The sequence below is a fragment of the Nuphar pumila genome, chromosome 15 (genome assembly GCF_984573655.1).
Source record: "Nuphar pumila chromosome 15, dmNupPumi1.hap1.1, whole genome shotgun sequence".
Lineage (NCBI taxonomy): Eukaryota > Viridiplantae > Streptophyta > Magnoliopsida > Nymphaeales > Nymphaeaceae > Nuphar > Nuphar pumila.
This window is the reverse complement of record NC_143263.1, coordinates 31586966-31712246: the sequence shown is the minus strand read 5'-3', so window position 1 is coordinate 31712246 and position 125281 is coordinate 31586966. Positions and strand designations below refer to the sequence as shown.

General features: G+C 36.6%; 2 protein-coding genes across 2 annotated transcripts; both read right to left on the bottom strand.

Annotated features, from left to right (window-relative positions):
* Nucleotides 1-4796: 4796 nt before the first annotated feature.
* On the bottom strand, nt 4797-64863 carry LOC149815020 (ATP-dependent zinc metalloprotease FTSH 5, mitochondrial-like). The gene is made up of 7 exons (XM_089990331.1): nt 64605-64863; nt 62360-62435; nt 48251-48511; nt 29007-29243; nt 28792-28916; nt 6065-6541; nt 4797-5989 (listed from the first exon to the last, which is right to left on the bottom strand). Exons 1-7 carry the CDS (start codon nt 64629-64631, stop codon nt 5096-5098), a joined length of 2097 nt encoding a protein of 698 aa, XP_089846457.1. The 5' UTR covers nt 64632-64863; the 3' UTR covers nt 4797-5095.
* Nucleotides 64864-103049: 38186 nt separating this feature from the next.
* Nucleotides 103050-109069, bottom strand: HTH (Glucose-methanol-choline (GMC) oxidoreductase family protein). The gene is made up of 5 exons (XM_089990330.1): nt 108907-109069; nt 106954-107619; nt 105001-105377; nt 104042-104610; nt 103050-103310 (listed from the first exon to the last, which is right to left on the bottom strand). Exons 1-5 carry the CDS (start codon nt 108986-108988, stop codon nt 103256-103258), a joined length of 1749 nt encoding a protein of 582 aa, XP_089846456.1. The 5' UTR covers nt 108989-109069; the 3' UTR covers nt 103050-103255.
* Nucleotides 109070-125281: the final 16212 nt, after the last annotated feature.

The window sequence follows — 125281 nt, the reverse complement described above, 5'->3', positions numbered from 1 at the left end:
TTTTGGTCATTTTTTGGTGAGAAAGTCAAGAAATCTGTTATGGTGTCATTTGAATGAGGATTTGAAGGGTTATGATGATTTTCTGGGTGAATACTATGGAGCGGTACATGCAGTTTTGAGATATATTTATTGCTTTTGCTATGTTTTTCTCCGTTGAACCTATATTTATTGTAGAACTGTGTTAGTTGATGGAATTTTTTTGTTCGGATTACTAGTTTTTTGTTTTTTTATTATGGAAAATGACCTTTTTGTATAATAAAAATGATGTTTTTTCTAAAAATCTCACACTTTGCTAAAATTTGCCTAATGACCAAAACTGAAAATAGCCAACTTTGTTACGACTTTTTTACCATTTACATGTGCAAAACTCACGAAGTTCGCACGATATATCGTTCTGCTTATTGGGTATCATAAACTCTCACTTCAAAGGAGGTTCACAAATTTCTTTTTGCGGACTTCAAGAATCGAACAAAAAATTATGTTATCTATGTGGTCTTCTCTGTTAATTGTAAAATCACAAATACTTTAGTAAAATCACATATTTTATACCAAAGTTGCGAAAAATCGTGTGAACCACCTTTCTCTATTTTGTAACCTTCACTCAAATTATATTCGCATATATTTTTTTGCGTATTCATAAAGCATGCAAAAAAAAGTTTTGTGAACCTTCTTATGATCATAACTTTGCAAATATCTTAGTAAAATCACATATATATGGTACCTATAAAAAGTGATTTTCACATTTGTACTTTTTTATGGTATAAAAAGCGATTATCTGTATCTAATGGCCTTTTTTGTATTTTCTAGGGTTTCTTTGTGGTCCCCAATTTGCTTGATCTTTTACAAAAAAAATTGAAAACTTTTTCGATAACTATTTTTAGCCATTCTTTTTTCGGTGATTCATCAACGACACTTCACTGTTGCATTTCAACGATGTTGTGTCTCCAGTTAAGTCAAAATGTGAATTTCATACAAACAATATATATATATATATATATACATACATATTATTTTATTTTCATTTCATTTTTTGTAGAAATGAGCATCATCTAGGCCCATGCATATTTGTGTGTGGTTGTTTGCTTATCTTGTGTTTTGTTTAATATTTTCTATATGATTTATTGTTTAGGGCTTGTTGTGTTTAGTTATATATATATATATATATATATATATATATATATTTGTTATAGACGATTTATGTGTAGTTGCTTGTCCTTTATTTAATTTTTGGTGTTTCTATATTGGTGGAATGGGGTTAGGCTTGTCTGTGTTGGTGCAATGCATATTTGTTTTTTGAGCTTAATAACACAATCAGAATTTGGTAAACTACACTATCGTCTCACTAATGATCATAGCTTGAGATCTTTAGTGGTCCCAAAAAATATTAGTTTTGGTCAAACATATAAACTTAACATAATTAGGTTAAAATCACATATATTTGTCATTGTTCATAAATTTGTATTGATGGCTTGCGAAAACACAAATAACTGGCAAAAGTAAGCACAAATAACAGTATATTAGAGTACTAATGGTTTGCAAAATCTATATTCATTAAGAGTTGTTTAATATATTCTTTCTTTGTATTTATGTAGTCTTTTTTAATGAATTGCTCTAATGTCTTATATCGTCTATGTATATCTTACGTAGTTCACGATGAATACTTATCAACCAAACTGAAAACGTCACAACAAAAAGTCATTCAGACCTTCATCTCCAACGCCAAGTAAGAAAGCAATTGTGGTGCCCAAGATACTTGTAACTGTTGGTAAGGAAAGCTAAAATTATCCAAAAGAGTATAAATTTTATGAAGATACTTGGATGACAAGTGACGTAAATGTTAAGTTTGAATGTTCGTTTGTTTGTTCTTTTGTTATGTTTATATATATACTCAAATGAATTTAACATGAATGTAGTACATATGTAATATTTAACAAGATTCATTGAAAGACTCGAAAACCCATGACCGAGATATGAAAAAAAGATAGAATCTACCAAAGACCGTTTATCTTACTCCTTATTTCTTTGTGAGTCTAAAAATCAATGTTTTTGTTGTTTTACTACTGACTAACAAAAATTAACTTGTAAACATTGATTAATCACAATAAATGCTCACAACTAAAGGGCAAGAAGAGGGGGCTATTGGATGCTTGGATGTTGATGACAACATACTCTATGTTTGGTTTGAAGCAGACAAAGTATTCATTGGACAATGTTGTATATGTAGCAAACATAAATTTGGGGTGCCCAAACTGACCTTAAACTCAATTAATTTATGTTGTATATCTTATTTCTTATCAATTAGGATAATAAGCACGGGGTTCTTTGAGAAATAAATTTGAAGGCAAAGAAGTTCAAGTTGTATAATTTAATTTGTAGCACAACTTTAGCACATAAGAACGTCTGCAATATAGTAAGTTAAGATTAGTGGCTCAAATTTTGGTGAATCATCAAAAGATAGACACTCAACTTCAAAATTTGGTATTTTTTTAGATTCATTGATATCTTGAAAGAGTAAGAAACAATAAAGAGTAGTTCTATCTATTACTGAAGCTGAATATCGTGCTATGATATAAAACTACAAATGCGATAATTTGGCTAAGATGGTTACTTGAAGACATGAGAGTAAATTGAATGAACTCCATTATATTGTGATAAACAAAGTGTTATTCATATAGCAAAGAATCCAGAATTTCATGAATGAACCAAGAATATTGATATTGATCACTTCACATGGAGAGCACATTTGAAGGGCATTATTACTTTATCATATATTGTTTCAGCTCAACAAATTAGAATTTCTTCACAAAGAGCTTGTCTACTCTTTTTAGAACATTTCTCACCAAACTTGGAATGATTGTATCATCTGGAGTTTGAGGGAGAGTGTTAGAAGGCTCATGTGTATTAATGTTGTATTAATACTTGTGAAAGTCAAAGTCTGGTTATTTCTATCCATGTTTGGATTCTGGATTTTGTGTATTTTATTTAAGTTATAAGGGTTGTTTAGTCAGATGAATGCTGTACGAAAAGGGCTCAACCCTTTATAGCGTAAAAAGCATATCAAAAGAAATAGTTTTGAATGAAAACAACCCTATCGTTCTTCTTTGATTCAATACATACGTCATAAGATACGATCCTTTTCTCATCAAGACCCAGAACAACTCTCAGGACCATTCCTTGTGAATAAAACTAGAATTGACCCTGATTATTGAGTTGAGATCGAAGGAGCTGTTAAGTGACGTGGCTAAGTGCCATAGCCAATCACATGACAGCATTGCATGGGGCCCACAGTTACAGAGTGCCGGACTCAAATGAAATGCTGTCATGTGATTGGGTAGGGCACATAGCCGCTCCCTGGATCCCTGCTCCTGATTATTCCGCTACAGACCCTTAAAATGGTGGAAGCAGATCAGGTCATGCCGACATCGTGGCCGTCTGTTTGCATTTTGGATGAATGCCACGTGGTTTTGTTGACTTTTGAGCTTTTTAAAATGTAAATCGGATGGCCACGATGTCAGCATCAGCAAAAACGCTCATGTTCGGCATGACCTGATCTGCTTCCTAAAATGGTACACCAGGGATAAAGACTCTACTCCAACCCTGACACAGTCCGTTGACTAGACCTACATTGGTAAGGGTGGGATAAATGTGCCCACAAGGGTTCTTCTCATCTGGTAGAGGCAACTTGCCAATGTCACTAAGTTGACCGGGCATCACAAGTTTGAAGCCCATGAGTGGTGTCCCTTGCCGCAAGGTCGAAGCTGAGAGTACTCCCCGGTGAGCAGGGGGCAACCTCAAGGATTTTACCAACCGGAGGCCAGCCAATGTGCAGTCGATGATGGGGTTTTGCCTTGGATTGTCCAAAAAAAAAAGTGGAATAAATGTATCGGCAGTTCCAAGAATACAAGCCCAGTTTGATCATGACTGACTGAGTTAGCACATTGAAATCTTGCTAAACCTGTCACAGGAAAAGTGTACAAAGGTCGCAGCTTGGTTTTTGGTTTTAGGTTCCCACAGTTACCTTCCATTGGAGTGCTTTCTTTTAGTTCTCACCTTCTTTGAGTGAGCTTTTTCTCATTGAGAATTTGCTTGTGTGGATCTTCTCTTGATACAATTTCTTCTGTACATTTAATAGGCCTATTCGCTCGCCTTTTATACATTTCATAGCTTGCTCTGGTGAAGACAAACTAAGAACATATCAATTTATAGTGCTGCAGGAAGCACACTTTCATCTGTCATATACTGATATTTCCATTGCAGAATGGATCCAATAAAGGGTTTTAATATTGAAAACATTCAGATATATCTAATTTGAACTCTTCGCATAGTTTTCCCATTTTTTTTTTTTGTATTGCATGGTTTAACATGTTAATTTTACATGTCAAGTATAAAGCGCCATTAGGTTGGAGCCTTGAAATGCTTCTCATATAAATTTCATACAAACTTTACATTGTTTGACAATTTATTGTCATCTAACTGGTGTTTGAATTGTCACATTATTTGGGATAAAGCATGAGATAAAACTATGTATAGTACCTTTTTTTTTTGAAAGGCAAGCTGGGGCTAGGCAGACCCCCCACCAGTTATACAACTATACCATTGGGTTTTGAACCTGCAACATCCCAACACAAGGTGACGTGCACTAGCTGCTCCGTTGGTGTATAGTACCTAATTTTATTTAAGATGTATTTATCCGACACCCAAATTTATCCCAAAATGTGCTATTGAACTAAAGGACCTACAAGCAAGATGCCCTTTGCAATTATTTAGGGATCAAATATCATTAGGACTCAACAGACTTCAAGAATTCATGGTTAGGAATCAAGTTTAACAACTTAATGAATGCACCTCAGGAAAAAATGTGTATGGCAAGCATTGAGCAACATTGAAACTCAGAAGTGGGAGAGGAGGGGGTGTAGTGCTTTGAGGTAAGAGTAGGTCCCACCGCCAATGCTTGATACACTTCAACGTACTGTTTACATGAATTTTAATCGCAGTGGCAGCCATTCATCCTGATAAATAATGGTTTGCTGACTCATCAAAGCATCAAATCTACACCAGAAGAGTTAACTACTATACACCATAATGGCCGCTCCAGCTAATAAATCTGGGAGGCTTCATGATCCAACTGCTTGAGTGACACCTTTTGCCTTGCTGCAGATGGTGTAGCAGATGGGAGAACCTCTGCAGCTGTGGAGTTGGTCTGCAATGGTGCTATTTGTTGCAATTGCTGCTGCTGGGAACTCACTTGGGCCAGCAAAGCCTTTATCTGGCTACCGGTCAGCGTTTCGTGCTCAAGAAGTGCATTAGCAAGTGCATGAAGCTCTTTATTATGTGTTGTCAAGATTGTCTTCGCATTGCTGTAAGCCCTATCTAAGAATTCCCTTACTTCACTCTCAATTACCAGCCTAGTTTCAGTACTCATGCTCTTTCCATTGTCGTCATAATCATGAGAAACCAACCCAACCTCCTTGCTCATCCCATACTTGGTGACCATTGCCCTTGCCAGAGATGTTGCCTGCTGAAGGTCAGAAGAAGCACCAGATGTAACCTCAGTCTCTCCAAATATGAGTTCTTCTGCAACGCGCCCACCCATGCACACATCCAAGCGTGCCAGCATCTGTTTCTTTGAAACACTTGTCTCATCTTTTTCCGGCAACTGAGCAACCATGCCAAGAGACATTCCCCTGGGAACAATTGTGGCCTTGTGCACAGGAAGGGCACCATCAGTATGGATGGCAACCAGGGCATGTCCACCTTCATGAAAGGCAGTCAACCTTCTTGATTCTTCAGAGATAACAGCTGACTTCCTTTCACTTCCCATCATGATTTTGTCTTTTGCATACTCTAAATCAGCCATGCTGACAGCTTTGGCACCATCCATTGCAGCCTTTAAAGCAGCAATATTCACCAAGTTTGCTAAGTCTGCTCCAGAAAATCCTGGTGTTCCTCTGGCTATGATCATGAGATCTACATCATCCGCTTTTAAGACCTGAATATGTAGGAAATTAGCAGTTACACCGTAAAAATTCTTAAGAATAAGCACTTAGCATAGGAAAGAAGATACCTTTGAGATGTGTGACTCCATAATTTGCCTGCGTCCTTCAACATCTGGATTTGGGACCACAATATGACGATCAAATCGTCCAGGCCTAACTAGTGCTTTGTCCAAAGACTCTGGAAAGTTTGTTGCAGCGATTACGATAATCCCTTCATTTTGTTTGAAACCGTCTAACTCAACAAGTAACTGATTCAATGTCATCTTCATGTATTGTTGGTCCTTTGGATTACGACTTCCTCCTATTGCATCAATCTCATCAATGAAAATAATGCAAGGAGATCGTTTCTTTGCGGCTGCAAACAGGTCCCTCACCCTCCGGGCTCCCACACCCACAAACATTTCTTCAAATTCGCTTCCACTGCATGAAAAGAACGGAACAGCAGCTTCCCCTGCAATGGCTCTCGCTAGCATGGTCTTACCTGTACCTGGTGGGCCAACAAGCAAGACGCCTTTGGGAAGCTTTCCCCCTAAACGGGTGAAGCGCTGCAGCAACAATGGACAGCCAAATTAGAATCATTTTTATTTGAACTGTCCCAGGAGACAAAAAGGGTTAAAACAGAAGAAACCCAGAAAACACTTAGTCCTGGTAAACTTAACCGATGACAAGGATGATATAAGAATCAAATGCAGGCAAGTGATAGATAAGAGACACTTCTGATCCAAATCAATAAATTAGACGTGTGCTCATACAGGATGTGAAATAGTACTAGACTATTAGATATTTCAAAAGTGAAAAACAAAATCCTTATATTTGTTCCAACATTGGGACCAAGAGTCTACTGCATCGTCAGTCTTGTGTGCACTAATTTAATACAACATATTTTAGTTTCTGTTCTGTATTAGATCAATGTCATAAGGAGTTGCAATATGGATCAGAAGAGCGAGTAGCAGCTAGAAAGTACTGACTATGGTTACATTTTTGTAGAACATACGATGTGCCATTGTAATATATATATATATATATCTGCAGGGTCAGATTTGCAAAAAAAAAACAAACAAACCCGAAAACACCCGTTCGTTCATAGTAGGCTGGCGATAGGCCAGAAAAGTGGTAGGCAGCTACCACTATATATCTATATCTATATCTATATCTATATCTATATATATATATATATATATATATATATATATATATATATATATAGAGAGAGAGAGAGAGAGAGAGAGAGAGAGAGAGAGAGAGAGAGAGAGAGAGAGAGAAGCTACACTTTAAATAAGCTCATAAACAAGCTTTTATGAGCTTTAATGATCCCAACAAGATCAGGGCTTGCACTTGGCTTATTTAACTAAATGAGCCTAAGATTAGGCTCTAGCTTGGCTTGTTTAGCTAAATAAATGAGCTTGGGCCAAAAGCCCTAACAAGCCGAATGAGACTGGTAAAGACATCTAAAATGCCCCTATCAATTAGAATTAAAACCTAATAGAACCTTGTTTGGACATATCATGCACAAACAGTCCACATCTCTCATGTCAACACAACTATGACACTGATACGTGTGCACACACACACACACAGTGCCATGCCCCTCTGTCTTAATTTTATTAAAACCACACCTCCCCAAATATGTCCACGTTGTGTCCTATAGCTGAATTCATCTCTATGTGACAGAATATGTCCATGTTATGTCCTATACCTGCATCCATCTCTATGTGACAGTTGGAGACAAAGCAACACACAGATTTACTACAAGCAGATCAGAATGAGAGACAAACAGAAGATATTAAGGTACAAAATACCAGAGTTGCCGGAAGCGCCATAGGGAGTGGGGAAGTGTGCTTCCCCGAAACGTCCCGGGAAGCACAAAAAAAAATGGGAAGCTCGCTTCCCCCCTTTTTTTCTTTTTTGTGCGCTGCAGCCCTCTCCCTCTTGTCACCTTTCCCGACCCGCCACCGGCGGCGAGCACAGCCACCGGCGACAACACCACCGCCCCCGACCAGCCCTTTTCCCCCCTGTCCCACCTCCTTTCTCCTCCCCTGCTCGCCTCTCTCTGACCTCGCTCTCCAGCAGCCCGACGGCCTCCGTTTCCCGGCAACCCCGACTGCCGCTCGCCTCCTTCCCTCGTCTTCTTCTGTTCGTCAGAGCCCCCCAACGTCGACACCCTCACCAGACACCTGCCGACACCCCTTTCTCCGGCCACCTCTCCTCCTGCAGGCGACCCCCGAACCCTCTCCCTGTCCAACGACACCACCATTGACCCACCTGTTGCCTGAATCAATCGGCTTCACCCCGACCCGATCCTCACTCCAGACCCGACCCTCTTTTCGTCTCTCTTCTCGACACCGGCGACACACTGCCGGCATCCACCCCTCCTCAGCGGAGGTCACCTGACGCCAGAACCCCCGTGCGCCATCTTCTGTCGGCGATACCCTCTGCGTCCGGCCCTCGCAGAGCAGGGACGCAATCTGAAACCTCGACTACCGGATACTCTCTCTCTTTGGGTCGCCGAAGGCAGACGAAGCTCGTCGGTGCCTTCCCCCAACCCTCAAACCCGATTAACTGCTCTCTCTCTCTCTCTCTCTCTCTCTCTCAGGAAGCTCGTCGGAACCTGAGTCGCCAGAGGTAGACGAAGCTCCCACCGCACATCTGTCTCCCTCTCTCTCCCAGTGGCAGGGAGGGGGTTTTCACGCTTTGGGAGATCCGACACGGGCGACGGAGGAAGCCCCCCTCGATGAGCGACGATTCAAGGTATTTTTTATGTACTTCCACCAAATTCTCCTTTCTTGGCGTTTTCATGTTGTTTCTTTTAAAAAAAAAAAGTTGTTTTTTATACATTTTTAGGCCGTGTTTTTTATCTTGTGCATAACTGTTTAGTTATACATTGTCTGTCCCAAGCCCGGATAACGGAGGAGGGTTGCGGTAGGCCAGTGACAGCCAGCGTAAAAACGTCGTCACATCCTATGAATATGAACCAATATGCGAATTTTGTTGGGGCGTTCCCTACTAAGCGATGCTCTGTACTCTATAGGCCCGGAGGCAATGATAAGTAGGCAAGGGTAGCTAGGACATTGCCCAGAAGCGACGCGTCAAACCGGCACCCGGGGGTGGGGTCAAATAGGCAAGGGTTCCCGCACTTTGTTGGACGGGTGAGGGTAAAAAAGGTAGTTCAAGACCATACAATTAGGTTAGCCACTTGGAACATAGGGTCTTTAACTGGTAAGTTGGTAGAGTTAATAGATGTTATGTGTAGGAGAAAGATTGATATTTTATGTTTACAAGAGACCAAATGGGTAGGTGAGAAAGCAAAAGTGATACAACCTTGGGGATATAAGATTTGGTATACAGGAATACATAGGAATAGGAATGGAGTTGGGATTGTTATTAGGCGTGAGTTTATAGATAATGTAGTTGATGTCCGTAGGAAGGGGGATAGAATTATACTTATTAGATTAGTAGTAGGTACAAATATTATTAATTTTATCAGTGTTTATGCACCTCAAGTCGGTTTAGACGATTCCATTAAGCGGCAATATCTCATGGAGAAAAGATTTTCATCGACGGAGACCTTAATGGACATGTAGGCATTAGTAGGAATGGATTTGAGAGTATCTATGGAGGCTATGATATAGGAGAAAGAAACGAAAGTGGAGAAAGGATTTTAAATTTTGGTTTGTCCTATGATTTGATCTTAGCCAACACGTGGCTTAGGAAAAGGGAGTCTCACCTAGTAACATTTAAAAGTGGGGTTAATAAGAGTCAGATAGATTTTTTCCTACTCAAAAAGAAAGATAGGGGTTGTTGCATCGATTGTAAGGTTATTTCGGGAGAAAGTGTAGCTACACAGCATAGAGTCTTAATTTTAGATCTTAAAATTAGAAAATGTCACAAAAGGGATAGACATAGGATAGATCCTAGAATTAAGTGGTGGGCACTGAAAGGAGCTAAACAAGGAATGTTTGTAGAACAGGTAGCTAAAGAAGTTAATTGGTGTCTCGAGGAGAATGCAGAATCAATGTGGAATAAGATAGCGGGTGGAATGCGAAAGGTGGCGAAGGAGGTTTTGGGCGAGTCTAAAGGCGGTGTACCGCTAAGTAAGGATACATCATGGTGGAACGAAGATGTCAAATTAGCTATTAAGGTTAAAAGAGAGTGTTATAAAAATCTAAGTAAGAGTCGGGATAATGAGAATTTGGAGAAATATATGGTAGCAAAGAAGGAAGCTAAAAAAGTAGTTCGACACGCGAGGGATAAGGTATATAAGGAGGTCTATGACAAGTTGGATACCAAGGAGGGCGAAAATGATATTTATAGGTTTGCAAAGATTAGAGATATGAAATCGAGGGATCTGGGTATGGTTAGATGTATCAAAGATGAAGCGCAAAGGGTTTTAGTTAAAGATGAGGAGATTAAGGAGAGATGAAAAGCTTATTTTGATAAGCTATTTAATGAAAGTCATGCTCAGGATCTTGGAGACTTCTCCATTCCTTTTCATGAGATGAATCGTGACTTCATGCGCAAGATTCAAAAGAAAGAAATTGCAGAGGCTTTGAAAAATATGAAATCCAGAAAGACAGTTGGCCCAAATGGTATACCTATCGAGGCTTGAAAATGCTTGGGTGAGAAAGGTTTAGTATGGTTGGCAAATCTTTTTAACAAGATTTGACAGACAAATAAGATGCCTAATGAGTGGAGGAAGAGTACTTTGGTGCCTCTCTATAAGAATAAGGGTGATATACAAGATTGCACAAACTATCGTGGTATAAAACTCATGAGTCATACTATGAAACTTTGGGAGAGGGTGATTGAGTATAGGTTGAGGAAGGTTGTCATGATATCGAAGAATCAATTTGGATTTATGCCTGGAAGATCAACTATGGAAGCTATACATCTTCTTAGACAACTTATTGAGAGATATAGAGAGGCGAACAAAAAAAGATTTGCATATGGTTTTTATTGATTTAGAAAAGGCATATGATAGAGTACCTAGGGATGTTCTCTGTGTTAAAAATAAAATTGTATTCAAATACCCGATAAGGGTATTTTTGTCTTTTATCATATAGTACAGTCCACTAAGGACTGAAATGTAATTCAGCATTGTAATAAATAAACTGCCATACAGTTCAAGCACAACAGTCATATCTATGACTGTTGTGCACAACAGTCAAAATATGACTGTTGGGCAGCAGTCCAACTAGACGTTGGACTGCCACCCAACAGTCATAATAATGATTGCTGGAAGGCAGTCCAAAGAGCTGGACTGCCTCCCATGTGTTAGAGTGAGGCTCTATAAATAGAGCCTCACTCCCTTGTTATTCTTTAATGCTTTAAGAAGTATTTGAGGGTTTTCTCTAGAGTTTTTTCCCCATCTTATAGGTTTGTATGCCTCTTGTGCTGTTTTGGTATTTTTATCTCTCTTGAGATTGTATTTGGTCCATTAGTGACCAAGTGAGTTTATTAAACACCTTTGTTGGCATTGTGTTTGTTTCACTATTGTTCCATTGTACCTTGTTTCATTACATCGTATCAGAGCTAGGCTCTTGAAAGAAGGAGAATCTCGTGAAGGAAGTGTTCTTCGATCATTGATCATTCTCTATCTCCTCTATTTTAAACTCTAAGTATTCATTATGGGAGAAAGAGAGTCTGCCACCGTCATCACCTACAAACTCAAAGAAAACAACTACTTGATATGGGCGACGGCTATGGAGAATCATATCGAGGAAAAAAAAATTGTGGGGTTTTGTTAGTGGTTCTACTAGTGAACCACAACTCAAATTGACTAGAAGAGAAGGAGATCAAGTCAAAGCCTTGGAAGAATTCCAAAATAAATTGGAAGATTGGGAGGCAAGCAATGCACAAATACTCTCATGGTTTATGAATACCATGGAGTTCAAGATCGCCACCAATATCATCAAATTCAAGAAGGCATGTGACGCATGGAGCTTTCTAAGAAGTACCTTTATCCAAAAGGATATGGCTAGACTTTATTATCTCCAAGACAAGGTACGTAATTCAAAACAAGGAGATAAAAGTGTAAGAGATTTTTACGGTATTTTATCTCCTATTTGGGATGAATTAGCCATGTTGGAACCAAAATGGGAAGGTTCGGCTATTGATATGAGAAGGACTCAAATCGAAAGAGAAAATCTTTTCTTCTTTCTTTATGGCCTTCGACCAGAATTTGAGCAAGTAAGATCTTCCTTACTTCATAGGACCACTTCTCCTTCTATAAGTGAGGTCCTTGCTCAAATTTGTCAAGAAAAGACAAGACTTGGAATGCACAAGTCTAATGATGAGGTCCTTGCCATGACATGGCCCGAAAATTTTGTGAAAACATATAAACCACCTCACTTTGAGAAGAAGTTCAATGGGGAAGAACATAATGGAAGATGATACAAAGGAAAAATTATTTGTCATCATTGTAAGGAACCCGGACATATAAGACCGGAATATCCCAAATTTAAAAAGGTGGCCGCCTTAAGTGAAGAACCTCAAGAATCAAGAAAAGGGGGCAGCTTAAATGAATTAAATCTTGCTCAAATAGCAGAAGCCGTCTCACAACTTCTTAGGGTTGTACCTTCTACATCCGAAGCTGCCATCTCTTCCTCGTCTCCTCCAGATAAGACCTCTTGGATTCTAGACTCAGGTGCTTCTTTCCACATGACTCATAATGAATCTCTATTATCCGATTGCACTAAATCATATTTCTCATGTGTGTCAACTGCCGATGGTACCTCTTTAAAAGTCAAAAGCTTAGGAAACCTTGATGATATTTCAAAAAAATTCTTTGTTCCAAAAGTGAGAGTCATTCCCAAACTGGATTTAAATCTTTTTTCGGTCTCTCAAATTGCTGACTATGGTTGTAAAGTATTCTTCTCATCTAAGGCGTGTTGGGTGCAGGATCTCCAGTCAGGAAGCTGATTGGGCAATGCCATAGACGAGGAGACCCTTACTACATGGATTTTCTGTGTTTACCAAAATACTCGTTTTGTAATCATGTCAAAGACATTAATATAGATCTTTGGCATAAAAGATTAGGACACCCAAGTATATCCAAATTATCTTTTTTTTTTCATTTTTGAAAAAATTTTGTAAAGATAAAAATTTTGTATGTGAAGATTGTATACTTGGAAAAATGCAAATGATACCTTTTGGGTCTAGAACATCTGTGACACATAAAATTTTTGAATTAGTGCATTCGGATGTGTGGGGTCCCGCCCCTGTTATGTCAAAAGGTGGTTATTCGTACTATGTTACATTTATAGATGATTTTAGTAGACATACTTGGATTTACTTTCTAAAACTCAAATCCGAAGTTTTTTCATGTTTTAAAAACTTTCATAATCTAGTTAAAAATAAATTTAAAACAAATATTAAAGTCTTCCGCTCCGACTCTGGGGGAGAGTTTCTTTCAAATGAATTTCAATTATATCTAAAAAATCATGGAATTGTGCATAAAAAATCATGCCCTAGAACACCTCAACAAAATAGGATTTCTGAAAGAAAACATCGTCATATCATTGAAACTACTAGAACCCTACTTATTTCAAAAGAAATTCCAAAGCAATTTTGGGCTGAAGTTGCCCTAACCGCAGTCTATCTAATAAATAGAATGCCTTCTCAAACTTTAGAAAACAAGTCTCCTATTGAAAAACTCTTTAAAATTTCTCCTGATTTAAAAAGGCTAAGGGTATTTGGTTGTAAATGTTTCGTGCTTCTTGAAAAATATAGCAAACTCTCTCCTAAAGCCATAAAATGTTTCTTTCTTGGTTATGCAGATAATAAAAAAGGATATCGATGTTATGATAAAACAAATGATAAACTCTATGTTTCTAGAAATGTTACCTTTCTAGAAAATGACAGTGGATTTGATTTTGAAGTTCCTAAGGAAGAATTCGAGTATGCTTTCTTATTTGATTTGTTACCCAATAAAGGTATTAGTAATGATATTAAAACCTTCGAGTCTATTAATGACTCAAGTAGTGAACCATCTCAAGATCTTCTTTAATATTCTAGACGAAATACTGGGGAGCATCCATGTGCCCTTGACAGATATAATCAATTAACAAATACTGAAGAAACTAGGGTTAGAAGGTCAGAACGAACACATAGGCCTCCAAGTAGGTTTGTCTCATATGAATCCTTCTTACCAAACTACAGGGCATGTCTTCTAGCTATTCATTCCTATCATGAACCATCCAACTATAACGAGGCAAAAAATATAAACGAATGGGTTGAAGCCATGAAAATTGAATTAGATGCATTACACAAGGCTCACACTTGGACAATTCAACCTCTTCCTATCGGAAAGAAGACAATAGGGTGTAGATGGGTGTTTAAAATTAAAACAAAAAGTGACGGGTCTCTTGAGAGACATAAAGCAAGACTTGTTGCAAAAGGATATTCTCAAGAATATGGTATAGATTATGAAGAAACATTTGCCCCAGTAGCTCGTATGACTACAGTTAGAACTCTAGTTGCTATAGCATCCATTCGAAAATGGCCGATATACCAGTTAGATGTTAAAAATGCATTCTTGAACGGAAACTTAAATGAAGAAGTATATATGGATCCTCCCCCTGGTCTGTTTATTGAAAAATGCATGGTTCTTCGTCTTTAAAAAACCTTATACAGGCTTAAACAAGCCCCTAAAGCATGGTATGATCAGTTCAGTGGTACGATATTAAAACTTGGATTTAAATCTTGTTACACTGACACTGCTCTTTTTGTGAGATCTACAGGTACCTCATTGATCATTCTTCTTTTGTATGTTGATGATATGATCATCACAGAGAATGATCAAAAGGAAATTAAATATATTAAAATTTTACTTAAAAAGTCTTTTGATATGACTGATCTTGGTTTTTTGAGATACTTTTTAGGAATTGAAGTAGCCTACTCACCAAGAGGATATATTTTTATCTCAAATCAAGTTTGCAGCTGATATTGTTGAGCGTTCAGGAATCACAGACACAAAATATGCTGATACTCCTGAAGCAATAAATGCAAAAAATGCGAGTTGAAGATGGAGTATTATTAGATGATCCAACCCCTTATCGACAATTTATTGGATCGTTGATGTACTTGTCCATTACAAGGCCAGATATTGCGCATGTTGTACATTCTGCAAGTTAATTTCAACATGCGCCCACAACCGTCCACATGAGTGCAATATTAAGAATAGTTCGATATATCAAGAAAACTATATCTAAAGGACTATTCTTATCCCCTTCCTCATCTTTAAGTCTTATTTCTTACACTGATTCTGACTGGGGAGGAGATCCCAATAACCGTCACTCAACTACTGGCTTTTGTGTGTTTTTAGGTGATTCTCTCATTTCTTGACGATGCAAAAAAACAACAGAAAGTGTCTTTATCCTCTACGGAAGCTGAATACAGGGCAATGACTACTACAACCACTGAAGTTGTGTGGATGAGAGCACTACTTTCCGATATGGGTGTTGATGTCTCAGAACCTTCAAAGCTATGTTGTGATAATAAAAGTGCCATATATATAGCCAGCAATCACGCATTTCACGAACGAACAAAACACATTGAGATAGATTGTCACTATGTTAGCGAAGAATATTTGAAGGGGACCATTACGTTGCCATATGTCCAGTCTGAATTTCAGATTGCAGACTTCTTCACCAAAGTTCTTCCACTACCTCAATTTTTGAATCTTCTTAGCAAACTTTCAGTGATTTCCCCATAAGTTTGAGGAGGAGTGTTAAAAATAAAATTGTATTCAAATACCCGATAAGGGTACTTTTGTCTTTTATCATATAGTACAGTCCACTAAGGACTGAAATGTAATTTAGCATTGTAATAATAAATTGCCATACAGTTCAAGCACAACAATCATATCTATGACTGTTGTGCCCAATAGTCATATTTTGACTGTTGTGCACAACAGTCATCAACAGTCCAACCAGACGTTGGACTGCCACGCAACAGTCATAATAATGACTGTTGGAAGGCAGTCCAAAGAGCTGGACTACCTCCCATGTGTTGGAGTGAGGCTCTATAAATAGAGCCTCACTCCCTTGTTATTCTTCAATGCTTTAAGAAGCATTTGAGGGTTTTCTCTAGAGTTTTTTTCCCATCTTATAGGCTTGTATGCCTCTTGTGTTGTTTTGGTATTTTTATCTCTCTTGAGATTGTATTTGGTCCATTAGTGACCAAGTGAGTTTATTAAAGCCCTTTGTTGGCATTGTGTTTGTTTCACTATTGTTCCATTGTACCTTGTTTCATTACACTCTGGTGGACAATGATGAGGAAAGGTATTTCTCTCAGGTACATTAGTATAATTAAAGATATGTACGAAGGAGTAGTAACCAATGTTCGCACTTGTGGAGGGGTGACAAACATTTTTCCTATAACGGTTGGGTTACATCAAGGATCTGCATAAGCCCTTTCCTTTTTGTTATAGTGATAGATGAACTTACGAGATCAATTCAAGAGAATGTGCCGTGGTGTATGTTGTTTGCTAATGATATTGTTTTGATTGATGAGTCTAGAGTTGGGGTTAATGTTAAGTTAGAATTATGGAGACAGACTTTGGAAGCAAGAGGTTTTACGTTGAGTAAGAGTAAGACAGAATATATGGAATGTCAGTTTAGTAAGCAACGAAGTAGTGATGAGAGTGTAGTGAAGCTTGATGAGCAAGAAATAGCGGTGGATGACTGTTTCAAATATTTGGGATCTATCATTCAAAAGAATGGAGAAATTGATGGAGATGTAAATCATAGGATTAAGGTTGGGTGGATGAAATAGAAAAGTGCAACTAGAGTGTTGTGCGATCGTAGAATGCCATTGCAGTTGAAGGGAAAGTTTTATAAGACGACAATTAGACCCGTTTTACTATATGGTACGAAATGTTGGGTTGCCAAGAGACATCATTTTCAAAAAATGAGTGTAACTGAGATGTGTATGCTTCGATGGATGTGTGAAAATACACTAAAAGATAAGATTCGGAACGAGGAAATACGTAAGAAGGTAGGCGTTGCATCCATTGAAAATAAGATGAGTGAGAATCGTTTACTATGGTTTGGGAATATTCGGCGAAGGCCTAATGATGCTCCGGTTAGAAGGATAGAGAAATGGGAAAATATATTAGCTAAAAGAGGTCGGGGTAGGCCTAAGAAGACTTGGATGGAGATGATAAGAAAGGATATGAATGCTTTGAACCTCACTGAGGACATGACATTGGATAGAAATGATTGAAGAAGGATTCATGTGGAGGACCCACAATGATTTTCTTTTTGGTTCATATCGCCAACCCCAATTGTTTGGGATGAAGGCGTTGTTGTTGTTGTTTTCTTTTATTTTTCTCTTTTTTCGCTTCCCCCTGACTTTCCCCTCACTTCCTAAGTCGCTTCCGAGACGATTCATGGTTCGCTTCTAAGTCGCCCCACGCTTCCCGCTTCCTAAAATTTTGAAAGTGCATCGCTTCTCGCTTCCCGCTTCCGCTTCCGCTTCCCGCTCCCGCTTCCCGCTCCCGCTCCCGCTCCCGCTTCCTCGACTGGCAACTCTGCAAATTACTAAAAATATGTAATATTGCTTCCATCTATTATCCATGGTACTCACAATGCAACTCCTGAAATGTTCTCCACATGAAAACGCTTACGAGATATCTGAACCTCATAATTTTTACCACCATACAACAACAAAGTATTCCAAGAAAATTTAAGCTCACATAGTCTACCATCTGTTTGTTGTTGTAGATGGAAAAGAGAGAGAGAGAGAGAGAGGCAATGTAGAAGAACAGAACACAATAGGGTTTCTTCAAAAGAATGAGGGTTTACAATCCTAGGAAACCAACCTGGCCTTTCCTTGGTGAGGTGTTGGGGCAGTCTGACTTTTGGGTGGGACGTGTCCTGCTCCTCTGAGTTATAAGGAAAGAGGGGGTGCCAAACATAAAGGGGTTGACTCCCCTCTGCTACACAAGAAGACAAAAATAGAAGACTAAGGCCCCTAATGCTATGTTACAAAAATGCCGCTTAAAAATAAACTTGTATACACAGCTATGAGGGTAGAAGAGACATCTAATATGACATCCAGTGTTGTGAAAAGCGTTAAGGCGTAGCGAGGCGCTCCATGAAAAACCGAGGCGAGGCGTAAGCCACGAGGCGTAAAGCGTAAGACTCATTTTTTTTTTGAAAACTTTAAAAAAAAATTATAAAAAAATATCTAAAAATACAAATAAATAAAGAAATGCTTTATTGATGAAATAACAACCAATAAGAAATAGAAAATCTCAAATAAGTACTAAAAAATATGAGATTAACATATAAAAGTAACTAAAAACTGATTACATAACTGGAAAATATATGAGATTAACCCAAAAAAGTTAAAATGTACTAAGAAACTGATTACATAACTGAAATAACTGGAAAACATATGAGATTAACCTACAAAAGTTAAAATATTTGAGATTATTCTAAAAAATATGAGATTAACATATAAAAGTAACTAAAAAATGATTACATAACTGGAAAATATATGAGATTAACCAACAAAAGATAAAATATACTAAGAAACTGATTATATAACTGGAAAATATATGAGATTAACCAACAAAAGTTAAAATATATGAGATTATTCTAAAAAATATGAGATTAACATATAAAAGTAACTAAAAATTTGATTACATAACTGAAAAATATATGAGATTAACCAACAAGAGTTAAAATATACTAAGAAACTGATTACATAACTAAAATAACTGGAAAATATATGAGATTAATCTACAAAAGTTAAAATATATGAGATTATTCTAAAAAATACGAGATTAACATATAAAAGTAACTAAAAACTGATTACATAACTGGAAAATATATGAGATTAACCAAAAAAAGTTAAAATATACTAAGAAACTGATTACATAACTGAAATAACTGAAAAATATATGAGATTAACCTACAAAAGTTAAAATATATGAGATTATTCTAAAAATATGAGATTAACATATAAAAGTAACTAAAAAACTGATTACATTACTGGAAAATATATGAGATTAACCAACAAAGTTAAAATATATTAAGAAACTAATTACATAACTGAAATAACTAAAAAATATACGAGATTAACCAACAAAAGTTAAAATGTAGTAATATACTAAGAAATTGATTACATAACTGAAATAACTGGAAAATATATGAGATTAACCTACAAAAATCTTGTTGATTATGTCTCTGAAATCTTTTTGTAAAAAAAAAAAATATTGCACCTCAGGCTTACGCCTTGAGGCACAGAGGGCCGCGTCTTTTGCGCCTCAAGGCGTGTTTTTGATAACACTAATGACATCCTTTAACACTCCCTCTCAAACTTAGGATGATGAGAACACAATCATTCCAAGTTTGAAAAGAAATAGTTGGAATGCCTTTAAGGGTAGACTCTTGGAATAACAATCAGCTATTTGACTAGTAGTCTCAATGTATGACAAGTAACAATCTATCTCAATCTATGTCACACGGACTCGGCTCCAAGGTCGCCGCACCCGCGTCGACACGCACCGACACGGGTGCGGCTCAGACTCGGTCAACCCGACCCTGGGTGCGGTCAACGCACCCAGGGTCATTTTGGTCCATTTTTTGGAATTTTTTTTTTTGATTTTTTTTTTAAAATTTTCTGGGCTACAGCTGTAAGGAAAAAAACTCATCACAACTAAAAAACCTGTACACTTTCAAGTTTTAAGTACAGAATGGGCACAACTCAAGTTTTTGTGGTTTTTTCCTGTATGAAGAAAGTGAATTATTACAGTGTATGAAGAAAGTGCCCAAAAGTGAATTATTCCTGTATGAAGAAAGTGTCCAGAATGCCTTCACAACTCATCACCTGTCCCCTAATGGGCACAACTTTGACCGAGTCTTATATATATATATATATATATATTTTATTTTATTTTTAATATATATATAGCCGAGTCCCCGTGTTCAAAATTTTTGAAATTGCGCCGCACCCGTGTCGCACCCGCACCCGCACCCGCACCCATGTGACATAGATCTCAATGTGCTTGGTTCTTTCATAGAACTCTAGATTTTTAGCTATTTAAATAACACTCAGATTATAATAATAAAAGGTAGTGGCACCTTCAACAATGACACCCATATCATGTAATAACCATCTCAACTATGTAATTTTTGCCGTGACCAGGGTCATCGCACGATACTCTGCTTCTGCTGTGAACAGAACTCTATGTTGCTTTTTTCTCTACCATGATATCAAAGAGTTTCCCAAGAATATACAAAACCCAATGGTAGAATGTCGTTCACGAGACACTCCCCTAATGTCTGCATCACAAAATGTTTTCAACTCCAATGCAAAGGATGCATAAAAAATAATGCATAGTGCATGGTGAGTTTGATGTATCTGATAATTCTCAATACAACTGCCAAGTGAGAAGACTGGGGAATACTCATGAACTGACTCACAACATGCACAACAAAAGTGATATCCCATTTCGAGATGGTTAAGTAAATCAAATTCCTTACCAACTGCCTATACATAGTAGGATCATCAAGAACTTAATGTCTTAGCTTGCAGTTGGCTTCCATGGGAGTATCCATATGTTTTTTGTCTTCGGTTAGCCTTGCTTTGCTAATCAAATCAGTTGCATACTTGTGCTGAGTCAACAAGTAGCCTCTCTGAGAATAAACAACTTCAAATCCTTCATTTCAAAGTTTTCTACTAGCCTAGATTTCACATTCTCAATCACAACCTTGTTATCCCCCACAATTATCATATCATCTACACACAACAAAAGTATACACTGCCCCTACTTGAAGGATGCAACAATTAGTGCAAGATCATGAAAACTTTGCCTGAACCTCAACTTTACAACTGCAATACTAAATTTGTTAAACCAAGCTTGTTTCAAACCATACAAAACTCTCTTCAACTTACACACTTTACCCTCTTTATTTACCATTCCTTGAGGCAATTTCATGCATACCTCCTCTTCCAAGTCACCATTCAGAAAGGCATTCTTAACATCCAATTGTCACAAATCTCACCTTTTGACAGATGTCACTGCTAACAAGGCTACTCAAGGACACATGAAGATGTGATTGAAATCTCATTTTAGATCAAGTGGAAGAACAAAGAAGTGAAGAGGTCAGTCCTGATCTCACTCATGCAACAGCTGATCCAGGACAACAATAAAACTTAGAGTTATCGTCTTCTTCTTCCGCGTCTTCTCAGGTACGTAAAAGTTCTAGACCTTCTATACTTTTGTCTCATTTTGTATCATATGAGTCTTTTGCACCTCATCATCGTGCTTTCTTAGCCTTAATCCATTCTTATGAGTCTGAGTCCCATGCAAAAGCAACAGGAAAGGAGGAGTGACAAAAATCTATGGTTGATTAAAAGAATGCAAACATGGGATCTAGTAAAACCTCTTCCAAAGAAAAATATTATTGGCAACAAATGGGTGTACAAGATAAAGCTAGAGGCAGATGGGTCGGTGGAGAAGTATAAAGCCAGATTGGTAGCTAAAGGATACCATCAACGTTTTGGAATTGATTTTGCAGAAACTTTTGCTTTTGTGGCTCATATGACCACAATTTGCACCCTATTAGCAATAGCTTCTATACAACAATGAGATCTTTGGCAGTTAGATGTCAAGAAAGCATTTATAAATGAGGATTTACAAGAGAAAGTGTGTATGAAACTACCACAAGGATACTCAGATTCAGAAGGTAGAGTGTGCAGGCTTCGCAGAGATCCATATGGTCTCAAACAAGCACCTCGAGCTTGGTTTGAGAAGTTCAGTTCGAAAGTGAGATCACTTGGTTTTGAGCAGTCACCATGATCGTGCTTTGTTTGCATCTTCCTCTGCTCTTGAAAAATGTATATTGTTTCTTTATGTAGATGTGATTCTCACAGGGATAACATAAAGAAGATTGAAGAGACCAAAAAGAAACTAACTAGTATATTTGAGATGAAAGATTTGGGGCGTTTAAAGTATTTTCTTGGGCTTGAGATAGCTTACTCTCCAAGGGGACTCTACTTGTCCCAACATAAGTATGCTACAAATTTAATTGTGAAAGCAAAATTAGCATATGACTCAAAATAAGTAAATCCCCTCATGGAGGCAAATTTGAAGATGAGGGCAATTGATGGTGTTGAGCTAGAGGATCCTATAGTATACAAGTAGTTAGTTGGGAGCCTTATATATTTAACTATATCCAGACTAGATATAACTCATGCAATTCATGTAGTGAGTCATCAGTTCACTTAGCAGTCGTACTCAGAATCATCAGGTATGTTAGAGAATCTATGCACTGTGACATGTTTTTCTCATCCTCATCTAACAAAGAGTTGGGAACTTTTTGTGATGTTGACTTTGAAGGCTCTACTAGAGATAGACTTTCCTCTTTTCTCATCCTCATCTAGCAAAGAGTTGAGAACTTTTTGTGATGTTGACTTTGGAGGCTCTACTAGAGACAAACTTTCCTTTACATGGTTTTGTATTTTCTTTGAAAGCTCCTTGATCTCATGGAAGAGCAAGAAGTAGTTGAGGGTTGCTTTATCTACCACTGAAGCAGAATATAGAGCTATGGCTCAAGTTGTAGCTAAGATTATTTTGATACGATGGCTATTAAATGAATTAGGAATTTCATGTGAAAATAGAACTCAACTATATTGTGACAATATTGTAATGAAATGGATTAAATCCAAAAGACGTCACTTATGGACTTGCAAGAACACACTTCAATTAAGAATAACACTTGATTGAATAAGCAACACCACCCTCACAAGGGTCAAAATATTCTTGTTATTGCATAGAAAAGCTCTTAAAAGAGTAAAGAATACAAAGGCCTATTTATAATACAAAGAGTCACAAGGGAGCAACTCAAAGTAGCGTGTGACCATTGGGAGCAGCTCCAACAGCTAGTTGGAGCTGCCCCATCAATCCCAAAAAGGAGAAAAAGTATAAAAAATAAAAAGAAATAAAAAACTGAAATAAAATAGGTGGTCAGCCTTTAATCGGCTGACGCCTATTATAGTGAAAAGACCGAAATACCCATCAGGGGTATTTCGGTTTATATATATATATATATATATATATATATATATATATATATATATATATATATATATATATATATATATATATATATATATATATATATATATATATATATATATATTAACACCCCCCTCAAACTCATGGCGGAACAACCGAGAGTTGGCTAAGTAGGAAGTGAAATCTAGGTGACGAGAGCGCTCTAGTGAAGAAGTCCGCTAGTTGATACTCCGATAAAACGTAAGGCAATGTGATGGTCTTCCTTAGGAATTCTTCACGAACGTAGTGACAATCATTTCAATATGTTTTGTCCTCTCATGGAATGTATGATTGCTTGCAATGTATATAACGCTTTTGTTGTCACAACATAATCTGGAGGGTTCTGAGATGTAAACTCCCAAATCCTCTAATAGTTGTCTCAACCATACTAACTTAGACGTAGTTGTTACCATGGCACAATACTCGGCTTTAGTGGAAGAGAATGACACATGTTGCTTGCATTGCCATGAAATTAGAAAATCATTTAAAAAAACACAGAAACCATTGGTTGAGCGTCTATCATTCACATTCCCTCCCCAGCAAGAATCAGAATATACAATGACTTCTAACGAGGAAGAGGATGATAAAAATAATCCATAATTGATAGAATTCTTAATATATCTACTAATTCTCATATCAGCACTCATATGTACTGTAGTAGGATTATGCTGAAATTGACTAACATAGTGAATAGCATGAGAAATATAAGGACGATTAATGGAGAGATAAGACAAAGCTCCAATCATTTGTATGTATGGAATTGGATCCTTCAGAGGTTTTCCATCATCTTTCTTCATTTTTGTATTTATGACCTCTGAAGTATCAACTCGTTTTTCATCTTAGAGTCTTGAACGTTTTATAATTTCTGCTGCATACTTAGTCTGCGATAAAAAATAACCACGAGGTGAGTAAGTCACTTCTATTCCAAGAAAGTATCGTAAAAAACCAAGATCTGTCATGTCAAAGTTGTCTTTAAGCACATCTTTGATATGATTAATTATCTGTTTGTCACCTCCTTGATTATCATATCATCTACGTAAAGCAGTAATATTATCATTCCTGCATTGCAAGACTTAACAAATAACACAGTATCAATATAACAAGATTTAAAATGAAGTTGTGTCATCACACTACTGAACCTATCAAAGCAAGCTTTGAGAGCTTGTTTTAAACCATACAAGGCTTTTCATAATCGAAGGATTTTCCCATATGATAAATTTAAACTTGGTGGAGGATCCATGTAAACTTCCTTATCTAGATTACCATTCAAAAAAGTATTTTTTACGTCCATTTGAAAGATAGGCCATTTTTTCATTGATGTTGTAGAAATAAGAGTTCGAACAGTGGTCATTTGAGCAATTGGAACAAACGTCTCATCATAGTCTATTTCATATTCTTGACTGTATCCCTTGGCTACTAGCCTAGCTTTATATCTTTCTAATGTCCCATCCCATTTAGTTTTTATCTTGTAGACCCATCTAGATCCTATAGTTTTCTTTCCTTTAGGTAATGTTTGGATTTTCCAAGTTTTTGCCTTTTCTAAGGCTTCTAATTCATCATTCATCACCTTAATCCATTCTTGATGATTTTTAGCCTCATGGTAAGATGTTGGTTTTGTATATGAGTGTAAGGCCATTAGACATGATCTATACCTTGGTTCAAAAGAATCATAGGATACAAATTTACTAGGGGCTTTTGAAATTCTTACGGATTTTCTAATACTCGAAGAATCTATATCTTGATTTTGGGAATATCTTTCTAAAACACATGGTGGATGGTCTTCGGTGAGTCGAGTATAGGTTTGTAGGTTACTATGAGATAGGTCTATATTATTAAGACCCTCATTTACATTCCCATTTGCATAATGAGTGTCTTTATTTTCACTCTCATGCACATCATGAATGTTTTCACACCTTTCATTCATTGACAAAGTTAAAAAGAAATGAATAATCACAATTCTCTTGGATTTTTTCCTTCCTAAAACTATTTTCGTTTTCAAGAAAGCCAACATTTCATGAAACATATAATTTATTTTTTTCAATGTCATAACATCTATATCCCTTATGATTTTAAGCATAGTCTAAAAAAACACAAGGGATTGCTTTGGGGGAAAGTTTATCATTCTTATTGGTAAGGACAAAACATTTACATCAAAAGACTTAACTTTTTATAATCGGAAGTTGTTTTTTAAGTAGTTTTTCAATAAGAGAAATATTTTCAATGCTTTTGGAAGGCATTCTGTTTATCAAATAAACTGTCGTAAGGGCGACTTCGTCCCAAAAACCTTTTGGAACATTTTTTGACACAAGAAGTGTTCTAATGGTCTCAATAATATGTTTATACTTCCTTTTGGCTAGTGCATTTTGTTAAGGAGTGTATGGACACGATTTTTTATGAATAATCCCATGTAGAGTAATTTTTGAACTCTTTTGACACAAATTCTCCCCCGAAATCGGTTCTAAAAATTTGAATATTGGTTTTAAATTGAGTCTTTGTATAACAATGAAATCTTTTAAAACAATCAAATATTTCTGATTTTTGTTTAAGAAAAAATATCCAAAAGTATCTACTATAGTCATCCACAAATACAACATAATAAGATACACCACCTTTGGATACAACTGGAGCCGGTCCCCACACACCGAATGCACTAATTTAAATGGATTTTTAGATAAAAAATATCTTGGCCCAAAGGGTAAAGACATCATTTTACCAAGAATGCAATCTTTACAAACAAAATCTCTTTCTTTATAACTTGTAAGAAATGGAAACAAGTGTAATTTGAACACACTAGAATGTCCTAGTCTTTTGTGCCAATTTTCTATATCTTTATTTTCCATAAAATTACAAAAAGTATGTTTTGATAACTCAAGATTGTCCATTACATAGAGATCTCCTCTTCTATGGTCTCGCCCAATCGGCTTCCCAGACTAGAGATCATGTATTAAACAATCATTAGATGAAAACAAGATTTTGCATCCATGATCCGTAATTTGAGATACAGTTAAAAGATTTAAATTTAATTTTAGTACTACTCTAATATTTGATATGAGATTGGTTGTTTTTGAAAAACCCAAAAACTTTTGATTTTTAAAGATGTTCGACATTCGGATAATATAGACTCATTTGGAGTCATATGAAAAGAGGCACCGGAGTCAAGGATCAAAGAAGTCTTACCAGGGTCACCATATGTGGATACGGCCGCTCCCGAGAAAGAAGAAGCTTGAGTTTTGAACATTGGTTGTAGTGCCTCCATTAGTTGAGCCAAAGATAGTGAGCCGATGCATTTGAAGTCGTCTACATCATTCTTTTCAAAGGATGTTTCCACTGAAGCAACCCTTTTATCATCTCTATGATCTTCTTTCTTTCTTTTGGAAAAAAATGGTTTGATGTGTCCCGATTCATAACAATGATAACATATGATTTTGCCACCCTTTTTATATTCATGATCACTTCTTTTGTCGCTTCTTTCATAGTTATTTGAGTTTCTTCCATTCTCATTTTTCATAAAGTGAAGAGGTTTAAAATTCCTAGTGTGATTAACGGGCTTTGACATAACAAGCACGAATTCTTCATCTTTTGAGGCAGATGGTTTCTTCAATCTATTTTCTTTCATAGTTAACTTCTAAAGAGTTTCTGCTATGATTGGTACACCTCCTCTATTAAGGAGAGCCGAATTAGTTCCTTCAAATTTAGGTCTAAGCCCGTTAACGAATTAGTAGAAATGATCTGTTTTAATTTGTTTTGCACGAAGTTTTATATCTTGGGGGCAATGTCATTTTAACTCTAGAAGAGTCAAGTCATCCCAAAGAAGAGAGAGAGCATTGTAATATTCCCTAATGCTCCTCTCTCCTTGGGTCATAGTTCTCACCTTATTTTGCATATTGTATATATGAGCAATATCTTTAAGACTATACATGTTTTTAAGATATTTCCATGCATCACTAGCGAAATCAAATTTCGGTAAGCTAGAGCACTTGTGAATGTCTACACTAATGATGAGTCATCCAATTATCTTGGAATGACCCATCCTCCACTCTTTCCATTTCTTTTCATAATCAGAGATGGCTTTAGACATTTCTTCTACTTGAAGAGCAACTTTCTTTCCATTCTCAATTTTGGTAAGAATGAGTTTAGGCTCTCTTTGGGTACCATCAGCCAAACCCTATAGACCCTTTTTCCATATTTTGTGCTTCACTATGGATGCACACATCACATAGTTTTTATCATTGAGTCGTACGAGAATGGAGACGATTACTTCCCTTTCATTCTCCATTTCTTTACAATAAGGAAAAGAGAGAGAGAAAGAAAGATAATACAAGATTTTTTTGAGAGATAGTGCGCTTCCCAATGCAACGATTCACGATTCGTTGTTTCACCAAGCTCACGATCCTCCTCTTGATACTATCACGATCCTCCTCTTGATACTATTGGAATAATACTTCAAGAGCATCAAAGCTAATGCCATACAATGAAATGGATTAAATTCAAAAGACGTCACTTATGGACTTGCAAGAACACACTTCAATCAAGAATAACACTTGATTGAATAAGCCACACCACCCTCACAAGGGTCAAAATATTCTTGTTATTGCATAGGAAAGGTCTTAAAAGAGTAAATAATACAAAGGCCTATTTATAATACAAAGAGTCACAAGGGAGCAACTCCAACAGCTAGTTGGAGCTGCCCCATCAATCCAAAAAATGAGAAACAATACAGAAAATAAAAAGAAATAAAAAAGCTGAAATAAAAAAGGTGGTCAGCCCCTAGTGGGCTGATGCCTATTACAGTGAAAAGACTGAAATACCCCTGCTGGGTATTTCTGTTTACATGAGTGTGTGTGTGTATATATATATATATATATATATATATATATATATATATATATATATATATATATATATATATATATATATCGTGCTATTCACATTGCCAAGAATCCAAAGTTTCACGAACACACCAAACACATTGAAATAGACTGCCGTTATACAAGAAGGGCTTATGAAGATGGAATTATAGCATTGGAGCATGTGAGCTCAAAGAATAAGATTGCATATGTATTTACAAAAAGTCTTTTTCCTTTGCATTTCAGTTCTTTCCTTTCCAAACTCGTTCTTTCCTTTTCAAACTCGAAATGATTCACTTCCAAGTTTGAAGGGGAGTATTGAAAGTCTGTAATATAATGTAGCATAGTTATGTGTAATATAACTTTATTAGGTCCTTATGTACCTACCCTATTAAGAAGGGGTATATTAGACATTTTTATTTCTTTTTGCTGTACTCTAAAGGGGTCAACCCTTTTTGTGTAAGAGTGAACTTTCTCACAATATCATGTATTAGAAAGAACATTCGTTTCCCTCGCAACCTTGAACCTCTTGTAACCTTTGTTTCTTTTCCCTCTCTTTTATCGTTACTTTAACAAGAACATTTAGCCATTTTAACCTGGGGCACGTCAATCTGCCTTTTTAGGAACACTAATTAATATATACATATATACATGTGTGTATAAACATACCACCATACCCACACTTATAAAGTCTGGGTTTACAAACCCCAAAACTTTAGCCAATCTCAACAATTCTCACCATAATCATCTGATGCAAACAGAAGGATTAAGATTAATTTCAAATGCAAGAACATTATTTGATAAGAAACAGCAGAAGTGAATGCTATATAAAGATAATAATCAAGATAATGATAAAAAGAAAAGAGATCATTTCCATTGCCTTGGGATCTCGAAGGTAATGAACAATTTCCTCCAATTCAGCTTTCGCCTCATCAACACCCTTCACATCATTAAATTTTGTGTTAGATTCCATGCTTGGCTGCACCTCTTCATTTAGCCCAAGGCCTATTAAAACCAGAAAAGATGCTTTGAATGCTTTATTCAATTAATAATAGCAAATGAAGCAGCAGCTATTTATAAGCCGAAACAACAAACCTTTGCTGATTCCTCGATCTTCAATTAGGGCACCAACACCCGAAATAAGGAGGAAGGCTAATGCAATTGTTCGGAAAGTTCGCCACAACTGATCTTTAAAATGCCCACCTTCTGATGTCACCATATGAATAGGAGCATTTGCAGTTCCAAGAATGCCATCTTTGGCAGACTTCCCCACATTCCTAAAGGATGAAAGACTCGCAATACTTTCTTGTTCCCTTATTGAGTTTGTAATTCCTGCTAAGTACCACTCATTATTGTAATGAAATAAGAACAAAAGCAAAACAAGTCTCTTATGGACTTACAATAACACAATCATCCAATAAGAACACACACAAGAGTAAAAAATAAAGGCTTTTGTATTCCACAATATGCTTAGAAAACCAATGCAATTTACATGGGCTTGAAGCCCTATTTATAACAGCAAAGGAATAGGGAGCAGCCCAACTAGTTGTTGACTGTTGGGAGCAGCTCCAACTCCCATTCAAAAGTACCAAAGCAAAAAGGCAAAAAATAAAAAAACAGAAAAATATTAATTATACAGTCAGCCCCTAATGGGCTGACTTCTATTACAGACTGAAATGACCGAGTGTATTTCGGTTTACATAATATGGACATACATATATATTAATATATACATATATATGTTATCTATATATATACATATAAATATATATTAGAAGCTTGTCTTAACACCCCTGCTCAAACGCATGGCGTAACAACCAAGACCATGTAAGAAGCGAAATCTATGTGATGAGAGCATTTTAGTAAAGAAATCCACCAGTTGATACTCATATAGAACATAAGGTAACGTGATGGTCTTCTTCAGAAATTTTTCATGGACGTAGTGGCAATCCATTTCAATGTGTTTGGTCCTTTCATGAAATATATGATTGCTTGAAATGTATATTGTGCTCTTGTTGTCATAACATAGTGGACTCCCAAATCTTCTAATAATTGTTTCAACCATACTAATTCAGACGTAGTTGCCGCCATGGCACGGTACTCTTCTTTAGTGAAAAAGAGGGACACCTTTTGCTGCTTCTTGCATCGCCATGAAATTAAAGAATCTCTTACAAAAACACAAGAACCAGCGGTTGAGCGTCTATCATTCACATTCCCTTCCCAATTAGAATCAGAATATACAATAACTTCTAACGATAAAGAAGATGAAAGAAATAACTCATAATTAATAGAATTTCTAATATATCTAATAATTCTCATTACAACACTCATGTGTACTGTAGTGGGAGTATGCTGAAATTGACTAACATAATTAATAACATAAAAAACCTCAGGATGAGTAATAGAGAGATAAGACAAAGCTCCAATCATTTGTCTGACTCTATATAGAGTTGGATCATTTAGAGGCTCTCAATCATCTTTCTTCATCTTTGCATTGATGACCTCTGGAGTATCAACTCGTTTTTCATCTGAAAATCTTGACCATTCAATGATCTCTACAGCATACTTAGTCTACAATAATAAATAATCATGAGGTGAGTAAGTCACTTATATTCCAAGAAAATATCGTAAAAAACCAAGATCTGACATATCAAAGTTAGCTTAGAGCACATCTTTAATATGACTAACCTCCTGCTTATCACCTCTTGTGATAATCATATCATCAACGTAGAGAAATAATATCATTATTCCTACATTAAAAGACTTAACAAATAGTGCAGTGTCAGTATAACAAGATTTAAAGTGAAGTTGTGTCATGACACTACTAAATCGATCATACCAAGCCTTGGGAGCTTGTTATAAATCATATAATGTTTTTCGTAACCGAATTTTTTCTTTACATCCATTTGAAAGATTGATCATTTTTTAATTGATGCTATAGAAATAAGGATTCTAATAGTGGTCATTCGAGCTACTGGAGTAAATATCTCATTATAGTTTATTTCATATTCTTGACTATATCCTAAGTCACACGGAGTCGGCTAGGGAGGTGCCGCACCCGAGTCAACACGCCCCAACACGGTTGCGGCTTCGGACACGGCCCGAACTCGATCAACGCCGAGTCGGACTTGGTCAACGAGTCGAGGCCGAGTCCGTCCTTGTTTTGGATTCGGTCGACGTTGACTGAGTCCAAAAATGTCCATTTGTAGGGTGAAAAAACTAAAAAAATGATTTTTTATATTTTATATTTAAAAATATATATAAAAAGAGGCTATGATATGCACAGTCATAGTGACTGTGCACAGTCTGTGAATGTGAATGTGCACAGTCACAGACCTTTGCACTTTTAAAATATATATATATATATATATAGCCGAGTCTCCGTGTCCAAAAATTTTAAAATCGCGCCGCACCCGTATCGCACCCGCACCTGCACCCATGTGGCATAGACTATATCCTTTAGCTACCAACCTAGCTTTATGTATTTCTAATGTTCCATTACTTTTAGTTTTTATCTTATAGACTGATTTGCATCTTATAGTTTTCCTTCCTTTAAGTAATGTTTGAATTTCCCAAGTTTTCGCCTTTTCTAATGCTTCTAATTCATCCTTCATTGCTTTAATCCATTCTTGATGGGTTTTAGCATCATGATAAGATGATGGTTATACATGAGTGTATAGCCATTAAACAAACTCTATATTCAGATTCAAAAGAGTCATAGGATACGAATCTACTAGGAGACTTTGAAATTCTCATGGATTTTCTAATACTAGAGGAATTTATATCTTAATTTTGATAATATCTTTCTAAAGCACATAGTGGATGGTCTTCGGTCCATCAAGTATGTGTTTGAATTTCATTATGAGATAGGTTTACATTATCAAGACCATCATTCACATTCCCATGCGCATCATGAGTGTCCTCATTGTCACTCTCATGCATATCATGAATGTGATCACATCTTTCATTGATAAGGTTGAAGAGAAATAAATAGTCACAATGCTCTTGGATTTTCTCTTTACTAAATCCATTTTCGTTTTCAAGAAAAGTAACATTTCTTGAAACATATAATTTGTTCCTTTTAATTTCATAACATCTGTCTCTTTTGATTTTTAGGTTAGCCACTTGGAACATAGGGTCTTTAACTGGTAAGTTGGTAGAGTTAGTAGATGTTATGTGTAGGAGAAAGATTAATATTTTATGTCTTCAAGAGACCAAATGGGTAGGTGAGAAAGCTAAAGTGATAGAACCTTGGGGATATAAGATTTGGTATACAGGAATAAATAGGAATAGGAATGGAGTAGGGATTGTTATGAGTCGTCAGTTTATAGATAATGTAGTTGAGGTTCGTAGGAAGGGTGATAGAATTTTACTTACTAAATTAGTATTAGGTACGGATATTATTAATATTATTAGTGTTTATGCACCTCAAGTAGGTTTAGATGATTCCATTAAGCATCAATTTTGGGAAGATTTAGATGGAGTAGTACATGGGATATCTTATGGAGAAAAGCTTTTCATCGGCGGTGACCTTAATGGACATGTAGGCATTAGTAGGGATGGATTTGAGAGTATACATGGAGGCTATGGTATAGGAGAAAAAAATGAAAGTGGAGAAAGGATTTTAGATTTTTGTTTGTCCTATGATATGATGTTAGCAAACACTTGGTTTAGGAAGAGGGAGTCTCACCTAGTAACATTTAAAAGTGGGGTTAATACGAGTCAGATAGATTTTTTCCTACTTAGAAAGAGAGATAGGGGTTGTTGCATCGATTGTAAGGTTATACCGGGAGAAAGTGTAGCTACACAACATAGAGTCTTAATTTTAGATCTTAGAATTAGACAATGCCTCAAAAGGGGTAGACATATGATAGATCCTAGAATTAAGTGGTGGGCACTGAAAGGAGCTAAATAAGGAATGTTTGTAGAACAGGTAGTTAAGGAAGTTGATTGGTGTCTCGAGGAGGATTCAGAATCAATGTGGAATAAGATAGCGGGTGGCATGAGAAAAGTGGCTAAGGAGGTATTGGGTGAGTCTAAAGGCGGTGCACCACTAGGTAAGGATACATCATGGTGGAACGAGGATGTCAAAGTAGCTATTAAGGTTAAAAGAGAGTCTTATAGAAATCTAAGTAAGAGTAGTGATAATGAGAATTTGGAGAAGTATATGATAGCAAAGAAGGAAGCTAAAAAAGTTGTTCGAAACGCGAGGGCTAAGGTATATAAGGAGGTTTATGACAAGTTGGATACCAAAGAAGGCAAGAATGATATTTATAGGCTTGCTAAGATGAGAGATAGGAAATCGAAGGATTTGGGTATGGTTAGATGTATCAAAGATGAAACGCAAAGGGTTTTAGTCAAAGATGAGGAGATTAAGGAGAGATGGAAAGATTATTTTGATAAGCTATTTAATGATAGTCATGCTCAAGATCTTGGAGACATCTCCATTCCTTTTCATGAGATAAATCGTGACTTCATGCGCAAGATTCAAAAGAAAGAAATTGCAGAGGCTTTGAAGAAAATGAAATCAAGAAGGGCAGTTGGCCAGGATGGTATACCTATCGAGGCTTGAAAATGCTTGGGAGAGAAAGGTTTAGAATGGTTGACAAATCTTTTTAACTTGATTTGGCGAACAAATAAGATGCCTAATGAGTGGAGGAAGAGTACTTTGGTGCCTTTATATAAGAATAAGGGTGATATACAAGATTGCACAAACTATCGTGGTATAAAACTCATGAGTCATACTATGAAACTTTGGGAGAGGGTGATTGAGTCTAGGTTGAGGAAGGTTGTCATTGTAGAAGATGAACCGAACCTGAGAGAGAGAGAGAGAGGGAGAGAGAGAGAGAGAGACGGCTGTGCAAAGAAAACAGAAAACTTAATCCTCATTAGGGCTTCTCTCTATATTAAATAGAGAGAGGCAAAACAAAGAAATTACAACTAAGACCTTATGAAAAAAGTATTTCAGAAAACCTCTAATAAGGAACAACTTAACCTAAAAACCACCTATTCTCAACACTCCCCCTCAAGCTGGAGCATAGATATCTATCATGCTCAGCTTGTCACAGCATCTGGAAAAATTAGGCCTAGCAAGAGGCTTTGTAAACATATCTGCAACTTGGTCTTCAGACTTTAGGTATTTTGTAGTGATATGACCAGCTTGAATCATATCTCTTACATAGTGACAATCAACCTCAATGTGCTTTGTTCTCTCATGAAAGACAGGATTGTTTGCTATATATGTTGCCGCTTTGTTATCACACATCATGGTCATTGGAGAGGAAACCTTCACCTGGAGATCATTAAGAACAGTGCGAACCCATATCAATTCAGCAGTTGTTTGGGCCATAGCCCGATATTCTGATTCTGCACTCGACCTGGAAACCACATTTTGTTTCTTACTTCTCCATGAAATCAAGTTGTCTCCCAGAAACACACAGAATCCTGTGGTAGACTTTCTATCTACTACAGATCCAGCATAGTCAGCATCAGAATAAGCTACTATCTCCAGAGTTCCACCTTTCTTGAACAATAACCCCTTTCCAGGAGAGGATTTTAGATATCTGAGAATCATTATGGCTGCATTCCAGTGTACCTCAGTTGGTTTGTCCATGAACTGGCTAACTTTGCTTACTGCTAAAGCAATATCTGGTCTGGTCACAGTTACATATAGTAACTTCCCTACTAGGGAGCGATAGCGTTTGCTATCAACAGGTTTTGACCCTTCTTCAACCAACTGAACTTTATGGTCCATGGGAATATTTGCTGGTTTAGCTTCCAACATGCATGTTTCCTTTAATAAGTCAAGAACATACTTCCGTTGAGACAGAACCATCCCTTCACGGCTTCTAGCAACTTCTATGCCCAGAAAATACCTGAGTGAACCAAGGTCTTTTGTAACAAAGTGTTTGTGAAGATGAGCTTTTGTGGCTTCAATAGCTTTCACATCATCTCTTGTAAGAATGATGTCATCCACATATACTACCATAACAACGATGCCAGAGCTAGTTTTCTTTATAAAAAGAGTATGATCTGCTGCTGATCTGTTAAAACCAAAGCTTGACATCACTTCAAACAACTTTTGAAACCATGCACGAGGACTTTGTTTCAAGCCATAAATCGCCTTTCTCAATTTGCACACCTCATGACACTCCCCCTCAACCTCAAAACCTAGAGGTTGTTGCATGTAAACGGTCTCGGAGAGATCCCCATAAAGAAATGCATTTTTCACATCTAATTGACACAAGTTCCAGCCATGCTGAACAGCTACTGAGAGAACAAGACGGATGGTACCCATCCGTGCAACAGGAGAAAACGTTTCAAAGAAGTCAATTCCATATGTCTGGGTATATCCTTTCGCGACTAATCTGGCCTTGTACCTTTCAATAGAACCATCAGATTTGTACTTTATTGTATATACCCATCTACAACCAACAATGTCAGCATCTGCTGGGGAATCAACTAGATCCCAGGTATGCTGAGATACCAAAGCCTTCATTTCTTCTTGCATAGTCATCTTCCAGCGATTATCAAGTGCTGCCTGCTGATAGTTCAGAGGAATGGTTTCAGCAGACAAGGCTGAAATAAAAGACTTCATCTTATGTCCAATTCTGGCATGGGAGACAAAATGAGCTATGGGATATAAGGTGCATTGTCTTGTCCCTTTTCGTAGAGCAATAGGCCTGTTATCATCATCCTGAAGAACACTATTGTCAGTAGAACTTACCTCAGGAGAAGAAGAAGATGAAGGCTCTTGCGGAAGTGGAGCTCTACGCACATATACCAATGGAGGATTATTAAATCTGGAAGAGGATGAAGTTTGGTTCGGTAAGGAGGGCACAGATTCCAAAGGAAAAGGAGGTATAGGTAATGGAAAAGACTCAGCTGGATCAACCTGCAGCGGAGAACCGGAACTAGAGTAATATGGAGAGGATTCCAGGAAAGATACGTCTGCACTGACATACTCTCGGCGAGAAATAGGATCATAACATCGATAGCCCTTCTGATTTTTCGGATAACCAATAAATATGCATTTTGTAGCTTGAGCTGCTAATTTATCACGGTCAGGGCCAAGTTTATGAACAAAACAGACACATCCAAATATTTTTGGTGAGAAAGAAAAAAGTGGGGCATTAGGTTTTAGGATATGTAATGGAATTTGATCACCCACAGAAGACGAAGGCATGCGGTTGATCAGATAGCAAGCAGTGGTAATCGCATCACCCCAGTATGACGCAGGAACATTGGATTGAATCATAATGGTCCTTGCAACATCAAGGAGGTGCCGATGTTTTCGCTCAGCCACCCCATTTTGTTGAGATGTATAGGCACATGAAGTTTGGGGTTGGATGCCATGATCTTGGTAAAATTGTAACAGATCTTTTGATTTAAACTCAAGAGCATTATCAGTGCGAACAATCTTGACACTAGATTCAAACTGAGTTTTTATTTCAAGAATTAGGGATTTGATAAGACTTGGAACATCAGATCGTTCTTTTATTAAAAATACCCATGATAACTTAGAGAAATCATCAACAATAACAAGATAATACCGACACTGAGTCCTAGTAGGAATCTTACTAGGACCCCATACATCTGCATGAAGAAGTTCAAAAACTTTATTACTCGACTGACTCTGACTCAAAGGGAACGAACTTCGATGATGCTTGCCCAACTGACATGCTTCACACTGAAATGATGTGGTGGAAGGAATCTGAGGAAAGACCGACCGAAGCTTTGACAATGAAGGATGACCAAGACGACGATGCCATTGAACAGGGCTGAATGAATGGTCCAATGCAGCATGAACAGAACCCATTGGATGATGTAGGTAGTAAATTTCATTTTCTTCATAGCCTCCACCAATCTTCTTCCCGTCAGCAAATCCTGAAAATGACAACCCATTGGATCAAATATTACTCTACAATTTTGTTCTTTTATAAGGCAACTAACAGAAAGTAAACTTTGAGGAAAGTTTGGAGCATGAAGTGCATTTTTCAACTGTAATGAGGAGGATATAGAAATATTTCCCTGACCAACAACCGGGGAGGAGCTCCCATCGGCTAATGAGACTCCAAGTTGAGCCTTAATGACCTTTAGATCTGAAAAAACACGAGAATTTCCACACAAATGTCTGGATGCACCAGAGTCAATAACCCACTTACTATCATTCGGATGAAGATGATTCCCGGTTGAATAGGCAATACCAGCTACAGGAGAACTGGAACTCAAAGGTCGGAGAGCAATCAACTCATCATATTCCGCACGACTAAGAGTGATATTATTTTCATTTGCAGTGATATTATCTTGTGCATTAGTTGCCTCAATAGTAGTAACATGAGCTTTAGGATTATATGACTTTGATGCAAAAGAGAGTGGCCGACCATGCTTATCCCAACAACGATCTTCTAAATGACCAGATTTTCCACAGAATGTACATTGAAGCTTTCCTCTGCCTCCCATACCACGTCCACGTCCTCGTCCTCTGATATTCTGAATATTTCCACGACCATAACTAGATGGGGCAACAAGAGCAGATGTCTGAGTCACAGGCTGAGATTGTGGCAGAGATATCGCAAGTCTACTCAGACGATTGTAAGCGTCAGCAAGAGTGGGAACATCTGAACCAGTCAACATTTGAACTTTTGCAACCGAAAAATCTGAAGAGAGACCTGTAAGAAAACGAGCAACCATGGTTTGTTCTTGATGATCCTTTTGCTTCGAGCAACACAAAGGCCGGTGAGCATTAAGTCTTTCAAACGCAGCTTTGACAGAGGTATAGTACTGGGCCAAGGTCTGATCTCCCTGTTGCAAGTTATATATTTCCTGTTCGACTTGTAGGACACGACTCACGTTCGTTTCTTGTGAGTATGTAACACGAAGATTGTCCCACATTAGTTTGGCTGTATTATAGTAGATCAATCCATCTGCAATATGGGGTTCGACACTGTTCATGATCCATGACATAACTATGTCATTATCTTCATCCCAAGTAACATATTTTCCCAATTTCTCAATGGGTTCGCCTTCCAACAAAATATGTTTTCGACGATGTCCAGATACCGACATCATAAAAGTTCTGGACCACCTGGCATAGTTGGTTTCATTCAACCTAACAGAAGAGCCATACGATAAGGGGTTGGCAAACGCCTTATACTCCCCAATATGTTCCATTTTGGAATCACCTTTCGACATTTCAGCCATACCAAAAAAAAAACTCACTTGAACAACAAGTGTTCAAAATTTTTTTTTCAACTCAGCAGGAAACCACTCCTGCTGTTCCACAACATAAAGATCAATCCAGCATGAAATCACATTTGCTATTTTCCATGACAGAAGAGTAACTTCAACACTCGACACAACAGGGAGTTAAAAAAATTCAGTTGCTGTAGTTACCACAGAAATTCCGATCCTTGCTGCACCCAAACACATCACCACACATGATAAAATGCAGTCGCAAGACACACTGTTAACCAAAACTTGCTGTTCTCCAACATATACGACATGACATCCAGTAAATATCACACAAAATCAGCTTCTGCAAGAACTCAACACTTACGGCGACAAAAAAAATAAATTATGTTGCTCCCAAACAGCAGGAACACACCTCGACGAGAATTCAGCACTCACGACAACAGAAAAAAAATTCTGTTATTTCCACCCATCAGGAATATCCTTCGACACCTTATGAACCAACACACAACTCGTCATAGCAGCAGGAAGACTCGGCACCACCAGGTCGCAGCAAACTCCCAACAGCGTAGGTATTCACGAGGAGAGAAAACAAAAGAAAACAAGGAGATACGACACCCACAGCAGGCATCCACGACGAGCACGAGGAGATACGACCCCCACAGCAGGCATCCACACCCAGCAGATGATACGACACCCACAGCAGATGATACGACACCCACAGCAGGCATCCACGACCAGCAGAATGCCAAAAAAAAATATTTAAAGTGCTGACCTGATTAGATCATTACTCAGCGTGATCGAAGTTTGATCATGATCATGAAAGCCTCCATGAATCGACTGAGATTTGGTAGAGCACGATCACACCCACATCACAGTCGATATCTCGATCACGCTCCCACTTCACAGTCGATCACGTTCCCACGATCGGCTGTGGCTTTGATACCATGTAGAAGATGAACCGAACCTGAGAGAGAGAGAGAGAGGGAGAGAGAGAGAGAGAGACGGCTGTGCAAAGAAAACAGAAAACTTAATCCTCATTAGGGCTTCTCTCTATATTAAATAGAGAGAGGCAAAACAAAGAAATTACAACTAAGACCTTATGAAAAAAGTATTTCAGAAAACCTCTAATAAGGAACAACTTAACCTAAAAACCACCTATTCTCAACAGTCATGATATCGGAGAATCAGTTTGGTTTTATGCCTGGAAGATCAACTATGGAAGCTATATATCTTCTTAGACAACTTATTGAAAGATATAGAGAGAGGAACAAAGATTTGCATATGGTTTTTATTGATTTAGAAAAGGCATACGATAGAGTACCTAGGGACGTTCTTTGGTGGACAATGATGAAGAAAGGTGTTTCTCTCAAGTACATTAGTATAATTAAAGATATGTATAAAGGAGTAGTAACCAATGTCCGCACTTATGGAGGGGTGACAACCAATTTTCCGATAACGGTTGGGTTACATCAAGGATCTGCTTTAAGCCCTTTCCTATTTGCGATAGTGATGGATGAGCTTACGAGATCAATTCAAGAAAATGTACCGTGGTGTATGTTGTTTGCTGATGATATTGTTTTGATTGATGAGTCTAGAGCTGGGGTTAATGCTAAGTTAGAATTATGGAGACAGACATTGGAAGCTAGAGGTTTTAAGTTGAGTAAGAGTAAGACGGAATATATGGAATGTCGGTTTAGTAAGCAACGAAGTAGTGATGGGAGTGTAGTGAAGCTCGGTGAGCAAGAAATACCGGTGAATGATTATTTCAAATATTTGGGATCCATCATTCAAAAGTATGGAGAAATTGATGGGGATGTAAATCATAGGATAAAGGTTGGGTGGATGAAATGGAAAAGTGCAACTGGAGTGCTGTGCGATCGTAGAATGCCATTGCGGTTGAAGGGAAAGTTTTATAGGACGACTATTAGACCCGCTTTACTATATGGTTCGGAATGTTGGGCTGCCAAGAGACATCATATTCAAAAAATGAGTGTAGCTGAGATGCGGATGCTTAGATGGATGTGTGGAAATACAATAAAAGATAAGATTCGGAACGAGGAGATACGTAAGAAGGTAGGTGTTGCACCCATTGAAAATAAGATGCGAGAGAATCGTTTACGGTGGTTTGGACATATTCGGCGAAGGCCTAATGATGCTCCAGTTAGAAGGTTGGAGAAATGGGAAAATATATTAGTTAAAAGAGGTCGGGGTAGGCCTAGGAAGACTTGGATGGAGATGATAGGAAAAGATATGAATGCTTTGAACCTCACCGAGGACATGGCATTGGATAGAAATGATTGGAGGAAAAGGATTCATGTGGAAGACCCCAAATGAATTTCTTTTTTGGTTCATATCGCTGACCCCAATGGTTTTGGGATGAAGGCGTAGTTGTTGTTGTTGTTGTTGTTGTTGTTGTTGTCTCTTTTGATTTTTGGCATAGCCTAGAAAAACGCAAGGAATTGCTTTTGGAGAAAGTTTGTCGTTTTTGTTAGTAAGAACAAAGCATTTACAACCAAAGACTCTCAACCTTTTATAATCAGGAGATGTTTTAAATAATTTTTCAATAGGAAAAATATTTTCAATGGTTTTTGAAAGTATCCTATTTATCAAATAAACCACCGTAAGAGCAGATTCGGCCCAAAACATTTTTGGAACATTTCTTGGTAGAAAAAATGTTTTAATAATCTCAACAATATGTCTATGCTTCCTTTCGTCTAGTCCATTTTATTGAGGAGTATAAGGATATATTTTTTATGAATAATCTCATATAAGTCAAGATAATTTTTTAACTCCCTTGACACAAATTCTCCTCCGGAATCGGTTCTAAAGATTTTAATATTGGTTTTAAATTGAGTCTTTGTATAGCAATGAAATCTTTTGAAACAATCAAATACTTCGGATTTGTGTTTTAAGAAAATATACCCAAGAGTGTCTACTATAATCATCCACAAACACAACATAATAAGATACTCCTCCTTTGGATATAACCGGAGTCGGTCCCCATACATCCGAATGTACCAACTCAAATGGATTTTTAGATATAAGATGACTGGGCCCAAAGGGTAAGGATTTCATTTTACCAAGGATGCAATCTTCACAAACAAAATCCCTTTCTTTATAACTTGTACATTAGGATGTCCTAGTCTTTTGCGCTAATTTTTTATATTTTTTTTTTTCACAAAATTACAAAAAGTATGTTTTGATAATTCAAGATTGTCCATAACATAGAGATCTCCTCTTCTATGGTCTCGCCCAATCGGCTTATCGAACTGGAGATCCTGTATCAAACAATCATTAGATGAAAACAAAATTTTACATCCATGATCTGCAATTTGAAAAACCGATAAGAAGTTTAAATTCAATTTTGGTGCTACTCTAATATTTGGTATAAAAAAAGTTTATTGTTTTTAAAAAGCTTCAAAACTTTTAATTTTTAAAGAAGTTTCATCGGCGGTTGAAACATAAGAATCATTTGGGTTAGTATGACATTCGGATAATATGGACTCATTTGGGGTCATATGGAAAGAAGTACCAGAATCAAGAATCCAAAAAGTCTTACCGAGGTCACCACTTGTGGATATGGCCACACCCGAGATAATTTTTTAACATTGGTTGTAGTGCCTCCATGAGTTGTGTCAAGAATAATGAGTTGATGCATTTGGAGTCGTCTACACCATTTCTTTCAAAAGATGGTCTCACCGAAGCCACCTTCTTATCATTTCTTTGATCTTCTTTCCTTCTTTTGGGGCAAAAAGGCTTGATGTGTCCCAGCTCATAGCAATGGTAATATATTATTTTGCCAGGATCACCTCTTTTATCATTTTGACTTCTTCCATAGTCATTGAAATTTCTTTCATTCTCATAATTTCTTACAAAGTGAGGAGGTTTATAACTTCTGATGTGATTTCCAGGTTTTGACATAGCAAGCACGAATTCTTCATCTTTTGAAGAAAATGTTTTTTTCAACCTATTTTCCTCCATAGTTAACTCTTTAAGAGTTTCAACTATGATAAATACACCTTCTTTATGAAGAAGGGTCGATTTGGTCACTTCAAATTCGGGTCTAAGACCATTAACAAATTGATAGAAATGATCTATTCTTATTTGATTTTTACGGAGTTCTATGTCTTGAGGGTAATACTATTTTGGCTTTAGAAGAGCCAATTCATCCCAAAGAATAGAGAGGGCATTGTAATATTCCCTAATGCTCCTCTCTCCTTGGGTCATTGTTCTCACCTTATTTTACACATTGCATATGTGAGCAATATCCTTGAGACTATCCATATTTTTACTTTCATGCATCACTAACAAAGTCAAATTTTGCTAAGCTAAAGCATTTTTTGATGTTAACACTATTAATGAGTCATCCAATTAATTTGGAATGACCCATCCTCAACTCTTTTCATTTTTTCTCGTATTCGGTGACGGCCTTAGACATCTCTTCTCCTTGAAGAGCTACTTCTTTTCCATTTTCAATCTTAGCAAGTATAAGTTTAGGCTCTCTTTTGGTCCCATCAACCAAACCCCATAGACCATTTCCCCATATTTTATGTTTTAGTATGGATGCCCACATCCCATAGTTAGTATCATTGAGTCTTACGGGAATGGAGATGATCACTTCTCTTTCATCCTCCATTTTTACAATAATGAGAGAGAGAGAGAATGAAAAGAAGGTAGCAAGAATTTTGTTGAGAAGATCTTTGATAGTGTGCTTCCTGATGCAATACTCCCACGAACCGATGCTCCACCAATCTCACGATCCACCTCTTGGCGTTTCCGAATGAATAACAACCCAAGAGCACCAAAGCTCTGATACATGTAATGAAATAAGAACAAAAGCAAAACAAGTGTCTCTTATGGACTTACAATAACACAATCAACCAATAAGAACACTAATTGATTGATCCAACCACCCACATACGAGTCAAAAATAAAGGCTTTTGTATTCCACAATATGCTTAGAAAAGCAATGCAATTTACATAGGCTTGAAGCCCTATTTATAACAGCAAAGGAATAGGGAGCAGCCCAACTAGCTGGAGCTGTCTCATTCAAAAGTACCAAAGCAAAAATGCAAAAATAATAATTATACAGTCAGCTTACTTTTATTAAAGACTGAAATGACCAAAATACCCTTGATGGGATATTTTGGTTTACATAATATATATATATATATATATATATATATATTAGAAGCTTGTCTTAACAATTATAAGTTAATCAGTCTTTGTTGTGAAAACAAAACTAAAACATACATACACAAATCATACAAAGAGTTTGGAAGGAAACAATATAGTTCCATGTCAGTATCGGCATATCGGGCTGAATCACCCAATACGTATCGTATCGACAGAAAAGTGATATGCAATTGGCCTGAATAGGCTAATTTAAAAAAAACTGAGAAATGGTCAAAATATTTTTTTAATATTATTTTGACACGTGCCTTTCTGTGGTTAAAAGTTGGGCAATTCAAAACAATTCAGTCCTGAATCGGTATCGCTCGATTCACCTGAATCCCTGAATAGTTTGAAAAACAATTCATGGCCCGAGACGATGCTGACAACATTGATATAGTTCTTAAAATAAAGAATCTCAGCAGATTCTCATCAAACAGACCACATTAGGGCTTGTAAGAACCTGAACCATAACATCGCAACAGTAATTGAACTTTGACCTACCAAAGCAGGTCCATTAAGTTAGTTGGGTCTTATGTGTAAGATAGAATTAACAACTGGACCTGGTTTGATTGTTTATAAACCAAATGCCATCCAACCTGATATCTGATTAAGACCCAGAATTTCAAAATATAAATATTTCCCAAAACAACTGGAGATTACCTGATTAAACCTGGCTCAGGTTCTAACCATCTCAACCAGGACCTGGTCCTACTTAATGAGGCCCATTTGGTCCCCAGACTGAGACTCAGTACAGCCACCTGAGTCAGATAAGGGTCCAGACAGAGCTCAATCCAGCTTAAGCCCCTATACATTGACAGCCCTAGATCAGACCATACGTCTTTTTGCATAAGATTTATAAGAAAAAACATTACAGTAATTTCAATGAAACTCATGCACTTCTACAGGAAAACATAGGCAAAAATGCTCACAGAAACTTCCAACAGAAAAAAAACACATCTTTTTAAAAGAATTTTTTTTGTCAAAATTAGGCAGCTTTTTCCATCTGAGTTTACAAAGTTCCTTCATTTAATAGTATGGCAGTGAACCCAACATTTTTCATATTCCAAGAGTTAACTTCCATCAAACACATGCAGTATTACAGTGTAACTAGGGGATTTCGAGTAGACTTGGAAACAAACTGAGCCATTACATTCAGCTTTTTGATATACTGGGGTCTCTCATTTTGATGTCGAAAAGGCATTTAACACACATTTTCTTTTCCCTTAACTCTCATTAAGGGTACATTTGCCTGGCTCCAGATAAGAATCATTCCCTCATGGTAATAAGAGAATGATTCTCATTTGCCCCTTCTCTCACATGCAAGCAAACACAAGAAAATTGGAAAATGTGATTCCATCTCACGTGAGATGCAGGCAAACTCTTAAGAGGTTCTTTCATGCCATAACTTTTAAGAAGCATATTAAGATTTCTGGATATATATAGCCAAAGAGCTCAGGCGGCAATTCTATAGTGATTGTATGGAGGACAAAAACCATGTTGCCCTTAACTTACTTCCCATAAATGACACGCTGGTGATGTACGAGAAGGCAAACACTAGTATTATAAATATCTGCAAAAGAGTTGATTCCTAGTCAGATTGGCACATCATAGATATGGCTTAAGCCTACACTTGTTTTTATTAGTAATTTAGTACAGTAAGTGAGTTAGCAACTTAGCAATACACGACAGTCCCATGGAGTATGTTCTTAGTGACACTATGGTACTTTCTTTTATATGCAAGTTGGGTATAAACCCCTATGGAATTCGAACTGAGAACCCTCAGTTATGATAGTGCAACTTTACCATTCAGCTTTCTCATTCAACCCCATGAACACTATGGGACTTATTAAAAACATCAAGGATGATATAGAGGAAAAAGATAAATAAATAAACCTTATATATAACAGGTTTAATAAAAATACGTTAAATTTAGAGAACGATGAAAGATGAAGATATTATAGTTACTTAAGACAGAAGACACTATAATATCAATTGGCAAGACAATTGAGTATTTGTGGACAAGATGTGCAAGTGAGGTACACATATAACATAAGAATGATTGACAATCATGAATGAGTAAATTATAGTTAACGGCCTCACTAATAAAAGATAAGATGGTGTATCACAAAAGGGTTTGGGATGCAGAAGAAGCCAAAAACAACACTAGCATGATGCATGAGCTGATAAAAGTTGGAAGGTGCTAGGAGAAGAAGAATGACTTGGAAGTAGATGGTAAGTGGAAGCATAAAAAATGAGCTACTCAGAAATTCAGCATTTGATAGGAAAACAGAAGAATACAGCCCATAAAGTCAACTGCAAGAAGACAGGATTGCCCAGGGTTACCGGAAGTGCCTATAGGAGTGGGGAAGCATGCTTCCCAGAAACGCACTTCGAAAGTGCGAAACGCAGCACTTTCGAAATGTGTGGGCCCCTAAATGGGAAGCAAGGTTCCAGTTTTAGCCTTTAAAATGTAAATTTTACAAAAAAAAATAGAAATAGCTTTTTTTCCTTTTTCTTTTTTTCTTCTTTTTCTGTTTTTTTCTTCCTTTTTTTCTTCTTCTTCCTGTTTTTTCCTTCTTCTTCTTTCCTTTTTTTCTTTTTCTTCTTGTTTTTCCTTCTTCTGTTTTCTTCTTCTTATTCTTGTTTCTCTCTCTCGGTCTTCATGTTTTTGCTATAGTTTATGTTTTTCAGTTATATATATATATATATATATATATATAGATAGATAGATAGATATAACTGATAATCTTGTGTTTCAGTATTTTATATATTCTGTATTTCAGTTATTATAATATGTATATTATATATTTTGTGTTTGTGTGTTTCATTTTTATATATATTTCTGTATGTGTGTAATTCATATATAATATCTTTGACTGTTTCTGAGTTATATTTTTTGGTTATCTGTTTCTGAGTTGTATAATTTATATTTCTGGTTGACTATTTCTGAGTTATATAACTTATATTTTTGGTTGACTGTTTCTGAGTTATATATTATATTTTGGTAAATTAAAAAATATATAATTACATTTTTGCTTCCCTTTCAATTCATATTTGTTTCCCTTTTGCTTCCCACTCGAATCCTAGGTCGCTTCATTTTTCGCTCCCCCTTCAAATCCTAGTTCGCTTCATAGGTCACTTCTGGTTTGCTTTCCTTCTCACTTCAAAGATGATTCTCGGTTTGCTTCTAAGTCGTCCCGCGCTTCCCGCTTCCTAAAATTTTAGAAGTATCTCACTTCCCACTTCCGCTTCCCGAATCGCTTCCCGCTCCCGCTTCCTCGACTGGCAACTCTGGGATTTCCTCATTCAAGATGATGGTCATATCCTAAGTTTATGTCGTGTAGATTAGTATATTATAAATGAGAACAATGAGTACATGAGCACCAAGTCTATTTTGCAAGCTTGCAATATGTTGCATCAAAATCTGATGGTTATCATTTATCACTTTTTTATGGAACCACATTCCACAAACATGGACCGTAAGTTTTCAAGGCTGATGATCAAGATGTCAGTCCTAACCAAGGAGTATGAGACTGCATCCTGTCCATAAGTATACAACTGACAAAATTAAACCAGTGTTTAAAAACCCAGAGTCAACCCAGTGACTCGGCCCAACTCGCTCCCTTACTGGGTCAACCCAGTGAATGACCCAGGAATTCACAGAACTCGGCCCAGTCATATGACTATTTTATATATATTTATAAAGATGGTTATACATATATTAATACAATTATACATTAAACATATTATAAAAATATCAATATAATGCATACTATATATAATATATTAGCAATATACTATGAAATATACATACTATATACATATCTTTACATATTTTATATAAAATTATAAAGTTATCATGACCCTGCCGGGTCATGAGTCGATCCATGACAATCCGAGTGACGAGTCACTGGGTTTTAAACAATGATTTAAACTAGTATTCCTTGACTAAATGAAACCATAAAAGTCACAAATAGGATGTGTAATGTTGTCCCCAATCCATCTCCACAGATGTTGGACAAGTTTAATATTTGCCACTAGGAAGTTAATTGACCTGAATGAACAAAACATGAAAGGATTACAAACAGCATTAGTTGAACCATGTCACTTGATAGAAGGATAGAGACATGACTTAAACCTCTCCATGACATTGTTTCTTATAAGAAAGAAGGTTTGTTCATTTTTAGCGGAATGAAGAAATTTTCCATTAGCAAAGATGAAAGCAAATAACACAATTCATGCAAGCACTTCAACCAGAGAGAGAGAGAGAGAGAGAGAGAGAGATGGCCTACAGAACTCTCCATGCTGAGCCTCTGAGACCTAGACACCTACTAGCCTCAAATATGCTCCTTGATGTCAAAACACCACTAAATAATGAGCCCAGAGAACAAAATTTGACTTCAGAAATCCCTTTGGTATGGTAATACCAATCCACCACCATGCTGCCATCATGACCGCCTAAGGAGTAAGAAATAGGTAAGAAAAATATGATAGTAACATGATGACCTCTTTGCAAAAGGGACTGCGCCACTCATACAATTGCTGACTCGAACACAAACATAAAATAAATCAAACACGATAAAGTAGTATGTTTGGCATAGCTTACAATGCACTCCCTATTCCAAAACTATTGCTTTCATAGAAATTCCTTCAACTGCAAAAATCTTATGTGGTGATCTTATGTTTTCATACTTCTGTACATTTCATCCCTGTATGCAAATTTACATTATTACATCAATGGGTGCAATGTCTCATGATCTACCATGCAATGATACCTTAGCCACATAAGCATAGCCCTCATATTTCACACTGAATGCTAATAATGTCCACCATGTACTCAAAATATTTTCAACTAAACAAAAAAATGAAAGCAACAACCTGCTAATAAAGAATTAAAAGCGGAAATAATAAATAACATCAGAGGTAACTGCAAACAGCAAACTAGTTAAGCCCATCATTTCAGTACACACCTCTCTGCAATGTCTTCAGCAGTGCACTTTCGTCCAACCTATCAACCTTAACTAATGCTTTCACATACTCAGCAAGAGCTAACTGATTAAAATGAAGAGTAGGCTGACTCTCAAATAATCTGATCACTCCTTCTGCATCAGTACGGTAAAGTTCTTTAAGCAATGCCACCTCATTTGCCCCATCTGAATCATGAACTCTGCGAGCAAGATTTCCAACATAACTTGACAGAAACCTTTCTTGCAGTCCTAAAGACTGAGCTCCTGCAAAGAAAATAGTATATAAACTCTGTTTAATTCGCTTCAAAATAAATTTTTGAAATATATAGCTTTTGAAGCAAAAAACATTGAATGAGCCACACAGCCACAGCCACACACACACAACTCCTGCAAAGAAAATAGTATAAACTCTGTTTAGTTCGCTTCAAAATAAATTTTTGAAATATATAGCTTTTGAAGCAAAAAACATTGGATGAGCCACACAACCACAGCCACACACACACATACACACATGCACGTAATTATCCACAGAAAAACAGACTTCTAACACGTATGGAACAAGCAAAATTTTGTTGCATGAACTGTTTCCTAGGCAGATAATTACTTTACAAGACAGAGAAAAAAGATTCACATGATTCAACCAGAAAGACTTAATTGCAAAACATTCAGATAACCCATTTTCTCTAATCCTGATTTTACTTGCATAGTGAAATCCACATTCCATTTCTTCCTGCACAAATTCCACTTCAAGTGTCATAAACCCAACGGCCTAAATGTTAGTCAACCTATCTATCAGAACTAACATACTTTTAGAAGAGGTCAATTTGTCAAAAAAAACTAGCCATTTGTACGGTACAATCTTAATTACAGTGTAAGAAAAATTGGATTGCATGCATGCATCCTAGCAAATAATCCTTGATAACATGATGTCATGTGCAGTTAATTTGTGCTTATTTGATACAAATTCTAGTAAGATGTGAAGCTTGAAATTAACCAAAGAACTAAAGCACCACACTTTCAAACATAAACCTAAAACCTAAACCACCAGTTGCACTATCTAAAGCATCCCATTCACATACTAGAAGCACTTCTTAGGGAACTATGATTTAGTACAAGCATAAAGTTCGTCAATATTTTTTTGCTCTCTCTCAAAAAAAAAAAGACACATAGAACATTGGAAAGAACCAGGGGAGGAGAGCAACTGCATAGCAGAAATTTTACATCACAGGAGCCAAACATTAAAGATCAAGGTTTGAGACCTAATGGACTTCCATCTCAAGTACGTGTGGTGTTAAAATATGAACAGTTATACAGAAATGGGTAGGTGCCTGACGCTTTTTGTGCCTACAGCGTGCCTACCGCATGCCTACAGAGCTTGGATAGGGTTTTTCAGGTTGTTTTTCAAAAATCTGACCCTACAGATGTGTTCTGAATGATCGATTTGCTAGACAATCACACTTGGATCATGTTTTTTTGAGAAAAAAATGACTTTTTTGTTAATATATATATATATATATATATTTCTCTGTTATCTTTTGTAATGCCCACTAAGAGCAATTTAGTTTTTTCTTATTACGAAAATAGACATGTCAAGTAGGGACATTTTGTCTTTTTTTTTTCTTTCTTTTTTTGTTATTTTTCATTTGTGAAGGGGAAAGAGGGTCCAACCCATAGAGTCGTTGGGACCCTCCCCAACGGGGAGCTGCCAACGACTCTATGGGAGCCCCCCTTGGTCTCATAAAGTGTATAAACGGGGTTTTTGCCCCCTCTTCTCAACAATGCTCTTCATGGCATTTCAATATATGATTTTTTATATTTCAAGCTCTCTTTCTTTCACATTGTGTGTGTTTGGCGCCTAGCCCTTTGTGGCTTTGGCTTCTTGTTTATGTACTTGTGCATTCGTTATAATCACTTTGTGACATTGTTCTTTGCACTAGTGTTTCATTACATGCTATCAGAGCTTTTTTAAATGGCCGATCTACCAACTAGATGTCAAGAATGCATTTTTAAATAGGGATCTTTGTGAAGAATTCTATACGGATCCTCGTCGAGTCTAGAAATTGAAAAAAGAAAAACACTAAGCTTAATAAAGTTCTTTATAGTCTTAAGCGAGCTCCAAAATCTTGGTATGACCACTTCAGTAAAGTTGTTCTTGAGAGTGGATTTTCATCTTGTTATATTGACCCTGCTCTTTTTATTAAGAATGCAGAAGACCACATAACTATCTTACTTTTGTATGTTGATGATATGATCATCACATGGAATGATAAAATGGGCATTGAGTCTATTAAAAATATTCTTAAAAACAATTTTGATATGTCTGACCTTGGATTTCTAAGATATTTTTTAGGGATTGAAGTCATATTTTCCTCGAGGATATGTTATTTCTCGAATGAAGTTTGCATCAGATATTATTGCTAAGTTCAGCTTGACTGACGAAAAAAAATTGAGATACAAAAAGTAATCAATGCTAAGATGAGAGCCAATGATAGACCTCCTTTAGAAGATCCCACTCCTTTTCGTCATTTAATCGGAGAATGCTCCTACTACTATTCACATGGCAGCCATTATGCAAATTGTCAGATACCCGAAGGAAACTATAACAAAAGGGTTATTTTTATCCTCTTCTTCATCTTCAAATTTAATTGCTTATATTGACTCTGATTGGGATGGAAATCCTAATGATCCTATTTCTACCACAGGTTATTGTATTTTTCTTTAAGAATCATTAATTTCTTGGAGATATAAGAAGCAACAGAAGGTTTCCCTATCTTTTACAAAAGTTGAGTATAGGGTGATGGCCACCATTACAATTGAACTAGTCTGGTTAAGAAGTTTGCTCAAAGACACGGGAGTTGTCATCTCTATTCCTTTGAATCTATGTTGCGACAACAAAAGTGTCATCTAGCAATCATGCATTTCATGAACGAACAAAGCATATTGAGATGAACAGACATTATGTTCGAGATGAGTTTGTGTGAGGCACTATTTCTTTACCAAAACTTTACCATCCTCTAGATTTCTTTTTCTTCTAAGCAAACTTTTGGTGATCTCACCGTCAGTTTGGGGGGGGGGGGGGGGGGTATTTATATATATATATATATAAAATCTTTTGTGATGCCCACTAGGGGCAATTTAGTTTTTTTCTTATTATGTAAATAGACATGTCCACTAGGGACATTTTTTGTCTTTTTTTATTTCTTTCTTTTTTTGTTATTTTTCATTTGTAAAGAGACAAGAGGATCCAACCCATAGAGTCGTTGCCCCCCCCCCACAACGATTACATTTGTAACCATTGGAGCGCTCCCAGCCACTCTATGGGAGCCCCCCTTGGTCCCATAAAGTGTATAAAAGGGGCTTTTGCCCCTTCTTCTCAACAATGCTCTTCATAGCATTTCAATATATGAATTTTTATATTTCAAGCTCTCTCTCTTTTTCATTGTGTGTGTTTGGTGCCTAGCCCTTTGTGGCTTATTGTATTTTGCCCATTAGTGGCTTCTTGTTTATGTACTTGTGCATTCTTTATAGTCACTTTGTGACATTGTTCTTTGCACTAGTGTTTCATTACATTTTTAATCATTGAATATTTTTTAAAATTGTAGACCATTGATTTTTGAATCTTAAAAATACCTAACTTGGTGTTGGAATCAGATGATCCAAAAGTCAATTCCCACAAAATCAAGCATGTAGATCACATCGGTATGGCTAGATTTTAGAAAAAATAGAAACAATCTTTCCAAAGCTTGGTAGGCACGCAGTAGGCCCAAAAAAGTGTCAGGCACCTACCCATCTCTCTCTCTCTCTCTCTCTCTATATATATATATATATATATATATATATATATATATATATATATATGTGTGTGTGTGTGTGTGTGTGCGTGTGTGTGCGTGTGTGTGTTACATACATACATACATATGTATGTAAATGCATATATTTACATGTATATTATATATATATGTACTTTTTTTATTCTTTTATTTGTAATATTTTTATTTATTTTTTATTTTATTAGTCAACTAGAGTTGACTAGACTAGTCGTTAGAGGCTTAGAGCGAGTCTAACGGCTAGTTGTTCTAGCCATTAGACCTACTCTAATGGCTAGTAGTCTCCTCTCTACTTTATCTTTACTCTCTCTCCTACCTCTCTCTTTTGTGTATAAATAGGTAGGGATGGCAGTGGACCGGGGGAAAACGGGGCCCAGCCCCGTATGGACCGGGGATGAAGGGCATGAAACGGGGATGGAGGTGGGGATGAAGGTCGAAATTCCCCTGCCCCACCCCTGTTAATAAAATTACTAAAATATTTAAACCTAACTAATAAAATTACAAGAAAACCATATTAATATATACTAACTTACTAACCCTAATACTAACCCTAAATCGTGTGCAGTATCAGCACCAGGTTCGTCGGCCTTCAGTCCTCTCTCTCTGTCCACCATCGCCGACCATCATCGTCGGTGCTAGATTTGTCCACCAGCTTTGCAAGGGATGAGATGCAAGATTGGTTGTCTCTGGTTCGCAGCACTCGAAGCCAGTGAACCTCGTCCTCGATCGTGGTCAGCAGAAAGCGCAACGCCCACTCTGTGTCTCAGCCGGAGGCCGCGAAACAACCTAAAGCGAAACTCAAGCCGACACCTCGAGAGGAGACAGAAAGACCCGGTTCGACCGAGGTGAAGGAAGCCGAGACCGAATCGAAGAAGAGGTCGAGGACGAACAAGAGTCGCGCGAGTACGCTATCGGCGAAGAACCTACCAAGCTCTTCGAACCACCAGAACCCGAACTCGGGCTCCAGCCCCAGTCGAAGCGTCGCGACAGCAATGACGACGGTGGCTTCGAAGGGGGTGATGAATCCTGGGGGAGGGGAGAAGGCGGAGTTGTCGTCGAAGAAGCGGAGCGCGGTCGCGGTGAACTTCCTGCATAGGATGAAGAGGACTAGTGGCAGACAGACAATGAAGACGACCGTGATTCCTATGGCGGGGAGCTTGATGGAGAAGATGAGGAGTTCGGGTGGTGGTGAGATCCATGGTGGGGCAGGGCGGGGATGGGGATAATTTGTTTGAGATGGGGCGTGGATGGAGGTCCAAAGTCCCCCCCGCCACGGGGATGGAGGTTAACTTTTTGAGACGAGGCGGGTGTGGAGACCTTGTCCCCCGCCCTGGTCCACTGCCATCCCTATAAATAGGGGATCTTCTCCTCATTGTAAGTATGCTTCTTGCATACTTTGTGAAGCAATAACATAATATTTTTATATAGTGAGCCTTCTTTTGGTGTGTGCCCTTAGTGGCCTGTGTGAGTGTGCCCATAGTGGCTCCTTGTGCTTGTTTACTTTGGTTTCTTTGGTGGACTTTTATTCTTGCTTGAAGGCTCCTCTTTCTTTACATGGTATCAAAACCATAGTGATTTTGATCTTTGAAGTTGACCATCACCTCATTGTTTGTGTGCTTCTGGATCGCTCCTCAAGTGTTCATGGTGCGGTGTTCATGATGGCTTAAGTGGACGTGCTTCTTCTCTACAATCACCTCTCTCACTTCTGTTTTTTCTTTCTCTCTCTTACTCCTCTCTCTTTCTTCGTAATTATGGACAAGGAGAGTATTAATGTTGTTCCTATAAAACTAAATGACACTAACTATGTAATGTGATCTTCAATCATGAAGCACCATATTTGGGGTAGTGAATGGATCTGACTCAAAACCTAAACTACTTCTCACCAAAATAGAGAACATGAAGGATGTTGCACTCTTGGATGATAAGAGGACTAAGGTCATAATCGACTATGAGAAAAAATTGAAAGAATAGAGAATGGGGCATGCGAAAATTATGTCTTGGCTTATCAATAGCGTAGACATAAAGAAATGTTTTAGCCTAGCAAAATTTGAGAACAATGATGCATGGGACTATCTCAAAAATATGTATTCCCTTAAAGATATTACGCGTGTGAAATCTACAAGATAAGATTAGAATCATGACTCAAGGGGACATGAGCATTGGAGAATACTATAATGCTCTATCCGAACTTCGAAAAGAATTGGTTCTTCTTGAACAAAAATGGCATTATCCCTTAGAAGTAGAACTTCGACAAAAACAAATTGATGTGGAGCAATTCTACCAATTCATAAATAAGTTGTAACCCGAATTTGAAGCTACCAAGTCTTCTTTATAGAGGAAAGGTTCCTTCTATTACTAATACAATTGAAGAGCTAAGCATGGAGGAAAATAGGTTGAAGATACACACTCATAAGAATGATGATGAGTTTGTCTTGGCCATATCTAGGGCAAAAACTTATACTCGCACCTACCAATCACCTCGCTTTGGAAGACAAGGTAATGAGTATGATAAGAGAAAAATTGTGTCACTATTGACATGCAATGGGTATGACAAGAGGAAAATCATTTGTCTCTATTGCCATGAACCGAGACATATCAAACTTTTATGTCCCAAGTTGCGAAAAAGGGAGGAAAAGAAGGTGGCTTTGATTGGTCCACCTCAAGAGACTAAAGACATGAACAATCAAGACAAATTAGTTGGAAGCATGTCCTTTCCTCAATTGGTGGAAGCGCTTCAAACTCTCCTTAGAGGATCTTCTTCCTCAATCAGAATTGCGGTCTCATCCTACTCTGATTCTGGTAAGTCTTCTTGGCTTCTTGATTCCATTGCATCATTTCATGAGTCCCAACATTAATATTTTATTTGAATGTCACACTAATTCAAGCATGTCTAATGGCTTTTTGATTCCTAAATTAAATTTAAATATTTCATCAATTTCTCAAATATCAAATCATGGATGTAATGTCTCCTTCTCATCAAATGGTTAATGGGTGCAGCAGGATCACCAGTCAGAGAAGTTGATTGGGGAAGGCCATAGAGAATGAGGCCTCTATGGACTTTTTTGAATTACACAAGAATACATTTTGTTATAATGTTCAAAAATTAGATTTGAAATTTTTTTGTCAAAAGAGTTTAAAGATTATTTTAAATTGCATGGCATTACCAATGTTGTGAAAAGTGTTGAGGCGTGGCGTAGCGCTCCACCAAAAACTGAAGCGAGGCATAAAGTGTAAGCCTATTTTTTTTTTAAATGACTTTAAAAAACCTTTAAAAATATCTACAAATACAAATAAATAAAAGAAATGCTTTATTAATGAAGCAACAACCAATAATAAATAGAAAATCTCAAATAAATACTAAAAAATATGAGATTAACATGAAAATTCATATACTTTTTAATCCTTGCATTTTCAACATAGTTAACATTAAAAAAAAACTTATGAGATATGTTTTTTAGCACCTGTCAGCAAAGAGTCTTTGGATGCAAGTGTTTCATCTTAACCAACAAAATTGACAAGCTTTCACCCTAGGTTATTCCTTGTGTCTTTCTTGAATACGCAGATAACCAAAAAGATTATAGGTGTTTTGATTCTAAAAATGAAATATTGTATGTTTCAAGAAATGTGCCCTTGTTGAATAATGAAAATTTCTTTGATTGTGAAAAATGTAAGTATATGAGTATTCTTTTCTATTTAAATTTATTTCAAAGCATGATATTGATGATTGTGATTGTGAGTTTGGTCTTGATAATGACAATAAATCAAGGGACTAAGTGATTTGTGAAGAACAACCCCATGATGATAAAAACTATTTGCAATACACTAGACTTAGAGCTCAAAAACCTCCATGTGCACTTGAGAAATATTCAAACATTGAAAACGAAAATGAGGTACAGTCTAGGAGATCATCTAGAGCATCAAAGACCCCATAAAAGTTTTGTCCTTTTCATCCAAATACAAGGCATGTATTGTGTTAATTCATTTTTATATAGAGCACTCATCTTATGTCTAAGCTAAAGAATATTTTGAATGGGCAGAAGCCATGAGAGTAGAATTAAAGCCTTAGAGAAAGCTAAAACCTGGATACTTCAAGATCTTCCACAAGTAAAGAAACCTATAGGATGTAGTTGGGTATATAAAGCAGGGTTACCGGAAGCGCCTAGCTAAAAGGGGAAGCGCGCTTCGGAAGCGTGAAACATCGCGCTTCAAAAGTGTGGGGGGAAGCGTCCCCCTTTTTTGGGAAGCGCGCTTCTCTTTAATGGGGGACACACTTCCCTTTAATGGGAAGCACGCTTCCCCTATTTTTTTCATTTTTTTTTATTTTTTATTTTTAATTTTTATTTTTTTCGCTTCCCCCTCGCTTCCGAGACGCTTCCTAGGTCGCTTCCGAGACACTTCCTAGGTCGCTTCTGAGACGCTTCCCGAATCGGTCCTAAGTGGTCCCACGCTTCCCCGCTTCCTAAAATTTTGAAAGTGCCTCGCTTCTCGCTCCCGCTCCCGCTTCCTCAACTGGCAACCATGATATAAAGCAAGGTTGTACATATCGTATCGTAAGCCATATGGATTGGGCCCAAAATAAAATATGTATCATAAAAAATCATAATCTTAAAAAAAAAAATCTAAAAAAGTTAGCAAAAATTCTAAAAAAAATCATAACACATGAAAAAATGATGAATTGCACAAAATACAACCAACAAACCACATATGAAGCATTTATGTCTCTATGAGTTGCATAAGACATCATTAAACATCAACTATCTCACAAGAACAATGCAAAATATTAAATATCTTGCAATTAAGAACATGCCACAAGATTCATACTTTCATATTATATAAACAAAAATATTATGGAAATAGTTGCACTCGATTTTCAATCGGTTTTCACTTATTACTTGAATGTCTCATTGTCATGTCGGATCATCTGATAACATATTTATTGGAAGAGTGTAGAGTCTGCTTTGATATAAATCTCTAAAAGGCCTCTTCCTTGCGCACAGATCGACCACCTCTCTAATGGCTTCTAAACAAACGAGGAAGTCAGCCCTCAAGAGGTCTTTAAAACAAAAAAAAATAGAAAATTACAATTTTGTCATTTTTTAAGAGTGCTCACCCTATATAGTATGATACACCCCGTATCGTATGATACAATACAATACATACGATACAAAAATGATATGCACTTATATCGCGATACGAGTGCATATTGTATCGATATTCCAAATAGTAACGATACGTATCGTGTGATAAAGTATGATACATACAACGTTAATAATAAGTAAAAACGAATAGTGATGAGACCCTTGAGAGGTATAAAGCTAGATTAGTAGCCAAAGGGTATTTCCAAGAATATGAGATAGATTATGAAGAGACATTTGCACTCGTTGCCCGAATGACCACAGTTAGCACTCTTATGACAATTGCTTTTATTAGGAACTGACCCATATACCAAATGGATGTTAAGAACACTTTTCTTAATGAGAAATTAGTTGAAGAAGTGTAGATGGAGACACCACTAGGTATGAGCATTTCTGAAAGGAAAACACTTCGTTTGACTAAGGTCTTCTATGGCTTGAAGCAAGCACCAAAAAGTATTGTATGATAGATTTAATAAGATTATGTTTGATATTGGTTTTAGATCTTGCTTGACTGACACAACTTTGTTTGTTAAGAAATCCAATGCAAATACTATCATTCTACTCTTATATGTGGACGATATGATCATTACTGAAGAAGATAAAAAAGGAGTTGAAAATATAAAAAAACTTCTTAAAGTTAATTCCGAAATGACTATTTTAGGTTTTTTAAGATACTTTATAGGAATCAAAGTTGTTTATTCTCCCAAAGGGTATTTGTTATCTCAGTTTGAATTTGCTTCTGATATTGTTTTCAGATGATAAGAGAGTTGATACTCATGAGGTTAATAATGTTAAGATGAGAATTAATGATCGATAACCCCTTGAAGACCCAATGTCTTATCAACAATTGATTGGAGCTCTCTTATACCTATCAATCACCATACCAGACAATTTTAATAATTTTTCAAATATATGACAAATAAGTGTTTGCTCATGCATAAGGCAACACAAACAAAAAGAATCATATATATGAAGATTTAAGATACATATTGAATCAAGATTTCCCGTAAATCCAAGTCATAGATCGATTACGGCTCCTTCATGAAGCATAACCTTGAACCAAAGAATACCAAGATCCAAAGAAACATTATATCAAGAAAAAATTTCTTGTCTCTGACACCATGTCACAAAATGGCACAAAAATTTAAAACACAAGAAAAACAAAAGAATAACAACAATTTTATCAAATATAAATGAAATCCAAATGCATTCAGCTAAATAAAATAAATCATACATAAACAAGGAAAAAAAAGACATAAAAAATTAAATATTTTATTAATGCGAAATATTCACACAAATATACAAGTCAACCTCACTACAACACTCATGCATACACACTATATACATCCATCCTCTCACATATACAACAAAGGGATGAGTAATATATAGAGGAAGGCACAACAGCTAGTTTGACTTGTCAAACTAGTTGTTAGAGCAAATCCCAATAGCTAGTTTGACTATTCAAACTAGCCAATAGCCATTAAAGCAAATCCTAACGTATAGTTTGACCGTTACAAACCCCAATGACTAATTGGAAAATCTCATCTGACCAAAAAGAAAAGTAAATAAATAAATAAAATTACAAAATTTAGTCAACTTAAATAATGACTAATAATAATAAAAATAAAATCCTTATTCTACTCTAAAAGTATACAATATGTACACTTATCCTAAACTATCATTTTACTAAAATCTAAATCACAATAAGTATACTTTAGTATACTTGGAATTACAATGAGAAAGAAAATACAAAAGAAATACGAAGGAAAATACCTAAGTATACCTTAGTATACTTAGGTATATAATACAATGCATATTTCTTAACACTCTATAGGTGGTAACTCCAAATATTGTTCAAAGCCTAATTGTGTCCAGCTTTTGAGAGTTTAATGGAAATGCAGCACAATTCCACACTTTTCTATGTTTTATCCAAACAATTGAAACATGGGCCCCATGAAAATTCTTGTAAGGATATCCAAACCCACACTAAATTTTAGTACCCAGGAGGGATAAAATAAAGCTGAAGGGCCATTGCCAAGGAGCCCACCTGCCCAAAAATAAAGATGGCCATCTTTATCACACAAAAACAAAACAACTCATAGCAACCAGTTCTTAAAACTGGAAGTTGATTCATGTATGGTTGGTGTGTGTAATCCTACACCCACTGGCATCAAACCCTTCAAATTGCCATGCAGAACCAATTTGAATTATACAAGCATGGCAATGATGTAAAACAGTCAATCAGCAACCTAAATGCCAGAGACATCAAAAAATATTATTTGCCAAAATACCAATATCTCCCACATATGTTTTTGGGTCTTGCTGCCTCTTCTTTAACTGAAGGAAATGCATTGGAGTGACCCTTTTACACCACAGGCATCCCCACGGCTGAGGTGAACTAAAAGTTACAGCCAAAGCTGATCAGTTGCTGAATGGTCACAAAGTCAACTAGATACTGAAGTCAGAGACTTAAATGAGGTCCATCACGAAACCAAGTTTCATAGCAACCTGAGCCTTTTAAGGGTGTGTTTGACTGCTTGTCCAAGCATGGACAGAACACATGCCCAGCACAGACAGAACACATCCTATCCAGGACAGAACAAACGGTACTTGTCCAGTGTTTGCTTTGACTGGACAAGGACAGTGATTTCCTCGTGTCCCGCATTTGATTTGTGCAAAGTGGACAGCTTGGACACATGTAAAATGGGTCGGATAGCTTCATTTCAGAGCGTACAACCCGATCCACCCCACCAAATCAATGTTGAACAAGTTTGGAATGGATTTTAAACCCAGAAATGGATCTCGGACTGGATCCAAATACCAAAAAATGTTTACAATTTGGGTAATTATGAAAGTATGTCAAAAAATATAGATTTTAGCCCCAGATATGGGTCTTGTACGGGATCCAAATACCAAACAGTGTTTAAAATGTGTGTATTTTGGCCAAAAATAATAAATTCATATTTGTATCATAAAAACATAAAAATAGAAAATAAGCAATGTGAACGAAAAGGGATGTAGGTGATGAAATTCAGAGCAAATTTTGAAAGGAAACAGTTGTTTTCTCTGTAAAAGCATAAGGACATATAAGGGAAGAAGTGGAAGCAAATAAACAAGAAAAACAAAGGAAAGTCAATGAGAAAATTTTGAGGGGAAATTGGGTCAGAAACAGTTTATAACAAAAAATATGTATAAAAGAGGATGGGAATTTGTCCCATTTCTGAGAATTTTGATGAAGTGAAAGGAATTGAAATGATTGGAAAGAAAGAGAGGAGAAGAAAAGAAAACTGAAAAAAAAATCTTTGAAAAACATTGGACTACCATCAAACCATCACCTACAAAAGGGGAAATGGACTTCTAAAGAATGATTATGATTTCCTACTTGCAAAATAAGTTTGAAAATGTGAAACATAAAGAAACATGCATTTCAATTGGTGTTGATGTTGTGGAATTGACTCAAGAAGATCAAATAAGCAAAAGGTGTTGAAACTTGAAAGAAAAGCCAATCCCTAGTATGCACTTTCATGGTATTCACGCTAGGAGAACTATATCTTTGTGCCAACCACTGTACCAAAAGCAAGGAAAGGCGAAAACTTTGAGATCAGAGGTGTATATTACCCACAGCAATGACCAAGTCAATATTAGCTTCAGCAGCTACTTGAGTGTTAAGCTCAAGCTGCCTGCCACAAGTATGCATTGTGGAAAGCATTTATCATCCACAGGCTCAAAGTGGTATCAAAACTATGCTATTGAATTTTCCTAACTGAAGCAAAAATGTGACCAGGCATACCCACTGGATATGGGAAAAAAGAGCTAAGCAAAGAAATAGCCTCGAGCATCATAGTTGAAAGCCATTACCCACGGGTAGGGCTGGGCATCGAACCGGGCCGGGCTAACCCGATTAGGGCCTGACAAGCCCAACCCGTAGCCTGAGCCCAGTCCGAGTCAGTTATAATCAGGCTCGGGCTGAACCTGGGCTCGGATCAGGCCGGGCCCTTTAAGCCCAACCCAGTTAATGGGTCAGGCTTGTCGGGCCCTATGCATTTTGCACATGGGCCCGACCCAATTATGGCCCGATTATCTGATGGGCTGGTTATTTGGGCCTGGGCTGCAAAGTGCAGCCCGAGCCCGACCCAATTCAGGTGGGGTACCTGAAGCTTGACGGGCAGCCCAGCCTGATGGCCACCCACGGGGGGGTGAAGGCCTTGATAATACCATGCTTGGGTCACTTGAACTAGAGAGACATAAATATGCTGGGTACACCACGTCATTGGCCATGGATCACAATTCACATAAGTAGTCCTAAGCAGATTTTAAGTCTAATCCATGGCAACAAGACCACTTTCTGGTTGACAACTGACCTAAAAACTACTTTTTCTTATATACCTAAATTCATTTTACTGATTTCCATGAATTTAGAAACTTAATGTTTTTCCTTTTTTTCCTTCTTATGGACGATAATAGCAGTTATGATGATAGAAAAACAATTCTGATACTAGATGAGAAAACCTGTTGGAGACAGAGAATATATAAATTCTATGTCACATGAGTGAGGGTGTGGGGGTGCGGGACTTTCAAAAAACTTGGGTGCGTGGGTGCGGCAAAAATATAAAAAATTATATATATATATATATATATATATATATATATATATATATATATATATATATATATATATGTTTTGGGATGAAGGCGTAGTTGTTGTTGTTTGTTGTGTGTGTGTATATATATATATATATATATATATATATAAAGTTCAAAAGTTGGGTGCGGGTGCAGCACCTAGTTGGCAAGTCCCTGTGACATAGTATAAATTTAAGATTGTGAAGGTTAAAATGGTTAAAAAGAAAGAACCTGAAAAGAATTACAACATGAACCTGTGTTTCTGGTTGACATATAAATCTAAAAATGATTTCTATTAACATATTTAAATTCATTTTACTGTTTTCTAGCTATTTTAAAAACCTAATGACTTTTTCCTAATTTTTCTTCTTATGAAAGAAACAATAGCATTAAGATAACAGAAAAGCAATTATGATACTAGATGAGAAAACCTGTTTGACAAAGAAATATAAAAATCAAGAATCTGAAAAGAACTTCAATGTGAACTTACATTGAAAAGAACCTGTGCAGAGATGAGAACCACATACCTGCAGAACCTTGGTACCTTGAAGGTCGAATCTGATATCCCCTTAAACATGACAAATCTAATTGTTGTCTTGCAACCTGTTTGAAATCAAAATAAGATACATAATCAAATACAAAAGAGGATACTAACTGCATAAACTAAAAATTGCAGAGCGCAAAGTAGTAAGAAAGTGAACAGAACATAATTTATATCTGTTGAAAGCTACACACTGTGCATACTAAAACCATCCATTGATACGTATATTCTAAATGTTGTAGCTCAGCAGATTATCATCTGCCAAATTACAAAGTGTTCAGATTGATAAAACATTGTAGCATTGGTTCCAGAGATAGATAGCAACCCATCCCTTCTCTCTCCCTCAGACCAGTATCAGTGCAAACTCCATTTGCACCATACACACCCAATTTTACATTAAGCAAAGTATTTGGAAAGAGGCAACAGTCTGTATTCTGGGCCAAGAAATTGCCAGAGTTGTCATATTGGGTTCAATTTTAGCATATGGAGATAGCATAGAGGCTGTGATAGATTGGCCCTAAAAGTTGGTTGCAACTTTATACAACTAGACAGTGCACTGTGCATGAGTTTCTGTGTGCATATGTGTGTGTGTGAGTCTATATAATGAGCTTAGCTTGGAACAAACTGGACCTGGATTGCACAAGCTCAACCCCTTAACCAACTAAAGTTATAAACTTGCTTACACATAGGCTCGTAGAACAAGGAGAAAGCCTAACTAACATCCTAAATTTTTCTGTAGACGTAAATATAAATATAGTGCAAGATATTAGAATATGATAGCTGTTATTACCAACACTTGCTCAATATTGCCCAAACCATCAGATAGATTTTCAATTCCAACCAACTTTTCCTTAGAAATTTAAGATTCAGCAAGGTGCCAACTCCAGAGATTTTTCAAAAAGAAAATAAGTATGTTAAGATTGATATAAATAGCCCAAACATATATGCTACATGTCCAGTTTAAGGTCACAAATGAAGCACTGAACACAAGTTATTATCAAATGACTTGTAAACATGGCTAATGAACAGTATCCAGCTTCTCCACAAACAAAATCAAATAAATGCATGCGATAGAACTGATATAACCCAAAGAAGAGAGATAATATATTGGAACATATGGGTCCATCGAGCACCATGAAGGAAACTTGCTTAACATATTCAAACAACCATCAGATACCTGGCATTACAATTCTCACTAAAACCAAGGGACTGCCAGTGAACTACAGGAGGATGGTGGGGATGATGTCAAGTCAGTGTGGCCCTTATGGGCTGGGCCACGTTCAAGGTGAATACCATAAAATGGAGTGCCATGAGTAGGTTCCAATAATCATGGAATAATTGAAAGCAATTCAGAAGAAAGCTAATATGTAGTCAGAAACAGAGTTAGTGATATACATCCTAAAGATTCACGGGAGGAGATACTCAACAAATAAGGCACGGAATAATTCCCAACAGAAGGGGAAAAAAGGAAAGAGCCCAATGCACAAATGGGTTCGTTGGTTTCTGCTTTCAGTTCAAAAGCTAATCAGAAAATGGTAGAAGAATCAAATAAGCAAACATTCCTCCAACAGATACCCATTCACATAGAACACCAACATATTATAGATATTCTCGGCAGATTCAAGCACCGCACTCGATTTACAGCAGCAACCATCCAAAGAGTCTCAAACAAGAGGCATAAACATCACAAAAATTCAAACACAAATAAGCTGACATTCCAACAGATATCAGTTCCCTCAGAATATCAACATCTCATACAAATTTCTGCCTCCAATTCGAGAACCGCAATCAATTTACAGCAGCAACCATCCAAAGAAACTCAAACAAAAGGCATAAAGCACGAAAACTCAAACACAAACAAGATAACATTCCAACAGATATCAATTCACCTAGAACACCAACATCTTATAGATATTCTAGGATCCGATTCAAACACCCCATTCAATCTACATCAGCAACCATCCAAAGAAACTCAAGCAAGAGGCATAAATCGCAAAAGTTCGAACACAAGTAAGCAAAAAATGCAGCCAAAGAGAAACCCCAGTGGGAGAAACCAATCTAAGTACCAAAGATGGCATTTTTTCTGAGACCACGAAACAATCAGCAAAATCACCAAAACAACGTTGATCGTCCACCCAAATTAGAACGAAAAAAGGAGTAAAGAAAGACCAATCAACAAACAACACCGGAAAGCAAAAATTAGGGATTTGGGAAGAGAAAGAGAGGCTGACCTGCGTGAGGAGGTGCCTCCACGCCATCACCGCCGTTCACAGATGAATCTCAACGGGCACAATGGGAGAAGGATTTGTGAAACCCGGTGGAAGGGAACCCGCAACCTCGCAGTAAATCTAGCTCCTGCTCCTGTTTTTTAGGGTTTGAGGGCAAGAGAGAGAGAGAGAGAGAGAGAGAGAGAGAGAGAGAGAGGTGGAAAGGAATGGGTGCAGGGAAGAGATCAGAGGGAGAGAAACAAACTTGGGGCAGTATATAGTACATGAGACGTTACCAGTAGTATTTGTGTATTTTAATTGAGGTAAATATTGGCTACTGGGCAGTGGACCGGGGCAGGGGCGGGCGACTAGGTCTCCACCCTTGCCCCGTCTCAAATTCTGGACCTCCATCCCCCGCCTCCATCTTCGCATGGGTTTGGATTTTAACCCTTCATCCATGTTTCATGCTCTCTATCCTCTGTCCAAACTGAGTGAGGCCGGGCGGGGCGGGGCAGCATTTCCCCTCGATCCATTTCCATCTCTTAGAAGGATTGGGAATGGGGTGGGATGGAGCAGGGCGAAGGAATGCGTAAGTCCATCCCCACACGGGTTTTTATTTTAACCTTCATCCACGCCTCCATCCCGGTTTCATGTCCTCTATCCCCAGTCCAAACGAGGCGAAGTGGGATGGGCCCCGTTTCCATCAGGTCCACTGCCATCCTTATCTACATGGTTTTTTTATTAAGAAACTTGTTTTGAATCATGTTATTACGTTATTATGATAAGTAATTGGGTTTTTAAAGGGGTTTAAAAATCAACAGCCCACAATGTGCCAAAATTTCATAATTCAACATATCACATTTTTATATCAGAAAACATGATTAAAGGCTTGAACTTTAGCAAACAAACTATGATGAACACATCTATGTGGTTAGATTTAGTCGATACAACTTTTATCTATGATTTCTAACACATTAGTTTTTTACGTTCATTAGTGACATATTTTTCCTTTTAATAGGATGAATACTTATATATAAAGTGCAAATATTGGCTATTACCAAAAGTATCGTGCCACCAGAAAATATTGGCTATCCATGTAAGTTTCATAATTCCTAACTGAAAATCAGAGAGAGAGATTGTTTTCATTTTTTTTTCTTTAAATCTCACCCAATGGATGTATTCACTGTGGTCAAAATTGTAGGAATGACCCTTATATTGTATTTTTAAATATAAATTTTTTTTTTTTTTAAGAATTGAAATTTTGGTTTATTGTAAGCTATTTATTTTTTAACCTTAAAAAAACTATAATATAATACACTGAAAAGACAATTCAATGGCTGGTTTCTACTAAATCAAACATGTAGATCACATCCATACAGTTAGAGGGGAAAATTTAAAGTCTTCATTTGAGGTATTGAATCCCATGAGAGTAGCAATCATATATCCCCATACTATTGATCCAAAACCACCTTCTTTCTTTTTTTTTACATTTTAAAATCAAACCTAATCTACACAAATTGCTTGGTAGAGAACGGGATTTGGTGTGTTTGGAAAGTACAAGCAAGATTATCAAGAGCTTCAATCATCAGTGGTTTATAATGTACCAAAACTTTTATGACTCAGTAAAAACCATGCTCATGCTCGTGTTTGTATAAATATGTTCCAAGGTGTGATCCCTATCAAACATACATCTATGTGGTCAAATTGAGTTGATGCATACCTATGATTTTCAACTAAATAGTATGATACCTTCAATAGTAGCAAACATTCGTAGTGAAAATATTGGCTGCACCCATAGGTTTCGAACCCCTTAACTGAAATTCATAGTGGCAAGTCATGTTGACCAATTTTGACCCCATAGGTATCAAAATAGTTGAAATGGTAAGAATCGGCCCTTGGATCACAATTTTTAACAACTAAATACGACTTTTGGGAGGTGACATTTTTTAAATTGCAAGATGTTGATTTTTAACCCCCCAAAAGTTCATATTTACTCGTGAGAAAAATATGATCCAAGGGCCAATCTATAGAATTAAACCAAACATGTACTTCACGTCCACAGTGTCACCATTTGCCAGTTTCCAAAAAGAATGGAAGCCCATATCAAGAAATTAGAAAATATGGCTCCTTTTTATATATAGGGGCAAAGGATTGGCCCATAAATGGATTTTTTCATATATATGAAAATCATAGGTTCAAGTGCTATTGACTCAATTAGACCACATAAATGTATTCAGCATGATTTGTTTGCTAAAGATCAAACATTGCATCTTGTCTTCTTAATGTAAAAGTATGATTTTTTGTATCATAAAATTTTCTTCTATTTAGGCCCTTTGATTTTTAAAACCCTTTAAAAACCTGTCTACATGTCATAATCACATGATTTAAAACTCATTTTTACTAAAGAAACCTTGCTGTTAACATCCATAGTATCCAATTTACAAGAAACATGTAAACAACATTTCTACTGGATAATTATATACCTTTATTAGCACAAAATATTAAACTTGTATATATAGCAGCTGATTGTGAACACAATTAACTTTGAAAACCTTGTTTTTTTGTCACATCTAACACTATCAATGTAATCTACATGTTCTATTTAGTGGGAATCGACTTTTCAATCACTGAAATCTTGCATGTATGTAGGGTCTTTCAACGATCCAAAAATCAATGGTTGTGTTTATACATATATATATATATATATATATATATATATATATATATATATATAGAGAGAGAGAGAGAGAGAGAGAGAGAGAGAGAGAGGCGAGTAGGAGCATCATCAAATGTGCAGAAATCAAATGAGCGGTGGACACCCTAATGTGTGTAAAAAAATACCCTTTAGGGGCAGGTCGGTGAAAAAAAATAATTAGTGGCAGTCAAGACCGCTTTTAAATCTTGTTTTCTCTTTATAGCATGCGTGCACGTCTGACATAACGTTGAACTCTCTACTATATATATACACATATATACATATACATAGAGAGAGGGTAAATATTATATATATATATATACACCTATACAGAGAGAGAGAGGGTAAATATTGGCTACTAATGAAGGTAAGGAACTAAAGAATAAATTACTGTTTTCTTAAAAAAGAAACCATTTTTTTATAGATCAAATGTTACGGATGTGATCTACATGGTTTGTTTAGTAGGAAACTTATTTTTAATCATGTGATTATAGCATGTAATTAGTTTTTTAAAGGGGTCAAAAAATCAATAGCCCACAACATGCCAAAATTTCATAATCCTTAACGAACAAACAATGTTGAACACATCTACGTAGTTAGATTGAGTTGATACAACTTGCACCTATGATTTTTAGCTCATTAGTTCATTACCTTTATTAGTAGCAAATACTTTTTCATATACATATATTTATGTATGTATGCCTACACCGATCCGTGCCTATCCTTAGGAGACTATTGAATATTTTTTTCCATATTTTTCTTGAATATGACCGATCCACATAGTTGATTTTATAGGAATGGATGCTTGCATCATTTGATTCCGACATGCAAGTGGGTTTTTATAAGGTTTTCAAATTGAGAGTATAATTTTTTTAGAAATATCATAAATATTTAAGGCTTAAAAAAATGTTTTTTTATCAAAAGCATATGATCTAAGTGTTATTTCCTAGCAAATTGACCATGTTGAACTTACCGGCATAGTCAGATTTGGGAAAAACAACTCAAAACCCACCCGTTGCTCGTGTTAGGCACCTAAGGCCGTAGGCAACCACTCTCTCTCTCTCTCTCTCTCTCTATATATATATATATATATATATATATATATATATATATGTTTGCTTATAAGTTTAATCAGTCATTTTGCTTCCTCACCCTATCAGTCACTATTGCTCTCTTAGGCATGGATGGGGATTTTGGAATGTATCCATTGGTTTTTTGAGTTCCTCTATGCGTTCTGCCCTAAACCAGTTTCGGCAACTGCCCTGTCACTTGTTTTATATGTGTGTGCATGCACGCTCACAATGCCATTGATAGATTAAAGTTATATTTTCAAGTATCATTTAACCAATCAAAAAAGAGTCTTTTGGATCTATTTCTCATGATATAAATTTTGACATTTTATTATAAAAAAATGGTGCATTGTGAGCATTGGCATTGATTTATAGATTATATTAAAAGCATGTCTAAATTTTCAAAAACCCTTTATTTAATGGACGTAGGGTACTAAAAAAACAATGACTATTACATCTACAACTAGTTACATATTATCAAAACATTCAATGCAGCATGCAAAGAACATCAATAGGGCTACATACTAGTATAGTTTCGTTGATAGCTCCACATATAACTCAGACAATACGATTAACTACTTATTTTCACTGAAACACCTTATATGAAGTGAGGCTCAAGAGGGTGCAAGATTACAACTCATACATAGTCAATATGATTAACTACTTATTTTCACTTAAATGCCTTATATGAAGTGAGGGTATAGTGTCTTTTACAAGTACAAAATGTCCAAGTCCATGAATGGCTGGAGCAAACAGCTATGAGTTTAGTGTTTGAAGTGCTCTAGGTACGATGTTCTCCTTTTAATATGATTTCTCTATAGTCTAATTACATGTGGCATGGTGGTGGTGCAAAGAATTATAAAATATGCCTTCATTTGGGAGAGTGGTGTTCCTTTGTCCACGTTGTCCTTATTAATTTAAAAGTTATGTTTAAGAAAATCTTTTAAATGATTTTAAACTTGAATGAAAGAGCTCACAAAGGGCTCTCTATTCATCTGGTAGGGTTGATTTATGAAATTCATGGGATGTCACAAGTTTAAAATTCAGTGGGTTTTACCAACTAGAACTCTGCCAAAAAACAAAGAATGAAAAAGAATCAAAATCACATTTTTTATAATCATGAATACTGGAGCTTTTGTTTTAATCCAAAGTTGCATTTACAATCATGAATGGAATTGGTAAATTTTCATACTACTTATGCTTAATATGCACATATTCATTTGATTAGGAAAATCTGGAAATCCCATAATCTTTCAAAATTCATATCCAGTTTCAAATTCAAGCTTTTATCGAAATTTGAATCCACATTTAGAAACTAAGTTCATGATAGAGGCATTACAGAAAACCCAGAGATTATTTAACAAATTCCAGGTAGTGGGGAATTTTGATGAAGGTCAAATATGTCATAGGATGTGAATTTAAAGCCATGATCAAACACCAAACTGATTCCGAACCCTCTATCACCTATAATGGGAGGATAATACTATTAGTTTTTATGGCCTTGCATGTCTTGATTTGATGCATTTTCATGAATTAAATGAATAAAATTTTGTTTTTCAATTTTTATTCATGAATTAAATCAAGTGTGTTGTGATCTGCACATAAAATTATATGCTTTTAATCATTCGTATGCATGCAAGATGAGCTCATCAGTTGATCGGCACATAAAGTTTTATGTGGCCAAGACTGCTTGCCAGGGCAGTATAAATGCTACGTAATAAAACCCCAACCTTAGTGTAATAATATACTACATTTTTAACTGGTTTCACAACAAATGTAATTTTGGGTGAACTCACGTTGAGTTAGGGTGAGTCAATACATTATTTATATCAAGTTGTAAGAGTTAGTGGATTTGAGGTGCTACAAACCGATCTTACTCAGCTAGTTTACTGAAAACAACTGAAAAGTTATGGCACATAACCACACATGTAGGCTGAGGCCTAACCCTAACTTTTCAATTAGCTCGGGCATTATTAAAACCTTGAAAGGTTTAAAACACCCAAATTTTTTGGCACAACTTGAATGGACGAATCGAGCTTAAACTCTGGTCCGTGCCAATCGTGGTTGAATTAATAACATGACATGGTATTGGATGATCCAAGATCCGTATATGGAACGATCACTATAGGTCTAGCCGCTAAGTTTATGATGCAAATTGTTTTCTTTTTCTGTTTTTTTTTTGAAATTTTCTGATTTTATTAAAATTGTATTGTTCTAAAACGAGCCCAAGTGCACATGTTTTTTTTTTGTATCAATTGGATCTAAATTTATCCAAACTTTGTATTTTGATCCATTATACATAAGGCATAGTGCATTTATTTTATTTCTTAAGTCAGTTTTATAAGATTTTAAATCAATGGCTTAGATCTATTTGTGGACGAGTGTTTAGAGATAGATGGTTAAGACAAGGTCTCATATAATGAACATATATACCATATTTTACTCATATTAGTTCTCTAGCACGAAAGGGTAAACGTTGATTCATAAGATTCCAAACTTTATTTAGTTTTTATGTATAAAATCCAAGTCTTGATATTTCATGACCAAAATAGCTTAAACAGTTGTTAGTTTCAAACAAAACATTACATGGTTTATTTCAGGCAGCCATCTATCGGATCACATATCTCATTGCTTAGGAATCCATTTTTCTTCTTTTTTGATTCATTGGATTCATAAGATTGTATCCTATGTTTTGTCTTTTATGATCAGAATTCAAATCTCAATAGTTTCTGGTTGAGATCATTAAACAATGTTGTTGTTAGGTTCATGCCATAATATTTGTATACGTTTTAATCCTATTATTATGTTTATTTCATAAATCATAATTTAATAAATTTATTTCACATTCATTTTGAGTATTTTTTATTTTTTTCGACAGAGAAAGCAGGGTTAGGCAGACCCCGACCAGTTATACAACTATACCACTGGGATTCGAACTTGCAACGTCTCAACAGAAGGGTGACGTGCACTAACTGCTCCTGCCAGATAAGCTGAGCCACCGTTGGAAATTGATTTCGAGTATTAGTATCATATTATCATTGCTAATTGGTGAACATACGCTCATTAGTGTTATAGATGTATTTTTGTTGTGCATTATTTTTTTTTGATTTATCAAAATTGATTTTTTCTACTCATATAAAAGGAAACTAATTATTTTATGATTTGAAAATCATGGTGTTGTATCTAATAAATATTCTTTTTCTATTAGCTTTAAGGGCAAGAAAATTTAATTTCTTAGATGTATCATATATTCTAGTTTGTAGCCAATTTTGGTAGTGCCATCTACGTCATTCTCTGTATTCTTAATGTTCATTGTGGCTTATACTTTTAATCTATGTCACAAGGACATGACATTTTGGAGGCGTGTCCCTGGTGGCACGAACAAACAAGCTTGGACACAGGCACGTACGGTGAATGTTTTAATATTATTTTAATAAATTTAATGGTTATTGCTTTATTTTAATAAAAATACATTTGTTAATGTTAAAAATGATCAAAACTTAGTTATTTTATTCATTAAATTTTTTTAAAAATCTTTGTCCTCGTGTCCTATTTTAAAAAAAAATTGAACTTTCAAGTCGAATCCATGTCACTCGTCATCGTGTCCACGTGTCATTGTGACATAGCTTTAATATACATTCAAAAGATAGTTTCAATTTATCGGGGAGAATTTCCCTTCCCAAGAGAATTCCGACACTGTGGATGAGTTGTCATCGCATTAAAAGGGCAAGCGAGGCCTGAGCGCTCGTAAGGAACGCAACGGCACCAGCGATCCTTCTTACCCGGCGTCGGCGGAGCCTCAGATGCATCGCCTTCACAGGCTTCCCCCCAAACCCTAGCCCTAGATCCTGCGGCTAACAACCAGGAAGAGAAGAAGAAGAAGAAGAAGAAGAAGAAGAAGAAGAAGAAACCTTAACCCTAGCCCTAATCCCAGTGTGACAGTGTCCATGATGTTTCCCTAACCCTAGCCGCTGAGATGGGGATGGCAGGTAGGGAGCGGCGGCGGGAGAGACAGAGGCTGCTGGACCAGGGCCTCTTCTTCGCCTGCCAGCGATCTCCAGTCGATGGGGAAGGCGATGATCTCGAGCGGCGGATGCTGGTCCACGGTGAGCTGGGCGCACTTCTGGAGGAGCTTGCGCGTCTCCAGCACCGCATGGCCTCCCTCCTCGAGAAGATCGGATCCCTACCCCTTGACATCATCCGCGACATGCGCGAGGAGGTCGTTCAGGTCACCGACCAGCTCCGCAACCTTAGCCGATTGCACGATCAGTGAGCCCGCCGTGCCTGTCGCCATCTTGGAGGAGGGAGCGATCTGTGTGACGTTTATCCTTGGGTTTTAGCCTCAAATCGGTTTGGTTATGATTCGCTTTCCCTGCCTCTCTTTCTCTTTTGATATGTAAAATGAGGAATCCTTCTCGATCTTGTTCCTTTTAGTGATTCTGTTGCAGACCACTTCCACCCTAGCTTTTCTATTGTTTGCTTTTTGGTTTTCCCTTTTCATCCTTCTGTAAGAAATAATAGAAAATGAATGATATTTGATTATCGCCTTGCACTTGTTTACAGGGTATTATTCTCCAAGCGATAAATTTTATGATCGTATATGTTTGTTTGGATTTGACATTTTTTCTGTTTGAATAATTGAAATGACCTACAATTCCTGATTGATCGATCCTTGGTGAATAAATTTCCTTAATAAAAACCATATGGTTGTGAACAACAATGAATGTTGATGCAATGGCTTACAGTTACTTATATTACTTATATGACATGAATCAATGCCAACAGCCTAATCACAAGATACGTTATGCAGTTTATTGTAGCTGAAATAATGAGTGATGTGCGTGCATGTTCACCTAAGTAGATATAGTGTACTGGTGAGGTGTTACACCTGGGGAGGTGCAAAAGTTATTGTTTTGCTTCAGTACACAGGAAAGGTCCTTGGACTCTTTGATCTCGACTATTGTCAGAGAGCTCCCTTGGTTGGGAACTTGGGATTATAAGGTCCTCCTTGGCCGCTCTATGTATAGTCTATTTGAATCATCCTCCCCTCATTGCGTATTAACTATGCTTGCATTAATTACAATCGAGTATAGGATTGCTTGGCCTTCTTCACATTTTGAATGGTGAGGAGGTATGTTATATAGAAACCTTATCTAGTCAGATAACCTAAACTTGTCCCTGTGGCATCATGGGCTTGATTGGCGCTATTTGTTATGCACATATTGCTATCAAGATATGGCCTGCAGTGTATTGTGGTTCGACCATTCAAGTGCCTAAGGCTTGCGTGATGGAAACAAGGTGTCTGGTGTTACATGTTAGAAAATATGCGAAAATGAATTACAAGAATGCATAATGCATTCATAAGGTCCAACATTGGACAAACATAACCTCATAATGAGGAATAACACAATGGTCCACTAAGGGACATCACAAGAAGCCTGCGAAGAGGCATAAGTTGCACATAATTTATTGAATGAGGACCTAAAGGCCATAGAGAATACAAGGGGAGCAACCCCTATTTATGCACAAAGAAGAGAGGAAAAGGAGAGGCCAAAAGGGGCTCCCCATAGAGACGTTGGAAGCCCCCAACGGTCACATTTGTGACCGTTGGAGGCCCCAACGAATCTATGTGGGGCGCCCACTTGCGTGAAATAAAAACAAAAAACAAAAAATATAAACTAATTCTAAAAACAAATAAATAGTTGTTTTCTAAAAACAACTATGTAGCTAATATAAAATGACAAAAATACCCCTATCGGGTATTGCACACACACACACACATACATATATATATATATATATATATATATATATATATGTGTGTGTGTGTGTGTGTGTGTGTGTGTGTGTGAGTACACATATTTTAACACCCCCCTCAAACTTTGCGGGGGAAAAAAAACCCAAAAGTTTGGAAATACAAAAAGAGTCTTGAAAAGAAGTCCAATTCTTCAAAAGTCTTCAAGGGAAATCTCCATCTTTATGACATCTCAGCAAATGCTTTCAAATGTAAGTCTTCAAAAAATGTCTTTATTGACGATCATCCCCATAGTACCTCCATTGATCGAATCCATGATGTATCTAAGGCATCACATCTTAACGATCCTGTAGAGAAAGAACAAACCAAGAGAAGACTCAAAGTATACAAGAAAAATAAAATATTCTAACCCAAGAATTGCAACAATAATATATTGAAAAGCAAGAGTGGTTTTAAACAAGATAGTAACAACTTTTCAAATCATTAGATAAGAGGCAGCATTCCTTAAGGATGACGGTAAATCATGATTTACTACGATGAAATATGTCTATTAAGAGACATTTCAAACAAATCCCAAAAAAAGGATATCTAAATGGCAGATCATAATAGGATAATTAAAAAAACTACTTAATCATTTCAATATTATGTGAAAAAGTCTTCAAGAAAAACAATGTATAATGTCTTCAAAGAGACAATACATATAAAGTGCACCAACTTTCACAAATCGTTTTGCACGAAGGCCCAATAAGTACTCAAAGGAATTTATCAATACTTGGAAGTAAGAAGTGTGTGCACAAAAGAACACGGATACAAATGCCCAAAGGCATAACGAATATGAACTTCAATAAGAGGGGCTTTATAAAAGCATATTTAACACGTATAGATCAACAATAGAGTTTTTCACATCTTTAGGAAGAAGAAGATCTATGTTTTAAGAAGAAGAAGATCTATGTCAAACAAATGTCATATAAAAAACATGATTTGACTAAGTATATTAAAAACATTCACCCAAGATTCAAGAATGAATGTTATTTGAGTAGATAACCTTACACATTTAGGAAAATCTCACTCAAATGACAAAAAACTCATTTTGCATATCAAATACAAAAGTGGCCGAAAAACTATAAGCACTTAATATATAGATTAAATGTCAAAATATAAATTTGATTTTAAGATATGCATATCAAAGACATGAATCACTTGTATCTAAAAGAAAATAAAATATGAATGAAATTTCATAAATTTCAACAATAGTTCATCCACTACAAGCAACTACCTCATTAGTTCTCCAAAACCCATAAATCAAGTGTATGATCTACTATATCAAAAATATAAATATAGTGCCATTAAAGGCCAAAGACACACACAAAGGTGCGTAAAATACCTCTTGTCTACATGTAATAATACTTGAAACAAGTGCATCAACGACAAGAACAAGAGAATACACGCCAACATGGACCAAAAGCATCTCTTGTCTACGTAAAAATATACTCAAAATCAAGTATATTCAGCTACTAGAACAAGAGTACCAAGCCAACCATGGGCAAAAACACACACGAAAGTGTGACAAAACATCTCTTATCTACATAAAATGACACTTGAAATGAGTGAAAGAAGCCAGCCATGGGCATACATCTCAGCAACTAGAACAAGGACACAAATGCCAACATGTACTAAAATCATACACAATGGTGTGAATCAACGTGCCTTGTCTACATATAATGACACTCAAGACAAATGTGTTCAACAACTAGACAAAGAACATAAGAATATGCCACTAAAGGGCTACCAACACACAAAGGTGTAATAATAATTCTTGTCTACATATGATGACACTTAGATAAGAGGTATAAAAAGGAGAAGACTTTTGAGGCAATAAAACTTGTAATGACAAATATTTAACAAATAAAACATTAATTTCAATATACCTTAAAACATTTAAGGTTTCAAACTTCATACATCCATCACAGGTACACATAATTAAGAGCATCCATAAAAACAAAAACAAAAAATAAACGAGTGACACACTCGTAATTAGAGATCACATAACAAGTCATTTTAGAGTCAAACTACAAGTTGACAATCTAAAATGACATAACAAGAGGTGCCCATAACTCACTTCAACAAACATCTCAACAATAATAAGGCCAAAAAGGATTGATGTATCATATAACAACTTGTGATGGATAAATATAAATGCAATAAAAAGGCAATGAACACTTAGGGAAATCATTTTCCAAATAGGTGATTTTACAAAGAGGGCCGATTTGAAAAAATCAAATTAAAAGTCCAATATAATCAATCACAACAATATGCTTTATAATAACGATTTTGCATAATCATGAATTATGCTTAATCATTATCAATTCTTCAAAGAAGTTAAAAAAAATTATTATGCAACAAACACGACATGAAATATTAAGCAACGTCATGTGCACAAAGGCTATAAGCATACAAGCATAAATACTTGATAAACAAATGTGCACAAATGCACTTACACCACACTTGCACAAATATGTAAAATACAAAAAAAGTGAGCAAGCATGCACTTTTACGCAATACAAGATGTCGAATGACAATAATCTTGAATGAGCAAATAACAAATTTAGGACAACATAGGCATTCATAAAGATGGTAAGATTATGAAGTTTGAAAATCTTATGAAAACCACTATTGTAACTTAAAAAAGATGCTCACAACCAATCCCAAAAGATCCACAAAGGTTTACAATTATTAATGAATCTTTGAAGGATATTATGCAAGAGAAAGATACTAAAAAACAATTTTCTCACAATAATCATGAAACCTTCATAAAGAGTATATACTCATAAGAAAATTACAAGGACCAAAAGGCTTCTCAAAGAGAGTTCAAATACAAAAAACATGCAAGATCCCCAAAAGAGGGTACACACGGAAATGAGAGGAAAAACTTCATTAAAGTGGGAGAAATCCAAGCAAAGAAGAATAATAGGTTTATTAAAAAACCTTACAACAAAATAAGATTGCACTATGGCATAAATCTATAAAATCAAATATTTATTGAAAAGAAATTCAAAACTCATAAGTTTATAAAAAACATATGACTTAATAGGTTATAACCAACTCCTAATGCAATAAATATGCAACAAGCATTAATGAAGACCATAAATTTTACAATGAGACAAACTCTTGAAATCAAATTTGAAGAATTTTTAAGAGTATAAAGATGTAAAGAGAATAACCACATTCCATAAGACCATTTTAAAACTTAATTCAACCGGTATTATAAGACGCCTTCTTAATCAAATATTGTTCATATAAAACTTATCATTCATATAAAAGATATTCTTACAAACAAAGTTAAATATAAATTCAAAAAACTCCAATGGTCATAAATTTTTACCGACCCATTAAAACACGTTTTGAGCAATCATATATCTAATTGAAAAAGAAAACAAGTTCACCAATTTTTAGAAATTAGCATTTAAATTTTTTCAAAGAAAAACATACGAAAAAGTATAATATACGAAAAAGGTTCAATGGAGTATTAAGTAACCCAAACTCTTATAAAAAAGACATAATGACAAAGAGAACACATATGAAAAACATATCTAATTGTTCATAATGCTCGACACTTAAAGAAATTGAATACATACCAAATAACTTTAAGAAAGAAAAGAGAGAGAGAAATAAAAACTTCACAATTTTTCTTTAAAATTTCTTAAATAACACGCTTCCCAATGCACCAAAGAAAAACTCGATCCCAACCGAGCTCTGATACTATGTTAGAAAGTATGCAGAAATGAATTACAAGAATGCATAATGCATTCATAAGGTCCAACATTGGACAAACATAACCTCATAACGAGGAATAACACAATGGTTCACTAAGGGACATCACAAGAAGCCTACAAAGAGGCATAAGTTACACATAATTTATTGAATGAGGCCCTAAAGGCCATAGAGAATACAAGGGAAGCAACCCCTGTTTATGCACAAAGAAGAGAGAAAAAGGAGAGGCCAAAAGGGGCTCCTCATAGAGACGTTGGGAGCCCCCAACAGTCACATTTGTGACCGTTGGAGGCCCCAACGAATCTATGTGGGGCCCTCACTTGCGTGAAATAAAAACAAAAAACAAAAAATATAAACTAATTCTAAAAACAAACAAATAGTTGTTTTCTGAAAACAACTATGTAGCTAATACAAAATGACAGAAATACCCCTATCAGGTATTACACACACACGAGTACACATATTTTAACATTACATCTTCAAGCCATCATGTGTTAGCAGGGCATATTCCTGCAAGAAATCACTGGGAATAGACAATTAATGACCCAGTATTAGGTATAGGTTCAGCTTTGGGGCCTTGGGGGTCAAAACTCAGGGCTTGGCCTGTCAAGAATTAGTTAGAAAAGAGTGTATGTCTCGACTAGTTAATTGCTTTGGTTTGTTTCAAATCAGATGTGTTGGAAGAGGCCTGTTGGTTATTTGACTTTCTTTTGCAACTAAGCCAAAAAACATGCTAGAAATGGAGGAAAAAGAAGTATTCGTAAGTTTCCCTTTTTTTATGATATTTCTGCGCAGTTTCATTGTTTCACAAACTTAAGAGGACCATTCTTCAACCGTGGTCCCCGTTTTGGATTGCAACTTGGTATGCCCCAAGTTTTTGGCCTCTTTCTGATATATATGTTTGTACCCTGATATACGGGTGTGCTGCACAGTGAGAAAAAATCTTAAATTCTTGGCAGTGAAGTGTGTGATGTTCAAAATTCTTACTTTCTCAAGGTTTTATTAGGAAAAATTAGAAAATGTAAATAGGTGTGGAGAAAAGAAAATGAGAAAACTATAAATTGATGCAATGCCTTGTCAACAATCTAATAAAACAATAGATTAAATAGAAGAGTTAAAATGATCAACTTATGATTGTCATATTTGTTTCCTTTAATATTCATTATATCCTAATATTTTCAAGAAAATATCAAAATAAAATTAATTATGGATGAATCATGATCCATGTAGTCAAAAGCACTAGGCGGTGCCCAGTTGGTAGACCCTAAAAAGACTAACAGAGGATTAGGCGGGACTGGTCGGAGGTGCCTCAATTAAAAATAAAAATATAAACAAAACATACATAAAAATATGCATAATTATTTTATTAATAAGATGTTTTCATCTCGCAAATGCAAAATTACACATGCTTTCACAAAATATACATAACTAGAATGTACATATATAATTGTACACACACATTCAATTATTCATAACATATTAATTATAAACAACAAAAAATGCTTTCAACCTTTAACAGAAATATTAATTTTAACACACATACACACATATATATTATATTCATAGCATCATCAATATATATACACTCCGTTTGATTAGTGAAACTAACCAGGCCAACCTGGCCTATCTTGCATGCTCAGTATTGATGCAAGACTCGATGTGGATGTAGTTCATGTGGGAGAAGTACCTGAGGAAAAGAAGCTTGCGGAATATATGCAGAAGCTTAAAAGGTTCTTGGGCATGGAAAGGCATCAATTGGGCGTGGTTCTCTATAAGCAATGCAGTTGTATGGAGACTAGGGGAGGCAAAAGGGTACAATACTGGACAACAGTATGGGGTCATGAGATCCTGCTGAATCTTGCGCGAGGTTCTGATTATGCACTCATTTAAGATTAGTTAGCCTTGTCTGTGAATCAAATGGTTTCCAATTCGTAGTGCTGGGACATTGTGTCTAGACCCTTACCAAAAGGGCAGTTCCAAAGGCTGATTCAACTGGGTGCTTCCCCTAACTCCTTAAGCTGGACTCAACTGATCAGCAGGAGGATCATTCGTGAAGAAATCAGGAGTAGACTTCCAGCTGCCCAATGGAGAGCATTTGTATGTGACAACAAAGGCCTCCCAAGGGAGAAATACACACTTGTCTTTGGTGTGGAAGGTAAACATCTCACTCAAAATGGAATTAAGAGGTTTGGGATCTCGTTGGCAAATCGGTATCCAATATGCAATAAAGATGCTGAGGAGATTAATCATCTATTGATTTTGTCTCTTCACGGCTGATATTTCGAGATTGATCGTTGAATTATTTTGAAGGAAACACAACCCTTGCACAACTATGGTAGCTGAGATTAGATGGTGGTTTTCTTGCTCCTTCAAAGTTGCATGGCTTAGACAATGATAGGTTCAGGTCTTCCATGTCGTGATATGGAAGCTGTGGCAAATGCGGAACTGTATCATTCACAACTCGACCAACATATCACAAAGAAAGGCTAGTAGGGAGGAGGTATGGGCTGCTTGCAGAGAAAACTTCATCAAAGTCAACTGGTTGAGAACTGACCTGGTCATGATTAAAGTTTGGTCTCTTGCTAACAATATCCCAGTGGGCTGGCCACCTATATATTCACATTTCAAGTAGCATTAATTCTGGCCACAAGGAGGAGATCTAAGATAACATTCAGACTTTGGCTCAGGGATGGCTCTTTCATTTAAGCTGGGGTTTGCTTGAGAAACATGGATATTTTGTTTCCGGAGAATGAACTTCTAGACAATGAACTGGGGCAGATTAATTGCGAGATCACTAGTTAACAGTTTGCTCTAATAAATCTTGATTGCTAAGATGGATAAAGGCATGCATTGATGGTAAAAACAGATGACAGTTTTGCAAACATCATCAGGTGGAGCCGCTAAATGGTTATTGAGAACTCCTCTGTTTGTTCTTCCACAGGGCAGTTGCTGCTTGCCAAGGTTCGCTATAGGGACTGACTAGTACTACTGACAGGATAAGCCCAGATACTGTGGTATCAGTCAAGAACTATCCCAAGCCACTTTTGATTTGTATTTTTGTACATCGTTTTCGCTGTATATATCCCATTCTTGTACGTTTAAGCTGCAGTAAAGGGTCAGAGGTCCTCTCCCTTAGCGTTGTTCATAAAAAAAAACACGTTTCTTTGTAGAAAAGAAAAGAAAAATTAAAAGCAGACATGAAAAGTTCCATGAAGCCGATAACATTTATGACAATGGTCACTGGTTATAGATTTTGGACCTTCGTTGGATATGTTGAAAAATAGTGGGTATGGGAACTGAGCTTGATAAAAAAATAGACTCAGAGACACGTGGACCCACTTTCTTTAAAGTGATAGTTGCCCACTTAGGTTCAAGTCATTAGTGCAATGGGCTCCGTATAGTCTCATTCCCAGAATACAACCGAGCTTCATCTACTCGATGATCAGTTACATCCTGCACTAGGTAAGACCGAGCTGATTCAATACAAATCACCTTTGAATATCCCCTTGACTTGACTGGGCTGAGCTTTGACTAAGTCAAAACTTAAAAGCTAAACAAGAGAGAGAGAGAGATGGACAATGACTAAATTGACCCTAAATAGCCTAAACGGATAGTCAACCAAGGGTTAATGGTTTGGGGAAGTTAGCGGACCAAAAGGGTAAGTCAAGGGTCTAAAAATGATCCAACTGCAATCAAAATTGTCATAAAAATAAGGTGCTGGTCAAAGGTCAAAGCTAGTCAAATGATCATGTATAAATAGGGGTGGCTCTAGAACGTTTGACCATAAATGAACACATGCAAAGACATTGACAAGTTGAACCATGGTTAATAGTGGCTAGAATGACCAAAGGTTGACTTAGTCTAGGTAAAAAAACAGTCGATGTCCCAAGTACCAAAGATAGGTCAAAGGTCTACTATGACCATGATCAAACCAATCCGAATTGAATTGAGTCAGGCCACAACTTAAACTCAATCCAAATCCAAATTCAAATCTAGTTCAAGTCTAAAGACAAATTCAAAGTCCAAGGTCTAAAGTTTAAAGTTTAAAGTTCAATTGACATGCCCATGTTCGGCCTTTCCTATAAAAGCAACTTTACATTATATAGATCTATGTGAAGGTGTTTCTCCACTTCAATGAGAGACTAAATATTTTGAAAAGAGTGGTTTTCCTCCAAAAAGTTTAACTTAGAAAAATGTAGATAATAGGTGGACAAACTAGATACAAACCTCATAATTTTAAGATAATAATCAACAACCCTTACATGAATCAAACTTATAAAAATACTTAAGCGGTTATTCACGAAGATCTAGTGCATAAATAAGTTACCTTTTGAGTTTGAACCTTTATAATAATATTACTTAGCCATACTTAGTCTGAGACTCCAATATTTAGTTCTGAGTTGAGTATCCTAATTGACATTCTAAATACAACACATACTTTCACTTTAGGTGATCACAATGTGTTTACTTATATATATAAGCCACACATTAAGGGTCCTCTGTTGTATCCCAGTTTCATGAGTATTGTAGAGACAAAGGCTAAGTCTCATAGAAGGCGATTCTCACATTCACACTGACATAGATGAGTCCATCAAGGTTAACAAACATATTTAAAATACCCCAACCATAAAGCCTATGAATTTCATTAGGAGTTTAATTTGAACTCAACTTTTATCTCACAAGTTTCAAGCACTTGGCATAAAAAATGAGAATTTTATAAGTGCTCTTGTTCTTCTCAATAAACTACTAGACTTGGTTTCATCCATACCATGTAGTTGAATTTTTATCACAAACAATTATTTTTATTGACTTTAACCCCATTCCTCAAGATGTTTTATAAATAATTTCTTTAAAAAACCCTTTTGTTATTGGATGTGCTAAGTTTTGGTAAGATTTTAACATATTCAATAGAGATTACTCTTCGTAGGAGTAAACTATTCACATGATTATGCTTCAGACTTATATATCTAAAATTTTCACCACATATATTATTATTTTACAAAATAGCTACTTGACTATTGCAATGCATAACTATCGATGGTATAAGTTTATCTCAATGGTATTTTCATTAAGTGATTCTTCAGCCATTCGACTTCTACATTAGCTAACATTATTACTATCAATTCTGATTTCATTCTACAATGAGTAATCACTGTTTTACTTTTTTGATCCCCAAGTGACTCCTTTAGATCAAAGGGTAAAAATCTATATACTTGTAAACAAAAATTTATTGTGTCCTTCAAGTACAATGACTTCTCTTTAATAAAATATTTTATAGTCTAGAGATCCTCTCAAGTACTTTAAAACTTGATATATAACATCTTATCCTTGATTACTAGTGTATTGACTCAATCTTCTCATAAAGACTATGTTTGGTCTATTTTCATTTATAGTATATATAAGATTACCAAACTTGTATACTCTATCTGGGATATACTTCTCCCAATGTTATTTAACTTAACAATAAGGTCATTGCAATATGTTTTCAATCATAACAATTATATTTTTTTTCAAAATTTTTTCAATGTAATGGATTGAGTTAATGCATAACCATTTTCATGATGAATTAGATTAATACCGAGTATGACATCGGCTAAGCCCATACTTTTCATGTCAAATTTTGATGAAAGAAAATATTTTTTATTATTTGTGCATTCAACACTAATGCTCATGATTAACATGTCATCTATATACATGCAAATGATAACAACATTGCTATGTTCTACCTTACTAGAGATATGTTTGTCAAAGTTATGAATTTTAAATCTGCATGAAATGATGACATTATCGAATTTCTTATATCACTATTTTAGTGATTATTTCAAACTGCATAAAAACCTTAGCAATTTGCATACTTTCTTTTCTTAGTTTAGTGCTACACAACTTTCATGTTGTTTCATATAAATTTCTTTGTCAAACTTACCATTTAAAAATAGTTTTAACATTCATTTGGTGGATTTTAAGTTTGAAAATCAATGCCAAAACAATCATAGTTCTTATAGGGGAATTTCTATTTACAAGAGTATGTATCAAAATATTCAAGTCTAGGTTTTTTGTTTAATGCTTAGCAACAAATCTTTGTTTAAATTCCCCTCATTAAGGGTTTTTCATACTTTACCATTACTTTCCCACATCTTTCTCTCCATTTTCCTTACCTAAAGAAGGTATGGTATCAGTGAGCCTAGGTGTGCCAAGCCAACATAGTAGGCTCCTCCACATGAGTTGTTTTGCATAGAGTTGGTAACAATCCACCACATTTCTAATAGCCTTGTCCGCAAGGCTAGTGTAGAAGTAGAAGAAGGCGGTGCATGGCTGGACTTTCCTTTTATCTTCACTTTCTTTTGGGCCCACTTTGGCATTTTTGACTCTTATACAACTTGAGATCCTCCAATTACATGATAATTTCTCCCATTATAATATTTGTTCAATTACAAGAAATTGCCTCAATACAAGTGCAAGAGTAACTCCAACCCAAATATGAAGATTACAATTCATCCTTATTACATCATAAGAAAACCCATCATATAAAAATTATTATGAATCACATACTACTCTACTAGAATGTCACCTCACTTCCAAGGTGTAAATCCCTAAAATACATGAGTATGGCATTTTGGGTAGAAATGGGCTTCTTTCACTTTTCACTCTTCTCATGGTCTCACCATTACACCAGTATTTGGTTTCTCGAGTTGTAGGTCCCTTGTAAGATTGTTCCAGTTCAATCTTGCACTTATCCAAATTATTTGATTTTAATTGACCAACCTTAGCATGAATCTTGTTATTGAAAACATAAATTTGATATGGCTTGACGCTCATAAGGTAAGAGATTTTGAGTCGCTCCTCTCTTTTTCTCTCATAGTCTTCCACTATAGTTGTGTACATGATGTTATAATGGTGGTCGATTGCCACTTCACCTTACAAAGTGAGCATAGGTCATGCCTATAATGCTCACTACAATTTTCTTTTAAGTGTACAACATTTACAAATTCACAAATTAGGGAAGACATCTCATATTCTTCTTATTCTTTTGTAGTTGGATCCATAAAAAAAGGAATCAAGATTGACTTGATAAAATATTCGATCTATAGCTAAGCATTTCTTACATGGTCCCACAAATAAGAAAGGAATGTTCATATCTTCTAGTACTTGATCTGCGACTCATATGCCAAAAATTTTGGTTCCATATTCTTTTGGCCCTCTTTGAGCAATGAAAAGAATGCATGTCATTCTAAAACATGCCCTAGAGAGTGTATAGTGGAGATGTTTGAGTCTCATTGAAAAGTTTCAAACACTTAGATTCTCATGGTTCAACTCTTATGTCGACTCGTTCATCCACAGTCATAAAGAACCCAAATCTTATCTTTAAGGGCTTTGATTTTTCAGATTCTACATTAGATTGATAAACACTTAATTTATAAATCTTGTTCCATAATTATAAATCCAACTCATGCATTGTGGATTTGAATGATAAGAATTTTCAACTCACCATTTTGCCAGATAACTTGTAAGGAAGAATATTGAAAAGTTTCTCATATTTTTAACTTTCCCCCCAAACTTTACTAGTATTTAGGAAAAAAATCAAGCCAATCTGAACAAACTACACAGTTAAAATTGACTATGGAATACAAGTTGTCAGATAGGAACAAGATGTAGCTTGTAATAATGTTTGAAATAGACCTCTAAAAAATGATTATATCTCTCCATCCAAAATTTCAATGGCAGTGCTACTAGTGTCCTTTGAAAATAGACATGTAGGTCTACTTGACAACCAAATTTTACACCCAAACTTTGCACCAACTACATAAAGTTGTATTTAAAATAGAGTTTGATATATAATTTTCTATTGCTTTAATATCTACTCTTCTACTATAATGAGTTGAGCAATTCAAAGCTTTTTCAAAGTAAAACTTTATTTTTTTTGCCTTGAACCCTTTTTTAAGATTTTGACTAGGTTATGGAATCTTTTTTGGAGGTTTATGTAGGAGAAAATAGCTATACTACAATGTATTTTTTATGAGCAGAGTATAGAATTCTCAATCACCTAAAATCATGTCTAAAAATTTGGCTATATCTCACTGTTTGAAAATCAGATGGGTATGAAGTTTATGAGGTTGAAAATTAGACACATGCCTAAATTTAGGCAAGTTTTTAGGTTTGTATGTAATATAGATTTGGAGCTCACAAGGTTACAACTTTAGGTTTTCTTAGGACTATGTTCAAAGGAATATAATATTTTTTACAGGATAGGTACCAAAAAATAATGTTTCTACAACTTCACAATTTCATTCCACTTCAAATAAAATTTTATGACCTATATAAATACAACAATTAACAAAGAAATCTGTAATTGACTATTTCAATTTCTGTGTCAAACTGATTGTTCAAATTCAAACGATCTCAGTCAAGCCATATAGTATTAGAAAATTTGAATATGAACTGAGCTTATCTTAAAAGTGCTTCAGACATTCATTAGATATTTGATTTGCAAGAAATAAAATTCCGAATTAAAGTATAAATCTATAAAATTTACCCTCCAAATCTCAACCTCAGATGATACACGACTAATTCTTAGTAAGACAATCTTTCAGACATGTATTTTTATAATTTTATACTATAAACAAAACTATAAAACATTTTCAGTCACTTTCACACTGGATTTTGGTGATATGGCTAGAATTTTGGTATCCTTTCAGTATAAGAGATGAGATATGATAGATCTATAATACAGAAGCTTGATCTAACCTCATAGAGCAAGAAAACACTACAATTTACTTAAATCAATCAATAAAACAAGAATCTCATTAAAAAAGTCAAAGTATGGTTGAAATCCACAACTTTAATGTCCACCCAATTTGTTTAAAAACATGAAATCTACTAAATTTACTTTAATTTAATCAAATTTCAACTTTTAGATACATAAACAATCCGATATATTAAATTTGGAGTCAAATTTTAAAAAACTATGTTAAAAAACAATATTCTTATCAAAATTGAAGGATTTCACTCTAATTGATGTATATCTTGATGAATGGACTCTAATCTCCTCTAATCTTGCTCATATTTGTGTTAGATCTTATGTTACTCTGCATTCTATATTTGATTTGATGGTTAAACTTGTTGCTATAATCAAATTTTATGTAAGTCAGCTATGAAAGAAGATCGACCACACTATTTTTTTTGGATTTTGATCTAAGAAATGAAATTCTAATTACTTTTTAGTTTTTGATCTAGATTTATGCTCTGATACCAAATCTTTAGTTAGGAAAAATAAAGAGAAAGAGGTGAAAAAGTGATGGTAAAGGTTGACAATTTTACACTTGGATGACTAGCTAGTGTATGTGCCAATCTTTAGCTAGTTACCTGGTTGAATTTTTTGTAAGTGTATTTTTAAAAGATATTTTTCAATAAAATATTTGGAAAATTGTCAACCAAAGATATAAAAATCAACTTTCCACAAATGTGGCAAGTACGGGTCGAATCCTTAGGGAAGAGGATAATATTCAAATAAAATCTAAAAATTTCAATTTATTAATATAAAAAATGTTTACAACTAATTCAAACACTATAATTCTAATTAAATTACAAACTAAAAATTAAAATTAACTCCTAAGCAAGTTGCTAAAGTCTTCTCCAGATTGCCAAGGGCATTTTGTCTTTTCACCATAACTGCATTCATGCTCTCAAAATGAATACACCTTTTGACTTGTAGTGGACTTATCAACCTAAACAAAATAAAATAAAAAATTAGTATTCAAATAATTATAATAAATTCTAAATTACAACTAAAACCAATTCTAAAATTAATTACCAAATCTAAATAGCAATTAAACTAAAAATAAACTAAAAAGATAATATCTAATTAAACTAACTAATTAATTTAACTCTAAGTTAACTGATGTAAATACACTAACTAATATGCAGAAAAATAAGAAAAACTATTGAAAACTAACTAATTAACAAAATGAATGTTTTGCCCTCAATGTAGTGCAAAATTGAATTCTAATAGGTTTTTGAAAATAGATTGTTTGGAGGGACAAACGAAGTCCGATATTGCTAATTTTTCTTCTATTCTATTTCTGACAGATTCAAGAATATGTCAGATTTTACAGAGTTGAAAAATTCATCCGAAAGCTCTGGATATAAGTGTTTCAAATCTGATAAAATCATGTAATTTGTTTATCCCAAAATTAAAAAAACCTAAAAACATGTTTTCAAAAAATGCTTCAAAATCAGACCAATTCAACTTCAATTGAGCTGATGTTTGGTCAGTTGACAATTAACACACCAATAAAAAGAATAAAATCAAAATTTTAGAAAAACCCTAAAAAAAATGCACATAAAATAATGAGTGAAAAATACGACAAAATCTGGTTTTGAAATTCAATGTACTATTCACATGTAGGAATTCAATGCATACACTATTAGATTAAAGCACATGCAATACAGACCTAAACACCTCTATTATGCTGTTAATGACATGAAATAAAGCTAATTATACTAAGAAATTAAATCTAGCATGAATACCTAAGTTACTTGAAAGAAATATAAGTTAATTATAAACTAAAATTCTAAATTACATGCAATTACTAAACTTCTTTAAACTAAAATATAACTAAGAGTTATACTATTCAAACTGATGAAATTAACTAACCTAATACAATTAACTTAATATAAACTAACTACTTAACTCGAAAAAGAAAAATTAAATTAAAACTAACTTTAAATTAAAGTTAAAAGCTAACTTAGACTTAACTAGGGTTAGTTATTCTAACTAGGGTCTAAGGTGGACAGATTTTAGATTGACTTTAATGTAGAGGTTCACGCCCCCCTAGGTGGACCCCTTTTAGAAACTAACTAAATATCGAAATGCAATGAAATGCAATTAACTAATATGCAATATTGGATATGAAATGATATGCACTAAATTACACGCTACACGCCTAAGTCAATATGTCCTAACTTAGAAAATATGCAAATAAACCTAGTAATCTAGATAATTAAAGAAAGGAAGGTATTAAACTCACATTGGCTAATTTGGTATTAGGTGAAGCCCCTCACATACTATAAGGAGGAAATTGGCTGCTCCAAAGTAAAAAATCATCGGCCCTATGGGGCCCACATGATTTTTGGATTGCTATAAAACTTGATTGCCAATTCGAGATCCATCCCAAAGCAATACAAAATGAATTTAGAAATAGATTTGAAACTCAAATCTATTTCCTAAATTAAGAAGAGGGAAGAATTCTCTCTTGGCTGGACTCTTAAGAGAGGTCAACACCTTCCTTAATTTTGATTTCACAAGTTTTGGGAAAACCTCAACACTTCCCAAAATTGCCACTTCTACAAAAATACTAATTTACCCTTTCTTTCAAAATTCAAAATTGGACAATTAATTAAGCTAAGCCCTAACTAACCTAATCTAACTAATGTCTAAAGGAACAAATGTATGGGCATGAATGGAATACACAATAAAAATCGACAATGCTAAAATCAAAACCCCAATTCTAATCAACCAACTTTTGACTAATTTACTAATGAACATGCAATGCACCTAAACACTAAAATGAATCTTCCTAAACCTAATGAAACTTCCTAAAAGTACCTAAGACTTTACTGGACCAGCCATGGCTGCCATCCCCCCCACATATAAGATGACAATCCTAAAAGCTTGACTTACATACAACAACAACAACAACTACGCCTTCATCCCAAAACAATTGGGGTCGGCGATATGAACCAACAAAGAAAATCATTCTGGGTCTTCCACATGAATCCTTCTCCTCCATTCATTTCTATCCAATGCCTTGTCCTTGGTGAGGTTCAAAGCATTCATATTCTTTCCTATCACCTCCATCCATGTCTTCCTAGGCCTACCCCGACCTCTTTTAACTAATATATTTTCTCATTTCTCCATCCTTCTAACTGGAGCATCATTAGGCCTTCGTCGAATATGTCCAAACCACCGTAAATGATTCTCTCTCATCTTATTTTCAATGGGTGCAACGCCTACCTTCTTACGTATCTCCTCGTTCCGAATCTTATCTTTTATTGTATTTCCACACATCCATCTCAGCATACGCATCTCAGCTATACTCATTTTTTGAATATGATGTCTCTTGGCAGCCCAACATTCCGTACTATATAGTAAAGCGGGCCTAATAATCGTCCTATAAAACTTTCCCTTCAACCACAATGGCATTCTACGATCGCACAACACTCCAGTTGCACTTTTTCATTTCATCCACCCAACCTTTATCCTATGATTTACATCTCTATCAATTTCTCCATACTTTTGAATAATAGATCCCAAATATTTGAAAGAATCATCCACCGGTATTTCTTGCTCACCAAGCTTCACTACACTCCGATCACTACTTCGTTGCTTACTAAATCGACATTCCATGTATTCTGTCTTACTCTTACTCAACTTAAAACCTCTTGCTTCCAATGTCTGTCTCCATAATTCTAACTTAGCATTAACCCCAACTCTAGACTCATCAATCAAAACAATATCATCCGCAAACAACATACACCATGGCACATTTTCTTGAATTGATCTCGTAAGCTCATCCATCACTATAGCAAATTGGAAAGGGCTTAAAGCAGATCCTTGATGTAACCCAACTGTTATAGAAAAATTGGTTGTCACCCCTCCACAAGTGCAGACATTGGTTACTACTCCTTCATACATATCTTTAGTTATACTAATGTACTTGAGAGAAACACCTTTCTTCGCCATTGTCCACCAGAGAACGTCCCTAGGTACTCTATCGTAAGCCTTCTCTAAATCAATAAAAACCATATGCAAATCTTTGTTCCTCTCTATTTCTCTCAATAAGTTGTCTAAGAAGATGTATAGCTTCCATAGTTGATCTTCCAGGCATAAAACCAAATTGATTATTCGATATCATGACAATCTTCCTCAACCTAGACTCAATCACCCTCTCTCAAAGTTTCATAGTATGACTCATGAGTTTTATACCGCGATAGTTTGTGCAATCTTGTATATCACCCTTATTCTTATATAGAGGCACCAAAGTACTCTTCCTCCACTCATTAGGCATCTTATTTGTCCGTCAAATCTTGTTAAAAATATTTGTCAACCATTCTAAACCTTTCTCTCCCAAGCATTTCCAAGCCTCGATAGGTATACCATCTGGGCCAACTGCCCTTCTTGATTTCATTTTCTTCAAAGCCTCTGCAATTTCTTTCTTTTGAATCTTGCACATGAAGTCACGATTTATCTCATGAAAAGGAATGAAAAAGCCTCCAAGATCCTGAGCATGACTTTCATTAAATAGTTTATCAAAATAATCTTTCCATCTATCCTTAATCTCCTCATCTTTGACTAAAACCCTTTGCGTTTCATCTTTGATACATCTAACCATACCCAGATCCCTCGATTTTCTATCTCTCATCTTTGCAAGCCTATAAATATCCTTCTTGCCTTCTTTGGTATCCAACTTGTCATAAACCTCCTTATATACCTTATCCCTTGCGTTCCGAACTACTTTTTTAGCTTCCTTCTTTGCTATCATATACTTATCCAAATTCTCATTATCACGACTTTTACTTAGATTTCTATAACACTCTCTTTTAACCTTAATAGCTAATTTGACATCCTTATTCCACCACGATGTATCCTTACCTAGTGGTGCACCGCCTTTAGACTCACCCAATACCTCCTTAGCCACCTTTCTCATGCCACCCACTATCTTATTCCACATAGATTCAGAATCCTCCTCGAGACATCAATCAACTTTCTTAACTACCCGCTCTACAAACATTCCTTGTTTAGCTTCTTTCAGTGCCTACCACTTAATTCTAGGATCTATCCTATGTCTATCCCTTTTGTGGCATTGTCTAATTCTAAGATCTAAAATTAAGACTCGATGTTGTGTAGCTACACTTTCTCCTGGTATAACCTTACAATCGATGCAACAACCCTATCTCTCTTTCTAAGTAGGAAACAATCTATCTGACTCGTATTAACCCCACTTTTAAATGTTACTAGGTGAGACTCCCTCTTCCTAAACCAAGTGTTTGCTAAGATCATATCATAGGACAAACCAAAATCTAAAATCCTTTCTCCACTTTCGTTTCTTTCTCCTATACCATAGCCTCCATAGATACACTCAAATCCATCCCTACTAATGCCTACATGCCCATTAAGGTCACCGCCGATGAAACACCTTTCTCCATAAGATATCTCTTGTACTACTCCATCTAAATCTTTCCAAAATTGACGCTTAATGAAATCATCTAAACCTACTTGAGGTGCATAAACACTAATACGATTAATAATATTCGTACCTAATACCAATTTAATAAGTAAAATCCTATCACCCTTTCTACGGACCTCAACTACATTATCTATAAACTCACGACTCATAACAATCCCTACTCCATTCCTATTCCTATTTATTCCTGTATACCAAATCTTATATCCCCAAGGTTCTATTACTTTTGCTTTCTCACCTACCCATTTGGTCTCTTGTAGACATAAAATATCAATCTTTCTCCTACACATAACATCTACTAACTCTACCAACTTACCAGTTAAAGATCCTATGTTCCAAGTGGCTAACCTAATTTTATGGTCTTGGACTAACTTCTTTATCCCCACCCGTCCAACAAAGTGAGGGAACCCTTGCCTATTTGACACCACACCGGGGTGTCGGTGTGACGCGTCGCTTCCAGATGATGACCTAGCAACCCTTGACCATTTATCACTGCCTCCGGGCCTATAGAGTACAACGCGTCGCTCAGTAGGAAACACCCCAACGAAATTCTCATATTGGTTCATATTCATAGGGTATGACTAAGTTTTTATGCTGGCTGTCACAGGCCTACCGCAACCCTCCTCCTTTATCCGGGCTTGGGACCAGCAGTGTATAACTAAACAGTTACACACAGGCGGAGTTTAAAAGCTTGACTTACATAATTTACCAAAAACAACTACAAATTTTAAACGAAAAATAAATTGAAGTAAAACAAAACTAATTATTTATTTACGTTAACTACTAACCACTATAGACCTTAAACTATCAAAACACAAAATACAATGGATGGAATCACAACATGATTATCTGGAGATGATTGAAGTAAAATCAATAAAATTGGCTAGACAAGATCTAGCCGATTTTATGCAATTCGACACCCACAAGGACACGGATACACCCAACTATGAAACCAAGCCAAACTTGATCCTAATTGTGTAAAACCACCACTACCTACTATTATCTATAGAAAAAAATCAGAATACTAAGAATAAATTAAAAAAAAATGCCCAAAACTAGCTAGACTAGGTCTAGCCGATTTTGAGATTTGGCTAACCATCAAACATTGAAATGAATCGACACCTAGATTAACACCTAAACTCGATCTTAAAACACTTAAAAGGATGATTTGCAGACTATAACTACTATAAGAAAAATAAAAAAATACACATTGGAAATTGGGTACAAAAAGACTCAACAAGGGTGACTCGATCTACACTAAAAGAAGGAGATGAGGAAGACCAACCTCAAGGGCGATCCGACGAGGGAGGGGGTGAGGTAGAGCGGTTAGTTGGAGATGGTCCACACACCCAACACGTCCTTTGATGTGTTGCACCTTTATTTTGCATGGCACCCATGTTGAAACCGATTTGTAGATGATTCAAAGAAGAAGAGGGGAAAGCTGTGTGGAGGGAGAAACGGCTAACCATGAGGTGTAGACGGCACACCATCGAGGCAAAGCTCCACGTGGTCTACAATCCCTTTAAAAGAAAAAAAAATAGCATAAAGAAGAATACAAGAACAAAAAATGAAATCAAGAAGAAGAGGAGAAGATACACGCACAAAAAGCGGGGGCGTGTGAGAGAGAAGAGAAAGATGAGAGGAGAGAGAGGGAGGGGCGAGTTTTCCAAACTTCAAAAAATATCTAGCCCTAAAAATCTTAGCTATTTATATCCTAAATTCTAACTAATCCAAAAAGTCACTTAATTACAAAATTATTTCTAACTAAATTCTAAAAATCTATGTTAATTGCTTCTAACTACCAAAACAAGTTAGAAAGAGGAGGTTTTCGGAAAATATTATTGAAAAACACTTTGGGTCATGTGGGTTTATGAATATTTAGGGTTTGAGTCCAGTCCAAGATCCAAATTGAAGCTCTTGGGTCGGAACTGGATCCAGTCTACCTCAAAATCTGATCCAAAACCCTAAAAATGCAATATTTTTCTCATTTTAATTTCGATTTGAGTGAAATTCTAACTGTGTCCTCTTTATATCTAATTACATCAATGCATGAGTTCTAAACTATTAAAACACGTGAAAATGCATGAATATTATATAAAAATGATGTGTATTTCATACATCATCATTACCTAACTAGAGTCAATCATTTCTCTAGGAACTAGAGAGATGATAAAGAGACTCAAGAGACTTCTTAGATTCAACAATTGGATGATACAAATGATGGGGCATGGTCCTATTTGTAGGTACTATAGCTCACAAATAATGATAATTGTGTCCTTTCTCACTTAGGCTAATGTCTCCTATAAACATATGACTCAATCCCAATATAAAGCCTAATCAACCCTAGTTGAGCCTAGGTGATCCAAGCTAGCATAGTAGACTCCTCCTTCATATGAGTTGCTTTCCATAGGGTCAACAACACTGTTCTTAGCTTGGTACTACATAACCTTTATGTTGTTTCATATAAATCTCTTATTCTAACTCATTATTTAAAAAATATATTTTATTTATTTATTGAATTTCAAGTTTAAAAATAAATGCCAAAGCAATCATAGTTTTAATAGAGGAAATCCTATTTGCAAGAGCATAAGTATTAAAATAATCAAGTCTAGGTTTTTGTTTAAATCTTTCTTTAAATTTCTCAATAGAAACATCATATCTAAGTTTTCTTTTGAAAATCTATTTATATATCAAAGGTTAAAAACTTAGTGGCAAGTTTACCAAAATCTAAGTTTTACTTTCAAGAATAGAATCAATCACACTCAATAGCCTCTTTCCAAAAAGTGACATAAGGAGAGGTCATAGCTTCATAAGAGAACCGAGTCTCTATCTATCACATAGAGGTGAAAAATAGGACTAAAATCTTTTAGTTTTCTTAATCTCTCACTTTTTTGAATTTTAGGTTTTTGATGTTCACAAATTTATTTTATTAAAATTGGCTTATTTTCAATATCTTTTGGTGTTTCAAAGGATTCTGGAATTAAGTCTAACTTTGATTTCAATATCTATAAATATATTGGTTTTGCTATTTAAGGAATATCCCATGTAAACACATTTTAGACCAAGTTTATTTACTTTTCATTTAGTAAGTTTCATATAAGCATTACAACCCCAAACTTTCAAATAATTTAAATTTGATTTTTCACCTTTCCAAAGCTCGTAAGGTGCAATATTCAATCTGAAATATGAAACTCTATTTAAAATATGACATGTACTAAGAAATGCATCATTTCATAAATTATATTCCATCCTACATACTAGTCTTATTCTTTCTTTCAACTATATTATTATGTTGAGGAGTATATGGAGCAATATTTTGTCTATGTATCCTGTGATATTTGCAAAATTTGATAAAATTAGTTGAAAGATATTTTTCACCTCTATTAGATCTAATAGATGATATTTTATAATTATGAAAACTTTTAACTTAAGTTTTGAAAATTTTAAACTTTTTAAATGATTCATCTTCGCTCTTCACAAGATAAACATTGACATATTTTGAAAAGTCGTCTACAAATATTATAAAATAATTGTTACCCCTACGAGTATAAGTATTTTTCAAATTACACATATCACTGTAGATTAAAGCAAGTAATTTTGAATTTCTTTCAACTCTTGAAAAAGATCTTTTTACAAACTTAACTTGAACACGAACATCATCTTTTCTTATTTGCTTAAATTTACATTTAAGAATAAATTCTAAGTTACACATGCTTCTCAAAGATTTATAATTAGCATGCCCTATGCCCTAGTATAGCATGCCACCAATCATAAGAGTCAAATATATAAATAGAATAGAATCAACTTTATTAATTAAATTTAACTTTAAAAACTCATTGTAGAGTTATGGTTCTTCAATAATATATTGCTGGATTCCATTATAACCTTGAAACCATGAGTAATTAAAAGATAGATAGATATACGATTCTTTGTTATAGTAGGTACATGCTACACATTTTGAAAGGTTAATCACTTTTCAGAAGTAAAGTGAAGTTTCACACACCTTTTTTTATGAGCTTTAAATTTATAAAAAACTCTCATATAGACTTATAGTCTTCTCCCACGAATTCTTATGTTTTGAACATACCATGGCCATTGCATAAATGGACCATCGATCTAAAAATCATGTGCTATTGTTTATTCAAATTAATTATGAATATCTCACTCATTGCTGATACCATGTTATCATCAAGTTTACCTACCTTTGTGCTTTGAAATTTCTTTTTATATCGATACTCTCTCACGTCAAAGAGCAGATGGTCAAGCATAAATAGAGACGACTATGGAATGTTTGACTATAAATGGGCACATGCAGAGACATTGAACATGTTGGATTGTTTTCAATGGTAGTTATCACAATGAAGGTTGATTGATTTTAGGTAAAAAACAATTAATTAAACTCAATAAATGGGCTAGCCAAGGACTTGGAGATACAAACGACTGAAGTACAAAAAAGATAGGTCAAAGGTCCACTATAACCATGACGAAACCAAACCACACCGAACTGAGACAGGATAAAACTAAAACCTAAACCTAGCAACTCTCCGATATAAAGGCATGTGAAGGTCTCTCTTCTATTCAATATGGGAGTAAACATTTTGAGGAAAGTGTAGTTTCCTTCGAAAAATCTTAAGAAAATGAAGGTAATAGGTGGATAGTCTTATTGCAACCCAAATAATTTTGAGAAAAATCAATATAACATTACTCCTCCTCTTCAATATGCATACAACGAAAAAAAGGGTCATTGTGTAGCACCCCAAAATTTTAACTTGTAAATTTTGAAAACATTTAGAGAAAACCTTTCAAATTTTAGGGTTTGGTTTTAAAGACGCCAGCGAAAGCAATTTCTTTTTTAGAAAAGAAAACAAGTTGATAATTCTCGACACATTAGCTTATAAACCAACCTTATCCACAAAGAATAGCCAGAACGCCAACAAAAAGAGGGTGATATCGAGCCATGTTGCATTGCGCCATCAATCTACTGTAAAGTTCTACTTGCTACCTACCCATGAAATATGTCAGTCTCATAACAAATTGGTAGGTGCACAAATAAACAATGTAGAATAAATAAAGTAGAACATTCATAAGATAAACAATTTGTTTTATTAAAGACAGTAATCAACAAGTGTAATTGAAATGCGAGAAAGTAAATCTACTCTAGTATGAGCAATTTATTTTACATGCAAAACACAACTAATATGAAGGAAAGAAACAACATAAGATGTAAGTAACATTATATGCAATTAACAAGCATGAGTAACTTATTATTTCAAGTAAAGAACTACGTAAGTAGTTTTATTGATGAGTGTAATGCCACAACAAGCATAGGCAATTCAACAAATAGTGAGAATAGGTTATTTCATGTTTCAATATTAGTTGGCCTGTGGGTACGCACAAGGCACAAATTATAAAAATAACTGAGACTAGTTTGGAGGTCTATTATGCCATGTATCTTCAATACTTCGAATAGCTAGTTGAGTCCACTCCTAAGGGGACGGTCGATGACCAAGAGAGAATTCTCCAAAGTCCACTTGTTCCAAAGGATGCATCCAACTTCTGCAGAAGTGCCTAAAAGCTATCTTTTATAGCCTTTTTTCCTAACTCTGATGACTGGAAAAACTGAGTCTTTTACCCGTAATATCCATTAATGACCTATCCATCAGAGTTTTTATACCTTTCCGTCCTCTCTTTTGACGGAAGTCAATGGTTCGAATGAGTGTGTCAGGTGTTAGTTAATTGAAGACCCATTCTGCATGCTCTGGTCTCTCAACCAACTCGAGCATCTTGCCTATGAAGGCAAAACGTCACCATTTATGTGATCTCAATATTGTGTTATTTATACATTTCAAGGTTGCCACAACCCCATCATCCAATTATCGTAACACAAACTAGATGTACTTGTCTAAAGGTACGATCATACCTATCCAAAGGTATGACTACGATGAAAGGATAACATTTAATATATTGCAATTCATTTAGTTTAAACATGACATGCATTGCTCTTTGAACATTTGGCCTGTGGAGACAAACATCATTATTTTTATTTATTTCAACAGAGTGCTTATTGCACAGTTTGAGGTACTCATCGACCTCTCATACTACCCATCGTAGTGTACATACTGTACCCATCTAAAGGGTCTGATTACGATAGTAGGTCATGAGTTTCTCGAAAGATAACCCCACATAGTGTTTCATATGACATAAAATCAGTAATATAACTTGGCATGCTCAATCACTACGAAACAAGAAATCTTAAACAAGTCTTGGGATTACCGTGAATCCAATTATTCTTTTTGAGTAACCGACTTGGGGTATAATTAGTTGCATCTAGCAACAAATAGATGAAACACAAGCTAGAACTAATACTAGCAAATCTAAGCATATGTAGTGCGACGACAACAAGAAGCAAGTAAAGGAAATTAACTATATGAACTAACTATAAAACTAAATAAGCATGCAAAATATGTCGGTTACAAGAAGCATATAATTTCAAAGATATAAGGACAACCAAGAAACAATAAATCATGAGTCATATAAGTATCATCTATCATTATCTCAAAATTTTAAATCTTTATTTAATTGATCCAAAGTCCTCGTGCAACTTTCCCCTCCCTCGGGAGGTTGCATCGCTGCAAGTGCCTACGAGTGTAGGTGAAGTAGGGCTCATGCCGCGGGGCACAAGCGGGCTCCGTTGTGTAGATTGCCAAGAAACACAAGTTAGTATAAAAGCAATGAAAGAAGAGGCATGGAGCAGAGGTGCTTCCCTGCTTGCTGATCGTCGACTCGACCAAACAAGAGAGAGTGCTATAACACCCTTCCACCAAAACGGGATCGATGGGAGGGTGGCATACCCTCCCCTGGCCTGGCTTACCAGTACGCAAGAGGAAGGGGTCGAACCCCTGCCTGAATGAGGAGATGCTAGCGGCAGAAGCATCACCTCTGTCGACTGATAAGGATAGGCTCAAGTGGCAAGATGCTGACCTGCCTGAAAAGGAAAAGCGACAGGGCTCCCTGCCAAACTGAAGACATCGATAGGGACAAAGCCCCTGCTTGGCAAAAAGAGGAGACAACGGCAGGGGGCTTCGCCCATGCCCGCTGGATCACAGGGAGGTAGGGGCTTTGCCCCTGCTTGGAGGAAAAGTACGGTGGAAGGGGGCGAAACCCTTGTCTACTGAAGGGACTCAATGGCAGGGGCCTTGCCCTTGTGAGCAAACTCAAAGAGGCAAGGGCAAGCTATCAGAATTCTAAAGAAAGTCATGGCAGGACCCAAGCCCCTTCCGGAACAAAGAGGGAAGGAGGACACATAAGGGGTCTGTTGGCCTCCTGCTGGTCCTCCGAGAATCATAAGGAGAGGAAGAGGGCACAATAGGCGGTCATCGTCCTCCCACTGGTCCTCAGACAAACCTAGTGGGAGCGAGAGTGCACAATAGGGAGTTGTCAGCCTCCTACCGGCCCTCCGACAACACAAAGAGTGGGTGGGTGGGGGGGAAAGGCATGGCAGAGAGTTGCTGGCTCTCTGCCGACCTTTCAACGCTCAAGGAGGGCACAACAGGGGTCATCGGCCTCCTGCCGACCCTCTAGCAAACAGAGAGTGAGAGAGGGAACGACAGGGGGTTGTTGGCCTCCTGTCAGCCCTCCGACGACACAGAGGGAGAGAGAGAAGAATATAGAGGTAGAGAGAAAGATAACGACTTACCTGCGAAGGCCGACATTGATGCTTAGAGGCGTAATAGGGAGGGCATCGTCGAGGTATGCTGGATGGGAGGGAGATCGATGGTGTTGTCACTGAATCTTACAGAGAGGCGGAAGAGGGAAACAAGAGAGAAGGCACAAGTGAGAGGGCCTTTCGAGTGAGAGGCCCCTCGCCCCTGCGTCTCGTTTTAAAGGCCTGGGGTGGGAGTCAAATCAAGAAGCCCCAAAGGGGTTTTCCTATTCAGTAGAGGGGAAAAGGAGAGTTTGCTTGCGGCATGGGGGGGGATAAAGTTTTAAAAGGGAAAACCCTAAGGGTTTTCTCTGGACTTGGATTCGGGTCCGATCTGGGTCGGTCCGGATCAGATCCGTGTCCAGATTTTTTTATGTGGGTTTTACACATTGTCTATAGTAAAAAGACTTATTGCATTAGTATGTCAAAGGGAACATAACATTTTCTCAAGGTTTATACTGTGGCGAATGCAGTGTCACTTATTCATAACTCAAACTACTGTCTTTAACTGTTTCAACATATTTGCAAATCAATGCCCCCTATACTGCAGCCTGGAAGTACCCATTCATCTGCTATGACAATGACAATACTTCCAGCAAATCATCTCTAAAGTATGGCTTGACCATGCATTCAACAACACAAAGGGTATTGACTTTAGAGTGCTAATCCTCGGGCTGCCTGAAATTCAGCACTCAAAAAACTAGCTATCGATCTGGAGATGGTGGATCCGTGTGGCATGGTGGCACATTTGTGTATAATCAAAAGCGACATCCTCTTCGTGACAAGGGTCACGTGGACTAAAGATGAACAATCCTGGGTGCGGATGAATATAGACCATCCACTGTCTTAAATTTACCTTATACAATGACATAAGAATATGTTCAAAGCATACCCATTTGGTTGGGGTTGTGTAACAATCTTGCTTCAATTTATGTTATTTATTCTTTCTCCTAAAAAAAGACAGTTTCAACATACCAATAAATATTTGGTGTTTGTTCTCAAGACAGTATAGGCTGTCACAATGAGCTAATCACCTTATAAATGATCTCAACATACAAAAAATTTCTGCTGCTGAGCCATCGCGAAGTAGCGATGAAGTTTGAGATGGAATTGTTCCGTCGCGAATTCATCGCTAATTTGCGATGGATTCTCGACGAAATTTTTTCCGTCGCTAATTCCGCAAATAATTTGAATGTTAGCGACAAATAATTTTCTTTAGCTAATCCGGCGTAAATTTGTGATGAAAAAAATCTGTCGCAAATTTCCGTCGCTAATTAGAGTTTTTCTTGTAGTGAGATATGCCTCACCTAATGCTAGGGTTCCATTTATTTTGGCATATGCTTCGATTACTTTTCCTAACTGGAATGGTTGGTTATAGTTGAACATCATGTGCACATCGTTTAAAGCAGCAACTTCTTAACCAATGGATCTTGGACTCAGGTCGCACATTTGTGTAGGTAGGTTTGGGTGTGGGATCATGTCATTATTGGGTCCTAGATCACTTTTTCAACCAATCAGGTCAAAAAGTGATGGGACCAATAAATGACAAGGCATGGTCTCTACAATGGAACTTACACAAGATTAGCTGAAAAATGTTGGGTTAGGTGGTGTAAAATCATAATCTTTTACCAACGAGGGCTCTGCTTGTCTGGTAGGAGCAGCTAGTGCACGTCACCTTGTGTTAGGACATTGCAGGTTCAAAACCCAATGGTATAGTTCTATAATTGGTAGGGGTCTACCTAACCCCTTGCCTTTAAAAAAAAACAACACCACCCTTTGTCTCATGAGGTTAATGGCAATGTTGTCAGTATCAATATCGACCCAATATCATTTGGCCAACAATTCAGGTGAATCGACCGATACCGATACTCAAGTGAATCATTCTGAATTAGTAATAAAATATTATGTGTCAATCACAATAGAACACATGTTAAAGCTATTAAAATAATATTAAAAAATAAATTTAAGTATTTTTTATATTTAATAAAAATAGCTGATTCAAGGGTGAAGCATATCAATTTTCTAGAGATACAGATACGGTACATATATATCGGCCAATGTAGGTCAATATGCACATTACTGACAACATTAGTTAATGGAGCTTTTGCCTCATTGTTGAGGGGTATTTTTTCATCATTAAATTTCTATTAACATTAGAGTAAAAAGGTGGGTTATGATAGAATTTCCAGGAGGGTGAACCCGAATCGAAGAGCACACGTAGTTACACAATAAATCGCAAAGGGCATTGGCTTTGAATCACAACCTCTAACCCTTCACAGTAAGATTTCCAGTTTTTAGATATCTATAATTCTGATTTTTCACCATCCATAGCACTGACCCCTAGGGTCCTTATAATCCCAAAAAGGGGTTAAATTAGGGTATTCCTAAAGGAGAAATGCTCCTTCAACTCAAAGGGTTGCATACCTTAGATTCACAGTTAATTCCTGGGAGATGTAATCATTGGGAGTGACCCTTCCCAATAGTTACCTTATGGCCATTCCAATATCTCTTACTTGGCCATAAGAGGCAATTTTGTATCACTGAACTGATTCACTTTCTGGGTTTTACTATGGTACACTTGTGTTACCTATACGCTTAGTCACACATTTTGCAGATTTTTTATACATACCATACATACCTCATAAGACTTTTATTATCGTTGTTGGCTGTTTGCTTGTAAGGGTTGAGGTTAAGGGTTGAGGTTGCTGCCAAACTAAAGTTTTCAATCTCTATTAACATAGTTTCTTGTAATCTCATTGTTGAAAAATAGATTTTTTCTTGCTGGCGTTGCTGTAAATGTAGCCTCTTTTGTGGGTGAATATGTACCATGTATTGTGGTTTGGACTTAGGGACCCAAATGGATTAGATCCAGATTTAGCTGAATACATAGGAAAGTTGGATCTGGATCTGGTCGTGACAGCAAAAAAAATTATAAAAGTATCTTGATGGATCAGGTTCGGTTGCATCCGTATTTGGGCTCTTCTATCTCTATTTTTCTATTGGTACATGTGTGCGTCCATATATATGAGCTCTCTCTCTCTCTCTCTCTCCGTTATTTGATTTCATGACCACCATGTACAATTGTTTTACAACAGAACACTTCAATGTGCTTGTCACAATTCAAACTGAAAAACCTTAATGTGCTTGTCACAATTCAAACTGAAAAACCAAAAAAAAGAAAAAAGAAAAAAGAAAAAAGAAAAAAGAAAAAAGAAAAAAAAAAAAAGAAAAGAATATTTTCAATTGAACCGTTTTTTTTTTTTTTTTTTTTATAGAAGCAATCAAACATGGGACGTCACAACATTGAATAAGTAATACATAATAAAATTACGGGATTTTCTCAAATTTCCCATCACTTCTTCTGGACTCAACAACTCGTGAAACCACGCTTCCTAAAACTGAACAACACTGAAGGCCACCTTCTTCTACCTTGTTAGGTTTCTCACACGCCTGCACGTCTTCCGAGCCTTTCTCTCAACATCTTTACACCAACATATCTGCCAAGTGAAACAAAAATACAAAACGAAAACAGAGTAAAGGATGTGATCTAAGACAACTAATTGTGAAAACCATTTCCTCTAATGTCCACCACACTTGACTACATCAGCACATAATGGAGGCTTATCAAAGATAATTTAGAGTTCGTTAAAGATACATGGACTCATCTATGTCACGTGGAAGACCTTGAAGGACGTTCATGCTGTATGGATGGAAGCAACGACCTTTTAATATATATATTTTTTCAAATAATGAGGAACCCACCAGGATGAAGCGGCACCACCCTATAGTGGTAAACCCACAGGTTTGATCTCAAGGAGAATTGAACTCATGACGTCTGCGGGAAAGATGGAAGGACTTGGCATGACCCACAGTTGATGTGGACTTACAAACATGGGTCTGCTGGTTGGCTCATGCCCAAATGAACAGAAAATATTTACTCAGTCCCCAAGAGTATGTTTTAGCAATGTGCTGAGAAAAGCCTAATAAAAGACTTATAAGTCTAAGAACGTATAGCAAAGGGTAAGTTCAGCATAATGTAAAACCCAAGCAAATTCATGAAATTTGGTTTCTACTGCTTGGGCATTGTTTCTGAAAAGAATCAAGTTCATATATAATTGACTTCCATCACCACCACCTACCGCTACTACTAAGAAGATTTGGAATTCATGATCTTAGTGATGATTAATTTGATGCTTAAAAGTATCCTAACCAATGGCAAGGAGTTTACCTTCCTAGCATCATGACTGTTGCTTGAGGATTGGTTCCAGGGGAGGAGAGGAAGGTCGAGCCATCCACGACTCTGAGCCCGTCAACTCCGATCACTCTGTAGTTTCTGTCAACCACCTTGTTCATCTGACATCCACCATGGTAGTGCCAGATAGTGATCACTGTATCTTTGCAGAATTGCTCTAGTGAAGATGTGTCATTAGAGTTCTTGGGGATGAAGTTGAGATTGGCTTTCACACTCATGTTAAGCAGCATCTGCATTGTGTACTCATTGTCCTGGGTTAAGTCGGCAAAATGCTTGGACCTCACGATACGTTCGATGGTGCGGATGCCGTTAACACAGCGCTGGAGATCTCTGGGGTGTTGGAAGTAGTTGAAGGTCACTGCTGGCATCTGGTCTACATCAGTGCCATTTAATCTGAGATGGCCTGTGGAGAGGGGGCCAACAACTTTCTCTAGGATGAATCCTCCCATAAAGGCCTCCTTTGGGATCTCCCTTCTTCCCCTCCTGTACTCACGAATGGCATCTAGACTCCTCTCTTTTGGAGGAATAGTTGAAATCTGTCCAATCTGAATAAGAGATGATGCATGTTGTTAGCAACTACAGCTCATTTTTGGAATACACATGGTTGGCACTATACTGGCATCTATAAATACATTAAATCAGACAATTTGCCATTTATTTAGACTTTCACAACTTAATGCATAGTTGGCACTACAGTGCCATCTAGAGTTGGAAAGTTCATAGTGGTGCTTTTACAAGTAGCCTCCTGCATAAAGGATAGCTCACTTACTATGCTTTAAAAGACATAAAGTCATAAATAGAAGAGGTGGCTCACATGATATTAGTGTATTACCAACATGCTGTTAAATGAATAAACTTAATTGTATTTATTTTTGCTGATGCATTCACAGGTACCGGGCAAAATATGTTACTTTGCCAAAGCTTTAACCATGTACCTCTGCTGACATGATCCCATGATTGCACTGAATGCTATCATCGGTGCCGCCGAACCCACTGCTGGCCTCTATGAATGAGCCCAGCTTGGTTATGCCCACAGTCTGGATCAAGGACTGTGCCACAGGCTTCTTGGTGGGTATGAATATGGAGTTCATTGGATTATCTGACATTCCTTTCCCGACCAACTCCTGTTTCAGCACCACTGGTATCTTCCACTTCTTTAGCTCACTCTCCGGCCCAATGCCGCTCAACATGAGCAGCTGCGGGCTACCGATCGCCCCAGAGGACACAATCACCTCCCGTCTAGCATACACTTTGTACTCTCTTCTGTTCTTATCCCTGAAGATCACCCCCACTGCTTTAGGCCTCTTATTCCCTGCCATGACCAACAATGGTTACCAGGGTCATGCATAATACATCTCTAAATGCCAAAAACGTCTTCATATGTTGGAAATCTATGCATTTACTTAACCATACTGATGCAGCGAAAGCCAGGCACAATATCCAGATCTAAGTGGAGTTTGGAGTGATTGCATTTCTGCGTTGGCTAGATTTAACTATGTTTTAACAGTTTATGATGCACAAATAAAGAAAATATGAAAAGAAAATTTCATTGAGAGCTTGGTAGGGTTGGACTGTTGCAATTGATGGATATCTCACTATCTCAGTAGCTGGGGTATGATTATAAGTTAACAGGTCCTAATATCAAGAAAATTATGCACTACAACGTGACAGCAGGGTTGGTACAGTGGCACTGCCTTAACTGAAGGGTCCCAGTTCAAAACCAACTTGGGATCCAGGGATCTATTAACTGATCCCTTACGTGCGCCAGCCAATAACATGAAAGCATTTTAGTGGGGCCAGCATTCTGTGCCCGTGGGGGCCATGAAATGCTATCATGTTATTGGCTGGTTAATTAAGAATCCCTGGATCCCCTCTAGTTCAAACCCTATTCAAGATCTATCTTCTAGATTATTTCTTTTCACAAAGCTAGGGTATAACCTTTCATTGGGGTTTGAACCTTAGAGACAGTGCAACTCTACCAACCTAGCTATTAGCTATAGCACTACGCTCATGCTGTCCTCTAGTTTGGGCATCAATTGTGCATAGAAGTATTTGTTGATTTAGTTTTTCTAAAATCATGTTTGGTAGCTGTCCTCACTTTTGGAGTAAATGCAGGGTTTCTTTTAAAATAAGTACAAACATGAAAGCTGGGTTTACAGGCAGACCCCTACCAGTTATACAACCATACCATTGGGATTCGAACTTGCAAGGTCCCAACACAACACAAGGTGAAGTGCACTAACTGCTCCTGCCAGACAAGCAGAGCCCCCCGTTGGTTCATGAACCCAATCTTTAACAAACAATTCACCAGAAAATTGTTCGTTTCATATGAGAGTGGAGAGGAGTGCACTTCATCACAAGTCCAAATATGACCCAAGTGTTTGTCGAGGGCAGCATGCATCGACTCAACAGACTTGAGTCAGTCTTTCCAGTCTAAGGCGAGTCTAGACGCCTCCCGGGTTTGATTGACTCGGTTGGACTTCCCATGTTGGGTCAACAATTATTAGCTAACTCGATCAACTAGGTCACGGACTCACGACTCGCGAGTAAAAAAGTCGGAGCCCATCTGCATCAGTCAGATCTTGAAAATTCATCTTGCACCAAGGATCTCTATGCAAACCAAAACTCTGTCTACTCCACCAAGCCAGGAGGAGCTCATTAAGCAGCACTAGACCGAGTCTAGTGTGAACCTGAGTTCTCCGAGCCTTTCATTCACCAATCCAGCACAGAACCCAGTGAAACCGGGCCTCGTCAATTGTCTCATTATGGTCAGACTCACTCACAGACTAAATAAGTCCGCCGAGCCCAACAGAGAGAGAGAGAGAGAGAGAGAGAGAGAGAGAGAGAGAGAGAGAGAGAGAGAGAGAGAGAGAGAGAGTCAAATGTACCATTTTGTGGACGGAAAAGGATCTTCCGGGCCGTGGCTCGGATTATGACATCCACATTGTCTGGGTCCGCAGACCTGAGAAGATCTGCTGCAGTGCTCCTGAAACCTCGCTGGTCAAAGATGGTTCCACCCACTTTGGTCCCATAGATGTGGTCATAAGTAAACCCATTGAAGGGCGACACCCCTGTCTCGAGCAAACCATCTCTCAACGCAGCCTGCCATGGAGCAAGCCTGGGCCAGTATACTATCTGGTGCTCGATCCACGGGTACGACTCGTTGACCAGGGTTCCATCCCACTCAGCCTGCCTAACATAGTGAGGGCTGGCCCGGGTGTAGAACCCGGCGTTGATGCAGCTGCCACCGCCAAGGATCCTGGCCCGCGAGTTGATCACGCCATCGGTTGACGCGAAAAACTCGGAGGCTGCCCCCGGTGCGGTGTTGGCCAGGCATATGTGGAAATTCTGCATCCATGAGACGTTTTGGTTGCCGTAGGGTGACCCGCCCCGCTCTAGAAGCAGCACTGTGAAGTTGCGTGATAGGGTGGCCGCTAGAGGGCACCCAGCCGTTCCACCACCCACTATGATGTAGTCATAGGTCTGGTTCAATGGGGTGTGGGCTAGGCTCGTGGCGGGACGCATAAAGCGGTACTTCAGGTGGTCACTGTACCCTGCAACACATGACAGAAAGAGGTGAGTGCTGAAGAGAATGACTTGGGAAAAATCTAAAGAAACAAGCCAAGGTGTAGGATATTGATAAGTGGAAACAATTTCACAAATCATAGTGTGGGATTTTCTTGGTGAGGAAAATTCTTGACAAAGTATTGGCAAATATAAGGATAAAAATATGAAAAACAAATATAAAAAGTGTAGAGTTTGAAAAGTGGTATTTATCAGGTTAATATTGCAATATTTTTCAAAGCAACAGCTACTTTTGGGATTATATTGGTATATGAAAATATTTGCGATAATAAAAGAATAATTTAAATAATGCATAAAAAATTTAAAAATTTGAAAAAAAGCTTTTGGGTCTGTTTTCTTAAATAAACCAAGGGAATTGGGGTAAACCATTTTTCTGTGGACAAGAAGGGGGAGTACATATGACTGCAATTTTGTTCAAGAAAGATTTTTCTTTTTTTCCGGGCTGTGGTCGGAATAATTTAGGATATGTTTGCGATCAAGTTCAACTTATTCCAATTTTACAGATAAACGGCCGCATCCACACATCCTTACAGAGATGAGGAAGAATTGGGGCTTTGTAAAGAATGGGCTGATACATCCAATCATGAAAATGATGGAATTGAAGGATTTGCCTGAATGATTTAAAGGATGAAAACAGGAGAAGTTATAAGGGTTTGTTGAGCCTATGAATGGGAGATTTTGTAAAGGGAGTTGGGAAAAAGACAAAATGTGGGGATCTGAGATGGGTCTAAATCAAAAGAAAGCTTGGGCTTTATAAGAAATGGAAACCCATTTCATAAGAGTAAATGGTTGTGCACTTTTCTTCTTTTCTTTTGTTTTTTCTCCGAGGAGAAACTAATTTTGTGAAAGATGGAAACCATTCTCAAGAGCAAAATAAAAGGGTGTGAGAGGTGCGGGAAAAACAGAAAACTTGAGAGACCATAGCAAAAAAGGGAGGGAGGTACAGAAGCTATTTTATAAGAATTGTAAAATCCTGGAAAATTCTTCCTCCACTGGAAAAGGTTGTCCAGTAGCAGAAAGCGCAAGATTCATTAAAAGCAAAAACCCAATTCGAAGAGAAGGAAGAGGAGCTGTTCTTGTAATACCCAAGTGCAAAAATGTTGCCAACTTTCCAACACCAAGAACTTCTTTTTCCAATTGAAAACTAGAGTTACAAGACTAGTCACTAAAAAAATTCTGTTTGTAGGGAAAACAATTGAAATTTCTAAACTAATTCTCGGCATGAATGCCAAATGTAGAAGAGGAGGGTAACAAACCTTCACTTGTTTTGATGATGCTTAGGCATAGGAGGATATTGAGGAAGAGGACCATCTTGAATTGACCGAAGGCAGATGCCATTGACACCTCTCAGCCAAATGAAAGAGCAACCAATGCAGAAATGGGGGCTTGAGGTTCCGAATATATGGAGACAGAATAGCCAAATGGGGGGTGGGGTATTATTTTCTCCCAAATTTAAGACTGGTACTCCACAACTGCAACATCATTAATTAAAGCCATGAATGCACGGTTGTAGTAGGAAGAGAGTATCATGCACCCATTAAACAAAATTGCCATTTGGACACTGTGTTTTCCCTCCAGTATACTACTACAAGAACACCAAAAGACAGGCTAACTGAGTTTAGAAGGTCCCATTTTTTAAAACCAACTTTCATTAAAGAGAGTGAAGCATGTTTTCTGTCAAACATTTTGCTTTCTTGCTACTAACGCAGGGCAGGGCAGGGACCCTTTTTTCCCTGGTCCACTGACAGCCCCCTGCTGTCACAAAGGAAGTAGACCTATTTTTGAGGAAAAGGGCTAAAAAGAAAAAGTTTGTTTCATAAATACATCACCAAGAGCCAAAATAAGTAATCTCAGTCATTTAGGAAGGAAGAAGAGATGGTCCACAGGTACATTTTTCTTCATCTTCAACGTGATTAGAGCCAAATATGTTCATCATGCTCAAAGAGTAGATTTTTGTTGTTTTTAAGTGTTGTTTTGACCGTAGACATGATAAGGAAGAAGCCACCAATTAGATGCTGCCACATGGGTGAGGTCTGATGGTACCTTGGAATTTAATGGGCCATCACTTCGGAAGATGTGGCATACTTGTTACACGTGTCTCTGTACTCCAATCGGAGATTGATTCTTCAGTACCTCTAGAGTGCATGGCATAATACGCTCAGCTAGATAATATAGTTGTTGGGGGCTTTAGGGATAGAATTAAGACATAGTTTAAGAACGTACTGACTCGTCATGGATTGACTCGTAGTGTCATGACAACTTAAAACTTTATCTAATATATATATATATATATATATATATATATATATATATATATATATATATATATATATATATATATATATATATATATATATATATATATAGGGTCAAGATCGGCTACTAACGAAGGTAAGGAACTAATGAGTAGAAATCACTTTTTCAAAAATTTCCAACTTTTTGTAGATCAAATGTTAAGGATGTGATCTACATGGTTTGCTTAGTAAGAAACTTGTTTTGAATCATGTGATTATAATAACCAATTAGGTTTTTAAAGGGGTTAAAAAATTCAATGGCCCACAATATACCAAACATAAGTACATAAGAAAAGCACGACCCATGGCTTGATCCGTAGCAAACAAACCATTTTGAACACCTCTATGTGGTTAGATTGAGTCATACAACTTACACCTATGGTTTATAACTCATTAGTTCCTTACCTTCATTAGTAGCAAATATTGTTTTCCTATATCATTTTTTTATAGTATATTACTAATATATTGTATATAATATACATTATATGATATCTATATAATTTGTTTACTATATAATTTTATTAATATATGTATAACCATCTTTTCATATATATATATTTTTTATCATTTTTACATTGAAAAATTGAGGGTCTTAATCGGAACTCGCATCAGGCCAAGGTCTGGTATAAATTTTCACAAACTATACCCGGTTAATCGGACCTTCGAGTCTGGACCCGTGTCTTAATCAGGTCTTCTTATTTATCACCATACCTGGATCCTATAGGGTTTTGTACGGGTCGGGTCCTGGTAAACCCGACTCATTGACACCCTATCTACAGGTAGTGTTCAAAGACATCCTCAGAGTGATAAGCATATGTTTGATTTTAAGGCATCAACAGTGTAGTGGAGTTTGATCACCTTAAACCTGCACGAAAACACCTCTTCAACACAAAAAATTGGGAGTCCATAGACCCTAAGATTGCCAGTAAAAATAATGAAAGCTGGTGGTTGAGTTAGGTTTTGACGTTTCTTTTTGGCATATTATATGCACATTCAAAAGTGGAAAGTCCTATACTTTTTTCAGTCATTAGTCCAATTTTTAAATCAAACTAGTTGGTATTAATGATGCTGGGGGCACCATGGTCAATTCTAAAACATTGTAGGACATATTAGTCAATTTATTCTTTCACAGCAAGAAGCTACTAGAAAGATTCCTAAATAATATTTTTGATTTCCTGGAAAATTTCCAGGTACCATTAAAGAAGAATCTGTTTGTTAAAGAAATAGAGACAAAAAGGCAATTCAATGTTTGGTATCCGAGTGAAATGTTACCAAGTTCATGAACTCCAATGATCAACTAAGCAGAAAAACTGGGAGCTTATGACACTTCCCGGAGCCATATCCTAACCATAGAGGGTTGGGTGCGGGTGGGGCCCATTTTGTGGGCAGTCGTGGCAGGTGGTGGTTGGATCCAATGTTTTCAGGCCGATTCAGATCGAATCGGCCCAAAGGAGATTCAATTGGGGCCGATTCAGGGTCGATTCAATTAGTATTTTTAAATATTTATTTAATATTTTTAGGAGAGTTACAATTTGTTAACATATAATTTTTATTTTTTATTGACACATGTCATCTTATGGTAAAAAATTACCGATTCACAAATGATTTCGATTGATTCAGAGTTTTTTTTTTGAGAAACCGATTCACCCACTGATTGGTTGGATCAGTACCCAATAAGATGTTCTGATTGCATGCCTGATTCACACTCGAATAACACTGAACCTGCCACCAACTTGGCAAGATTCATTTGTTCAGTACAGTTGCTTTTAATATGAATCCAATCCAGTTGCATTCATATTTACAATTACGAATCGCATAGACTGGTGGTCCAGACCCGTGAGAACCTCAATTCTGCATAAATGTTCATAAAAAAGCAAGCATTTACACCCATGTATTTGGCTCACACAAATTTGGCACAAAACCAGACCGGGTGGTCCTGAGTTCCAGTCACCACAACATACAAATATTAACGCAGGTCCAATCACACCCTAACGGCTTTAAGACTAATAAATCATGTTGGCAGTGGTACAGATCCATGTAGTTTTACTACTACCACCACCACCACCACCACCAATTTGGCCAAAAAGCCCGGATCGAGTGGTCCATTCTGTTGAGTTCGGGTGATCAGGATTCATGTGAGTGGAGGGTAGGTGCAAACAGGGGTGTAGCAAAAAAAAAAATTTGGTGGGATAGTCTGGGGGTTCGGGGGCAGTGCCCCCCCCATTTTTTTTTGATATAAAATAAAAGATGGCTACAATTATTAATAAAAATCTATTTCATATGGACAAATCAAACTATTTGCTGCAGCTAGGGCTGGGCTACAAAACTGGATAAAAATCTATTTCATATGGAATCAGGGCTGGGCTTTTAATTTTTTTTTTAACTGGGCCGGGAGGCAGGACCCAGTTCTGGACCCCCCCCCAGCTCCGCCTATGAGGACATACGAATTTAATACAGGTCCAATTGCACCCTATCCGCATTTAACTTCCGGATCATGTAGGTGGTGGTCCACACCCATAAAAATAACAAGCCAAATTCTGATTAAATCTGCGAGGCAAATGGTGACAAGACCCGGGTTGGTTCACATATACTTGTCCAATTGAAGAGATAGGTGATTCATTTGCTAGTACAATTACTATCACATGATGGATCTGCACTCTTTTACAAACCAATATTAAGACAGCAGAGTGGATGAACCATGCAAATGCTCTCTCTCTCTCTCTCTCTCTCTGGGCTTGGAAATGAACAAGCTGCTTGCGGTTTGGCTTATGCTTGGCCTGTAAAGAGCTCGGTTGAACTCGTAAAATAAGCCCTGCAAGCCAAAGTACGGGCTCGTTAAGTAGTAATAAATATATTTTGTCACATATATATATATATATATAAAATCTAGTATAATAATAAAAGTGTTTGGCTTGTAAGAAATAGGTCTTGAATTCAAATCCTATTGCTTTGAAGCAATGCATTTTTCACATAAAAAAGTCAGTGTGATTCAATAGGTCGAGAGAGAGAGAGAGAGAGAGAGAGAGAGAGAGCCCAGCTTGAGGTGTTCAATTGAGCTCGCGCTCGAGCTAAACAAGCTGACCTCATGACAAGGTCAAACTAAATAATCCGAGCTCGAGCTGTCTGGTTTACCAAAATCTCTCTCTCTCTCTCTCTCTCTCTCTCTCTCTCTCTCAGTGAAACAATATTATGGCCACATGGAATGGCGTTTGGTCTTTTATTCATGGTTGGAATTCTTGGGACTCAGTATTGGATCGGCCACATACAACTCGGTGACTCGGCTGAGTCAAGAATTTTTATTTAATTTATTAAAAATAAATAATATGTAATTTATGATACAAAAATAAAAAATAACATATTAAGTGTGATTTATTATATATAGTAATAAATATAACTTTAAAAAATATTTTTAAAATATTAAAAAATAGCATTTTCACTATTTGAAATTGAAAATAGATAAAACGATTATTTCATCAAATTTGTTGAGGGCTCAACTACATGGGTATTTACCCTCCACACAGTAAGGGAGGAGTTGGAGCCTTCAAAGGTAGGCCTGTTGCTCCATTAATGGTGCCCCACTCCCTCCTTTTTACTGCGCCTGCACCTCTTCTTCTTACTGTTAACCCTTCTTCTCTTACCAACACTTTGATTGTGAGGTGAGAATTTGAGGAGGTGAGAGGGGGGTCGGTACATTTAAACTCTCCAACGGTCACCACGTGATGCAGTAGGTGGGGCCCCACGGTGGCTTCAATGCTTCATCCCTTTTGCCCCAAAGTTATTGGCCATGTGACCATCTTTGATGGTTTGGGCATGTCAAGCAATGGCTCGACTGATTGGTAGGTGAAAAATGTGTGGAGGTTCGGATTTGGGTAATGATATGATAAGATTCAGCCTAATCGTTTCGGAATGGGGTGGAGAAATCTCTTGCAAAACCTGAATCTGCTTTAACTATATAACCTAATCAGATCTAAATTATATGCAATAAGATTCAGATGTAGTTTGGATCCAATTAATAATCCGATCCAGATTGGATGTGAGTTTTACATCTGAGTCCAAATCCGAATCCGATTATGTGTAAAGTATTGGATTTTAAGCTAGTTGGTTCCTATTCGGTTTTGTCTGCAACTCCAAATCTGAGTCCGATTATGTCAGATCAGATTAGGTTGGACTCGGTAATGGCTAAATCCGACCCGTTTACATCCCTAATCACCCTGCATCAGATTGAGACACGGAATTGGATGTAAACCACAAAACTAGATCTGATCAGATTAGCTAGTCGAATCTTATTTTACCAACCAAATCAAATTGAATGGACACACCTCACGTAGACAACTTTAGAGTCTATAGTGTTGGACAGACATATGAATTACTCACAACATAGTCCAAACTGACCCAGACTATGGACTCACAATTGCTGTAATTTTGATTTCCAGTTGTAAGACAAGAGCCCAAAAATACCCATTGATAGCTAGCTGAAGATCCAGAGAGGCTATACCTACCCCGAAGGTGTCTGAAGAGGTATACCTGCCCCCAAGGTGTCCGAAGAACTATACTGCTCCTAAGTTTTGTAGTTTATTCTACATCCTACATGTGTCAAATAAGCAATGCTTTTAACTCCTAAGAGTTACCCAAGAATTCAACAAATCCTGAGGAATAAGTGAAGTACATGCATCTCAAACAAGACCCCAAACCATGTCTTTCCTAGTAGAGTTCTTTATCATTCTCTGTATTAGTACCCTAGATGTATTATTCTTTTTTCTTTGATTTCTCGATGTTATTGCATTATACAAAATTAAATGTATGTTTACTAACTACATTTAGCATGTAATCATAAATATATGTCTTAGTTCTAGGGATAACAATTTATCATAGAGTCACATCATCGATTCATCACGTCATGCCACTTACAATACCCCCCCCCCCCAGGTATAAGTGTGACATCCTTAGAATAGATCATATTCTGAGAACCCTTGAACTCTACTTTCCTTTCTTAAAGTCGAGCTTTCCTTTTTGCAACATATTATATGTGTCAAATATCATTCTTATTTCCATAATAGGGTACATTCATGATACAAGTCATATCATCTTATAAAATTTAACATAACATGATCAATAACTAAAATAAACATGTAATATGCGCCACAATATTTATACATCTTACTGAAAATATAAAAAATATAGTTTTTTAAGCATGTTATTCAATTGCTTTACTCAAAATATGAAATCATTAGCATACTTATAACACATAAAATCACACAACAAGATGCATATATGAACAAACATATATCTTATTTATATAGGGAGAAGTTTGCAAATGTTCACTTACTTAAATCGCTTAAATCTCAAATTAAGGAATAATTTTAATCTTCTTGCAAATCCATATTTGAAATAAGCAAAAACCCCCAAAATTACTAAAATAACATTTAAAATCTCATCTTATATAAAATTATAAAAAATCTCCTAAGCCATCTTACCAAACTCTGATTTTACATTCCCAGAGTTTGTCATTCTGCCCCGTGACAATGGATCCTTCTTAAGAAGAGAAGTTCAAGGATTCAAAAATCACCCAAATCTGATATCAAAGTGAAAAGTATGCTTGATTTACTAAATGGGTATAACAAGGGAAAAATAGTTTTTTTACCTTTCATAATGATCAGAAATCTAAGTAACGAGAATCTCTAGAGATTCAAACTGTTATCTAGATCTGATTCTCAAATTTTGAATCAAATCAGTCATGGATCTAAATTCACAAGTATCCAACCTGAAAAAAGTATATATACATTTTGTTTGCACTCTTTGTTTAACCAAATTAGGTTGGTATACTGATAAGAAGTGGTTTCTTGTACATGAGAGGTTGGGGGTTCAAATCCCAACCTCTCTTTTTCCTAACTCTTTTCATTTTTAACATATTCTAGATTCATTAAACTTAACCCAAACCCATCCTGACCTGAGTTCTGATCTAAACTGAACCCACTTAATATTGAACCTAACCTAGACCAATCCTGGGCTGAGTCAAGTCCTATTTTCACACCAAACCTAGCCCACACTCACTCTGGTCTAGGCTTAGTCCAACTAGATCTTCTTGATTTAGTTCTAGATCTAAATTCAATTTTATTCTGATGTAGATATTAAGCTTTAAGCAAAGATCCAATCCTTTGTTCTTATACTGGCACCATAGATCGATATCTTGTTCATATTGGGTTTGGTAAAAAAATGGTACCAATAATCAAATGGGTTTAACTTTGAACTGTACCTAAATTGGATCTAATTAGGTTTGGTTCTACCAAATTCAAACTTGCTTCATTCTAATTTGGTCATATTGTATCCAAATCCAATCGGTTGTGTTTGAGCTTATCAGATCCGAACTAGACTGGTTTGGTCTAGTAGATATGAACGAGATCCATTATGAGTTTAGATCCAACCAGATCAAAACCTAGGTCCAACTCATATTGAAAAACCGTGATAGTCATCGTCTCAGTTTTCACCATGTCCAATATATATATATATATATATATATATATATATATATATATATATATATATATATATTATATTATATTTATATATATATTTTAAAACCTTGAACGACTCGATCTGCCAATGGTATACTCGACTCAGTTTGGTGTGCATCTAGATCAAGTCGGTCTGATACACACCATCCCGACTCAATTCAGTTTGACTCCTAGACCAAGAAAATTAGCCATATTTGCTCTGACTTGGTCTGAGGCTCGCCCAGACTGAGTCAGTCTAGGTTAAGACCGATCTGTGACTTGGTCTGGTGTGATTTCCAGACCAAGCTGATTCAATCATCTCAAAACCGATACCCATGGTCTTTTTTTTTTTTTTTAATTCTCCCCTTCTCTCATACCCAACTCGGTCTGAGATAACCAGACCGGGTTGGCCTTGTTTTTTAAATGGTTCACTCTCTGTCTCGCTTCTTCTTCAACCTGACTCGGTCTGGTGTGTCTTTATCTTGAGGATGGGACAAAGAGTACCTCCCCTTATCCTGACCAGACTCAGTCTGGGAAAACCCAGATTGAGTTGGTCTCCCTATCACTGACAATAAGCCACAGGGAACCGCCATGGTTTTCGGTGTCCTCCCCCTGTAAAGAAAAACAAGTGAGAAAGAAAAAGGAGGAAAGACTCTTACCTCTCACTGGATGGCGCACATTCTCTCTTTCTCCTACTTCCTCTCTTCTCCTTCTATCTTTCACTGAAACCCTCCATCTCTTTCACTAATCTCTCTATCTTTCTCACTAAAAATGAGGCTGAGAGAGGGGATCCATGGCTTTTATAGGCCATGGGTGAGGGACATTTTTGATGAGTTGTGGAGCCTGATTCATTGTTTTTGCCCTTGCAGGTAGGGGGGTCCGGGGGCTCCTCCCGGTGCGGGTCCCGCTGGGAATTTTGGGACCCAGTTTCCAGTGGATCAGACCTGATTTGGTTAGGGTTAGGGTTGTTGCCCTTGCCTTGTTTATATTCTCGCTTTTCTTTTCCCATCTTGTAACTGTAGAAAAAGAGTAATAAGATTTCTCTTTGGGCGGCCGTGGTTTTTTATTCTCTCTCGGATTTGAGGAGAGGTTTTTCCACGTAAATTTGTGTTCTTCTTGTGTTTTGTTTGATCGTTCTTGTTCTTTGTTTCTTTTTGGTTGTTTCTTGCTCGTGGTTTTCCTAACAATTTCATCCCTCATAACCCCCTCTACTTGAGAGGGATTCCTCCCTCTCCCTCCACTACTCATACGTGGGAGAGAGGGGGGTTTTCCCTCTTAAATGCTAGGAGGTGGGGACCCCTTCCTCTCCCCACTAAGGTTTTAATGTGGGGAGAGGGTCTCTCCTCATTTGGCCCAGTTGAGATCAAGCTCACCTGGTTGGATAGTATTTAAACCTTCAAGTTGGAGCATGGAGATCTGGTCCCATCCGAGCACTTCTGTAAAAACATATGGAAATTGTATGCAGGTAGGTACATGCTTAGTGCAGATAATGTTAGCTTGAACTTTCTCTAGCAGAGATGGTAAATGAACCAAACTGCTTGTGACTTGACTCAATTAATATGAACGTGTTCGGGTTCACGAAATAGGCTTGTATTAAGCTTGAAACAAGCTCATCATGTTTAATAACCTGAGCTTGAACAAGGGCTGCTAAGCTCTAAGAAGCTGATGGGGATGAAAGGATATCTTCCCATTATGTATGAATTGCATGTATAGTTACAACACAAATGATCCCTTGAACAAAGGGATGAGAATGGTAATAACACAACAAGAACTAAACATAAAAAATGTACATAGTTTACAAAAGTATTGAAATTATCCTCTGCCACCTCCCATGCATATCATATTTCATAAAACTCATATCTATCCAATGTATATGATAATCTTGAAACTCTCCCTCAAGTTGGAGCATGGAGATCTTTAACGCCCAACTTGCCTATGAGAAATTGAAACTGGTCCCTCCTGATCGCTTTGATAAAAACACAAACTAATTGTAGGCATGTGCCAGGTAGGTAGGTACATGCTCAGTGCATATAATGCCATCTTGAACTTTGTCATAAACGAGGTGACAGTCTAGTCCTATATGTATAGTACATTCATAAAAACCTAGATTAGCTGTAAAATGAATGATAACTTGATTATTACAAAACAACTTCATGAGTTGATGATGAATATACTCAATATCTGCCAAAAGAGCTCGCAACCATATCAAGTCACACGTTGCTGCTATAGAACAATATTATGCTTCAACGAATGAACATTGATTCTTTCTCTTCCGAGAAATTGAAAATTTTCCCAGTAAAGTAAAATATTTAGTAATGAAATAGTGGGTCATTGGACAACTGGTCTAGTCCGAATCACAATAAGCACGAGCCAATTCAAGGAGGTGCTTGTGTTTAAGTTCAGTCCTACCATTCTGTTGGGGCATTCATATGCCAATCTGTTGGTGATCTATGCCATGTTGATGAAAATGGTTTCAAGTGTTTTGAGCCATGGACTCAACACCATTACATTGAACTTGACTCTTGAATTGAGTTTAGACCATTGTACAAAATTTGGTCAAGAAAAAAAAGGTTTTAAAGTTATATCTTATCAGGTGTACCCAAGTACACAGAGAATGGTCGTCAATAAGAGTAAAAGAGTAGTGTACCCATGTATGATGCGGTGGCATACAAACCCCACATGTTACAATATACTAAAGCAAACAATTCAAGGTTTATACTACTAATTAGAAATGGCAAACAAGTTTGCTTTGCATGATGGCAAGCATTGCATAAGTTATTGAAATGTAAGGGAACATCAAAAAAATCTTTGACAAGAAAAGAAGTGCGCTCATGTGAGGGATGATCAAGTCACATATGCCATGTTTAAGGATTGGGGTGATGCATGACATGAAGGGCTTGGTGGTTTGGTTGTGTGGAAATGAAGTGGTATAACCCATCACGACGCCTACTCGCTCCAATCAGCCTCCTCGTTGAAGGGCCTTGAAAATACACTAAAAAGAGAGAAGAAGATTGAGACACAATTCAATGTTTGGGTTAGTTTTCTGATGAAAAGCAAATTATATTGAAATCTAAGGACACAAAACAATGGTGAGGATGATTTCAGCTAATATTTGATGTTTTTCCTAAGTGAGTAACCAAAACGTCCTGACCATTTTGGTAGTTTCATTGGTCTGGGCTTGTCAATTGGGCTAACTCAAACAAAAGATCTAATGGGGCATCATCATGTGGTCAGATGCCCCAGTGTTAATGATCTAAGGAATAATAGAACCACAAAGGACGTTTGATGTATTACTTGCCAAATTTGCCAAGGCTGGTATGACGTCCACATTGGGCAATAAAGCAAGTTGCTTAAGTTGATCATCAGCTAGTTGGGAGAGCACTGGCGTGCTAATGGTTGCTGCTGGTTCCGAATGAATTGAGTTTGCATTAGATGTCGCATTAGCTAAAGCACTTCCTTGATCTAAGGCTGATTGTGATACATGCTTAATTAGGATGGTTGGGGGGATAACCATGTAAGGCATAGCATCTTTCCTTAATGTGTCTGAGCATTCCATAATGCCCACACTAGGGTATGATTCGACCCTTTCCCACGTGATCTGGTTCATGCATGGTTTGTGAACTTACATTCAGCCTAGTAGGGAAGGCTGCCACATCTATGACATTGCTACTAGACCACAACATATGTTTCTCTTCTTGCAGCACCATCGAGTATACCTTGCTAATATTGAGAAGGGTACAATAGTTAATATATGGCTACGGATGGCAGCAAAAGACTAATTGACTCATGAAAAATGGGTAGAGCTTTTCTTACTGTTGATAGTTATTAAGTTCCTTAAAGATGCCACAAGAACACTCATGGATGGTGATGTATGAACCAAGCTCATCCCATAGGGTTTTGAGTGTAGTAAAATATGTAGCTAAAGGTGATTGGTCTTGACGAAGATCAGAGATCAGTTTATAAAGTTGGTAAATGCAAGCAACATTATCCTGAGAACCGATCTTCAAGGTCTTCTCACATAAGCTCATCCCATAGGGTTTTGTGTATATCACTCTATTTGCTATTTTTTTGGACAAAGCATTGAAAATTCAAGAATGTACTATGTCGTTGAAGCAATTCTAGACCTACAAATTACTTGAGGTTGATAAAGGGCATGACATAGAACCATTGATGAACACAAATTTGTTCTTGGCATTGAGCGCCATCTTCATCGCCCTTCTCTAAGTAGAGTAATTATATTTGATTAATGGTGAGGTCACCAGACACTACAAGAAAAACGTTAATTAGCGATGAAAATTCATGACGAAAATAATCCATCGCAAATTTGCGACGGATTAGCTAGAGAAAACTAGTCATCCCTAAAATTAAAATTAGTTGCAAAATTAAGGATGAAAAAATTCTCTCTCAAAATCCATCGCTAATTAGCGATGGATTAGCAACTGGAACATTCTGTCCTAAACGCCGTCGCAACTTCACGATGGATGAGCGACAAAATTTTTTCATCTTTAATTTGCAACAGTGTTTGAGATAGAATGTTTTTGTCATTACTTTTCTATATAAAATGACCAACTAGGGCACACAATTCTCTCCTCCCCCTTCTCTCTCTCTTCCCTCTTCCGTCGATCTCCTCCGCGCTGCTCGCCTTCTCCACCACCGCTCTCCGATGACCCACATCTGACAGCTCCTTCCCCCTCTTGTGCAGCTCGCCCCCTCCCTCTGTGATTGCTCCCCGCCTGTCTGACTTACGAGCTTCGGCCTGCAACTCATCGAAGACCTCGTCTACCACCTCCCTCCCTCGTTCCCCTTCTATCACCCCTTTCCCTCGAGTGAGCCCTCTCTCTCACTCACCGTATTCCGGCCACCCAATGCTGGCAACCCCCACTCCGCGTCCAACCCTCTCAGGTGATCTCTTCCACCCTCTCTCTTGTCTTCTTCTTCATCTTCTTTCTTCTCGTCTCTCTTCTCCTTCTCTAATTGTTTGCGGTAGAGGGGAGGGTGATGTTGCCCTCCCCCTCACTTGCTCTGGGTCAGGCTCAGACAAGCCCACCCCCTCGATTTCTCCCTCTTCTCATTTGACAGGGGAGGGGCTCGACTCCCTCTCTGTTTTTCCTCTCTTTTGGCACCGATCGGAGGGCATTGGCCCTTCGGCCTCCCCCCCCTGTCAGGCTTGGGTTGGGATCGACCAGGTTGCCAAACCCACTCCAGCCCCAGACTGTGCTAGCTTAGGCCGAGCTCGGCCTGGTTGCCGAATCTACCCCAACCCTTGGATTTGGGTTGGGCTCGGGCAAGTTACCGAGCCCACCCCTGACTCACTTTGTGAGTAAGTAATGCATGCACATCATATGATATTTATTTTCTTGGATGCCATATTTTGCTGCTCACACACTCACTTAGTTGTGGATATCTCATACTGTTTTACTAGAGTTTGAAGATCATATTGAGAATGATTTGAATGTATGAGAATAAAAACACTCTTATTTTTGTAGTTCAAAGACCATGCTAGTCATGATTATAATTAGCAGGATATTAGAGTGTGTTTGTTGTAGGTACATGTTTAACATTGTTGTGATATGAATGATTGAATGTATTGCAATGTTTGACATGACTATCTATGTTTACATGAAGTTATTTTTTATTTGATTATGGATCCATGTGAAATTGTATCATGAAAACATGCTTAAAATGAATGTATCATGTTTGTGAATGTGATTTAGCATATTTATGAATACATACCACATCACTTTCTCAAATGTACCATCTATTTTAACATTCTATCTTGTATATCATGTTACATTCTATGCATACTTAGCATATACATGCATAGTTCATGCATAGTTATAAAACTGATTCATGTAGAACCTTTAAATCTTTATATTTCATGAATATGTCATGTCCATGCATGCCATGCTAAGATCAAGAGTTCTGTAATTGATCTCAATAATATTTTATTTGTTAGAATATGGTTCGTGGAGATCACAGTGTTCGAGCACCCAGTGGTAGAGGACCAAGTGTAGGCCGTGCGACAACATTGATCGTAGATGTCTTTGTGTTATATTTAAATATAAGCATTCATTATATTTTTGCTTATATGTTGATATTCATTGTGTTATATTTAAATATGCATTATGTGAATTTCTAACTCATTGTTCTTTAGATGACGTTTCGCTTGCACATGACCCACCTACTCATACACATCACGAGTCAATGCCGGTTGGTATATATAGTTCCATAATGGTTAAGGTTATTTGCTCAACATGTAGATAAAATGTGTACATGAATTTTTTTATTTTTGTACAATAGTTCAAGAGAGTCGTACAGATGCTGGGTCTTCTTAGTCTCACACACGACAACTCATTGAAATATTGTATATCGATAGTCGCTCATAAGTATTTTATTGTCATTTGTCTAATACTTATCTTATAAATAGTGTATATTGATAGTCGATTGTTAATGTGTATCAATTCATATGCAGCATGAGGTTCAAGCCACAATAAGTGATTCGAAAAATTAGGAAGTCACTAGTTCAACATCTTTCAGGACTGATCGCTCAATGAAAAGAGTACCCGAAGGAGATGTTGGATAGATTATGGTCATCATTCATGGTATATAATCGTTTATTATAGCTAATGTGTTTCATATTTAATTTTTTGTTATAGTCATGTGTACTAACTTTCTAAAATTATTTGTAGGCTTCGAATCACTTCATGACTGCGAAGGAGGAACATGACGCGAGGCTAGTGTGACAGAAGGTGGCTGACAATCAATTTGTTGACATGCTTCACAATATAAAGACTGCAACAATAGAAGCAGTTGGTGTGATAGATGATCCAATGCAGTGGAAGGGCCATGACCCTTCTACTATCATGACAGATTATTGAGATGCAATGTGCGACAAGTGGGTGAGCCATGAATTTCAAAACCGCTCAGCAAATGATGCATAGGACCGAGCGAAGATGCCTGATGCCTATCTACACACAGGTGGTTCTAGGACTTTTGAGAGCCACCAGAAGAAAATGGTAACTCATAGATATATTGTCAAATTTATAAGTATTTTTGCATACTTTTTAATTGATTTTTTTATCATTTAACCTTACAGAAAGCCGAAAAAGGAGGCTATGTGCCTTATAAGGATGTGTTTGTTGAAACACATAAACGTAAGAGCACATGAGAGTTTGTATCAGAGAAGGCAAGAATAACAACAATATGTATTTATTGTATTAATAAACATTATAATATACAAATTACCATGAATTATATTATAAAAAAGATTGTAATTCTTAATTCTTAATTTATATTGTAATCATTACTTTGTAGGAGTCATACGAGCAATAGATGGTAGAGCGATATGGTGGTGACTCCACTCAGCATCCGCCTTTTGATCCTGTAGCATGGGTGACTGCATTCGGTGAACCCTAAAAAGGTCATGTGTTTGGGTTTGGGGTGTTTGGGTTTGGGAGTAATATGAACACCATAACAGTGATTGTCTCCTCCAGCCAGGGCTCTTAGAGTTTTGCCGCCAGCATTAACTCTCAACGTCTGATTGACCCTACTATTTCTTGAGATGGTGTCTGCCAGCTTCTTCAGAACACAATGCATGAATTTTTACATGAAGTCATTCCCAACCTTATCCATAATGAGTTGTGCAACTTTTTTCAAAACATGAGAACTTTGTCTGCCTTTAACATGAGCTCTGGTGCTCGTCAAGTACATATAACGTTTATTTCAATACATATCTAAAGTTTCATGTCGTTAGATTTTAATACGTATATGCCTATAATATTTCATTATGATTATATTAGTTGAATTTGACTATTCTTTAATATGTGACATTGACACAACCTCAACTCACAATCTAATGGCCAATTGGGAATGGCTATCAACTTAGAACCTCAACTAATATTTTTAGGGACTCTACATGTATTGTTTGTTGGCCTTTGAATTCTGTTAATGTCCTTCACTTTATTGCTAGTCTATGTGTCATTCAGTCATGTTACTTTGATTGCCTTAGATCAGGTGTATTATATATATTTTATTTCATTATATTTTGTTTATCAATACTAACATTTCGGTTCTCTTGTATGATGCTGGAGATGATCAACGTAGAGGGGTTGATGGAGGCGTGGATGGAGGGAAAGATCAAGATAATGAAGAGGATGATGCTCCGAATCTTGGCGATGAGTAACTTCATGTATTGAATTTGTTTTACATACTTATTGTTTCAAATGAAACTCTTTGTATATGTTCACTTATAACTAATTAGAACTTGGCGAGGATTATACTGGGTTGTTAAATTTGTTTCACTTATAACTTGTGTTAAATTTGTTTCACCTACTTTGTATATGTATTTTTTATGTGTACTTTGTCTTTTATACACAACTTATATAAATTGTATAACGAGAAATTTTTTCTTGATATTTATATTTCAAACAAAATTGTTTTATTTTTTTAAAATTTTGCAATGGATTAACGACATAATTTAGAGACGGATACATATTCATTGTCAAATTTTCATGACGGATTAGCGATGAGTATGTATCTATTGCAAAACCAAATCAGTGCTTATTTAGCGATGGACACGTGACAGATCATGGCATTTGCTAATTTATCACAAATTAGCGATAGATCAGTTTTGTCACTAATTAGCAACCAAGGATTTGCGATGGACGCTATCCATTGCTAAGTCGTCGCCAATTCATCGCTAAATAGTCCAGTGATGGATTTGCGATGAATTAGCATCAGATAACGTCTGTCGCTAATATGTAAAATTCTTGTAGTGAGAATAGCAGCAAGATTATTTGAATGGTGCAATGCATAAGGTGAAACTAGAGATGAATCACCATTGTTGG

What these genes read in the sequence shown, in the direction of transcription:
- LOC149815020 (XM_089990331.1), bottom strand. Translation starts at nt 64,631, where the DNA reads ATGGCGTGGAGGCACCTCCTCACGCAG. An exon ending in GGAGGCACCTCCTCACGCAG is followed by an intron (nt 62,436 to 64,604) that starts GTCAGCCTCTCT and finishes GATTTCAAACAG; the next exon opens with GTTGCAAGACAACAATTAGA. An exon ending in ATTACCTTCGAGATCCCAAG is followed by an intron (nt 6,542 to 28,791) that starts GCAATGGAAATG and finishes TTGTTGCTGCAG; the next exon opens with CGCTTCACCCGTTTAGGGGG.
- HTH (XM_089990330.1), bottom strand. Translation starts at nt 108,988, where the DNA reads ATGGCATCTGCCTTCGGTCAATTCAAGATGGTCCTCTTCCTCAATATC. An exon ending in CCTTTTCCGTCCACAAAATG is followed by an intron (nt 105,378 to 106,953) that starts GTACATTTGACT and finishes TGGTCATGGCAG; the next exon opens with GGAATAAGAGGCCTAAAGCA. An exon ending in ACAGTCATGATGCTAGGAAG is followed by an intron (nt 103,311 to 104,041) that starts GTAAACTCCTTG and finishes TTCACTTGGCAG; the next exon opens with ATATGTTGGTGTAAAGATGT.